The sequence below is a fragment of the Archocentrus centrarchus genome, chromosome 8, assembly GCF_007364275.1.
Source record: "Archocentrus centrarchus isolate MPI-CPG fArcCen1 chromosome 8, fArcCen1, whole genome shotgun sequence".
In the NCBI taxonomy this organism is placed as follows: domain Eukaryota; kingdom Metazoa; phylum Chordata; class Actinopteri; order Cichliformes; family Cichlidae; genus Archocentrus; species Archocentrus centrarchus.
The window spans coordinates 23924489-24046557 of NC_044353.1; the positions used below are offsets into that span (position 1 = coordinate 23924489).

At 40.1% G+C, this 122069-nt stretch overlaps 8 protein-coding genes across 11 annotated transcripts; all 8 read left to right on the plus strand.

Moving 5' to 3' along the window:
- Window positions 1–2460: 2460 nt before the first annotated feature.
- Window positions 2461–13181, plus strand: LOC115785245 (vascular cell adhesion protein 1-like). Of its 2 annotated transcripts, XM_030736775.1 has the most exons (11): window positions 2461–2663; window positions 5294–5557; window positions 5633–5962; window positions 6186–6410; window positions 6581–6808; window positions 6914–7177; window positions 7395–7652; window positions 7758–7895; window positions 8570–8779; window positions 9334–9582; window positions 10571–13181. In XM_030736775.1, the coding sequence occupies exons 1-11, from the start codon at window positions 2606–2608 to the stop codon at window positions 10789–10791; spliced, it is 2445 nt and encodes an 814-aa protein (XP_030592635.1). In that variant the 5' UTR covers window positions 2461–2605; the 3' UTR covers window positions 10792–13181. The 2 variants fall into 2 exon arrangements, with proteins under 2 accessions (XP_030592635.1, XP_030592636.1); XM_030736776.1 differs by lacking the exon at window positions 7395–7652.
- A 3635-nt stretch (window positions 13182–16816) lies between these two features.
- LOC115785230 (uncharacterized) lies at window positions 16817–31458 on the plus strand. Of its 2 annotated transcripts, none has more exons than XM_030736743.1 (4): window positions 16817–17109; window positions 24466–24663; window positions 24998–25249; window positions 27828–31458. In XM_030736743.1, exons 1-4 carry the CDS (start codon window positions 17028–17030, stop codon window positions 28046–28048), a joined length of 753 nt encoding a protein of 250 aa, XP_030592603.1. In that variant the 5' UTR covers window positions 16817–17027; the 3' UTR covers window positions 28049–31458. The 2 variants fall into 2 exon arrangements, with proteins under 2 accessions (XP_030592603.1, XP_030592604.1); XM_030736744.1 differs by having other exon boundaries at window positions 16818–17109; window positions 25001–25249.
- Window positions 31459–38065: 6607 nt separating this feature from the next.
- LOC115784784 (intercellular adhesion molecule 1-like) lies at window positions 38066–43818 on the plus strand. The gene is made up of 5 exons (XM_030736129.1): window positions 38066–38346; window positions 40144–40422; window positions 40520–40837; window positions 40928–41191; window positions 41420–43818. The coding sequence occupies exons 1-5, from the start codon at window positions 38307–38309 to the stop codon at window positions 41569–41571; spliced, it is 1053 nt and encodes a 350-aa protein (XP_030591989.1). The 5' UTR covers window positions 38066–38306; the 3' UTR covers window positions 41572–43818.
- Window positions 43819–44122: 304 nt separating this feature from the next.
- LOC115784841 (synaptogenesis protein syg-2-like) lies at window positions 44123–46475 on the plus strand. The gene is made up of 5 exons (XM_030736203.1): window positions 44123–44386; window positions 44930–45196; window positions 45300–45632; window positions 45719–45973; window positions 46054–46475. Exons 1-5 carry the CDS (start codon window positions 44335–44337, stop codon window positions 46059–46061), a joined length of 915 nt encoding a protein of 304 aa, XP_030592063.1. The 5' UTR covers window positions 44123–44334; the 3' UTR covers window positions 46062–46475.
- Window positions 46476–50863: 4388 nt separating this feature from the next.
- cmc4 (C-x(9)-C motif containing 4 homolog (S. cerevisiae)) lies at window positions 50864–54174 on the plus strand. Of its 2 annotated transcripts, none has more exons than XM_030735917.1 (3): window positions 50864–50977; window positions 51076–51135; window positions 51219–54174. In XM_030735917.1, the coding sequence occupies exons 2-3, from the start codon at window positions 51078–51080 to the stop codon at window positions 51353–51355; spliced, it is 195 nt and encodes a 64-aa protein (XP_030591777.1). In that variant the 5' UTR covers window positions 50864–50977; window positions 51076–51077; the 3' UTR covers window positions 51356–54174. The 2 variants fall into 2 exon arrangements, with proteins under 2 accessions (XP_030591777.1, XP_030591778.1); XM_030735918.1 differs by having other exon boundaries at window positions 50864–50917.
- A 3759-nt stretch (window positions 54175–57933) lies between these two features.
- On the plus strand, window positions 57934–66410 carry LOC115784801 (cell division cycle 37, HSP90 cochaperone). The gene is made up of 8 exons (XM_030736151.1): window positions 57934–58304; window positions 58531–58812; window positions 60165–60270; window positions 62943–63058; window positions 63199–63321; window positions 64751–64933; window positions 65024–65095; window positions 65238–66410. The coding sequence occupies exons 1-8, from the start codon at window positions 58197–58199 to the stop codon at window positions 65382–65384; spliced, it is 1137 nt and encodes a 378-aa protein (XP_030592011.1). The 5' UTR covers window positions 57934–58196; the 3' UTR covers window positions 65385–66410.
- A 564-nt stretch (window positions 66411–66974) lies between these two features.
- Window positions 66975–79617, plus strand: tyk2 (tyrosine kinase 2). The gene is made up of 24 exons (XM_030735652.1): window positions 66975–67055; window positions 69912–70108; window positions 70224–70347; window positions 70437–70569; window positions 70655–70818; window positions 71029–71407; window positions 71512–71697; window positions 72004–72161; window positions 72257–72374; window positions 72476–72659; window positions 72884–73011; window positions 73104–73265; window positions 73386–73473; window positions 73668–73792; window positions 74147–74282; window positions 74748–74899; window positions 74998–75148; window positions 75237–75340; window positions 75418–75607; window positions 75894–76012; window positions 78362–78534; window positions 78623–78740; window positions 78846–78956; window positions 79044–79617. The coding sequence occupies exons 1-24, from the start codon at window positions 67045–67047 to the stop codon at window positions 79161–79163; spliced, it is 3531 nt and encodes a 1176-aa protein (XP_030591512.1). The 5' UTR covers window positions 66975–67044; the 3' UTR covers window positions 79164–79617.
- A 4003-nt stretch (window positions 79618–83620) lies between these two features.
- raver1 (ribonucleoprotein, PTB-binding 1) lies at window positions 83621–96226 on the plus strand. The gene is given in 17 exon segments (XM_030735802.1): window positions 83621–84009; window positions 84919–84985; window positions 85948–86417; window positions 88333–88524; window positions 89439–89559; window positions 89646–89749; window positions 90331–90412; window positions 90744–90788; window positions 90791–90918; window positions 90920–90946; window positions 91074–91155; window positions 91287–91417; window positions 91560–91631; window positions 91743–91877; window positions 92110–92175; window positions 92257–92386; window positions 96060–96226. Coding segments are annotated over 17 exon segments (2196 nt in total). The 5' UTR covers window positions 83621–83691; the 3' UTR covers window positions 96086–96226.
- The last annotated feature ends 25843 nt before the right edge of the window (window positions 96227–122069 follow it).

Consider the following 122069-nt stretch of genomic DNA (forward strand, 5'->3'; position numbering starts at 1 on the left):
TGTAAGAGTCCTGTTAGATCATGCCTCCCATGTGTTCTGTTTATGTCAAGTTTCTGCATCTGTCAGATGCTTTAATTACTTTGTGTTATTTTCATCAGCTGCTTGTCTCATGTTCACTGAGTTCAGTTTTGCCTACTGTGATTAATTTCCACTTGTTTCCTCTTCCTTTGTCATCTCTGTGTGTATTTAGTGTCTCAGTTTTCCTCAGCTCCTTGTTGCATCCTCCTTCTTAGGTAGTGTGTTTTCCTGTTCTGTGTTTCCCTGAGAGTCCCAGTCTTTCGGATTAATTGCTCCTGTAGCGCTTTTCCATGTTTCTTTGTATTTTGGGACCGAACCCAGCATTAAAGCTGCATTTGAACTTTATGCCAGCCTCCCGAGTCCTGCATTTGGGTCCACACTCTGCCTACCACGCTAACGAACTATGACACTTACTTGCTTCTTGTTAATCTTTAATGGCATCACTTCAGTCTTTCTTATCATGCTGGCTGCAGGTTTCTGTTCTGTTCCTATGCCACTTTCCCCTTTAATCTTATAGCAGGAGACATGAGATGACACACCAGACGATGAGAACGGTCTTCTGTGGAAGTGTTGGATAGTATGATCTGTTTTTTTTTTTCTCTACATATTGTATTCTTTTTATGACAAGCTGCTGTAAACAGGATAACATTGTCACATCAGCCCCATGAACAATAGATGCCATTTCTCACACTGTTACTTACTCTGTGATTCACACCAGTCAACGTCTGAGTCCCATTATTGCAGTTGAAACCCTTCAAAGGCAGCTGATGAATGTGCTCCCAGCACATTTTTAGCCTTGAACGGGAAGTACCCAAATAAAATGAAACTGATAGCAATCACAGCGTCGGCTTGAGAAAATGGAAGTGAACCGCACAAATGTTTGAACATTTTTGTTATGTTTGGCTGCATTTAGTTTTGTTTTCTAATGGACTTTGTTGCTGGGAAACACAGACCATTTGTCAGGAGATTCGAGCTGGAATGAGACCAGTGACAGTTCATTGAAATTTTAATAGCGGCCTTACAAGTCTGATATGTGTATAAACTTCCAGGAAGGAGAGAAAGGAAGACAGGAGGTGTGATCCTTGTTTGCTTTTTCTGCAACGTGACTGGAATCTCAATGCTTGTTTTCTTCACTGGAGTCTCTTGTTTGTCTTTCAAAGCATTCCTTCTGGGATAACGTCCTCTATCATCTACTTCTGCATCAACCTAATGGACTAGTCAAATAACCTTTGACCCACACTGGATTAAAGACAACTTGCTGTGCACAGCTGTTTTTTTTTAAACTTAACCTTAGATGCAAAAATATTGTTCCGGTTTCTATTCAACATTTCTGTGGGTCCCAAGAGCTCAAGGAGGATGTGATTAAAGATCTTGCTTTTATAACCTCCCACAGAATCACTGTCTCTGCCTCCAGATTTGTTATTCCTTGCAGGGGATGCATCCCAAAAGAATTAATCACCTTAAAATGACTTGGGATTGATATTCCTGCAGCCATTCCATTAGTGTGGCCCAGCAGTTTTCTGTCCATTTCTAGGAAATCGCATTCTTATCCAGGAATTTCCCCACATTTCTGAAAAATGAGACACACACACACACACACACACACACACACACACACACACACACACACACACACACACACACACACACAAGCGGATATGATCAAAAGCGAAATCTTGGAAATTCCAGGGTTTTTATTTGCTTCTTCCTGGATCTTTTTAATAAGCCAACATGACCATTTTCTTACAAAGCCCCCCTTTCACTGATGTTGTAATGGTAATGGATCATAAAAACAAACAAACAAACAAAAAAACATATGAGCCATAGCCCATTTCTGAATCAATGCGGCATAAAAATTCAACCAGAAGGGATAAAAATGTTCCAGTTTTTTTTTTTTTTTTTTGGTCTTTAAACATTTGGTCTAAATTATGAAAACACAGAGCAGCAGAGCTGATGGTGTGTGGGTGTGAATCTATGTGCTGGCGACCTTAAGACGTGTGAGTGCGTGTGTGTGTGTGTGTGTGTGCGCGCGTGCAGAATGATGACACACAACAGAATCTTCACTGTTCATCTGATTGAGAGGAAATATTTTTTGCATTAAAGAGTTTTTTTGTGTTTGTTTTTTCAGTGACACTAAGTAAAAATTGAGAGTAACATGAACAAAAAATACTCATAAACATAGCAGTGACCGAAACCCGATTTCTGGTATTTGTTGTTTTTTTTTATTGTCTTAAGTTCAGAATGAAAATTAGCAAGCTATTAATGTGTGTAAATACCGCACTTAAGACCTAACACGGTGTAAGAGTGGAAACATCCGAGCATGTAACATATCCTGACTCATGAATAACAGAAATATCTCCCCCCACATGCAAATCACCGACTGTCCAGTGAAAGCGAGGGAGTAAAAGAGAGAGGGCGGCGGGGACGGGGAGGGGGGCCGCGGATGGCTCTCGCTGTATTTCTCTCTTTCTCCCGCTCTCCTGCTTGTACTGATTCTCGACGGGTCGAGGCTGCACAGTAGAAGCTGAGCAGAGAATAAAAAGCGACATTGGAGTCATTGTTGCAACCCGACAAGTAAACAAGTCAAATGAGTCAAAGGACATTATTTGTTCGGCTGTCTTTGGGGCTCGTTCTCATTGCGACAGGTAAGATGCTCTCACTTTCATCGCTAAAATAATGCTCTGCATGCTTCATAATACATATTTGATGTGTCTCTTTGTCAGTGGCCGTTTTTTTTTAATGACACATTACTCATGAGCTCTCTAAACGGAACAGACATAAATGTGAATCTATAGTCGCGTTAGTCAAAGAGAAGGACGCTGTCATCAGCGGTATTAGTAAAATAACGGCAGTTAAAACTGTGACGTGCTGGACTTCATTTTAACCAGAGGGGGGCGGTATATAGTTATGTGTAGAAGAGCAAGGAAAAAGAAAAGAAATGGAAAACAAATGCTGGATAGTTTCTCAGATTTGGGAAGAAAAAGCCCCTCATCTACCCAGAGAGGGGGGGGGGCTAAAATGTGAAATCTGATCCAAAATATTTTCCCTCAACTGAACATTTAATAACTGTAATCCAATCTTCTCTGATGAGAGTTAAGGCTCTTTCTGCAACTCTATAATTCCTTTTACTGGCACTAGCTACAACTTTAAATGTTCACTATTGGTTTATTGAAATGTGATAAATGTATAAGCACCTGTGTGTGTTTGTTGCCTTTCACTTTCCATTAAGTAAATTAAAAAAAAAAACATCTTTTACATTGGAAATGCTACATTAAAGCTTCAAATTAATGAATAATTTCCTTCTCTTAACTTGGTTGAATTTTTACTGACTTCATTTGCTATTTAAAGCTGATATCCTGTTAACAGCTCACTTTAAAGTTGTGGGGGGTGATGGACTGTTTGCTTTCATTTTTATCTTGTCAAATTTGGCTGTTTAACACACACATACACAAACATACGCACACACACACACACACACACACTCTTTGATAATCTTGATAATGACATGTTATGATAGTCTTGTTTCTACTCCTCCTCATAAATAACATTGTGGGGGGTATGGTGAAAGACAAAGTGCTTTAAAAGCTCTCATGTAGCAAGAAGGAAACTATTATGGGGTGTCTTATCTGGGTAGAATAATCACTACTATATTTTTGTTCAGTTAGTCCACTGGCTTAAAAAAAACAATCCCAAAGTCACGGTCCAAGTATGACTCACCACGGGCAAGCAAAGTACGGAGGCAAACGAAGGCAGTTTCCAAAGAAAATAAGTGCAGTTTGGGGAATTTTTTTTTGTCCATGGTAGACAAGCAAACTGTGCCAGTCTGGGACCAGGAAGAGACTCAAATACAGGGATTAGTGAGCAAAGCAAACAACCACACAGGGATCAGACAAAAAGCAATAACAGGAGACAGCCCAAAACCTCAAAATACATGAAGCGTGACAAACTAACTTAAGATTATGAAAAAAATAAAATTAAAATAAAATTAGCCAGTGTAGGAAAGTCATTCCTGTTCCCTCCCCATTCCATTAATCCTAATACAGAGCTTTATACAAAGTGCTATGTCTATTGTGCTTGTAGTTCTTTCAGGTCTGTTTTCTTATTCAATGAGAGAAGTCAAGGCTGTTTTCTGAGTTTGAACAAGTCACAGCAAATTAGCAAATCCAAGATCTCCCCAGTGAACATGCCCGTGCAAGCCCACAGTGGGTAGGTATGGGTGAACTGTGGGGCTGTGTCGGCAGGGTAAACCCACACTTATCCCACACAGACCCCAAGTGGCTTAGCTCATGCAGACCCCACAGTAGTTTTACCTCTCAGGGTCCTCATCACAGTTTTTTTTGATCAACCCACAGTGGGTATAGGCAACCTACATAGGGACCCCAACTTCGCTCCATGTGTTGTAATAGCAATTCAACCACAGCAATCTGCTGTCCATAAATGTAATGTAAGCTGAGATGTCTAGACCAAATGTGCATGCTGGGTAAAAGAAAGAAACACACTTTATGCTGTGAAATATGTTTTCAGTGTTTGTTCCAAGTCCATTTTTTTTAAACATATTCTGTGCTGTTGTTTTGATTGTGTTTAGTCAGAAGTGGGATTGGTAATTTCTTTACCAAACACAAACAAACTCATGTGCACACCTCCAAATTGGTTCAATTTACTGCATTCTTGAGCCCCTAGACTCAGCACACAAGCCACCAGTGTACAGTACGGTTTAAACCGCCCATCATTTCTTCATATTTTGTTGCCAAGAAGCCACGCTTTCTCCTAATGTTTTAAAGTAGCTCTCCAGGCTTTCTGAAGGTCTTTCATTGGTATCTTTTTCACTCATTTTGAGTGTTTGTACCTGACCATTTTAAGAGGAATGTTGTTTTGTTTGTTTGTTAAGCCTTTTAACCCTGACCTATAAATCACCCCAGCACCCAACTCAAGGGATGAACCAGTGTTGTGTCTATAGATTAATCTACCAAAATGCCAGTGATAGCACAGTTTGATCTGATTTGCATGAAAATGATCTCAAAGTAAAAGGACAGCAAAAGGATACCCAGATTAAAACTGTGTACTGTATATGTATGTTATAGCGTTGGTGTATAAAATGTGTTTAAAACACGAACTGGCTTTGCATTTCTTTTTTGACTAGTATATCTGTTTTTACTGAATAACAAACTAATAAATAGCTCATACATTTAGAATTTTAAACTGATGCAATGAAATGTCTCTCTTGTGCTGCTAATTATTCAAATGTGAAGCATTTAAATATACTCCTGTGCCACAGGTGTACGTGCCTCCTGTCCCATTGAGTTGAGCCCCTCGAGTGTTGCGGTGAGATATGGAGACCCAGTTTCAGTCAACTGCAGCACAACAGTGAGCCACCATGGAATAGGCTGGGAGGCTTCATATGGAGGGACTGGGGCTGAGGAGGTCAACCAGTTGTCCTGGACTCTGGAGAATTTAACAGAATGGGACATCTCTCCTTCTTGCTTCATTAACCCAGCAGATTCAGAACAGTGCATGGAGAACCTTAAAATTGTTGTTTACAGTAAGTCCTGTTTGCATGCACAGATTATTACAGTGATATTCTCACTGTATCTAATAACTCTTTCCTTTTTGCCAGCATTTCCTGAAAAAATCCAAATCAGCTCCAGCAATGGCCCCAATGGTCAGATGACAGAAGGGAAGGAATATGACATTATCTGTGAGATCCCCAACATAGCACCAGTTCAAAATCTCACTGTGAAGTGGTACAAAGGAGACAGAATCATCAAATCAGATACTTTTGAAAATACCACTTTTAAACGTTCAGTGAATGCGTCGTCCCGCCTTTCCTTTAAACCATCTCGACAAGACAGCGGTGCCAGGTTCAGATGTGAGGCACAGATGGACCTCAGACCAGTAGGGCCACATTTTAATGTATCATCGAAAGAGTATAATATTACAGTTTTTTGTAAGTATATACTTAATTATTGTACTTATCATTTACTTGGTTATTCTCACATATTAAAGTTCTGTCTCAGGTTGTGCCTGTGACTCTTATGTTGACCAGACAAGATGATATATGCCTAAAAGAAGAATAACACATTATAGCGACTTTTAATGTTTGATTTGCACTTCAACTGATCTTCATTTATTAAATAAGGATACAAACAGCTGTTGCTTTTACTTCTCAGTTGGACCAGATGTGCAGTGTCCTGACACTCTTGAGTTATTGGAAAATGAATCTTTGGAGGGGAAGTGGAATGTGACAGGAAATCCCACCCCCTCAGCCAGATGGCTGAAAGATGGACAACCCATCAACCTAACCGCTCCGATGAGAAGAGAAAATGCAGGGATGTACACAATTGAAGCTGAGGGCTTAGTGTCTGTTCAAAAGAACATCATAGTTCATGTGTTATGTGAGTATCACATTCAGTTTTTATGACTAACTAAGAAAAATAATATTACATTTCAATATTACACATTTACAAATAGCACAAATTGCTGGATTTGCTCAGGTCCTGAATGAAAGTATGTACACAGTTAGGAAACTGAGTGTTTTCCTTTTCTTTTGTGTTTTCCTTTTCAGATGGACCAGAGCTGAGGTGCCCAAGCACTTACACTGCAGACGAGTTCACTCCTTACACTCTCAACTGCATTGCTGAGGGCTTTCCAAAACCCGACACGGTCTGGTACAAGGATAACGAGGAGGTGGATCTTCCAGAGAAACTGACGAGAAGGGATGCAGGACAATACGTGATCACAGCTTCAAATAATCACTCAAATGTTAGCGTCACTGTCGAAATTTTTGTCCAATGTAAGTCCTTCATACATACGTTAAGTATGACTGATTGCATATGTTGCATGGCTGTCTTTGTTTTTTTTAAAAACATTTTTTCTTAAATAAAATTGTTGTCTTTAGATCCACCATCCCAGATATTTGAGCTTCAAGACCTTGAAATTCACAGCGGTTCCACTGCAGAGCTGAAGTGTGCTTCCAGGGGATACCCACGACTAAATTATACCTGGCATTATTACCAGACTGCCAATGTGATGGAGGAAAATGAAGATGGAGTGTCCCTTCTGAAGATCCACCATGCTAATGCAGACAACATGGGCTCCTACACATGTGATGCTTGGAACAGCAAAGGAAATGTCTCCAAAACAGTCAGAGTCACAGTTATAGGTAGGTGCACACTGAACGATGTACTCTTTTAACACAATCAAGCTACCGGTAACAGCCAGCTTTGGTGCAACAGTTGGTGCAGTCTCTCAGTATTTCAGAAACCGCTGATCTCCGCAGATTTTCCTGCACATCCATCTGTAGGATTTACAGAGAATGGTCCAAAAAGAGAAAATATCCAGTGAAATAACATTTCTCATTCCCACCCTTCTTTCTGCAGGTGCTAAGCAAACATGCCCACTTGAAATAACCCCAAACCCAATGGTGATTGAATACAAAAGCAGAGCGCAGGGGGCAACATGCAGCTCAGTATCCACCAACTCTGAAAATGTTTTGAGAATACACTGGGAGGGTGTCAAAACTGATAACATGACTTGGTGGGCTAACACCAGTGAAGACTGGACATTAAGGCCTGTTTGTACTGGGATATTTCAAGGAATAGGAAAATGCAATAACTCTTTGAACTACACTCTTTACAGTAAGTATTCTCAACAATTTTTGTACTCTTACTGCCTTCTAATTTGAATCCCAATTGTTTTTATTATGCTCTTTCCCCTCCTTTCCCAACAACTCTTTACTATAGAAAAACCAGACAGTGTTTCCATCTATCGTGTGAATACCTGGAGCTCCGTGGAAGAAGGCAAAGAGTTCCAGCTACGGTGTGATATTGTCAACGTTGCTCCGGCACAAAAGCTCTCTGTGTTGTGGTACAGAAATCAAGGTGAAGAAACTTTCTGTAAATAGTCTAGCTGTACTGTGAGACACATGCAGTGCAACACATTGCAGTGCTTTGAGAGGAGGAACTATTACCCAGTCTATGTCAGTATAGATATCTATATCTATACAGTATATTTGTACAGTATCTATAGATGAGAGCTGATGTGTTTTCAAAGTGTTCCTTTATTTTCTTTAGCAGCATATTAAAGCTGTACTGTGAGACACGTGCAGTGCAACACAACGTAGTGCTTTTAGAGGAGGACCTAATATGAAAGACCACAGCATTCTTTCTAAAGGCCAGCAGGGGGCGACTCCACTGGATGCAAAAGGATGCTTGATTATGAGCAAGTCTATGAGAAAACACACCCAACTTCTCACTTTATAATGTGCTGATGGCCTTAATATCTACTTTCAAGCTTTATTTAATAAATCAGGGTGTTCATCTCACTCTTCAAGTGTTAGATAAAAGAAAAAAAGGTAACGCCTACGTGCTGAAATGGATGCAAATCAAAAAAAAAAAAATTTAAACTGTTTTCCAGACTTTCCTGCTGCTTTCTGGTTTTTGTGCCTATAATGTAAACACTCATTTATCAGCACGAGAAGAAGAATTAATTTAAAACTATATGAAGCGCAGTGAATTTTTTTTCACAATTTCTTCTTTTATTTTTCCTCTGTCAGACATACTGCCACAAACTGACTGTCGGCTTGAAAACAACAAAACCTGCAAACTCAGTGATGTCAGATCCCCGGTAAATGTATCTTCCACCCTAAAGGTCACTCTGCAAAAGCACGACAACGGAGCAGAGTTCAGATGCGAGGCTCAGTTAAACCTGGGATTAAAGTCTCCTCCAAAGATAACGTCCAGCGGTCTTAACTTCACAATAAGCTGTAAGATTTCATTGTCATATTCACTTTTCTCAGTTGAGATGGATCTATTATGGATTCCTTGTGTTTTTAAAGTGTTTATTTTAAATGTGTTTAAATGTTCATATAATGAGACACAGATATCGAAAAATAAACCATTTGAACTAAAAGTTCATCTTTTGGACTCTTTGCTGTGAACACCAAATTTTTTTTTTTTTTTTTTTTTCTCTTGTGTCAAGGTGACATCAGATCATTACAGATTTCCTTATATGGTCATCTGCTCCAGACACAGAACAGCGATAGAGTCAAACAATAGTATTGGTAGTAAATATAGATTACAGCTTGCAATTAAGAATAAATCCATCATTACAACAATATGCAGGTTGTGAATGTAATATTTACAAAAGAGAAACACAAATGTTTGCGCTGTTTGGTCTTAAATTCTCAATTGAATTTGCCTCAGAAGTTTACAGATGGGTTGAAAATTTGCCATTTAAATAAAAAAAAAATGTTTTGGGTGGTTTTATTTGAATATTCTCTGTCTTCATATTACTCTGTTTACCTCTCTGTCCCAACAGATAAACCCACCATTAATATCACAAAGCTTCCAAGTAAAATCCCTCTGTTCAGAGGGTATCCTGAGAAGCTTGTGTGTGAAGCTGATGGCTTCCCATTTCCAAAGATCCAGTGGTACTACAACTCGGATAAAGAGCCTCTTGTGAATGTGTCTGAAGGAAAGCTCATTGTGTCTAAGCCTGGCATCTACACCTGCAATGCTACCAATGATGCTGGTCACGCAACACATGTGCTTGAAGTTGTTTTAACAGGTAACATATTTTTAATATGCATACATTTCTAGGATTATTTATGCAGCTCTTCCTGTAGAAACATGTACTACAGAACATAAATACTTAAACTCTTAAAGTCAGGTAGGTTACAAAAGCAGGATTCTGTTAGTCAAGAGCATCAATATTAGACTGCCCTAGATTCTATATAAAAGATTCACATGGCCACTGTGACATCTGCCATGTAAATGGTAAATGGACTGGTACTGATATGGCATTTTTCTACTCTAATAACAATGCTTTTACTCGGGGGCTCCTTGTGATTAGTAGTAAGGGAGTGAGTAATGATTTTTGTTTTGTACACTTTGACTGCCTTAATGCCATTCAATCATCATTTGAAAGCCACTGTCATTCTTGAGTTCATTTGATGACTATGGAGATCATCTTCATGTTAAAAAAAAAAGTGGCTTTGGGACATGGTAGAGCGGGAGATTCACAAATGTGAAGCTAAAATATCAGCAGAAATCATGTCAGCACATCCCAGGATCTTTCCAATATGCCCTCGATATCAAACCATGTAAATTTGAGGCTGTAGACAAAAAGCTGGATCTATGCATAATAAATATGGTGCTCCTAATAAAATGCTCAGTGACCGTCTAACAGTCTATGTTACAGTTTTCCTTCAGTTTCTGTTGCTGAAAACATTACATTGAATAGACATTTATGCATTTCCAAAGCATAATTTCCACTCCCACATTTTCTCTGTGAATGTAATCTATAACCTCTCACCTAGAATACATTAAAGCTCAGTCAATCAAAAGTCAATAAGCCTCACTGGGGATTCTGTATAATGAAACATTTGCCTGATTAATGTTGATGGATTGGTTGTGTCTCTGTTGACCCTCATTACTTTTCTAAATTATAGTTACATATATAGTAAAATAATTACGTTTGTATTGTTGCATTTTGGAAATGAATGCACTTCCATTTTTAAACTTAAGTGTTTCCTGTTTGACTGCCTTTATTGCAGAGGACTACCTGCCCCTCATCGCTGGCTTTGTAGCTGTCACGGTGATAGCCATCTCCATCATCTTCCTCTTCATCTACTCAATCTACTACAAGAACACCAAGATGCGCCAGTACAGCTTTGAAAACCCCAAATTCAACACGCATAATGGGAATGTAGCACACAGCAATGGTGACCTGCAGTTCCCCATGACCAAACTGTCAAAGCAGCACATCTGTGCATAGCACATGCATCTCTCTGCCACCAGAGTTAGCAACGTTTTTAAAGTCTGAATACTGCTCAGACAGTTCAAAATCTGTTCCTCCAAACATCCCACACATTTTTACTCTCACATTACACATCATAAGCAGAGGTGTATTGCTATTTGTTTAAGTAGAGGAGCATATCAGTCACAGGCACGCACACATTTTTGCTATTAGTTTCTAAGGCTATTTTACTACAGTGGCAAGTTTACATTATTCAGCTATAACTGAGCAAAAGTCATAAAGTATCAGGCCAAATTTAAAAATGTAGTCATCTGTCTGACTGCTTACAGCTTCCTCCTCCCTGGGTGTGTCTTCTCTCTTTTCCATCCTTTCCTGTTGGATAGAGAATTTTGAATTCTACCATTTTTCATGCAGTTAATGTCAGCGTTATAGCTACATCTGACAGCCTGGGTGGAGGCAGGATTAATTCAGAGGAGGGGTGCTTCATTACAAACTATTCCTCTGTGTACGCCTGAAATATGTGTTACACTTGACCTGTACGGAGTGCAGAAGATCACGATACATCATCGCACTAATTTGCTCTGCAGCTGTAAGCAACAGAACTGACACTGTGCCTCTCTGGTTAAGTCAAACAGTAGCTTTTTGATGCCAAAAGAAGGTTTTGCACTGGCGCAAACTGTTACTACATTTGGCCCTAAATACTTTGGTAACAGCTTTGACCACTTATTTTGTCTTCATGAACTTTCTTGCTTTTTCATTAACTCTTAAAGTGACATGTAAATTTCAACCAATGAAGCTGTGAATATTTTATTTCTTTTCTTGGAAATAAGGGGCGTCACTCAGGACTATGCCTCTGATTATATCAGTGATTTATCCTTAAGGGATGCAATGCCAGGTGCAATCACAAAGCTGCAGGGTCTCTTTAAGGTCATCTTCTTGATCACCTCTTGACCACTTCCATCATGGCTGCTGTTATTAGATCCCTCCCCGGAAGCCCTGTTCTCACAACACCACTCATGCAATTGTAATTTCACTGATTATCACTGGTATTTAGACCTATGTCTCACAAGTCTAAGCCCAAAGGCTGGCCTAAGGTAAGGGCTGTGTGGCATTAAGAATTGTGAATTTGTCACCACACAGCACATCAGATGCAATCTTTATTCACCAAACAACCCATAAGATTTATCTCTCTGGACCTTCTGAGGAAAGCAGACAGAATGGGACGTTCATGAAGTGATCTGACAATATCAGCCACAGTGGAAGCAGTTCAGTCCTGCAAGGAAACAGCCAGTGAGAGAGGATCAGAAATATTTTAACCAAGTTTGTGTTTTTTTGTGATGGTAACTTTGTGATTGCACCTGACGTTGTTAGACAAATATGCAATCTTTGCTTGAGATGTACAAGTCTGTATATACTACTGGATTCTTACCAGTTTTCACTGCATAGAAAGAAGTGAGGGATCACTCAGTTTAGCTTTGATTCAAAGGTGAAACATTTTTCTATTTTAATAAGCACAAAGGCATGTGATATGGTTTTTTTTAATATATATTTTGTTTTTGTTTGAGGTAATCTTGATTTCATTAATGATTTCGTTTTGTTTTTTTTTTACTTTCTTAAGACTTCAGATCAGAACCAAATTATTTATCACATCTTTAGGACGTTGTGAATCTTAGACTAAACTGCACTTTCTTCCCACCTGTCAGTTTTCACACGGAGATCGGAACATAATCAATACGTCTCTGCACATCTCAGCAGCGTGTGCACACACTGATTTTCATGTAGTTTCTTTTGTAACATTGTATTGTAGGCATACATATCATATTGAAATGGCAATCAAAATGCAGCTGTTAATGTGACTGTGTTACATCATTAAAATGTGCAAAGATGTTTTAGTTATGCACCATCTCTGTGTGGGATTGAACAGGTGAGGACCGCCAAGCTTTGGAGTATTTTAGACATTAAGCACATGCATCCCATGTATTGAGCCAACTGTTGTTTAAGTCACTTCATGTAAGCCGCTCTGCACTTCTTTCTACATATGTAGCCTTTTCTGTGCCTGGCTCTTTTTAATGCCATACTGTGTCAAGCTCTGGCCTTATAGGACAAAATTCTTGTTCCCCAGATGAGTGACTGCAGACTATAGCCCAATGTCTATATATGAACTCTATATTCAGGGTAATATTTGATGCAAATGCAAATACTTTATATTTATTTATGAGAAAAAGTAAAAGACTGAATAATTTAGTGTTGAAAATGGACTGCACACAGATAATGTTAGCACTGCAAATTATTGAAGATTTAATGGAGTTTAAGTCCTTCGTGTGAAGGGTGAGGAGGACTTTATAACACATTTGTATATAGAGCTGTAAATATTTGTGACTGGGCAAAATGTATTTTATTAATAAAAATATGGCTTTTTAAACATGTTGTTTTCCTATTTTTATGCATGGAAACAGCAAGTATTGACATGATTAAGAAAATGGTCAACTTCAAGAAAGGAAAATGTAGTGTATAGGGTTTTAAGAGCTTTTTTGGTAAAGGGGGATAAGAGTACAGTATTTATGTTTTACTTGAACCGCAGGTATAAGCAGGGGGGTAGAATTAGGTAGAGACGATAGGGACACACACGTCCCTACCAATATTTCTGATTGAAATATTACACTCCGTGCTCCATGGTAGTAATTATATGTTTAATTATATAAAATCCCAAGACCTTTGGCTCATTTTGGGAATGTTTGCTGCACACAGGAAAAAAGGCTCCTGAATCCTCAGCGTTTGGTTGGATTCTCTCCTCGGGAGAGAGCTGTAGGAGAATCCAGAGGGTTTTTAGGAGTGGACGTCTTCATGTGTGGTCGGGAATGTTCTTATAACAGAAATGTCTACCCACTTGGCAAAGAGGAGGTTCCACTACTTGTGGCTTGGTAGTATAAAAACTACATACTCATTTATTTTTAATAATTTGCCAGTGCCAGTGCCAGTGCCAGTGAAACTGAAAGCTAAGCCAAGGTTAAATGAAAGTGGCTGTTATACTGCAAACGTGAAGTCCACACTGGTTCCACCGTCAAGCTGAAGTATTTATTTTCCAGCTTATTGAGTTGTTGTTGTTATTCTCCCTTATGTTTACAAGTCTTGTTCTATATAGGTTCTTTATGTTTGATTTCCTATTTGAGTTTTTTTTAGTTTTATTACTCTCTGATTGTCCTTTATTTAGACCCCTTTGTGTTTCCATTCAGTTTCTCCTTCTGCCTTCTCTTTGTCTCTGTTTCCCTGTCTAGTCCTTCTGTCTTCCCCCATGTCAAATTAATCAAACAAATCTATAGCAACTGTGTGACCCTACCATGTCAATATGGACTGAAATCTCTGAGGAAGTTTCCAGCACCTTTGGACCTGTCTTACTCTTTCACTCAATAGCTGGTTCTGTGCTTTTCATAGGCTCTTTTCAGCTCTGTGTCCCTTAATTGTGGACCCAAGGGGCAAACTCTTGGGAACCAGCCTGGACTGCCTCCATTTCAAGTTGAAACAGAGGTGGTTCTTGTAGTCCACCAGCTTCCTTGAGAACCTACACAGACATATTTCCAACACCTTGTTGAATCCATGCCATGAAAAATTCAAGTAGGCAAAAAAGGGGTCCAACCCAGTACTAGCAAGATGTACCTAATATAATGACCAGTGAGTCTTCAAAACTAATTTTTTATTATCATTATTGTTATTATTAGTAGTATTTTATTTTTGCACAGTTTTAAAGTACTTATTTCAACTGCACACTAATTTACACTATATTGCCAAAAGTATTCACTCCTCTGCCTTCACACCCACATGAACTTGAGTGACATCCCATTCTTAATCCGTGGGGTTTAATATGATGTCAGCCCAGCCTTTGCAGCTATAACAGCTTCAACTCTTCGGGGAAGGCTTTTCTCTAGGAGTGTATTTATGGGAATTTTTGATCATTCTTCTTCTTGCAGAAACACAGAAAGGACCAGGCAGGGGATTCTCTCGTCTCGGTTGCTGAGCCTAGAATGAATCTGTGCATCTAATAAAATTAGATGCACACAATTGATAGAACACAAAGCACAATTCATTTATATTACCGGTTCCCAGTAATTCAGTTCCTTGGAATCGATAGTCTGCTTGCTTAATCGATTCCACTAACATGAGGACGCATTTGCGTGATTACATCACACAAGCGCCTTATTTGGTTCGGAATATATTCAACAGCGTCATGACAGAAGCGTCAAGATAAAAAGCATTAAAAAATTATGTTCACAGTTTTTCCAACAACAGCAGCAGCTGTTTTACGTGCAGTCTGTGCACACAGCAATGCAAAAAAGGCGGAGCCGTTACTGATGAGCTCGAATGGAGCGAAAGGACATGTTTTTCCGGCATCCAAAGCAGCAGCGCTTTTCCCTGTAACCACCGTTAAAACCTTTACTTTGAAACAGCTGGAGGTCCTTCATCAACCACCTGATCAGTAAGTGGAGAAAAGAGAACTTTGTAGCTGCTCCATCCACCGCTGTTTGTTTCACAGCAAAAAACTGCAGTATGGAAGTTAAAATATGCAGATGAATTGTTAATACGAGAAAAGTATTTCTAATCCGATCACTCAATCAATGAAGTTGATAGTTGCAACTCTATTTGGCTGTACTGCTTTCACTATACTGCATGAATAATCTCCATCTCATGTAACATTTAGTTGGTGAGGACTGCCAGAGTCTGGCTGGCACAGAGGCTGCTTCTCACACACCTTGCAGTTGTATTTTATGTTAAAATATTATTAGTATTAATTTTGAAAGAGGAATTCTTGTTTTTATACCAGTTTTAATTTTGTTCTACTTTACATTTAAAAGAGTTAATGCAAACCAACCCATTTGTGGTTTTATTCACTAACCCAATGAGAATCGATAAGAGAATCGATAAGGAATCAAATTGATAAGTGATATCGATAATGGAATGGGAATCGCTAAATTTTTATCAATTCCCATCCCTATTTATAATACTGTAAATATGGTCATTAATTAACAGTATTTGTGTGACCCTGAATCCTGATAAAACAATAACACAAATATGAATCTAGACGGTTCGGACAAATGTTGGTGGATGGCGCAGTGTTGCCCAATTGGGCCAGATTCTACATTATTTATTTTTTTAGTTGGTTGTTAGACTTTTAACTTACCCAGTATTACAGTTTGTTTTTAGTTATGTTTGTTTATAGTAATATTTCAGTTTCTTCCATGTTTTTTTTTTTTTTTAAATAAAATTTTAAAAGAAATTCTGATTGTGCCTGTGGTGGTGGTGGGGGGGAGACCTTCGGTTAAAACCTGCCTGTCATTCCATGGCAGAAATCTACATGCACCACACAGCAGCAGCCAGAGGGCCCTCATTACCTCCCAAGTGTAGTAGTGCGGTAGTTGCTGTTGCGGCAGTTGCTATGGGGGGGGTGCTCGCTCAGGGCGCCAAACAGGCTAGGACCGCCACTGTTCATAGCTCAGTAAAATGCTTAGCCCCCCCTTAGCACCTGCAAAAAAATATTTCTGGAGCCGCCGCTGTACTGTACCACGCTGGAATTCATTGAGCCCCAGAGAGCGACCCATTCTTTCACAAACGTTTGTAGAAGCAGTCTGCATGCCTAGGTGCTTGGTTTTATACACCCGTGGCCATGATTGGAACACCTGACTTCAATAATTTAGATGGGTGAGGGAATAATTTTGGCAATATAGAGTATCTACTTTAAGCTACTCCACTTCAGATATCGTTTTTCTTCTACTAAATTTGGCAGCTGTAATGATGTAGCTCATTATAATGTAGACTGACAGTGAAGCGGTTCTGCATCAAAGAGCTACTTGAGTTACACAATTCAACACTTTGAATGCACCTGTTCTTGTTTTTATGTTAAAATGTTACTACTTTTTGACTTTGCGCATGAGGGCTCACGTGACCACAGTCAAGTTTAAACTGTAACTTATTAGTAACACTGTTGCAGTTTTTTTTTCCTTTTTTTAAGTCAGAGGGAAGGCACTACGGGTCTGTCCGAGCTCAGTGTAGGGGGAGGGACGGTTTCCTCCCCGGTGTTGTCGAGCTGGGAGCGGTGTGCTGCTTACAGTCAGGTCTAGCTTAGCTTAGCTTTCACTCAGAAAGTCAACAAGTCGCTGCTAGTTTACACCGAGCAGCTGAGGTGAAATTGCAGCTCGCTGAAAGAGAGAAGAAAGGAAGGGAAAACAGCTGCTGGGATAAGAGACTCAGAGACTTTTACTCCAATGGATTATTTGAGTTTTCTTCGTCTTCTTTCAGCCCTTTTGACATTAGAGCTGTTATCGCTTTCTAACGGTGCAGAGACCAGTAAGTAAGAAACACTTGAGACCGCATGTTTTCTTTGGTGTCGAAATGGAAATAACTGGTTTAGAGGCTAACGGTCCTTTATATATTTATATATCTCTGTGTGGTTAGGAGCCTGCTAAAACCAACAAGGGAGTGTTTAAAAAGTTGTGAATAACCGGAAAGTGTGAATAAAATGAGCCATTTCCTATTAGATGGGGGAAAAAAATGCTAAGTGGGAAAATGAGTGACTTTTGATGTGTGATGTGTTACATTGTGACCTTCTGTGTATTAACATTTTGAGGTTACTCTCACAACTTGTTTATTGTTGCATGGTTAAACCATATAGTTAAGATCACATTGCACTTTATAATAAGAGGAATTTGGGCAGAGTTAAATGTGACGCATTTAACTGATATGTGTGACTGGTACAGTCCAGCTCAAAGAATGGTGGGTATTTGCTGCCCCCCATTCTTTAACATGTGGGTGGGGTGTATCCTTCCTGAGTCTTTTCCTGTTCCCTCCGGAGGCACAGCTTAAAGAACAATGTTTTCATTGCTATTTGACTACAGCACTGGATGTGGAAATGCCTTATCGTGATGGAACACTGTAGACTTGGACTGAAATAACATTTCTCACTCCCACCTGTCTTTCTGCAAGTGCCAAGAAAGAATTTCTACTTGAAATAACTCCAAACCCAACAGTGATTGAATACAAAAGCAGAGCATAGGGTGCAACATGCAGCTCAGTATCCACCAGCTGGCAAGAGAATATACTGGGAGGCTGTAAAAACTCAGAACATGTCTTGGTTGGCTACCAGTGAAGACTGGACATTAAGGACTGGTAACATTACTTGGTTTGGGGAGTTTTACAAAAAAAAATAGAGGCAGCATTGCCATCTATAGTGTGAATACCGCAAGCTCTGTGGAAGAGGACAAAGAGTTCCAGCTGTGGTGTGACATTGTCCACGTTGCTCCAGCACAAACGTTTGCTGTGTTGTGGTAGAACTTTCTGTATCTACACTGATGAAAAAAAATAATTAAAGGAACACTTTTCAATCAGAATATAGCATCAAGGCAGTTAAACTTCTGGGATATTGATCTGGCCAGTTAAGTAGCAGAGGGGGATGTTTATCACTTTCAGCTGCTTTGGTGTTAGTGAAATGAACTACAAATGCTCTACAGGGGCAACAATGAGACAACCCCCTAAAACAGGAATGGTTTTCCAGTTGGAAGCCACTGACATTTTTTTCCTCATTTTTTCAGTTTTTTCACTAGTTTCACATTTGGTTAGGGTCAGTGTCACTATTGATGGGATGAGGCAATACCTGGACCCTACAGAGGTTGTACAGGCAAACCAATTACTCCGGGATGGCACATCAATATGTGCCATTACCTGGTTTGCTATGTCCCCCAGCACAGTCTCAAGAGCATGGAGGAGATTCCAGGAGACAGGCAGTCACTGTAGAAGACATGTGACAGATGTGAAAGGGTCTGCTGCTTTTAACATCGTTCACTATGTCTGGTTTGGTAGTGGGTCAGTGGTGGTCTGGGGAAGCATCTCCATGGAGGGATGCACAGACCTCTACAGCCTAGGCAACAGCAACCTGACTGCCATTAGGTATCAGTTTGCAGGCAGTTTCTGGAGGATGAAGGACTTGATACTACTGACTGGCCCCCACGTTCACCTGAGCTAAATCCCATAGAACACCTCTGGGACATAAAGTCACACCTCTGACTGTCCAGGAGCTCAGTGATGCCCTGATTCAGATCTGAGAGGAGATCTCCCAGGACACCATCTGCCATCTCATTAGGAGCATGCCGCGACATTGTCAGGCATGCATACAAGCACGTGGGGCCCATACAAACAACTGAATACCATTTTGAGTTATGTAATATATGTATGTAAATTGTAATGAAATTTTCAGCAAAATTGACCAACCTGCCGCATCATTTTTTTCACTTTGGTTTTTTGGATGGCATAGAATTCAACCACCTGTAGCGTGATCATTTTCTTTTCCATAAAATGATGTGGCAACCTTTTGTTGCTAACAAATTACCCAGTCCATATCAGTGTAGATATCAAGCATGATTTTTTTTTCTCGTGTTAGCAGCATATTACAGCTGTACTGTGAGACACTTGCAGTACGACACAGTGGAGTGCTTGTAAGTAGTTATCAGCATGAGGAGAAGAAATACATTGTAAAATTACATGAAGTGCAATCATAGGCGTAGGAACCGGGGGGGGGGGGGGGGGGGGGGGGGGACGTGTCCCCCCCCAATATTGGAGACAGGCGCATTTGTCCCAACCAAAAATTACACAGCGGAGGAGAAAAATACTTGATTTGGAAATCTTTAACTCGCGTGCTTTTATTTTAAAGGCACAACATGCGCTCCCCTCCTTCCTCTGAACTGCTCTGAGTGTTTGGGAGGTGGGAGACAGCGGCAGGAGTCAGAAACTCTTGAATGAGGCTAAACAGTCTGTCGGGATCGTTGCCATGAACAGAGCCGGACTGAGGCATAGGTGACATACCGTCACCAGGGGGGCCCCCAAGCTCACATACATTTGTAATGAAACTTTATGCTAGTGCACTGGTAACAATTATCTGTGCACTGGAAACATTTATCTGTGCACTGGTAACATTTATCTGTGCACTGGTAACTATGCATTGGTAACATTTATGTGTGCACTGGTAACAATTATCTATACATTTGTAACAATTATCTATTCATTGGTAACATTTGTCTATGCACTGGTAACATTTGTCTATGCACTGGTAACATTTGGCTATGCACTGGTAACATTTGGCTATGCACTGGTAACATTTATCTGTGCGCTGGTAACATTTATCTGTGCGCTGGTAACATTTATCTGTGAATTGGTAACATTTATCTGTGCGCTGGTAACATTTCGTCCCCTTAGAATTACAAGGCTCTATCTACGTTCTGACCAGTTTTGAGACATTGAGCTTTAAAGTTTTTGCACTCTGTATTACACATGGAATAAGTCTTGTTCACACATGATTATAAAACAAACCCTATATGTATTCTAAATCAGTAATATCAAAATGCTATTAAATGTGCAAATGTTTTTTTTTTTTGTTCTTTTGTTTTTGAACAAGTATAATGCAGATAGAATTAGAAGGTTCTATCTGCATTATAGTTGTTCAAAAACAAAACAACAAGTATAATGCAGATAGAATTAGAAGGTTCTATCTGCATTATACTTGTTCTTTTGTTTTTGAACAAGTATAATGCAGATAGAACCTTCTATTTCTAAAAACTCGTTTTTTGTTTGGAATTATAAGGTTCTATCTGCAAAATGTGATAACTACTACTGATTTTCAAGGAATGAAGAATAGTTCACTTATAGTAAGTTTTAAACCATATAATTATAGATATAATAGAGTGTCCACAAGTATGGTTAAATCAAATTTAATGAATTCTATGACATTTTTTAAGTTTCTTCTTTCATGGCAAACTGTTTTTGCGGACACATTTCCCTTCCCTTTACTAGAAGATGATGCTTGACAAAGTTTTATCTTTGAATGTTTCAATGCTACAACATCTCCATCCATCCATTCTCTTCCGCTTATTCTGTTCAGGGTCGTGAGGGGGGGGTCTGGAGCCTATCACAGCTGACATAGGGTGAGAAGCACAGTACACCCTGTATAGGTCGCCAGCCTGTCGCAGGGACAGACAATTCACACCTATGGGCAATTTAGAGTGACCAATTAACCTAACCCCAGTAACTGCATGTCTTTGGACTGTGGGAGGAAACCCACACAGACACGGGAAAAACATGCAGACTCCACACAGAGAGACCCGGGCCAAGGTGGAATCGAACCCAGACCTAGATGTCAATCTAGCTGTGAGGCAGTAGTGTTAACCACCATGCCGCCTTGCTGCACAACATCTATTACACAATTTTAAAATTGTACAATTTAAAAAAAAAAAAAAAAAAATCAAACTTTTCATTAAACTCATGTTGGCAGACTGAGCCCTCTTTTTTCCCATCCTTTATTTTTCTGAAGTTAGATAGTTCAACATATAATTATGTGAAAACCAACAAGTAAAAATAAAATTTATAATAAATAAATAGAACAAAATAAACATTTGATATAAATTTAGGAGGCGTATACTTTTACATATAAATAAACTCAAATTTCAATAAAATTTGTACAGAGAGTCAAACAAATTATGGATAATTTATCACAATATTTGTTTTTTTTTCCATTTAGCCTAGATCTTTTTTAATTTTACAAGCTGCAATCTACCTGAAAAAGCATTCTTTAAAATTCTGAATAAACATTTAGATTCTGAGTCCATGTCCACTGAGTACAAAAATCCAAATAAAAACTCATCCTACTTAAAAAGATATTTTTTAAACTTGGATCTTTAATTAAAATCATTCTGCTATAAAAATGTCACTGACAATGAACTGTTTTCTTTCGGTTGTATTTATTCAGGAAAAATGCAACAATTTCTTTGCCGTCCCTTTTCTGGTGTTTTTTCTTTTTACTTGCTCTTCTGGAGTTTGATGACAGAAATAAAAATAGACAGAGCTCATTAGCATGGTATCACTGCTAGGTCATAGAATATATTAAAATCTGAAATCATTCTTCAATCAATAATATTTTAAGTATTTAAGTGAGGTAACTTATATTATGACCTTTGACTATTCTCAATATTACCAACTACATTGTTTTTTTTTATGTTAGCACTGACCACAGACAAACAATACAAAACTAGTGTTAGCTTGCTAGCTTCATAGCTAACAGTGCAAAGAAACAGCTCAGTGTAATCTAAAAAAAAAAAATCAAAAGTTAAGAATTTTCCTGCCATTAGTACTTCTGTCTGTTGTCAACTCATTTTTGAAATCCTCAATCCTACCATGAAACATTTTCTCTAGCATCTCCTCTGCTCCTTTGCTTGACATTGGGCACCAACATTACAAAAAAGAAGCAGCCTGATTGGCTCTCTTGTGAACATTTCAAGTGTCTATTGGTTCACAGATAGAACCTTATAGTACCAAGTTAAAGCTTGATTTTGCAGATAGAACCTTATTATTTTGTGAATAAAATGGCCAAAAAAAAAAAAAAAAAAAAATATATATATATATATATATATATATATATATATATATATATATATATATATATATATATATATATATATATGAAAAAAAAATCTCTTACATATTGTTGATAAGCAGTCAGCAAATAAGCATATGACAATAACTCAGTTTCATCAAAAATGGCAGAACCTTATAATTCTAAGGGGACAATTTATCTGTGTATTGGTAATATTTCTCTGTGCACTGGTAACATTTATCTGTGTATTGGTAACATTTATCTCTGCATTGGTATCATTTATCTGTGCACTGTGCATTAGTAACATTTATCTGTGCACTGGTAACATTTATCTGTGCGCTGGTAACATTTATCTGTGCATTGGTAACATTTATCTGTGCACTGGTAACATTTATCTGTGCACTGGTAACATTTATCTGTGCACTGGTAACATTTATCTGTGCACTGTGCATTAGTAACATTTATCTGTGCACTGGTAACATTTATCTGTGCACTGGTAACATTTATCTGTGCATTGGTAACATTTATCTGTGCACTGGTAACATTTATCTGTGCACTGGTAACATTTATCTGTGCACTGGTAACAATTATCTGTGCACTGGTAACATTTATCTGTGCATTTGTAACATTTATCTGTGCACTGGTAACAATTATCTGTGCACTGTGCACTGGTAACATTTATCTGTGCACTGGTAACAATTATCTGTGCACTGGTAACATTTATCTGTTCATTGGTAACATTTATCTGTGCACTGGTAACAATTATCTGTGCACTGTGCACTGGTAACATTTATCTGTGCACTGGTAACAATTATCTGTGCACTGGTAACAATTATCTGTGCACTGGTAACAATTATCTGTGCACTGGTAACATTTATCTGTGCACTGGTAACAATTATCTGTGCACTGGTAACATTTATCTGTTCATTGGTAACATTTATCTGTTCATTGGTAACATTTATCTGTGCACTGGTAACAATTATCTGTGCACTGGTAACATTTATCTGTTCATTGGTAACATTTATCTGTTCATTGGTAACATTTATCTGTTCATTGGTAACATTTATCTGTGCACTGGTAACAATTATCTGTGCATTGGTAACTGTGCACTGGTAACATTTATCTGTGCTCAAGCCAGTTTGCCCACGTCCTATGATTATAAAACATATACATATGTAAATTATACATGGAATCATATAAGTGTACACAACACTATTTTTCCAAGAAACATTTCAAAAATAAGAAAGTAAAGGATCAAATAGCATTTTTTTAATGCTTTTCTCAGAGTATTTATGGATCTGTCAGATTTCCGATATGTGTCCCCCCCCAATAGGAAACTCATTCCTACGCCCCTGAGTGCAATGAATTGTAAAAAGAAGTGTAGCTAACATTTTCCCTTCAGTAAGCTGTGTTCATGTATAGTGCAGTAGTGTGTAAATGTCAAATATTGTGACAATAGCTTATGCAGCCTAAACATTAAATGTTCGCAGTCCAGATGTAGTACTGTGCAAAAGTCTTGAGCCAGTCATTTAAATATATAAATAATCTTCTGCTAGCAAAATGGAAAATGGGTGCAACAATTTATTGAAACATATGCAAATACAGATTAAAAAAAAAAAACAGTATTTAAAGGGCTAGATGCATCTCTCGGGTCCTGTGTCAGGTCTTTGCTGGATGTTTTTCTTATTAAGTACATGACTTCCAGTTACTGTTCATCTGATGTATATAGTTTTTTTTGTTTGTTTTTGTTTTTTTTTAAGACCTTGTTTTGTCTTACACTAGCTAATAGCTCTTTGGGAATCACCGTATTTGTGCAATACTATTTTATGCCTGTCAAACTGTAATCTTTGGCCCTTTTCATAGATTTGACTAAAGAAATGGGAACAAACAATGTTTTCTGTTACATGCAGACACAACACTGTTTCATCCCTTGAGTTAGGGTTTTTTTTTAATGCTTGAGTGATTTATAGGTCAGTGTTAAGAGATTCAACAAAAAAAAGAATAATTTGAAAATGATCAGGTACAGGGAGTGGACTGAAAATGAGTGAAAAAGCAGCCATTATCCAAAGAAAAACATTGAAAGACCTTCAGAACACCTGGAGAACAGCTGTTCAAGACAACAGTAAAACATTATTAGAAAGTCTGGCTTCTTGGAAGCAAAAAAAAAAAAGAAAGAAATGAAGTGTGGCTCAAGATTTTTTCACAGAACTATTATGTCTTCTACTCACATGTAAACAAGTGGAAGTGTCAGCTTTTGTCTTTTTCTTATCTTCTGTTTTCTCTGTCAGACATATTTTCACAAACTGACTGTCAGCCTGAAAACAACAAAACCTGCAAAGTCGGTAACGTCAGATCCCCGGTAAATGTATCTTCCACTCTTAACGTCACTCTGCAAAACAACAACGGGACAGAGTTCAGCTGTGAGGCTCAGGGATTAAACTGTCCTCCAAAGATAACGTCCAGCTGTGTAAACGGCACTATAAGATGTAAGATTTCATTTTCATATTCGCTTTTCTCATTTGAGACGGCTCTATTACGGATTCCTTGTGTTTTAAGCATATAATGTCACAGTCTTAATTGTTTATTTTAAATGTGGTGAAATGTTCATATAATGAGGTGCAGATATAGAATAGTAAACCATTTGAACCAAAAGTTCAGATGTTTTGTTCTGTTTGGCAAATTAAATTGTGAATATAAGAGCACAGAGGTTTACAGATGGGGTTGAAAATTTGCCATTTAAATTTTAAAAAATTATGTTTCGAGTGGTATTAGTTGAATATTTTGTGTCATCACATTACTCTGTTTACCTCTCTGTCCCAGCAGATAAACCCACCATTAATATCACAAAGCTTCCAAGTAAAATCCCTCTGTTCAGAGGGTATCCTGAGGAGCTTGTATGTGAAGCTGATGGCTGCCCATTTCCAAAGATCCAGTGGTACTACGACTCAGATAAAGAGCCTCTTGTGAATGTGTCTGAAGGAAAGCTCACTGTGTCTAAGCCTGGCATCTACACCTGCAATGCTTCCAATGATGCTGGTCACACACCACATGTGGTTAAAGTTATTTTAACAGGTAACATATTTTTAACATACATTTTTCTAGGATTATTTATGCAGCTCTTCCTGTAGAAACATATACTACAGAACTTAAATACTTGAAATCTTGAGGCTGATAGGTTACAAAAGCAGGATGCTCCATTCCTGTTAGCCAAGAGCATAAATATAAGGCTGCCCTAGACTCTGTATCCCCACGGATTCACATGGCCAGTGTGACATCTCCCATGTAGATGGATTGGTACTTGTGTAGTGTTTTCCTAATTGTTATTTTTAATTGAGCACTCAAAACACTTTTTGCAACAAGTCATTCACCCAATCACAGACATTCATACACCTGCCATATTTTGGAGTGTAGCAGGTTATGACCCAAATGCAAGACACAGTGAGACAGGGTTCAAAAACAAAAAGGGAGCCGTTTATTTGGCTGCTAAAAGTCCCAAACATCAATCCAAAAAAGAGGCAAAAATAAAGTCCAAAAATATAAATTACAAAAGTCCAGGATGCACAGGGGAAAAAACAGACATGTAAATAATTAGCACACTCAAGCAGAACACAGTACAAACAAAGGACAACTCAAAAGACCCGGCTGTTTGTATGAGGACCACTGAGGTTCATGAGGGCAGTGGAAACAACCGAGTGACAAGAAAAAGGTGAAGCTAATCAGGGCCAACTAGACAGGGCAAGTAAAGCATCAAACAAGGCACCAAAGACAAACAGCTACCAAAGTTTTTTAAGAAAGGAAGTCACTGACTAACAGGCAGACAAGACCCTGACTCACTCAGATTTAAATGGAAGGACACAAGGGACAAGGCTATGAAAATACCACAAGAGAACAGACAAAACTAAACCCTAAACAGAATACTACTGGAAATAATCAGGGATGGAAACAAAAAACTAAGGGTCAAAATAACGAGTAACATGAAAATCAAACATAAACAATTAACAAACTTGGAAAAATACAGAACACCAAATAATACAGGCAAAAAAAACTCTGGGTCCAAGACCCAGGATTATGACAGCGATACTTTAATCTGTACCTAAAGGATTTTTCTAACACTCACACACTCACATGCCAGTGAATACATCAGGGGTAACTTGGGATTCAGTATCTTGCCTACGGCTCCTTCAACATGCAGGAGTCGGGGAGTGCTTTCAATTAGTGGTACTTCCTGATCCACAGCCATCCTCTCAAAGACCATGTATTTGTGAGGTCACCTCTTGAAGCAGTGCATTGAGCATTTTGGCCATTTCCATAATGGTGACAGATCTGACTGAACACGGGACACTGCACAGTCATGTGGCAGTGACTTGTCAGTCACAAGGTAGCTATGCCCTTCAGTATTTCCTACTTTCCTACTACTGCATAATTTAGAAAATAAACCCCATCCTGTATTAAATGAGACTTGAAACTAGCAACTTGGATTAGAAATTCTAAAGGTTGATGGCATTTCTGCACTGGCTTCAGCTTTGAATGTTTGGGTTTATGTCCATCTCATGGTAAAAAGAAAATGCACCTTATTTAAATTCTAAGGTTTTTACATGAGAAAGAATAGTGGGCCAGAATTCCTCTAAATTGATGTGGCTGCCTTAATACCAATCATTGTTAGAAAGCCACTGCCATTCTGAGTACATTTGGTGACTATGGGGGTCACTTCATACCCAAATATTAGCAGCTTCGTGATGTGGTACGGTGGGAGATTCACAGATTATATGTGCAACAAAAATATCTGCAGAAATGAATGCAGTGCAGCCCAGAATCTTTCCAACATATTATGGAGATGAATATGAATATTTGAGGTTGTGAACAAATAGAGCAGGGGTGTCCAAACTTGTGGCCTGCCGGCTGCTTCAGGCCATGCCCACTTCCAGTCTGCGAATTGATGTCAAAAATAACATACAATTTGGCCCTTTAAGTTACTTTTTTGACATTTCGCTTAACCCTCGTAATTGGAGGGGAAGGTGAAATGAAAAAAAGAAGCGGGCTGCGGGCCGCAAGTTTGGTCACCCCTGAAATAGAGCCTCTATCCACATTAAGCATGGTGTTCCTAATGATGTGCTCAATGACCATCTAACAGTTTAGTTTTCCTTTAGTTTCTGTTGCTGAGAACATTACTTTGAATAAACATTTAAGTATTTCCACATCACATTATATTGAGTAATTTCCACTCGTGTTTTCTCTGTGAATATAATAAAAGGTAAGAGGTTATATATTTAAAAACTTGAGAGGTACCACTACTGCATAGCAATGCCATTAAAGCTCAGGCAGTCAAAAGTCAATAAGCCTCACTGAGGATTCTCCATGATGAAACGTTTGTTTAGTAACTCGGTCGATGGGTTGGTCTGAGGTCAATGAAAACTTTTCAGGGCTGTCGTCATACAATCGATCTTCCTGCCTCAACACTGGGTAATTTTGAAATGTAGATTAGAGGCTATCTTTATTTGTATTTGTGTCTGTGATTTTGTATGTGTAATTGTTGACCTTCTTTAAATTATAGCATTAAATATAAAGTAAAATGCTTATATTTCTATTATTGCACAAGAGAAATAGTTAGAAATGAATGCACTTATGTTTTTAAACTTCTTCCTGATTGCAGAGGACTACCTACCCCTCATTGCTGGCTTTGTAGCTGTCACAGTGGTAGCCATCTCCATCATCTTCATCTTCATCTACTCAATCTACTACAAGAACACCAAGATGCGGAACTACAGCCTTAAAAACCCCAAGTTCAGCATGTACAATGGGAATGTAGCTCACAGCAATGGCGACCTGCAGTTCCCCATGGCCAGACTGTCGAAGCAATACATCTGTGAATAGCACAGAATAGACAGGTTAGCACTCTGAATGGGCTGCATCTCTCTGCCACCAGCGTTAACAGTGTTAAGTCTGAATACTGCTCAGACAGGTCAAAATCTGTTCCTCCAAACATCACACACCTTGTTACTCTTACATCATTTTTTTCCCATGCATTATAATCAGAGGTGTATTGCTGTTTGCTTAAGTAGTCTCCTCCTTGGGTGTGTCTTCTCTCTTTTTCATACTGTCCTGTGGGATAGTTGCCTGCTCTCTGAACCTTGAATTCTGCCACTTTTCACACAGATAATGTCAGAATTATAGATATATCTGACAGCTTAAGGATTGCAGGATTCATCCAGAGGATGGCTGCATTATGTCAAACATTTCCTCCATATTAACCTTAAATCTGTGTTACAGCTGACCCGTGTGGAGTGCAAAAGAACAAAAAATATTATCTACCATCAGATCCTGACTCATGAAGTTACACAGTATCTGCGTCACATGCCACAGGCCATGTAGTGCTAGGTATTTATTACCGAGTATTATTTACTGTAAGAGTCAGACATTAAGATGATTCAGATCTTTCAGAGTACCATTCATTTTTGCATTTTGGCAAATTTTTAATGTTATGTATTACAGATCTGAGAGAAGAAGAAAAACAAACTATCAAAGCAATTTGTGTTGCAGAGCTGTACGACTGCACTCGTGTTTATTATGGAACAGTTTCTCTAATTTCACTGAAAATCTTAAATGCTTCAAATCCAACGTCTCCCTTATTTAAAAAAATCTTGATTGCTTGCCTTCATCTTATATTGTGGCTACTCATCAGGCTCTGAAAGGGAAACTCATTTAATACATATTTAATGACGTTAGCTGCAAAAATCAACACGTCTACAAGCTAGACGTAGCAATGCTCAACACTACTGCAAAATCTTTTTTTTGTTGTTTAAAAAGTTGTTGGGATTTAAGAAGAAGCACGGTGTCTGTTTTGCAGCCGAAAGGCCCGGACACAGCAGGTATTTTGGTGGCTGACCTAATTGCATACGTATTTGTAGGAATTTCCTTTTTACGGCATGAAATTTTGGGAGCAGAATACTTAAGCTGTATGCCACAACCTTTAGTAAATCCTGTTTCTGTGATTTGCTTAATGCAATTTGTGATAATAGGAGTGCTTTATGTTGAAATGCCCATTCAGCTGTTAAATTGATTATTAGCGTGTCTGATTGTGCAAGCTGTTACCAAATCTGGCCCTAGATATCGTGATCACAGCTTTGGCCACTCATTTTGTCATCATTAACTTCCATAAAATACTCCTAATGTGACAACTGATTAAACTAAAAGCATATTTTATTTCCTCTATTGGGAAAAATAGAAGTGTCAGGGTGTTGCTCAGGACTACACCTCTGATTATAATAGCATTTTATTTTTAATGAATACTGGGTGCAATCACAAAGTTCATGATTCTACCTATTTTTTTTTTAAAAATACGTGAAACCTCTGTTCTCACCACTCCACTCATGCAGCTGTAATTTCACTGTGAATCCTGAACATGAGCAAACATCAGCTTCACTGACAAACTGACCTGACTTCATGTCCACAGTTATCACTGGTGATAAGACCTATGGCTCAAGCATAAGCCCAAAGGCTGGCCTAAGGCAAGGACTGCATGGAGTTGTCATGGCAAATTTGTCACCACACAACACTTTGAATGCAATCTGCATTTACCAAACAACCCACATCATTTGTCTCTCTGGACCTCCTGTCATCCCGTGATGGCTAAAAATATCAGCCTCACTGGAAGCAGTTCAGTGCTGCAAGGAAACAACCAGTGAGAGGATCAGAGAAATTTAATTTAAGTTTTTTTTTTGTGTGTGTCTTTATTTTTTAACCCCTCAGCCTAAAAAAGGTTGATGGGGTGGTGTCGTCCACCCGCTGGACAGGCAACTTTCAACTTTTGGACAGGAGACCTCAAGACCGATGTTGCCTGGGATGTTTAAATTCATACCGTAGATGCATCTACTAAAAATCTAGTTCATACAATAATACCAATCACAGAAAGTGACAGTATTCTCACTGTTTCTATTTATTATGATTTTAGCATTTCTTATATTTGATTCTTATTTAGCCATTTGCTTTTGAATTGATGTGGTGAATAAAGTCACCAAGGCTCTTATGCACCACATTAAAATGTACTGAGACCTGTAATTATGGTGTTCTAGAACTTGTGCTTCCAGGGGATTTATGCCAACTAAAGAGTCTGTTGGCACTGGTGGCCACCAGTATTTTGTTTTGTTTGTTTTGTGTAACTTTGTGATTGCACCTGATGTCGTTACACAAATGAGCAATCTTGGCTTGAGATGTATAAGTACGTCTGTACTACTGGATTCGTGCCAGTTTTCACTGGATAGGAAGAAGTGAAGGAGCTCTCAATTTGGCTCTGACTCGAAGGATGTTTCTATTTTAATGAGCACAAAGGCGTTTGATTTGTTTTGTTTTGTGTGTGCGTTTGTGAGTGTGTGTGGTTTTCTTTTTTGTTTTTTTGTCATCTTTGCTTTACAAAAATCTTTTTGTTTTGTTTTTGTCTTCTTTACCTTTTATGAAGGCTTCAGATCAGAACCACGTTATTTATCGCGTCTTTTGGACATTGTGAATCTCAGACTGCTTTGCTTTAAGCTGTTAAACTCACAGAAAATGTAAAACATTTATAAATTGCACTTTCTTGTCACCTGTTAAGTTTGACACGGAGATTGCCACCTATGTAAAACATCTCTGCATGTCTCGGCAGTGTGCACGCTGATCTTCATGTAGTTTCATTTTAACTTCTCTGTCAGAGCCATACATTTTGAAATTTAAATCAAAATGCTGTTGTGACTGTGACTGTGTTACATCATTAAAACGTGCAAATATGTTTTAGTTATGTACCATCTCTGTGTGAAATTTGACAGGTGAGGACCGCCAAGCTTTGCAGTATTTTAGACATTAAGTACGTGCATCCCATGTATTGAGCCAACTGTTGTTTCAGTCACTTCCTGTAAGCCGCTGTGCACTCCTTTCTACATATGTAGCCTTTTCTGTGCCTGGCTCTTTTTAATGCCATACTGTGTCAAGCTCTGGCCTTATGGGACAAATTTCTTGTTCCCCAGATGAGTGACTGAAGGCACCATAGCCCAGTGTCTAAATGAACTGTATATTCAGGGTAATATTTGATGCAAAACTTTATATTTATTTATGAGAAAAGTTAAATGTTGAATAAATTAGTGTTGAAAATGGACTGCACACAGATATTTTGGCACTGCAAATTTTTTTGAAGGGTTAATGGATTTCAAGTCCTTCGTGTGAAGGGTGAGGAGGACTTTATAGCACATTTGTATATACAGCTGTAAATATTTGTGACTGGGGCAAATGTGTATTTTATTAATAAAAATGTGGCTTTTTAAACATGTTTGTCATTTATATGTATGGAAACGGCGAGTGTTGGCATGATTAAGACTGACCTCACAAAAGGAAAATGTAGTATAGGGTTTTAAATCTCTACATGTAATTAAGAACAGTGTTTTTTTTTTAGTTTCTCCTCAGGAGGGTGCTGTAGGAGACTTGTAAAGGGGAAGTTCAAATCCTTGATGACTTTTAAATGAATGATCTTAAGCTGAAGTGCACTTCCACTGAAAACCCACAGCCAGCGTATCCATGAAATGATCAAAATGCCAGTGTGATGGATGAAAATGAAAATGGATTTTTTGAGAAATGCAGAAATGTTCTGGTGTTTTCAGAGTAACAGAAAGGAGTGAGAGGAGCTTAAAAAACACGACTCATTGGAGAAAGCCCCGAACACTTATGGGGAAAAAAAAATCCACCTGAGACATCTTCTTTTAGTCTGTCTGCCCAAACTCATGAAAGCTCCAAAGATGCGCTCTATTATATGCTTTCATCAACTTTCTTTTAGTGCACACAGGACAAAGTCAGTGCTGCACTAGACCACACACTCAGAGAGCCAGAGGTGCTCTTTAAAATCATCAGACACCTTTAATGCACGCTCACTTTTTCCATCATTCACTTTGAGCTGCAATTTCAACTCTGTTGCAAATTGGAATTTCTATGAAATCCAACTTTATATTACCAAGACGCAGACAGTCAGTGGCAGGTCACATTGAGTGTAACCATTAATTAATTCAAATTTTTACAAGTCATAAATGCTGCTATAGTGTGGTAGTTTATGAGCATCAATCATAATAAAACAAGTGGCGTCGAGCACAGCAAAACCCCGGATATTTTAGCTGATTTAAACATCCGTCTCACAAAAAGTGTCACTCTCCAGATATTCAACAATCATTCAATCACAGCAGTAACGTATACTGTAGGTTCTATTCTCCATGCCCATAATTTTCCTTTGACCTTTACCTTAAAGTCAAGGTTGCCAAGATTTAAACTCATTCAATGTTTTTAGTAGATGCGTCTATGGAGTGAATTTGAACATCCGAGGTGACATAATTCTCGAGTTATTGCATTCATAAAAGTTTCAGTAAACTTTACCTCTGACCTTGACCCAATTATGGCAAATATTTCATCAGGTGATCCAGGGGTCACTGGCCATCTTTCATAGAAATTTGATATGAATCGGACTCATAGTTTTGCTGTAATAACAAACAAACACACAGACAAACATACCAAGAACAATGTGTGTTATTTGGCACTCAGCCTTTTCTTCTCATTTCCCTTCCTTAAGAAAGGCTTCTTGACAGCCACCCTTCTAGGGTTGCAACGATTCCTCGAGCAACTCGAATAACTCCATTATAAAAAATCCTCTATGCAAATTTTTTTTTGCTTTGATGCTTCATTTAAACTCTGTAGCGCTCAGTTGTCGCCATGTAAGCTCGAGCATTTCACCCAAATCTGCAACTAAAACTAGACCTGCAATTGGCAACTATGAGCCACTGACCTGGGGCTGTTAGGTTGGACACTGAACTCCAATCTCATTGTACATCCTGTATAATGACAATAAATGTTTTCTGCAGCAAAAAATGTTGCACACGGGGCAAACCTCAGTTCTGAGAATGCTGTTATACTCGCTTTTCTTCTTTGCAGTCAGCACATGCTCCTGTCCAGGCTCACACACAAACATACACCAAGTCTACCTCATCCAGGTGACACATACAGTACTGTCAGAGCTCTTAATGTAAGAAAGGACAAGAGGACAGAGTAAAGGCTATTTTATTTTATGCCTTTCTAAAATGGAAACCAAGGAGCAGTTAATTTTTAAAGGTCAGTCTTTTTTTCTCTTTTGAATATTTGTTATTGCTCATTTATAAGACAAAACTATCTGATTATTCGATTAATCAGTGGAATAATTGAGAGATTACTCGATTACTTAAATGATCAACAGCTGCAGCCATAACTGTATATATAACATGCAGTTATGTATTTTTTGACCTTGACTGCACTGAATGCACCCCGGGGAAAAGTTCTCGATCAGCTCTACAATGAGGATCTGTCTGAATTCCCTTGTTGTGTCTCTCATCAAAGAGGTTATTGATACAGAGGCTCAGTACAACAGATACAGCTCAGTTTTTTGTTTTTGTTTTTTTTTTTTTTTGCTGCCAGTTGCCACTGAACCACCAGTGTGAACACAAATGTTAGATCTTTGCAGGTCACCTGTGAGTGATGATGACACAGATGTGACTTATTGTGATTTGTTTTTTTGTTTTTTTTGAGGGGACAGATGTGTTCACAGTGCCCAACTGCAGTGACCTTTTTTTTTTTTTTTTTTTTTACAGGAAAAGATGTAAATTTTAAAGCTTTGCTTCTGTTGCTGTCCTACAATACTGTAAATTAAAACACAGTAGAAATACTATAAATTAAAATATCCTACAAGTACTGTATATATAACTATTGTAAAAGAATTACAGCAAATTACTGGCAGCTGGATGCCAGTTAGTTACTGTAAAAAAATGTTATTTCATCCATCCTGCCCTGTATCAGTGGTTTAGGCTGTTGTTGGAGGTGTAATAGGGTGAGGGATGGCACACTCTGAGCCCCTTAGTATCACTCCAGCATTGTTCAGCATTCCACAGCCTGCCTGAGAATGTCCCTCCCTTTATAACCACAGTGCACATCTTCTACAGCAGGATAATGTGTCATGTCACAGAGCTCAAATCACCTCAAACAGGTTTCTTGAACATGACAGTGAGCTCACTGTACTCAAACTGCCTCCATAGTCGCCAGATCTCAATGCTAAAGAGCACCTTTGGGATGTGGACTCGCATTAAGGATCTGCAGCTGACAAATCTGCAGAAGCTTTGTGATGCTATCATCAGTATGCACTGAAATCTCTGGACTGCTTTTTCTCCACCAAGACCGGACATAGTTTTCAAAATCCCCACTGACCCACACCTCTCAGTGGAGGCTAAACACTAACAGGTGATGTTTGGTTTATTTCAGAGTTTTATTTGCTCCGGGGAATATCGGTTTGAAGTTAAGCTTCATAACTGGGTAGCTTTAGTGAATCTGAATGTCTCACTGAAGTGCTGTCAGTACATTTTGAACTGAATTGTGCTGTGCAGCTTATTATTTTAACAAAAGTAACATTCGAAATATTTTAGTGCACAGAGGAAAGCGAGAGCAGAAACACTGGACCAGCATGTTGATGGTACATATATTTTTAAAGGGCATGGATAATTAGGTCTATTATGCATTGTTTCCATTGTCAGTATTAACCATAAGGGTGAAAAGGCTGTGAAGTACACAAAGCAGCGACGCTGATGTCACCAAGTATGCTCCTGGCTCGCTGTGTCCTTCCGTCCCTGGATTTCTGGAGTCTGAGCGGACTTAACAAGTAGGAGCGAGCAAGTGTGCAAGCACAGACTCTGTGTACTTGCTACTGAGAAACACCCACAGAAAGAATCAACTCCAGACCGAAGCAATGGTTTTTACTAGATTACTTTTAGCCCCACTCCCTGTAATTAGAAGGCTAAATCCATCATTCCTTCCAACAATATGCAGATAATGACTGTAATATTTACAAAACCTGATTCAATGTTGCTGGTATTTTGTATGGGAAGGTTACCATTTCATTTAAAAATATATTTGTTTTGGATGGAATTGTTTGAATATTCAGTGTCATCATGTTGCTCTATTTTCCTCTTGTGTGCCCACCATTAAAATCATAACACTTCCAGATAGAATTTCAGTGTTCACAGGGTGTCCTGAGGCGCTTATTCACGAAGCTGATGGTGACCCATTTCCACATATCCAGTGGCACTACAGCCCAGAGCCTCATGTGAATGTGTCTGAAAGAAAGCTCACTGTGTCTGAGGCAGGGTTCTCAGGTGCACTGCTGCCAATCTTGTGGTTTCTGGATCATGTGGTTGAAGTGATTTTAAATGTTTACATTTTTTCAAGGAAGGACGACACACCTCTTTGTTAATAAAAGGGCCCAGGTCAAAGAAACCAGATCTGTGGCAGAGATTCTGAGCCAGTTACATCAACTCACTGTGTATCTAAATTCTTTAGAGTTGACTGAATGGTATTCTACTGAAGAATCTGCCTTGCTGATAAGTCAGAAGATAATAGCTACACTTGTTAAAATTGAAAGAAAGGCTACAGTAACTTGGATAAGGAACAATGCTGAGCAGGAAAGCAGTTTAGAGGCACCACACTTAAAATCTTGAGGTGAGTGGGCTACAAAAGCAGGGGGTCCTACTCCTACTACTCCTATTAGCCAAAAAAATAAATGTAAAGCTGCCTCACCCACCCTCTCAAAGGCCATGTGTTCGTGAAGTCACATCTTGAAGCCATGCACTGAGCATGTTGACCACTTCCATAATAGTGGCAGATCTGACTGAGAAACAGAGGAGAGTTGCATAATGTGGCCAAATGAATCTACAGTGTTACCAAAGTGGAGCAGATGGCCAAAATATAGCTTAATAATAAACTCCATGCTGTATTAAATAAGACTTGAAACTAGCAACTGAGGTTATCGATTCTACAAGGCTGAAGGCACTTCTGCACCGGCTTCACTTTTGAACCTCTGGGTTTATGTCCATCTTACAGTCATGGTAAACAGAAAGTCCCTCTTTAAATTCTAGGGTTTTTACATGAGCAAGAGGAGTGGTTTCCACAGAGAAAACGTGGTACTGGAAATGGCTCAGGATAATTTTATGGTTAAATGTCTGTTCAAACTCTATATGAAAACTGTAATGTTGGCTGTTTGACAGTCACTGAGCACTTTATTAGGAACAGTAATACTTATTGTGGGTGGAGCCTCTCTTTGTTTCTGCATTCTGCTTCTGCATTTTGGCTTAGTTTATGTTAAATAACTAATGGCACAGTGTGATGTATCATGTGTTGTGGTTCATCTCATTTTAAGATCTGGTAAGGACCAGGTGATTTTTTTTTTTCATTATGTTGTGATATGTAAAACCTTAAAATAAGATATACCATCTGTGGACTCTGCAGTGTTCATACTTCACTGCTGCTGGTGGTCTAAGGGTGTTACACACACATACACCACCACCACCTTCCACAGCACTGGCCTTATGGGACAAATGATCTTGTTCCACAGATGAGTGACTGCAGGCACCGTAGCCCAGTGTCTATATGAACAGTATATAAGTGCAACAATTTATATTAATTCATGAGAGAAACACAGACTGAATAATGGACCGCACACAGATATGTTGGCATTGCAGGGTGAAGTGTTACGGCCCTAGCCGGGCCTGCTGTGGCTTCCTGGCCCACTGGGTGTGGCTTGTGCTCTCCAGCCTTGAGTGCCACCCCCTTTGGAACAGCTGACCCAACTCAACAATCAAGCTGGGGTACTTAAGGCCAGAGAGAGGAGAGATCTAGGCCAGTGATGGCCAGAGACTGCCTTTGTGGCACAACTTGTGAACTGTGTGTTGCTGCAGCTGCTTACTCCTGCTCAGTGGTGTTTTTGTTTTGGTGCGTGACGCCTCTTGCCTTATGTTGTTGTTTATGTTTGTTGAATAACTCCTGTGTTTTCTTTTCCTTTGTTTAAAGGTGATAGCAGCGTGTCTGTCTCTTTTTTGTTATAATCTTAATAAAAATCTTTTATTTTACCAATTTTGCTGATGTCTCCTTTTGTCAACCCGGTCACTTTTTGTTACTTCCCCCGAACCCCCTAGACTTTTTTTTAGGGGGAACATAACATGAAGGGTGAGGAAGACTTTATTACACATTTGTACATACTGCTGTAAATATTTGTGACTGGGAAAAAGTTTTATTTATTACATTACTATTTATTAGTAGTATTTTATTAAGGGCTTTTTAAGCAGAAACAGAAACAGCAAGTACCTGGCATGATTAAGAAAACTGTTGACTTCGAATAAAGGAAAATGCAATGAAAAATTAAAATTAAGCATGTCTGTCTTCTTTGCCACCTTTGAGCAAAACCAGAATCAGCGATGACATACTTTGGTTCCATAATAATCTCTTTCCAGAGCTTTTGTTTGTTTTTTGGTAAAGGGGGATAAAAGTACATTTTTTTATGTTTTACCTAAGACTGCAGCACAGGCACAAGCCATATGCTCTTTCCTGCAGACAGGTTTGAGATGTTTCTGTAAATCCCCAAACTTTTTTGCTTATTTTGGGAACGTTTGCTGCACACAAAACCAAAGTGGCCTAAATCCTCAGTGTTTAGTTGGACTCTCTCCTCGGGAGGGTGCTGTAAGAGAAGCCGGCAGGTTTTCAGGTGTGGACGCCTTCGTGTGCGCTCGGGAATATTGCTTTTACAGAAATTTCTCCCTACTTGGCAAACAAGATGTCCCGGTCCTTGTGACTTGGTGCTATAAAAACTAAACGCACATCGCTTTAAAATAACTTACCTGCCTTAAAATTGATGTTTAAAAGTTTTAAAGAGTTGGCTGACCTGGATGAACCTACGGTTTTGCCGAAACTGTAGTTGGAAGCCACGGTTAACTGAAACTGGCTGCTATACCGCAAACCTTTGAAGGTTTTCTCAAGTAAACGTTTCCCCAAAAACGTCGAACTGTTCCTTTATCCGCCTCAAAAAATTGCGCGGGCAGAGGAGCTAAAGATTGGCCGTCAGCTGCCGTTGTGTGACTACCGGAGCAGCGCTACGTAACAGCACCGGGACACTTTTGGTTTCTTTTTTTTTTTTTCTTCTTCTTCTTCTCAGGTTTAGGGTTTGGTCGCAGCTCGTTGGAACAGTAAGAGTAGGCGACACAGGGTTGGGACCAAGTTTATTCAGTCGGATCTAATTTATTTTTCATTTCTTTGTGAGCGTGTTGCGCTCTTTGTTGAAACCATGATGTGGTTGCTCTTCAGCTGCTTGCTGGCGTGCACAGGTGAGTCTGCTTTCTGTCCTGCTCGTTGTTTTGTTACAGAAAGTTATCATATTGTGTCTCTTATGGACTCATCGCTGCAGCTTCGAGCTCCTCTTCGGGAGAAAGCCTACGCCCAGTGTTTGATTTATATCGGCTCCGTTCATAGAGCGTGTAAAGACACTGGCCATGACTCTGTTTGATGTCTGCTTTGTTTCTTACCTTCGTGGATTTAGTTCTAACTTCTGCGCGGTTTCGTGGGTCCTCTTAGCTTAACTTAGTAAATCATTTACCACACTTTGTTTAACGCTTGCTTTATAAAGTCAGTGTCTGAGCTGTTATTCCTGAGGAGAAAAAGATGCCAGAGGTAGCAAATGACAAACATTTTGACCATAAAATCTTCAAATTTTCTTTAAACAATATAGCCTGTTTGTTTAGTTTGTATCAACCACAGGAGCGTCTACAGGAGGAAACAAGATCCCACAAATCCAGCCGGACTCCCACCATTAGATACGAAAAGAAAAGAAAAGTGGCTACAGAAACAAAAAAATGAAGGCAGGGGCGGGGTTAGATTTAGTAAAGTAAACACAAAGATGAATATATTTTGCTTATGTTCATAAACGTGCAAATGCATATGTCAACATTTTGTGTGAACCCACAAAAAAAAAAAATTATAATAATAACAACAACTTTGAAACATGACTTACGGAGCTACTAGTCAGACCAGAGATCAGTTTCTTTAAAGTCTGGACAGATTTAATTTGGTGATGTCAGCAGGAGATTTCTTTAAGCTTAGCAGGAATAAGGGGGAGATCCACAGTTTCCATAACAATGCATTATCATCATCAGTCATCACCTTCTTTACAAGAGGAATATGAGTCATGTCACTGAGTGAGGCTGGTTATGGTGAGCAGAAGTCCAATACTGATCCCATTATAATGCTTTAATTCATTTAAATAAAGTTGACAGTCTGTACGTTGCATCAAAGGTAAATATCTGAAACTGATTCATTTATCAAGTGGATGCAGTCTGGTGTAAAATAGCCTCTGCAACAAGCTTGTAGCAGCTGTTATACTGTAGATACTGTCTCGTTTACCTTCCTGAGGAAACTTTTATGTTCTTATATGAGGAGAGTTTGAAACAAGTGAGGAAAGCGTTCACTCTCCCAGTCAGAGAAACTGGCAGCTGCATCCGTTCATCCAGGTCATTCAGCACCTCCTTAAAGTTTAGGTCATAACTTGCTTGCGTCTTTTAGGAGGCTTTAAATCTAGATATGTTATAAATTAAATGTTTATGAAAAGATATTTTTTTTTAAATAGTCCTTGAAAACTGATCATCTGGGGATTTGAGGAGTATGAAATTGTTTTTGTTTGTTTGTTGCCTTGCTGCAATGGCTAGAGGTTCAAATACTTACAAAGTTGAGTGAGAGAAAGACAGTCCTGTTGGGCTGCGTGTGGTTGGGGAGGATGCATTGAACTAAGATATTGAATGGCTCATCTTTTGGAGCATCAGTAAATGCCACAAGCTGAGAGCATACCATTGTCCACTTTTACTGAGTGGTGTACCGATTAGCAGACTGTTTCAGCATCGCCGTTGACCACTTTCAGCGAGCAGCTGGCCATTGCAGCAGCAGCAACTATGCCACAGCTCTGGGAGTGGCATACCGTTGGCAACTTTAGATCTTGGCACTGCTGCCTTTGAGTGGTGACTCTTTTGTCCCCAAACAGAGTCACAGTACCTGCAGGGCTTTGATACTGTGTAGAATATTATTTTGGATGTTTGTGCCATAAGCCTAACTTACATCTTGCTGTATTGTTTTAGGAAAGCTTGTGAGCGGCTCCTGTCCACTGTTAGAAATGAGCCCTCCTAGAGTTGTGGTGAGATTTGGAGACTCTTTATCAGCCAACTGCACTTCATCATCTCACCAGACAGAGGGAATGGGCTGGGAGTCTCCATATGGAGGAGTGGACCTTACCCCGGGTGTCTCTTCTCTTCCCTTTAAAATGAACTCTGTGCCAGACTGGGTGATAGAACCAATGTGTTATGTGAATCTCCTTGATGGTGAGCAGTGTGTAAAAACGTTACCAGTGACTGTTTACAGTAAGTAAACTTAACTTTATCTGACATTTCCAAGCAGATCATTTTTAGTATTTGATCACTCAATAATATAAATTCATTTTATCTCTTTTTGTTACAGAAATGCCAGACAGTGTGTCTTTGAAGCATTTCAATAGCATGGTGGAAGGCCAACAGTATTCCATACAGTGTGACATTGTTAATGTGGCACCAGCAAGAAATCTCTATGTGCTTTGGCACAAAGGAAATAAGGTCTTGCTTTCTCAGAATTTTGATGAGTCTCGTCCATCTCCGGTCAATAAGTCATCTGTCTTCAATGTGACTGCTCATAGAGACAATGATGGAACTGAGATCTGGTGTGAAGCAAAGCTAAACTTGTGGCCAGAAAAACAAGGTCCTCCCATGATGAGTTCAGAGCCACATAAAGTGACTGTACTCTGTGAGTTTTTAACATGATCTGCATTTAAGCACCAAAGTATTTCTTATTGTAATTTCATTTATTCAGGCTTTTATCGGTATATTTCCTCAGACCCACCGACCTTCTTCGAGCCTGCAAATAAGACTCTGGAATTTTCACGTGGTAAAAATATGACTTTAAACTGCACAGCAAGAGGAAATCCTCTGCCATCGTACCGCTGGCAATTCCCAAACTTCACAAAAGTGTGGCTCAAGAGTCAAGATGAGAATCGACCCATTTTGTCCCGACCATTTGAGCTTCCAGGGGTCTATACCTGCACAGCCTCAAACAGTCAGGCCACAGTGACCAAATATTTCACTGTCAGCGAAGCTCCAAGTAAGTTCTCTTCACTTCATTCATGACATTTCTTATCTTGTTATGCTTTCTTATTGTCTATAATCTTTTGTGCTGCTGGTTGTCCCTCTGAGACCACTGCTGAAATTTTAATCAATTTTTTTCTTTGTTTTAATTTTTATTTTGGGATGTATTGTTTATTACAAATAGAGCAGGTTTGAGCATATGAGCTTAGAGAGAGAATATAACAGAAATTCCCATCTCCCACAGGGGATCGAACAACATTTGGAGTCATAGTGGGAGTGTGTGTGACCCTTGGAGTCCTGCTCTTCATTGCTGGTGTATATTTTGTGACACCTAATGGTACATTCTCTTGCAACAAAGGCGGCTATCAGCGAGGAACTCCCTCAGGGCCAGTATAAGGCAGACTTTTTTAAAATTCAAATTTGAATGGCTATTATTTTTTTAATTATCTTGTTTGGTGCTTGGAGAAAAATTCAGTCACATATCTCTTGATGGTTGAGGGACATGTCTGCTCTGCATGCTCAGTGGGTATTCTGCTCATGTGTCAAAGCTGTTGCTTTAAAAAAAAAAATGCATTATCTCATCATCTTTCTCTAAAACTCAACTAACCAAGATTGCTCTCCTAACCATCATTTACAGTACAGTGTGTTTAAAGTGTGTTTAAATGCACTGCAGTAGCCTTAGGAGTGTAAGAGTGTGGAGAAATGCAACAGATAAAAAAATTAGATTTCATCTTTGTTTTAATACGGAAACATGACTCACTCCTTCCTGGGATTTTTTTGGACACCTTTTTTCTCACACGTACTTTCTGTTTCAGTTTTAATCAAGCTGGATCAGATCTTTGTGCATGTGTGTCATCCTCCAGTCAAAGAAATGCTTTCCTTTTTTGACATCTGTGTCGTGCACATTTGCACATGTCAAGATGGTTACTGGAGTGCATATAAACACATTTAATGAATTAAGCAGGTGTTGGACTGGGGGGGGGGGGTTAACACCTCTTCTTCTAGCTCATTGTTTTGCTTCTATGGCTTGCTCATTTACTGTAGTGTTTGGTCTGAGTTGAACATCAGCAGCAGCAAAGCTTTGTTGAACCCACCATATCATGTCCATGTGACACAAAATGAAGACAAAATTAGCAGCCCGGAGAAGAGCTACACATTTATTAGGTCCGCAATCGTATGGTGGAGGCTGAAACAGAGCTGGAAGGAGAACGTATTTTGGACATATTTGGAGTAATACATTGATATGACTTCATATGGACAGTAAAGTGGATTTTTCAGCTTTTTGTGGGGCTCTTTCTGCTTTGGGTGTTTGTCTTGTAATTATGGAAGAAATACTTTGTTTTATTATTCGTGTTATTTTGTCACTGGTACTATTTAACAACAGTAGTTGCCTCATTTGAATTGTGGACCTCCTGCATTTTTTTTTAATTCATCAGGAAATACATCAGAGGTTTGCACATAATGCCACATTTTAAAGGCACAAATAGCCATTCTGTGTTATATTTTTAACTGTTCATTTTGTTTCTACTCATTTTTACATGCTTAGCAGGTACTTCACACCTCCGGTAATTACTTGAGAGCACTCTGGATTCTGAAATGGTGTATAATGTTGGTAATTATTTTTTTTAGTATTCGTTTTTGGGATATGCATAAATTATTCATATATTGTCTTTTTCATTTTTTTTTTTTTGTAAAGTTTGATTTCTGTAAGCACTGGTAATCCTTTTGGATTGTCTCATAATTTTTGCACTGAATAGTCTGACAGTTTGTTACAGTATGTGATGTGCCAGCTTTTCATGCTCTACAACAATTGGTTGTTTTATTTAGCCTACAGTTTGTCACAGTTTGTCTAATGTGCTCATGAAATGTGTTTAAAAAGTAAATGTGTGTGTTTATGAATGATGAATTAAACAAGTGAGAGAGTTGACTCTAAAGAGGCTTCATTATGAAGCCCCCCTTTCTGTGACATCCTTATGCAGAATACTGAATGCCGGGCAAAGTCAAACCAGTGTCTCCCTGCTTCTTTTTGGCAATCCCTTGGATCTTTCTGGCTCTCTCTACATTTTACAGTGTTCAGTCTGCCATACTAATTAGTTCGCAACAAAGTGAACGTAAAGAAGAGAATTTGTGATCCAGCCTAGTGTTGCCGGTAAAACCTTATTTCTTATGAAACCATGTACTTTCTCTGTCATCCCCACTAAAGCTTGTACCAGAAAATGCTGTGTTTGTGTATACTCTGTGTTACCCTAACAACCGGGCAGAGCTGCTACTGCTCAATTAGTCATGGTTTTTCAAAACAAAACGAAACAAAAAAGTTTTTTTTTTTTATGAGCAAATAAGTGTGCAAGGTTGAGAGGAAGAGCATATTCAAAGTTGCAAGTAAACTGAGCTCATGCTGTAATGTATAAGTTGAGATTCTCAGCTGTGCTCTCCATAAATACACCATTGAGCATCTGATTACTTGCTCTCCTGCGCTGCATTTGTGGTCAGAGCTGATAGGCTGTGTAGCATTCTGGTCACAGTTGGGAGTCTTACAAGCTACGTCCTGCACAAGACCAGAGTTGCTGCCTGCTGGGATTTCACAAAGCATGGAGGTCAAAAGCAATAGGAGGCAAGCATGCAGGACAAGGGAAAACAAAAGTTTCTTCACAGCAAGTGACGCTAAAAGGAAAGAAAAAAAAATGTAGGTCAGATGCATATGTTTTTATCGCTATGTTCTAGGAGATTCACATGACTCAAAAATTCAGGAAGAAATGAAAGTTTGGTGTTTACATTTTATTCCACTCAGACTTCAAGCTGGGTGTTGGAAAATGGAAAAAAAAAAAAACATATTGCTACTATGTTGGTGGCATTTTACTGTAATTCTACATTACTAATGCATATATGATGAGGGATCTGTAGGCTTATAGTTTCCAAAATGCACTGCAGTGCAAAGTGTTATGCTGTGTTTTTCAGAGGCCTGCCGCCTATTAAATTTCCCTCTTTCCCTTTCACTCCCTACACTCCCCCCACCACCACCACCACCACCCCCTCCCCCTCTGCCCCAAAGTCAGCTGGGAGGGAACTTTTGTTCCAACATAATTCCCTGCAGGGTTGCCAAGGTTGTTCAAGCTGGAATTTCTCTCGCCCGTTAATCCACAGCTCGGTGCAGAAAATAACATGGGAAACAACTTTCTCACATGGATTCTTTTGCTTTGCACGTTTTGTTCAGGTGAGATGTTGTAGACTAGATGTTTCTTCTTTGGATTGTAGATGATGTCTGGGTTTACGGAAATGGTAGTAGGGTGCTAAATGACTCTAGTTTGGAATGATAACTATCGTCAGTGCAACAACTGAAAGGCGGAGCTCAAAGAACTAGAGCGGACAAATTAGGTGTTGACAAAATTATGCACTTTTGTGTTTATGCCAAGGCTATTACTTAGTAGATTGTTCAAGTGAAACAAGATGTTTGGCTGCATGCTGGAAGTTTCTTAGATTGCAGCCAAGAAAAATGTTAGTGACACAATATATGTGGGTGAGTTTAATTCTGCTGTCATAGTAAATGTGATTTCTTAGGAGTATAGCTCTTAATCTCCTAGTAGCAATGCATGCTTGTAAACTTTGGAAGTATTAAGCAATTCCTTGTGACTTGACCAGAGTGTGTTGTAACAGAGTTACATAATATGTAAGTAGTTGCAGCTTTTTGCATGTAAATATAAGTACATTGTGATGATAATGGGAAAATGATGAGGATAATTACTACTGTGTGCCTTAGTGTCCGGTGATGGTTGCTCCCTAATCCTCAAGCCTTCCAGGGTCGTTTTGGGCTTTGGGGAGTCCGTGTCTGTGAGCTGTGAGGCTGCACGGCCAGTCCGCGTACTGGGCTGGGAGTCAGCCATCAGTGCTTCACACACACAAGAGGAGCGGTCTGTCCAGTGGAAGGTGGACAGTCTCATTGATTGGATAGAGGAGCCCATCTGCTATGGGGTGTTTTTCACAGCTCCGAAACAGTGCGAGGAGAAGCTCAACCTCGTCCTCTACAGTGAGTCAGTTCTTGTTTAAAAGCTGACTGATTCCTCAACTGAACCCTTTTTTTTATTTTTTTTTTATTAAACTGACCTTAATCTGATGTGTTGTGCATTTAGAAACTCCAGACAGCGTCTCCATCAGACAGGCGAACCACACCGGCCCCATGGTGGCGGGGAAAGAGTACCAGCTGCTCTGCGAGGTTCAGAATATTGCTCCTGTTCAGTATCTCACTCTGAGGTGGTACAGAGGGCAATCTGAGGTTTATAACCACTCCTTCTCTGATCTCACATCTTCCTCACCTGTCCAAGTATCCTCTATCCTTGTCATCACGCCAACCAAAACTGAAAATGGAGTGCAGTATAGGTGTGTAGCAGAGCTGGAGCTTGGACCGGAGGGACCACAGCCACCTCCCACTGTTTCCTCAGAACCTCTCAATGCATCTGTGTATTGTGAGTCATGAAGCTATTCTCAATCCTAAGGCAGGTTCCCACATGTTTAATACAGTGAGAAATTATGACTGTGATCTTTTCTCTAGTTCCTCCAACATTCCTGAATCCTGAACCAGAGATTTTGGACTTTATACCGGGTGGTGAGATCACATTAAACTGCACTGCAACAGGAAACCCCACCCCAGTATACAGCTGGCAATCTTCCGTTCCCATGCAGGAGAGGGTGGAGAATGAAGCAACTGTCACCTCCTCCTCACTCCTCCCAGGGGCCTACACCTGCACTGCCTCCAATACGCTTGAGAAGAAAAGCAAGAAGTTCATTGTCAAGGCAATGACCAAAGGTAGAAGAGAGCTATGAAGTGCACGTGAAAGCTGTCTCGACACACTGCGTTCTAACTTGTCTTCTTTTGCTTTTACTTAGGCGTTTGAAACCACTATTCTTGGAATGGGATCAAATGACCACATCAGAAACACAAGAAGAATTCCTCTCTTTTTTTTTTACTTTTACTGTTGCTGCTTTGGAGCTGGAGGTGGATATTTATGACGATCTTGTTATCACCCAGAATTAGATCACACAGAGAAACAGACCTGAAATTACTGTGTTTGGTAGCTACCATTTAATTTGTCAGTGTTAGGATGTAGTTCACTTTTTATGCGACATTCTGTATCTAATTTATATTTGAATAGGCTTATTTTCCCATTAATGAAATTATCTTGTAACATTACAGAAGTGTAGCTACTCTTCATAGCAATATCGCTAGCAGCAGGACATGACTGTAAATATGAAGTTTCTTAATGTTCTTGTCTTTATCAATGAGAGTTTAATAAATGAACTGTATTGAAGTGAAATTAATTTCTGACAAGGAAAAATAAGATACCTTTTATTAAACATCTTTCCAAAGAAAACAAATGCGAGGAATACTAACATACATGAATACGTCCTGATCAGTAATTTACTGTAGTCTGACTGGTTCGTGTAGATATAGATTATCTCATATATGTACTAGTGCATCTCTAAAAATTATTCAAAAAGGTAAGCTTTTTTTGGTTTAATGTTGAAGATTGTGACTTATAGCTCATGAAAATCAGAAATCCAGTATCTCAAATTATTAGAATTTTTGAACAGCACCTATTTCAGCTTATTGGTGCAGTCCTCCACAACAGTCCCAGTTTGTCATGGGAAAATTAATTGCCTACCCCTGCTCTATGGGGTTCAGGTCCAACAAGCTGCTGTTTGTCAGCAGATGGAAGCATGAAGTGTTCTAAAATCTCCTGGTAGACAGATGCATCGACTCTAGACTTGATAAAACACAGTGGGCAACCCACCATCACCAGCAGATGACATGACACTCCAAATCATCAGACTACAGAAATTTCACACTGGACTTGAAACATCTTGGTTTCTGTGCCTCTCCACTCTTCCTCCAGACTCTAGGGCAGGGATCCTCACATCCAGGCCTCGAGAACAGGTGTCCTGCAGGTTTTAGATGTGTCTCTGCTTCAACACACATGAGTCAAATATGGAAGTCATTAGCAAGACTCTGGAAAACTTGACTGCATACTGAGGAGGTAATCAGGGACACATCTAAAACCTGCAGGACACCGGCTCCCGAGGCCTGGATGTGAGGATCCCTGCTCTAGGGCTTTGATTTCCAAATGAAATACAAACATTTACAGTCGTGGCCAAAGGTTTTGAGAGTCACAAGTATTGGTTTTCACAAAGTTTGCTTCTTCAGTGTTTTTAGAGCTTTTTGTCAAATGCTTCTATGATATACTGAAGTAGAATGACAAACATTTCTTAACTTTCAAAGATTTTTATTGACAATTACATTAAGTTTATGCAAAGAGTCGGTATTTGCAGTGTTGGCCCTTCCTTTTCAAGACCTCTGCAATTCACCTTGGCATGCTATATATCAACTTCTGAGCCAAATCCTGACTGATAGCAACCCATTCTTGCATAATCAATGCTTGGAGTTTGTCAGAATTTATGTGGTTTTGTTTGTTAATTTGCCTCTTGAGGATTGACCACAAGGTCTAGTTTCCTAGCCATGGACCCAAATTTTCAATATTTTCTTCTCCGAGTCACTTTTACCTCATGGCACGATGCTCCATCATACTGGAACAGGCATTGTTCTTCACCAAACGTTTTGGACAGTTGGGAGAAGTTGCTCTCAGAGGATGTTTTGGTACCATTCTTTATTTATGGCTGTGTTCTTAGGCAAAATTGTGAGTGAGCCCACTCCCTATGAGAAGCAAACCCGCACATGAATGGTCTCAGGGTGCTTTACTGTTGGCATGACACAGGACTGATGGCAGCACTCATCTTTTTCTTCTCCAGACAATCAGTTTTCCAGATGTCCCAAATAATCAGAGAGGGGCTTTATTAGAGAAAATGACTTTACCCCAGCCTTCAGCAGTCCAGTCCCTGTACTTTTTATATCAGTCTGTCCTTGATGTTTTTCCCGGAGAGAAGTAGCTTCTTTGCTGCCCTTCTTGACACCAGACCATCCTCTGAAAGTCTCCACCTTACTCTGCATGCAGATGCATTCACACCAGCCTGCTGCCATTCCTGAGCAAGCTGCACTGGGGGCGCCCCAATCCCACAACTGAATCACCTTTAGGAGATGGTCCTGGTGCTTACTGGACTTTCTTGGGCACCCAGAAGCTTTCTTCACAGCAACTGAACCTCTAGACTTGAAGTTCTTGATGATCTGATATATGGTTGATATACAGTGGCTTGCAAAAATATTCACACCCCTTGAACTTTTCCATATTTTGTCACATTACAACCACAAACATGAATGTATTTCATTGGAATTTAATGTGAAACACCAACACAAAGTGGTATACAATTGTGAAGGAGAAAGAAAATTATACATGATCCAAAACATTTTTTACAAATAAAAAACTGAAAAGTGCGGCGTGCAAAAGTATTCAGCCCCCCTGAGTCAATACTTTGTGGAACCACCTTTTGCTGCAGTTACAGCTGCAAGTCTTTTAGGGTTTGTCTCCACCAGCTTTGCACATCTAGTGACTGAAATTTTTGACCATTCTTCTTTGCAAAACAGCTCAAGCTCAGTCAGATTAGATGGAGAGCATTTGTGAACAGCAGTTTTCAGATCTTGCCACACATTCTCGATTGGGTTTAGTTCTGGACTTTGACTGGGCCATTCTAACACATGAATGTGTTTTGTTTTAAACCATTCCATTGTAGCCCTGGCTTTATGTTTAGGGTCAACCTCCTGCTGGAAGGTGAAGCTCCGCCCCAGTCTCCAACAGGTTTTCTTCCAAGATTGCCCTGTATTTGGCTCCATCCATCTTCCCATCAACTCTGACTAACTTCCCTGTCCCTGCTGGAGAGAAGCAGCCCCAGAGCATGATGCTGCCACCACCATATTTGACAGTGGGGGTGGTGTGTTCAGAGTGATGTGCAGTGTTAATTCTCCGCCACACATAGCGTTTTGCATTTTGGCCAGAAAGTTCAATTTTGGTCTCATCTGACCAAAGCACCTTGTTCCACATGTTTGCTGTGTCTCCAACATGGCTTCTGGCAAACTGCAAACGGGACTTTTTATGGTTTTCTTTTAACAATGGCTTTCTTCTTGCCACTCTTCCATAAAGACCACATTTGTGCAGCGCATGACTAATAGTTGTCCTGTGGACAGATTCCCCCACCTGAGCTGTGGATCTCTGCATTTGGTCCAGAGTCACCATGGGCCTCTTGGCTGCATCTCTGATCAGTGCTGTCCTTGATCGGCCTGTAAGTTTAGGTGGACGGCCTTGTCTTGGTAGGTTTACAGTTGTGCCATACTCTTTCCATTTCTGGATAATGGATTGAACAGTGCTCCGTGAGATGTTCAAAGCTTGGAAAATCTTTTTATAGCCTAAGCCTGCTTTAAACTTCTCCACAATCTTATTCCTGACCTGTCTGCTGTGTTCTTTGGACGTCATGATGCTGTTTACTGCCCAATATTCTCTTAACCAACCTCTGAGACCGTCACGGAGCAGCTGTATTTGTACTGAGATTAGATTACACACAGGTGGACTCTTTTTAGTCATTAGCAGTCATCAGGCAACTTCTGAATGCAATTGGTTGCACTCAGAGAACAGGGGGCTCAATACTTTTGCACACTGCACTTTTCAATTTTTTATTTGTAAAAAATGTTTTGAATTATGTATAATTTTCTTTCCACTTCACAACTGTATACCACTTTGTGTTGGTCTTTCAGGTTAAATTCCAGTGAAATATATTTATGTTTGTGGTTGTAATGTGACAAAATATGGAAAAGTTCAAGGGGTATGAATACTTTTGCAAGCCACTGTAGGTTACTAGCAGCCATGCCTATGACACCCTCTTTATGCTTTGCATAAAAAGGATGTCATAGGCATCTCCAGCCTTGTCCCTTGATCTTCAGCCTTGTCCCTGCCAACAATCTCACCTGAAATGAAGTCAGCAGGTACTTTTGTGGCAGGACTGAAATGAAATGGAAATGAGGTTTTAGTTCATTTCCATGGCAAAGAGGGACTTATTTGCAGTTCATCTGATCACTTGACATTCTGGAGTACATGCAAATTGCCATCATAAAAACTGAAGCAGGTAGCTTTACTCATAGCTCATTACTTGTGTCATTATCAAAACTTTTGTCCAATACTTTACTTTCATCTGAAGAGAGGACTTTGGACCGCTGAGCAACAGGCCACGAGTTTTTCTCTTTAGCTCAGGTAAAGTGCTTCTGGCATTGCTTCTGGTTCAGGAAACGACTTTATGTGGTGGCTCCTGATGCCCTTGGACTATCCTCAGTCCAGTCCTTTTCAGCAATGAGCTTTTCTGCCTTACCTTGCTTGTGAAGAGTGTTGATGATTGTCATCTGGACAAGTGTACTAATCATCAGCCTTCCCCGTGATTCTGGTTGTGTGTGCTGAACTACCCCAGGAGATACACTATATGCATACTGTTTGAATAGGAATTTACTCAAACTTGGAATAATAATGATTGTAATTGAGATATTGGATTTCTGATATTCCTGAGCTATAACCATAATCATTAAAAGTCGCATAAAAAAAGGCTCGATATATTTCACTTTAGTTGAAATGAATCTAGTTTAATTAAATTACGGGAAAACACTCGTGCCATGAAGTCATGCGACCCTCTGTCACGCCGTCATTCCGACATCTGAACACGAGATGGCGTAATTGTACTTCTTAGGAGGTGATTGGCTGTTGAAGAGTCACATGATCGAAACACTCGCCAGTTAATGCTGGAGGACGTAGCATTAGCAGCTAAGGTTAGTTAGCTTTTTAAGACTAATTATTAGGTCCTTGCCAACTACTTTCTAGCCATAAAGGTGGGAGTTATTTATTGGGTCCTTTCTGATATTGACCATGATTTGTATCCGCTCACTACAAGCGGGTAACTTCTAAAACATGTCGTGTTCTCTTACAGAAATGCCACAGAAAGACCCATGCCAAAAGCAAGCATGTGCAATTCAGAAGTGTTTACAAGGTGCTTAAAACGGTCACTTTGACGCACTTACATGTTGGTAAAGTGAAAACGAACCCTGGCCTAACTCCGTCTTCCTCCTGCAGCTCACAAGTACGTGGAGAGCCTGTGCGAGAAGGAGATCAGGGAAATGCGGCGGTGCTGTGAGACGCACGCTGGACATTCCATCTGCTGCTCCGGGTTCAAAGACTCAAAGCCCGCAGAGAGCAAATGTAGCACCTAGCTCCCAGTGGGATCTATTCCTGGAAGTGATGATACACAGGATCATTGTATCAGTCTAATATAACAGTGCAGTGTAACTGAGTTGTTGCATAATTATTTATTTATGTGATATTTATGTGATACCATCTATTGGTTATATTTCAGTGCGTCCTTTTCACAGCAGAGGCGGCTAAATGGCACAAAGCTGAACAAAACAAGCTGGCAAGTGCATTTAAATATATCATGCCGTTCTGTCCACGCCCAGTGTATGTCTCATACAAAGTATGAGACTACGTACGCCACCGTTGATCCTAATTAGTAATGACTAAGAACATTCCTTGAACTATGATGTTCTCTTAGAATAACACTACCAGAAAATGAAGACTAACTTGTTATTCACAAAACATCTCAGCTCCCTAAAGTGGAAAAGAGTACTAATGGTTGAAGTCATTAAAATTTAAAGCGAGTCATTCTTAATAGAGGCAGGTAAAGGTGGAGCTGTGAACAGGCAGATTGGTTGTTTTCAGTTTAGTTATTCATCACAGAGTAGTCATGATCACACCATGTCCTGATTATATTTTATTATTAGATTTGTCTATTCTCCCCAAACCTATGATCACATTTTTTCCTGTTTTGTTTTTATACTTCTACACCCAACTGGGTCAGCCACACCTCCTCAGTGAGGTAAAACTTTTAGTCCCTTCCTTGTTTTGAGCTGTTCCAACAGTTGTCTTCAGTGTTGGTGTTATGGACGGGCCCTGGGGATCCAGGCCCATCCAAAAAAGGTCTCCGTGCCCCCTGAGCTGAATTCTGTTGACATACTTTTGGAGGCAGATGGTCCACTGTGGCAACTTCTAAAGGGAGCAGCAGAAAGAAGAATTTTAGAATTATATGTAAAAATTAAGTCCTAATTGCTGTTTAGTTATTACAGTAACAACAAAGGTTATGTTAATTATTCGTGCATCTGTAGGGATCTTACCTATGTGACTGAGGAGTATGACTCTTTGGAAGTAAAAGGAGCTCATTCTTTGGTTTGTGCAGCTTGTTTTAGGTGGTGTGAATATTCTGCGCTCACTGTCACTTGTCCTAGTGTGTTGTGCTGAGTTCAGTAATACACTTCTGCACCTACAGGAAATGTCTCTCCTGTTTTTGACACTGTGCTATCAAAATGGATATTTTTGCACTTTTATAACTGTGAAAATTCATTATATTGCCAAAAGTATTTGCTCGCCTGCCCATTCTTAATCCATAGGATTTAATATGATTTTGGCCCACCGTTTTCAGCTGCAACAGCGTCAACTCTTCTGGGAAAGCTTTCCACAAGGTTTAAGAGTGTGTTTATGGAAAATTTTGACCATTCTTCTAGAAGTACATTTATGAGGTCAGACATGATCTTGGATGAGAAGGCCTGGCTCGCAGTCTCCACTGTAATTCATCCCAAATTCAAGTCCAGTCGTGAAATTTCCTCACTACTAAATATCCCAATCAACAGTCAGCGATATAACAAGATGAATGGGATTGTGTCCCCCCACACCAACAATCCTGGGAGGAAGATAGGCGGGCAACTTGGCGACAGGCTGGGACTCCAGCTTCACCACTAAGCCACCAGGTCCGCCTATAGGTTTCATTTTAAATGAAATACCAAAGTGAGTCAAGCCTTGTCAAAGTTGGTTGTCTGTCCAGTTTATATTCTCTGATGTGACTAATTTTCCTGTAAGCAGTTGCTCAAGATCGGTTTACAGTTTTTTCTCAATAGCAAGACGCGTTTCTTGAAACCTTGCGCCCTTTTCTCAAAGCCCTAAACACCAAATAAGTTCATACAATTTCTGGCAAACCTTACTGATGCATCAAAACTGTTTACTAATTTCTCAAAATCACACATTGTTGTCAGATCACACAGACAACCAGTCAGAATAATAACACCACACAGTGTTCATCACGCAATCCATCAAAGAAATCTTTTTTAACAGATTTCAGTGTAGCTCAAATCTTTCCAGCCTCGTGTGGCTGTCTTGCATTTGAAAGACAGCCACTTCTCTTTACTAAATCATACGCTGAAACATCAGTATTTAAGGTCGTGGTGGCAACAGAGGATCTGCTGAGACTGAGGTGTTCGTTTTCCTCCAGTCAGATGTTTTATATGTACTGTACTGTGTACCTCAAAAGACCAGTTTCACTTTGTTCTCATCTAATGTAATGATAAAAACAAAAAAAAACAAAACAAGTAAAGATGTTGTGTGAGAAAATGTGAAAGACTTTAATGACTACATCAGTGCAAGAAAAGTAAGTCACATATTACACATTTCTGCTGTTTTTCTCATGGATTGTCAATTCATGTACAAAAGCGTGATTAACAAGGTAAAACAGATGCTTGAATCTCTTCTGAAATGACTGTTCCTCATCTTGTTCCTCCTCCTCTGCCTGTCACATTGTTTCCATCAAATGTTGGCATCAACCTTCAAGTCATCTTAGCAGGCTGCACTGGCTGTATATCATCAGAAGTGTGATCGACAGCTTTGGGTTGTTTAGGAACCGGCATCTGTGCTGTAATTGTGTTTAACGTCTGCTTCCTCTTAGTCATTTATGCATCGCAAGCAAATCACTGTACAGAGATGAGTTTCAGTGAGTAAGAATGTGTTTATATTTTTGCAAAAACAAAAAAGGTTAAATGAGATCTGCAAGTTGTGTATAAACCATTTAGGTTTTGCCAAAAGATGGAGTGTTTTGGCAGTTGAGGAAAAACTTAGATGAGATACGGCGGGGAAAGTCAATTTGAGCTAAAATTGACTTTCCCTGCCATATCTCATCTAAGCTGTAAGATCAGCAAATCCTGACTAAATGTGGTGATGTGGGCAGATTCCAGCTGTTCAAACACACCATAAGAGACTATATATTTAGTTCAAATGTTTGAATTACTGTAAAGATATGCAAAAGTGTATGTGGAAACACATTTATTCTTACTTTTGACATAAACATTTACATATTCATCCGTATGTCATGAAAAATATATGAAACAATTTGCTCACTACATCCTGGAGTAGAATAAACCTCCAACAGAGAAACACTGTTTTTCTCCAAGATAATCATGTAATTCAGAGTTTTATCTGTTTTATTCATATTATTTGTCTCTACCTAAGACGTGAACACTAAATTGTGAAATAAGGGAACATACTAAAATATGGCTTCCAGTGTAGTCTGCTGACTCCACTTACAGAGTCTATAGAGAGTTTAGAGCTCATCTTGGAAAACTAAACACATTTGGCACAACATTCAGCTCATGATTCTGATTGCAGAGGCTGCCAGATAGGACAGGTTATATAAAAGGGGGGAGAAAAAAAGAAAGAACAGATGTTAGTGGGTCGAGAAGAGGGAGGAACTCCGTAAGAGTGGAGCAAGGTGTGCACAGGTGGGCTACATCTTATGCAGAGGGTGTAGGTGGTGTCAGGGGAGAATGTAGCTAGGCAGCATTGGATGTTAGTTTATAGGATGACTTTGGATGTCAAGAAAAGGAAGTGAGTAAAGGCAGAGGTAAGGATTTAATATTGGAAGCTGAGGAAGGAAGAATGTTGCGCAGAGTTGAGGCAGGCTCTGGGGGGTAGTGAAAAGTTATCAGATGACTGGGAAGGCAGAGCTGAAGTGGTGAGGGAAACTGCCAAGAAGGTGTTTGATACTCGGTGGTGGGATGAGGAAACACAGGAAAGTATTCAAAGGAAGTGGTTAGCAAAGAAAAAGTAGGATAATAAGGGAGGTGAAGAAAGTTGGCAGGAGGACTGGAGGTATGGCATAGAGAGAGGTGGCAAATGAAAAGGCTTGCACTGAGTTATGTTTGAGGCTAGACACTAAGAAGGGAGGAAGGGGCTTGTATCAGTTGGCTAGGCAGAGAGATTGAGCTGGAAAGTATGTGCAGCAGGTTAGACTGGTTAAAGATAGAGATGCAAATGTGCCAACAAGTGTGCTGACGAGAAGGAAAAAGTACTTTGAGGAGCTGATTCATGTAAAAAAAAAGAGGGAGAGGAGGACAGTTAGTGAATCAGGAAGTGCAGAGGATTAAGAAGAAGGAAATGAAAACAGCTATGAAGGGAATGAAGAGGGGGAAAGCAGTTGGTCCAGTTGGCATACCTGTGGAGATATGAAGATGTCTAGAAGGGAGGGCAGCTGACTTTTTAACCACATTGTTTGACACATTCATGGAGATGCCTGATGGAGAAGAGGTATACTAGTATCGATTTTCAAGAACAAGGGTGAGATGCAGATCTGTAACTACAGAGGGAAAAGTTGAACTACACTACGAAGATATGGAAATGAGTTGTTGAAGTTCGATTCAGTGAGTAGCAGTATGGCTTCATGCACAGAAAGAGCACTACAGATGCGATGTTTGCTTTGGGAGTGTTGATGGAGACGTATAGAGAAGGTCAAAAGGAGTTCCACTGTGTCTTTGTGGATCTAGAGAAAGCAGATAGGGTGCAAAGAGAGGAGTTGTGGTACTGCATGAGGAAGTCAGGAATGGCAAAGAAGAATGTGAGGCTGGTGCAGGACATCTATGAGGACAGCAAGATAGCAGTGAAGTATGAGGTAGGAGTGACAGATGGGTTCAAGGTGGGGGTGGGATTACATCAGGGATGGGCTCTGAGTCCCTTGTTTGCAGTGGTAATGGATGGGTTGACAGATACGGTCAGGCAGCCTTCTCTGTGGACTATGATGTTTGCAGATGACATTGTGATCTGTAGTGAGAGCAGGGAACATTTGGAAGAGAGCCTGGAGAGGTGGAGGTATGCTCTAGAGAGAAGAGGAATGGAAGTCAGTAGCAGCATGGCAGAATACATGTATGAATGAGACCTGTTAAAATGAGGCTGCAAAAAGTAGAGGCAGTGAAAGTGGATGAGTTAAAATATCTGGAGTCAACTATCCAAGACAACAGACAGTGCTCAAAAGAGGTGAAGAAGAGAGTGCAGGCAGGGCGGAGTGGATGGAAATGAGTGTCATGAGCAGGGTTATAATAGTTTTGGATTTTACATTATAGTTTAGTTTTAGTTAGTTTTTACTTTTTTTTCTCTAATTCAGTTAGTTTTAATTAGTTTTCAGAGTGGTTTTGCCCGTTTTTATTAGTTTTTATTTTTGGTTTCATGCTTAGTTTTAGTTAGTTTCAGTATTAGTTTTAGTATTTTCATACCTGATCAGGTGCAAGATTCAAGGCGCAAAAGTGACTATTGTGTAATGAAAACTTGACAAAAGATACAGTTTAAAGAAATATAGTCAACAACCAACTGTTCACAAGACATGCTAAATTTGTGTAATATTAAGGACACACATGAGCATAACCAGGGAGAAACAAAGAAAAACATGAACTCCCAAACTCAATAAATTCTACAATAAACTCCACAATAAACTTCAGCATCAGTGCAGCAGATTAACAACAGCTACATGTGGTGTTTGACAAAAACAAACTCTTTGAAGGAGTCGAAGCTCAAATCCAGCTGCATCCTGATGTTCTCACCACCTGAAGCTGCTTCTGTTTTGGAGCTAGCTTGGTTAGATGCTGCTAATTAAACCTGCAGGGTCTTTGCGGCCTCTGTACACAACCTACAGAAGTTGCCGACCTCATGTCCGCATTTATGCTTGTGTAGCTGGATTGTGTGTGTTAATTACCTTGTGGTCGTGTGCAGGTGTTTGTACTCAAAGAACCTCCATACGGGACTCTGCAGACCTCAGCCATTACTTTGCGGACCAGCGCGGTGAGCGCACGCACATGCGCACTCACACAGTTGTCCTGTGGCGTTCCCAGCTTAAACTCGGAGAGCGGAAACAATGATTTCATATCAATCCACAAGGCTTAAAAAAACCCCCCCAAAAAACAAGTAAATGAAAGTCAGTTTATCGATAATTTCCGTTAGTTTTAGTTAGTTTTGTAAACTCACAATTCAGTTTAATTAGTTATCGTTTTTTTCCTTTTAATTATAGTTTTTATTTATTTCAGTTAACGACAATGTTTTTTCAATTTCAGTTTTCGTTATTTCGTTCGTTTTCGTTAACTATAATAACCCTGGTCATGAGTGATTTGTGATAAAGATAGATGAATTGGACACGTTCAGAAGAGGAATGATAGATATACAGGACAAAGTATGTTGAAGATGGAGCTGCCAGGGATGAGGAAAAGAGAGCGGTTCATGGATGTAGTGAAGAAGGACATGCAGACAGAAGGGGATGCAAGGAATAGGGTGAGATGGAAGCAGATGATCTGCAGTGGCAATGAGAAGAAACAGGCTTCCAATCTTTCCGTGAACTGAAATAATTTGGAATTTAATTATTTAATTTTTAAGTACTTTAAGGTATTGTAGCATATTAAGGCTAAATAAATACAGTATTATAATTTACCTTTGTACTTCACTTAAAATGTGTTGTGAGAAATTAAAAAGATGTTCAGGCTCTTACAGCAGGTGATTTTTTTAAATTATTATTTTTATTTTATTATTTCCTTAAAAGAACCGAGAGAACTGGGAAAGGAACTACAGTGAAGATAAAATACTAAAACAAAAACACGGCTCTTATTTTCCGTCTTCCTGCGCCGTGTGTCCTGTTGACGCAGTGACGTGATGACGTCAAACGGAAATCTGCAGCAGCAATTCTTTCTAGAATCCTGTGGCAGTCTCCAGCCCGCTCACTTTAGGGAGGTTCAGCTGAGTTGGTCTTCATCAAATATAGCGAGCAACTCCTCTTAAAACACAAGTACGCATTTCTGCGCAGTCCGGCGATATTGCGGTATATCCTCTTTTGAATCAAAGTTCTTGTTAGCTTCTCTTAGCTCACGAACTTAGCTGAAGCTTATTGTAAGCTAACGCTGTTAGCTCTGGGGTCTTGGTGTCAGGATGTCCAGGATAGATTACAGCGTGTGGGACCACATTGAGGTGTCGGACGATGAAGATGACACCCATCCAAACATCGACACACCCAGCCTCTTCAGATGGAGACACCAGGTACAGCAAAAAGACCCACATTATTAGAATAAAGATGCTAGCTATAGGATAAAAGTGCTGTATAGTTTACTTGAATTGTTAGCCGGCCTTATGTGTTTACTTTGGTGCTGCATTCACTTTTAACAGAAATTTTTAGCTTTTTGTAACTAAATCCAAACCTCAGAAAACAAACAGTAAAGATGGATGGAAGTGCATTACATGTGCAGCGTTTATATTTGTGTCTCAGGCACGTGTGGAGCGAATGGAAGAATATCAGAAGAAAGGTGAAGACCTAAGCAAGGCATTGTCAGAGTGTCGACGCAAGCTGGCAGACACACAGAAGAAAATACAAGAGTTGACCATTTCAGCATCCGGTGATGCCAAAACAGATCTGAACAAAGTCCAGGCCGAGGAGAAGAAACTGAAAAAAGAGGAACGGGAATGGGTGAAGAAGTTGGAGGACCACAACCGGGAGGAGAAGAAGATGCCATGGAACGTGGACACGCTCAGCAAGGATGGGTTCAGCAAGGTGAGGCAGATAAGTGGAGTTTTAAAAGCACTACAGGTTTTACATCCTACAGCATCATTTACACTGTTTTCATTATTAAGCAATATTAGGAAAACAAAAGCATTTTTTTTCCTTTCCTCCATATTTCTTCATTTAAGTTGAGCAGTTGTTTGTTGAGCTTTCGATCTAAGGGGAAAAGGGTCCCAAATCATGTCAGCAAGATGCCCCCCTTCCCATAACAGAGCCATCTGATCCCCTCAAGGGTTCAGCAATCACATGCCCTGCCTTACAAATTTGATTTCACTGTGATCCGGCTGGCATTGCTTTCAGTCTGTTTATCATCCATCTAACTCTTTTAACACCTCTTTGCCCACCTGTCCTGCCAGTGAACAGAATTTGTAAAAGGGCATGGTGGTTTTGGATGTGGCTTTAGCTGCATTGCATCATCTGGACTGATTTTCGGATTAAAGCTGGAAGTATTACTCATATCTTACAGTATCACAGCATCTTCTATGTGGAATTTATTATTGAAAACCCGTTACTTAAATGTAGATGTAAGAATGAAAGAAATAGAAAGGGACACACACAGACGCATTTTACTTGTGTTAAAAAATGGGTTGACTTTTTTCTGTTTTAACATTTGCACTTGATTTAGACTTCTGCACTGAATCTTTGTGGAGCCTACAGTGTAGCCTACATAAGGTGGTGACATTCTTGCCAGCATTCATACTTGTGCGTGCTGTTAATTACCTTGTGGTCATGTCCTGGGTTTTTTTATGCAGTGCCAGCCACAATAGAAACAAATAAAATCCTGGGACTTTTTTCCCTCCTGGGTCCTCACTCTTTGTTATGGGTATTTTTTTTTTCAGAGGCAAACATATTTGTCCTTCATGGTTTTCTATTTGGTGCATTCCCTCATGTCCATTCCAATTGGTTTCAGAAATCTCCCTCGAGGCATTTGCTGACATCTGTGAGTCCTGATATTGAGGTTATGATTATTATTCCTCATATTGAGGCAATGATTGTTATTCTCTCATTGATAATTCAAAAACTTCAGTGAAAAAAGTAGGCAAATATGCATGGAAGGAATCAACACTGCTGAACAGACTGTTTACAGTGGTTGCGGGCTATGTTGACACAATGTGTAGTTACATTTCCAGGTAGTTGTAAATCAGTTTGTGGCATAGGTTACTTCAGCGGGGTTTCCGGTTATGATGTGCCTACAACGTAGATTCAATGCAGAAGTCTAAATCAACCATCAGTGCCTTTGCGACATATTGTTGACACTCCTAATTTGCATGGCATGACATCCTCTGTGTAGAACTCAAAGACATGGTCTTTAATGATTATTTTCTGTCACTTTCCTTTAACAGAGTATTGTTAATGTCAAACCTGAAACTACTGAAGAGACTGAAGAAGAGAAGGAGCAAAAGCACAAAACATTTGTGGAGAAATATGAGAAGCAGATCAAACATTTCGGTAAGGATTACTGACTTCTGTGATTCAACATTTACTCCTTATGTGGCTGCAAATTGAGGTTCTGCTTCCTAGGCTGGGTCCTTCAGAGACCGCGAAGGCCGGAAGGGAGTGGCTGTGAAATTGGACGGTCTAGCCATATCTTTATCACCCACCCTTACCTCAGCAGAGCTCCTGACACGTAGTAACCATGGCAGCGCAAAGCATAGCTGTTGAAAAGAAGCTGTTTCACATTGAGAAAGTTTATTTTGTGTCAAAGAAACAGTAATATTTCAAATTTTCTGGCCGCTCTGCTCCTCCACTGCTGCTTTTGTTGGAAAATGTCCCACAATGGCTTCAGCTCACAATGAATTGTAGGACATGGCAGACCATGAAGGATATACTGGGCCTCTCTTTCAAATCTGGGGAAAAGGAGGATGCATTTGCTGGAGCCTTCAAATTTGGACAGCCTCCTTCACCTCAGTGTGATATGTGTTATACAGCTACAGCCTTTGAAGGATGCAGCCTTGAATTTGGACACAGCTCTTGTTACAGGGTATTGGTAAGAGTAGATATGTTTCTTCTGGGGCTCCAACAATTCACGAATAACTCAATTAAAAAATGCTTTTTTTTTAAATCCACAAATCTGTAGTGCTCCAGTGTCATCACGTAAGCACGAGCATTTCACCCACATTTGTGACTAAAAATACACCTACAATAGAAACCTATTCAGGAGCATGCGTATGAATAAAAAGTATTACAACATTAAGCCTGTATAGGCCCCAGTTTTTCAACAAAAGGACTGATAACACAACAGCAATGATAATGTTCTAACAGTTTAACATGGAGTCTGCACACACAGTGAAGAGGCGGAGCCATTAACGAGACGGTGAGCTCAGGTGGAGTTACACGTTTTTCTAGCATCCAAAACAGCAGCGCTCATTCCTTTAATTACCATTAAACACACACACACACACATATATATATATATATATATATATATATATATATATATATATATATATATATATATATATACATACACACACACAACTGACATACTTTACTGGGAAAAATCTGGGTCAACAAGCTCCAACGTGAACAAGAGAACTTTATAGCTGCTCCATCCACCGCTGTTTGTTCTACACAGCAGAAATCAACGAGTCTACAAGACCATATTTATTTCAAGGCTTTAGAAAAATTATTTTGTGCCTTTAGAGTCACATAAAATATAAATAAAATGTTTAAAAATATAGAAATACAAGTTAGTTTTTTCCTTAGGCCAGTAGAAACATGCATGGGCCAGTAAAACTCTGAGCCGCTGACCTAGGACTGTTGGGTTGGACACTGAATTATTATTAACATTAATTTTTATGTTTTTTTTCTTACATCTGCACCATCAGAATGTTTTTTCTGCAGAAGGAAATGTCGCATTGTAGCAAAGGACAAACCCCAATTCTGAGAGTGTTGATGTGCTTGCTTTTCTTCATGCTCCTTTAAAAGCTTACAGACACACTCATTCACTAGCACACTTAAACACTTAAACACACATGCACAAAACACGTACCTGAACACCTGCTTCCTCTATATATTGTATAAGAAAACATTCTAAGAGGACAAAGTAAAAGCTGTTTTATTTTATGCCTTTGTTTAGTTTGTATGTGTACCTTATTGTAATTGACGTTACTGTACTTTGCATTTGCAGCCATTCTGCCTTTATTTGATTATGGTGACACTCTATACAGACACGCAACAAAAACAACCCTCAGCAAACTAGATATCATTTACCACTTTGCAATACGCTTCGTTACAAACGCTCCTTTTGCAACTCACCATTGTCACCTTTACTCGTTAATTAACTGGTCTTCCCTGTGCACTTGTCGTAATACTCATTGGTTAACTCTTGTTTACAAAACCATTCTAGGGCTTCATACCTGTGCCAGTTATTGCACCCAAATGCAATCACAAAATATAATACTCGTTCATCACAGTACCTGTTGTTACAGACCAAAAGAACCAAATCTCGCTATGGCCGGATGTCTTTTGCATTTACAGCTCCAAATGATTGGAATCTGTTACAGAAAACACTGAAAATGACCACACTAGTCTCTGTCCCCATCTTTAAGAGATACTTAAAGAATGCTCTCAGAGATTCCTGTAGTTGTTTCACTTAACGCATCAAATTATTTTTGTGATCATATTTGTCTTATATTTCTTTGTAATCTTGTGTATGTTTCTATTTAACACTGAAATAAGTATTTTTTTTTTTGTGTGTGTGCATGTTTACTTATATGTAATGATACTCTCCTTTTCTCCTCCGAAAGGCTTTGCCCTTCCCAGGCCACAGTTGTAAATAAGAACATGTTCTTAATCTGTCTGCCTGGTTAAATAAAGGTTTAAGTTAATTTAAGAAAATGTTTTCTTTAAAAACTGATTTTAAATATGTAAATTCATTGAAAAAGGGTTTAGTGTTTCTGACAGATGTTGCATTCAGTCAAACTAAAAAAACACTAATTTCTAAAATAGAAACCAATGAGCAGCTCATTTTAACAGAACTTATTTTTCTCTTTTGAATATTTATTATTGCTCATGAAAAAGACAGAAGCATTTCTCATCCAATTAATCAATAGAATACTTGGTTACTAAAATAATCGATAGCTGCAGCCCTGGTGTCTTCATTACTGTTTTTCCTGCAGGCATGTTGCGACGTTGGGATGACAGTCAGAAGTACCTCTCGGACCATCCTCATCTAGTATGTGAAGAGACCGCCAACTACCTGGTCATCATGTGCATCGACCTTGAAGTTGAGGAGGTAAATAATAAAACCAGAGCTTGTTTGTCACGATGTCCTTTTGCATTCATGCTTCTGCACCCAAACTCCATATGTTGCAAGTATCTAAATATTCAGCTTTACTGAACTTATCCTAAAAATGCTTCCTCCTTCTCTTGCAGAAACATGCACTGATGGAGCAGGTGGCTCATCAGACCATCGTCATGCAGTTCATTCTGGAGCTGGCCAAAAGCCTCAAAGTTGACCCCCGTGGATGCTTTCGTCAGTTTTTTGCAAAGATTAAGGTAACTGTGTTTTTTTTTTTTTTTTAAGTCCCGTCTTCACAGGCTGAGCTTGCACCAGGTTACAACAATTGAGGCGCACCACCTGCCGAAACAGCAGCTAGTGCGTCAGCAGATGTGATGTCAGTTTGATGTATAAAATGGCTCTTATGCATCGTCGTTTTGTCTCTACTATTCACAAGAATCACTGCTTCTCCTAGAGTATTGATTAGATTTTAGTGAAGCAAGATTAATTTGTTCTGAATGTGACTGTTTGTGAGCCTGCTTTGCTTCTCATTGGATTTTAATTCTCATTCATTTGTGCAGTACAGCCAGCCAGTGACAACAAAGCTTTCTTTCTGTACTTCACACATTACAATAACCTGTGAATTGTTATGGATAATGAGCCTGATGAGCTACTATTTAATTGACATTCTGGTTTAAAAGGGATCAGACTATAGCTTTCAAATTCTGGGTTTGATCTGCACATTGGATAACGCATTCAGTGACCTAAAAATGGGGTGGGGTTCAGAAACACTGTTAAATGGGGCCCAAGGCTAAATTGGTATGCCCCAGCATTGTCAGTTCTTCTCTCTGTTCTGGAGAAATTAAGAAAATGGTTTCTTATTTAATATTACTACGTAAATGGTGCTGTGCACATTTTATGTCACCACTTTTTTTTTTTTTTAGTTGCCTTTCTGAGCTTGTTGGCAAGTGGTGCTGAGAGCTCGCTCTTCCACGCGCTGCAGAGACGGCGTTCTTATGGCAGGAGGTTAGAGAACTAAAGGGTCTAAAGTTTAACTACACTTTACTGGAGTTGATTTTGACTGTGGTCACTGCCGCAAATCCAAAAAGACTTTGGGAAGAGAAACGCAAAGTCCTCAAGTGCCTAGCTTTTAGGTTGGTCTTGTATTGCCCTAGGTTAGTTAGGTGTTCTAACAGCCTAGAGACAACACACAGACCTAAATATGTGCACTAATCTAATATAAATGGTCATCAGAGCATCATCGTTTTAACTGTCATTCAGAAATTCACTCTTCACTAAAGCCACCCTTGTTTCATAACGGCGCAGATTTAGTGGAAGCAAAGTTGATTCTGCCCATCTGGAGGCAGAAACGCTTCATCAGTCATCTGAGTGACTACTTGGACGAGTGATGAAACGTTCCTCCCACCGAAAAAGATATGTCAGTTTGTCATGCTGTTTGCTAAGAAAAGCAAACAGTATATCGTCCCTCTCATCAGGTTGCTAAAGCTTGACAGATGTGCCGACAGATGTTTGCAGATGTATGTTTCGTGAGTGGTTGTCCTTTTGACAAGGAGTCACATAAACTCAGGAACTAAACTTTTATTTATTTATATTTTTTTTTTAGCTATCTGGATTTTGGTTTCGCTCCACCTGTAGAACTCTGTGGGAAAACTCTAATACTAATTTTGTGTGCGTGTTCCTGTAAAGACAGCAGATCAGCAATACCAGGAAGCTTTCAACGACGAGCTGGAGTCATTCAAGGAACGGGTTCGGGGCAGGGCGAAGATCCGGATAGAAAAGGCTATGAAGGAATACGAGGAAGAGGAGCGACAGAAGCGCCTTGGACCTGGAGGACTCGATCCCGTTGAAGTGTATGAGTCACTTCCCCCTGTAAGTTCATTTTTCAGCATGCCTCCCCCCATTTTTTTTTTTTTTTTTTTGTCTTGAATGATGTCTCACAGAGTGTGTTGGTAATTCCAGGAGATGCAGAAATGCTTTGATGAGAAGGACATCCAAATGTTGCAAGATGTTATTAGTAAAATGGATCCAACGGTAGGTTGTTTTTGTTTGCTTGTTTTATTGTTTTTTGTTACAGCACAGATTTTGTAGTTTTTCTTATCTTTAAATATAAAATGTAGTTTTTTGAGACGTCCTGGCTCGAGTCGGTTAATGTGATTTATTCCTCGTTATTTAGGAGGCAAAGACTCACATGAAGAGGTGCATAGAGTCTGGGCTCTGGGTCCCAAACGCCAAGGAAGGGGAAGAAAAAGGAGATGACAAAGAGGAAGAGCCCACCTATGAAGAGATCAAACAGGAGCAGGAAGAAGCCAAGAAGAAATGACCACATTTGAATTGTCATTCATTGTTTTGGTTTTTTTTGTTTTCAAGATGTACTTACCCCACTGTATTGCAACTTCACTATGTGTATGATTAGTTTGCCAACCAATGAAATAACTTCTAAAAATGTTTTTAGCTGCAATTTAAGGGAGTAGTGTTCACCTAACTCCACAACTGCGTTACATCAGTAACTCCTGCTTGGAAAAGAAACTGCCGCTTGTGTGTGTGTCTCATTTGTTTGGATGCCGCCGAAGAATTGTTCTTTGACTTATGTGTATAAACCTTTAAAGTCGTGCGGGTACGTATGTGCACACGTACCTGCCTGCTTCATTTGTTTGGGTGCATAGTCATGAGTATTTTGTAATTTCCAAATTTCAATTTTTGTTTGGCATTTAGGACTTAAGCAGCCGATGTGTTAAGATCGTTATTTTCCCAAATTACATTTTCTGCAAACTTGCTTAACTAAATGTTCTCTCCTGGAGACACAGTGTTTGTGGTAATTTTTGAATGTATGGGTGAGGACAGACACGTGAGTCATAAGCAAATGAGAGCTATAGTGGTGTTAACCCTAATCCTGTTTGCAGTAGTTGACATTTACACCACATAGTGGTATAGCAGGCAAGTTGGTGACCATGTTGTCACCTTTGGTACATCACGGTTTACTTTACAAGATGATGACAGCCATGACTTTAAAATGCAAAGCCTTTCATTTCAGGCCTGACGTTAACACTTGCTACACTTAACACAGTGACAAAATTACAGCATAATGATACACAATTAAATGAGCAGTTCCTAAGGTTGAGGATTGTAGGTTTTGGGGGGAATTTTGCAACTTATATGGGTTCTAACAAGTTCCTGAAACCTGACATTGTCCTGCATAAGGGAATGTGATACTGTGCTTAACCGCCAGATGGGTGTGGCCAGAACATTTACGTTCACGTTTTGTGCTTTTATTTTGAAGGGGGATAGTTCTTGGGCTTGTGCATGATGTCAGAGCTTATGTTTTACAAATAAAAATTGAAACAGCTTATACAAAGCATTTTTGACTATCTTGGAGATTAATAAATAAAACCACTCAATATGTACTGCTGGGAACTGTTGTGGACAAGACTGTCTTTTTTTGTCTTGCTTTTGTCAAATTATTGCTTGTTGTGGACTAAGAACCTGTCACACTGTGACCACCCTTCCTTGTAATCAGAGGGATAAAGGACAGCTGCAGTGCTGTGAAAAAAATTAGTGCCCCCTTCCTGATTTGTTTGTTTTTTGTTTTTTTGCATATTTGTCACATCTACATGTTTGAGATCCTCAAACAAATTTTAAAATTAGACCTGAGTAAATACAAAATGCAGTTTTTAAAATTTGTTCGATGATCTGAAATGTATGCGATAAATATGTCAGGAAGCTGGCAAATACTTTCTTTTTTTTTTTACAGCACTGTAACTCTTCAGTAACAAAAAAAAAAAAAAAAAATAGTATGCAAGTTGAATTTATGGAGAAATAAAGGTGCAACAGCAAACTCCTATTTATATCCCTTTAAAAAAAAAAAATCATGTGTTTTGGCTGACTGCACCGGAGGAGACCCGCCTCACCTCAGTGTATGACAGCTGTTTATTTAACCCGATTAGGGAAAACACAATTCCATCAAAATATGAGCCAACGCTACGATGGTGACTAGGTATGTTCCAATATTTGGGTGGAATGAGGCTCCTGAAAAACACCTGCGAAGTGGAAAATCAGATTAGAGATGATGCACGGTTGGTGTATACCCACGCAGCGAAACTGAAGGAAACGGATGACCGCAAATATTTTTATGGAGAATTTCTTATTTTCCTTTGCTTTGATGGGATTTTGATTATTTTAAAAATCTTTTACTTTATGATAAAAACATTAATTACTGTGGCTGAGTTTTACTTGGAAAACTTACCACGTGTGCCCCACGGCTGGCTGGGTAGTTGATGGTGTTTTTAAGCTGCAAGACCGCTCTGTTAATAAACTTTTATTTCAACTATGTCTTGAGGACTCATGAAGAGTTGTACATCAAACTTTTAAAGTAAGATTTAATGACATCAAAATGCTGATTTTTGTAAATTAATGATTTTTTTTTTCTGAGTTTCAGTTTTTGTTTTAGTTATTATGAGTATTGCATTGCTAGTAGACTAGAAACACTTTACAGTCTCAATAAAATAAAAATTTGGTTTATATCTTCATTCAAGTCAACAAAAAGTGGGGGTTTTTTTGTACTTAATCTGCTTTTAGTTTAACAACCATTGTGTCGTGATCCTGGGTCTATAGCCCAGTGTTTTGTGTTCTGGTCCTTCAGTTTCTGTTCTCTGCTGATTCTTAGGGTATTGTGGCTTTTGCAGTTTTAAGTTTCATATTTTTCATTAGGGGGGCAGTTCTGAGTATTTAGTTTTTGGTCTTTATTGTATTAAGTTTGCTCCGCCTTTCCTATGTTCCCCGTGTCTAGTCAAGTCCGTGCTTCTGTGGGCTGTGTTGTTAGTCTCTTGTCTCTTGTCCATTGTGTTCTATTTTGATTCCCCCGGTCTCAATGTCATTCTGTCCACCTGTCCTTTGCAGCTGTTCCCTTTTGTCTCATTATCCCTTGTGTATATATTGTCTCTGTTTTCTCTGCTCCGTGTTGTTGTCAGGGATGTCCCTTCATTGTGTGCGTCTCTGTCAGTGTTGTTTTCTTGTTTAAGTGTGGTTCCTAGTTTGTTCTGCTGTCTAGTTCTATTATTCGTTGTTAAGTCCAGTGTTTCCAGCAATAAAGCTGTGAGTTTTTGAGTTAACACCTTGTCTCTTGAGTCCTGCATTGGGGTCTTCAAGCGGCCTGCCTCAGTGAAGTGCATGACACTTTGGGATTACCTTATAAACAGGGCTATATCCAAAAGTAGGGCATGGGGTGCCACTGTCAATTAGGCACTTTACATTAATGCTAAATCTGGCTTTTACTTAAAGAGTCTAAATACTTGTTTAACACTTTGAAAATAGTTATTCAGGGATCTGCCCCTGGCTTCCTCACAGTCAAACATGCCTGGAACATTTCACCTTGGAGGTGCCTTAGGGGCATCCTAAGGCCAGCCAGCTGCTCTGACCACTTTATCTGAGTCCTTAAGATGTGGAGAAGTAGCATCTGTACTCTGAATCACTGAGCTTATCTGAATCACTGAGTCTGGACACCCTGCAGAGTAAGCTCATTTCGGCCGCTTATATCAGTGATCTCATTCTTGCACCCACAGCTCGTGACTGTAGGTGTGGGTATAATAACAACTCCTACTACTAATAATAACTATTCTCTAGTTTTTGTACAGTGCCACTTTCAAAATAACAAATACTGAGGCACAGGACTCAGTGTTTCCCATACCGGTTTTCTACACCTTAAGTAAGGTGGAAAAAACTGTGAATTTTCTGTGGGAAATTCCCTACTTTGAGTGTGTCACCTGAATAAAAAAAAAAAAAAAAATCCAGTAAATGCTCCTACTTAAAAAAATACCATAACAGATGCAGTTAGGTAAAAACTAAAATATTGATTTAATTACATCACATTTCTGACTGTAACAAAAAAGAGGTAGAAAGTATCATAGGATAGATATAATTAGAAATAGCTACACCTGATCTGCTTTATTAGTCAGTGTCTTTTTTTTTTTTTTTTTTTTTTTGTCTTGGATTCACATCTTCTTTTCTAAACCGCGAAATAGATTAAAGATCCAGATGTTTTATTTTGAAGGGTCAGCTGCGTACGTGCGTGCTCCCGACGGCGGCGGGAGGGGCCCTCCGTCTTGGTTTCGGGAAGCAGCGGTCTGCAGTCGTTGCTCACAGTTCGTGAGAATCCGAGCGTGTAGGCGGTGGTGGGGAAATACGCTCATAAAATAATGAAGCTTTAACTGTCAGTCATTTTGACGTGCTGTGGTTTTATTTTATTTATATTTTTAATGTGACGGTTTTAAAAGATCCTCGTTAAACGGTAAGACACTTGACTGTCGTATACGCTGCGAAGTTCACAGATGGGACTTGCTGTTGATATATTTCCTTGTTATTATGTCGCGTACGCTGTTAAGTGTACACGGGGCTTGATTTGGGCCTCGCGATAACGCGGTCAGTTTGTTTTTATATACGTTATGTAGACGGGGGAAACTACTTTTTTATACTGTACCTTTCCGTGTAGCTTAATCGAAGCCCTCGAATAGTTAGTAGCTTTATAATGTGATGTAAACAGCACGTTATAAGGCGTAATCCCCGATAGGCCTATAGACACACTGATCCGGTTGTCTGACGTCATTTTTGCTAAATCAGTTTTTTTTCTTTTGGTTGTTTGGTAAGCGATGAATTTATTTTATTGTATTTATTTACTTATTTTAAAGAAAAAAATGTATAAAATGAAAATACTGTGCATGTTATTTCAAAGAAGCGCAAACCATGGCTTTAAAATTACTTAGTTTCGTGTTTACATAAGCCTCAATACGCTTTCCAGCCAGTATAACAGCTGATTTACTCGGCGCTGTGGTCTAAGTGCTGTGTGTCTGTGTGTCAGTGAATTGGGTGTCCTCAGCATGTCTACAAGACGGAGGTTCAGACCTTCAGAATCGTTTACAGGCCTGAGTGAGCCTCCGAAGGATCAGGGCATCCATGTTTACCTTTTCTGGACAAAAGATGGGGAAAGATATTTGTCTCACACTGCAGGAGAGGTCACAGCAGAGGAGCTGTGCATCTCTGCCGCAGAGGCTGTAGGTGAGAGTAAAAGCCTGACAAAATGCACAGTCCAGAAGTGAAAGCATTTTCTTTTTCATGTGGTGTTTGAGCCTGCTGGTGGCAAGTGTGTGTAACTTCAGTCTTTCCTCCTCAGGGATAACACCTCTGTGCCATGTACTGTTTGCACTGTACAATCCACAAACATGCCTTTGGTACAGCCCAAATCACATATTCAAGCCAGAGGAAAACACCAGCCCTGTACTTCACTACTGTATGAGGTTAGTCTGTGTTTGTGCAGCACTCTATCTGTGATGAGTATCATTCATTCATTCATTCATTCACATTGATACTGTGTTTTTGTATCCAGGTATTATTTTCGGAATTGGCATGGACTGAATGAAAAGGAGCCAGCTGTTTCCCGCTATCTTCCCAAATCTGGTTCAGATCAGGGCGGATCCCCTTTGCTTGATATGACATCACTGGAATATTTATTTTCTCAGGTTTGTGTTTATCTGGATGCTTTTACACTCGTATTTTTGTTGTGTTAACAGTAATAGAGTATCTACTACTTTATCTCCAACTCAGGCGAAGTATGAATTTGTGAACGAAGTGGTACAAATGGAAGACGTCCAGACAGAGGAGGAGCTAAGTCGCTTCAAAAATGAGAGTTTGGGAATGGCTGTGCTTCACCTCTCACACCAGGCAATTCAAACACAGTCTACTTTGCAAGATGTAGCTGCAAAAATCAGGTAATTACTTTAGCTTGATGACACCACAATCCCTCCTTCCAAATACTGTTTTAGGTCTTCATTCACTTAGATCTGTCATTTTGCCATGAAATGGCTTATATGTTTATGTCTTTATTGTTATTTTCTGCTGCTGTAATAAATCTTAATAATTTAATCCGATCTGAGAATTCAGGTAATATCACTGTACCTCTTTTTTTTTTTTTTTTTCAGCTTCCTACAGTGTATCCCAAGATCTTTCGCCAAACACATTTCCAGAGACAACTTCCTGACTAAAATCAGGATCCAGCGAGTGTTTAAAGACTTTGTGCGGACCTTTCAGCAGCACACAGTGGATCGGGGCAAGCTGGGCGCTCAGGAGATCATGTATAAGTACATCTCTACTCTTGAGCACTTGGCACCACGTTTTGGCACAGAGACTTTCCCCGTAACCCACCTGGATCTGAGGGATGATGACGGCAGAAGCAGCTCTTGCTCCAGCACCACCCACGCCCAGGGTGGCTCGAAAGATGACCTCTGCGGTTCCGTCACGCATGAAATATTGGTTTCCAGCACTGAGGGGATCCAGTGGAGGAAGGTGTCTGTTCAGAAGGTCTGTATAAATCATCTTTAAACTTCAAACTTCTGGCATGTTGTATATGTTCCTTGCTTAGCCTTTTTTTTTTTTTTTTAAATTCATTTGGTCTCTTTATCCAGGCAAAGGCAAACAATTACCTCAGGAATGGCTACATAAGCTACATAAGGAAACCAAAACAGCACTCCAGCCAACCAGATGCAGACACACCCAACAAATGGACCTTCTTCTGCGAGTTCCCTGAAATAACTCACATTGCCATTACTGAGTCTAATGTGTGCATTAGCACTCAAGACAATCTCTGTATGGTGAGAGCATTCGTTTATTCTTTAATGTGAAAGCTGCAGTGCATTCACTTAATTGGTTAATGTCCTTGTAATGCATTAGTCCAATGGATAAAGTGTTTATTAGTCATTCAACTAATTGTTCGGTCTTTTGAGCATGTTTGGATACACTATACAGTATACATTTCCACCCAGATTCTATACGTGTGTGACTTTAAAGCCTTTTGATTTTGACTTTGCTTTGGGCAATTTATCATGTTTTGAATTTGTATGTGTTAGTGGGTGGGAGCTCTGATTGTAAGCTAGTGGCGTTTCTGTATATGTATGTAGGAGGTTCAGATGAACTCCAGCCAGGAGGCCCATTCCTTCGTCTCCCTCCTAGATGGATACTACCGACTGACTGCAGACGCCCACCACTATCTTTCTCATGAAGTGGCTCCCCCAAGGGTAGTGTGGAGTGAAGCAAATCTACTGCATGGGCCTATGCAGTGAGTTTTCTTCCCTTACATACATGCACATTCAGACACAGAAAAGGCTGCGAAGAAACATAGCGCGTTATGTCATAACTCCTGTGTGTTTCCAGTGATGACTTTGTGCTGTTGAAGCTGAAAAGGGAGGCAGCAGAGGAGAGAGCGTTCCTCGTTCGTTGGAGTGCTCTTGACTATCACCGCATCATCCTAGCTGTGCTAAACAAAAATGAGGTGAGTAAACACCCACACTCTTATATGGGAGTTGTTGCAGTGCAGTGAGGGTGGAAAAAATAAACCAGATAGTTTCTGTGCACCTGTGTTTGTACATACAGGACAGCGCAACGCCGAGCCACAAGCAGTTTCGTATTCACGTAAAGGGTTCGATGTTCTGTCTGGAGGGCTGGGACCGAGAATTCTCCAGTATGAAGGACCTCAAAGATAGCCTCAAGTCGTTTATTCTCAAGTCTGGTTTGGACAGCTTTATTGTCAAAAAGTGCTGTTCGCCAAAATCTGGAGGTTTGTGTCACATGTTTTTCTTATGTATGCCATATTATTCATCCACAGTCCTGTCAAAGCACCTTTCCTCTTCAATCTTATTCACCTCCCTTCAGTTTTTTTAATTGATGGTAATAGCTGAGCTGATATTGGGGTGCTCTTATCCTGGGTTGGGAATTACTGCTTTGAGATATTTAGGTGTTCACTCAGAATTGCCTATGTCTGGTCTGCTGTGTGTGACGCAGAGGTATCTAACCTTCTGGTGAAGAGAAGTGTCAAAGGTGTCGATCGCCATGCTCACGCTGACCTCTTATCCCAAACCTACAAGACGCATCTAATGTTCCCCCAAATCAAGGACAAAGATATCAAACAGGTGACAGTGTCGGTTTGCCTCCGTCATATTCACAGAGGCCTTGCTGTTCTCTGCTCTGTAGCTGACTGGATGAGTATTTTGTTTTGGAGCAGGAGCAGCATTTGGGTCGTGGCACCAGAACTAACATCTACTCGGGACGTCTGCTACTGCGGGAAAGAGGGGAGAACGACGATGACGAGTTCAACAACAACTCTCACCAAGGCATCCAAGTGGTTCTCAAGATTCTGGACCAAAGCCATGAAGACATTGCTCTGGTAAGCTGTTTGAAACTCACTCAAAAGAATGACAGTTTACTATGCTGCATCTAAACAATTATTAACATCTTGTGTGTTTGATGTTTACCTTTTCACTCCTCCTTGCTCTGTTATTCTTAGGCATTTTTCGAAACCGCAAGTCTCATGTGCCAGGTATCCCACCGTCACCTGGTGTCAGTGCATGGTGTATCTGTCAAAGGATCTGAAAGTAAGAGCTCTAACGCTGCTCACTTCCTCATTGATACTTCCCCGTCACACACATAATCTGTGTATATAGTCAAATATTTTATTCTAGTACTAAGCAAACCACGTTGCATAACCAGCCTCAGCCTGTTCTCTGTTTACCTTTTGCTGTGCATATACCGTGAGCTAGCCCTCTCAGCGTTGTTCCTGTCTTTGCAGACATCATGGTAGAAGAATTTGTGGAGTTTGGGCCTTTGGATGTTTTTCTTCGCAAAGAAAAGAGTGTGACTCCTCGGTGGAAATTCATTGTTGCAAAACAACTCGCCAGTGCCCTCAACTATCTTGTGCGTCCAAATTCTTCTTTTTGACACTGATTATGTTTCAGTACATCTGATTGATTTCAGTGAAGTAGTTTATCCAGTGTATCTCCAGAAAATGCTGAACTAATAAGCTGCTGCAGGCCAGTGCCTGTAAAATGCTTTGAACAGACTCAAGTAGTAGTCCTTTCTTACTGGACACCAGTTTTTGAGTTTGAGATGCTGCTATCAGGCAGGAAGTGAAGTAAATTTCATATCAGAGAGAACTTTAAGATAAGTGCTCCAAGTTAATTTTTTTTTGCCTACTGATTAATAGCAGAAACAATTTGAGTTTGTTTTAAGAACACTACTTGACCAATGGTGCTTTTTTCCTTATTCTAGGAGATCAAAGGGTTGGTTCATGGAAATGTCTGCGCCAAGAACATCCTGGTGGCAAGAAGTGGTTTAGAACTCAACACTACTCCTTTTGTCAAGCTGAGTGACCCAGGAATTGCCCTGAGTGTCCTTTCACGGGAAGGTCCGTACCAGCAGCTCACTTCACGTTTACCTTTGAATTTACAATAAAGTCTATACACAGTCAGCTTCAAGGCTGTTACAATTTATGGACTGGTTAGGCTTTTTTTTTTTTTTTTTTTATTTTTTTTTTTTTGCAGTCATATTTGGAAACAGGAAATCTCTAATCTGTTTTTGTGACCTATTTCCTGTTCTCATGCAGTTTTTTTTTTTTTTTTCTTTTTTTAATATGTTGTTCAAGGGTGTTGAAAATAAAAAGCATCAAGATCAGAGGTGCACTCCTGTGAAGAAAAATATAATAAAACCCTGTCATCATTATTTCCTTCACAGTTGCTGATGTTAAATACCAACTTTTTAGATAGCTACTCTGCATTTGTCACCATCTGTTTAGTTCAGGTTGGAGCAGTTAGAGCAGCCAGAGTTAACATCTTACAGTAACTCCTGTCATTATTGCTTTTGTGCAACGCAGAGCGTCTGGAGCGTATCCCATGGATTGCCCCTGAGTGCATTGACAGTCATGCACCCATTGGGAATCATGCTGACCAGTGGAGCTTTGGTGTAACGCTGCTTGAAATCTACAACAACGGCGATCTTCCCTTCAGCTTCAACACGTTGTCTGAGGTAGGCCTATGCTACAGCTTGGGCCTTGAGTTGTTTTTCAACAGCATTACATGCCCATATTAACTTTTTGAACACTTGACTCTCCTTCCCCCAACCAGAAAGAGCGCTTTTATCAGCAAAAGGGCCGCTTAGCTGAGCCATCTTCCCAGGAACTGGCCAGGTTCATCAATATGTGCTTGACCTATGAGCCGGAGGAGAGGCCGTCATTCCGCAAGGTTCTCAGAGAACTCATTGAGCTCATGAGGAAAGGTTAGTCTTTGCTAGATTACCTTATCTCTGTTTTTCTTTGAGTCTGTTTAATTGCATTTAATAGACAAATGTTTCTTTCTTCATTCAGATTTGTTCATTCACTCTGTTACGCCTCCCAGCGAAATTTCCCCTAACACAGACCCCACCGTGTTCCATAAACGCTACCTGAAAATGTTGCGGGTCTTAGGAGAGGTGAGTAGCACAGAGCAGTAGTTTACTTTTCCTTTGTATTAGTTGGGGTAATCTTTTGCTCATTCTTCCATTTACAGGGTCACTTTGGGAAGGTGACTCTCTACTTGTATGACCCTAACAATGACGGGAAGGGAGAGAAGGTGGCGGTGAAGTCTTTGAAGCAAGAAAATGACAAAGTGTCTGACGGCTGGATGAAGGAGATTGAGATCCTGAAATCCCTTTATCACAGCAACATTGTGAAATACAAAGGCTGCTGCACAGAACTGGGTGAGTCCTCGCTTTCCTTCTGTCTGCTTTAAATATCTTTTTGAACCGTATGTCAGCAGAGTCTGCATGTATAAACGCGTGTGCAGTACAGCTTTTATAACCTGCCGTGCTCAGTGGATCATTCAGCAAATAGATTTTTGGTCCCTGCCGTTCTTCGGTAAATATTGGAAATCCATTTGAAGTGTACCGCGCTTGCCACTGTATGTCAATATTTTGCATTGGACCAGAATAAGAACAGGTTTTCTTGTCAGGAAGCTAAAGTCACCTTTGCATTGTCCATTAACAGCAGGTCAAGTTGTGCAGCTAATAATGGAGTACCTTCCTCTGGGGAGTCTGAAAGACTACCTCCCCAAACGTAACCTTGGGATGGCCCATTGCCTTATGTTTGCTCAGCAGATCTGTCAGGTGAGTTGTGATAATTTTAGTATTTTGTGCTAAGGCTGTATGTAGTACTTTTTAGATGCCTTTTGTGAGCTCAGACTCTGTGTGTGTTCCCGTGTCTGTCCACTCACTCCCGACAATGTACAGCCCAACATTTATTCAAATGAGCCTTTATGTAAATAAGTTTCTTCATAATTTACATCACTTCTTCTTTTTTTTAAATACATCACTTCTTTTGTATTTAATTTTTTTATAGCTGGACTCCTCTTGTCCTTGATTCTGAGCTGCTCTGAGTTTACTTTAGTGTAGGTATGTGGCACTCCCCACTAATACCTATTATCACAATGTGCTAGCGTGTGTGAGCTCAGCGTTTCCCAAGGCTGCTATGCGCTCCTGCAATTATGGGCTATGAAGTGGTTAATTCTTGGCATTTTCCCATCAGTCCTTGGTATGACGTAGAGGAATTCCTCTACCTTCGTCTCATTTTCAGTTCGTGAAAACACTTGTCTTCTTTCTGTGTTTACGCCCGAGGTAGCCCCTTAACTGGCAAGGGCCCGGTGACGGGCCGTTTGTAGTCCCTTTTATATGGCAGGCTAGACCCTCCCATTTTTATTGACACGTCATTAGGCCAATCATGTAACTGGCTGCACCAAATCACCTGACAAAGCTACGTGACGCCCTCTGAGTATTATTGGCTCTGGGAAACCCATTTCTTAACATGATTGGCCGAATGAGGTGTCAGTCAAAATGGGCGGGTCTAGCCTGCCATATAAATGCACTTCATTCGGCCCGCGGACCAGACGCAGCCGATTAATAGGCTATGAAATGGGTTGTTCAGAGCCAATAATAACCAGAGGGTGTTATGTAGTTGTTTCAGGTGATTTTATTTGCTGCCAGTTAAGGGGTTAAAAAGTTGTCTCACATTCAACGCTTTCACAATCAAGGATCGGACGTATATGAGATCTTTATAGATAAATAGGGCATTACTTTAATATGTTTTCTAACCAACTGCCTAACCTCATCAAAATCTGATAATTCGAGTTCGTTTTCTTTAATGCGAAATTAATCGTGGGGCAGCTGGCAGTTAGGCAATATGTGGTCACATGACCAAAATGGTGTTCTCTGATTGGTCACGCCGTTTATTTTTCCCGCCATGTGTTTTCATGTAACTTAAAATGTGATAACTTCCTTATTTGTTGTGCTATGAAGTTGATCTTGGTTTTATTGAAAAGGTCTTTTAAAGAGCTTTCCAATGGTTCCACTTTCATAACAATCCATTGGGTCATCACATACCTATTAAGGGGTCTTGACTTCCACCCCTAGCTTCTGCTGAACATTCACATTTTCTGGTGTGAAACATTCGCCTCTATTCTGAAGAGAATCTTTTTTTTTTTTTTTTTTTTTTTTTTTTTCTTTTCGCTTTTGTTCAGCATGCGATATAACTGCCTGAAGGAAATAATCCATCACATTAAGATTTAATTCTATTTTACAGCACTCTGTTTTTTTTGTGTGTGTTTCGTCATCAATTCATTCTGTCTGAAATAAGTAGTTTGACTGCATTAGCATCATGTTACACTGTGTTTTCTCTCAGAAACCTGGAAAATGTGCTCCAGGAAATAATCACTCAGCATCCAGAACAAAAAGTTTCATGGCATCCTTGGGGGGGGGGGGGGGGGGGGAGTCAATTTCTGATTGAATTTGCAGTTTACTGTGGATAATACAATAATATGAGCTTTGATGAAGGGCACTTGATAAAGGGAAGATTATTAATATTATCCTGTAACATATGTTTACAGAAGATTAAGAGCAGATCTCTGTGAGGCTGTACTGTGGCAGTGCTTTGATCTAACATGTTTCAACCCTCAGTTCTAGGGCGCAGATGGGTGTGACTGTATAATGTTTATCGTGTTTACTGTCTAAGTTAAGGCATGCAAAGTTACTAGTGAACAATGATACAGTTGAGGCTGCAGGGAATACAACTTGCTTTGCAGGTTTTTGATCGTAGAGCAAAGTATTTGACAAAATGAAATTTAGACTTGGTGACAGGTTAAATGAGAAGTATTATAATGGATCTTCATGGAAACAATAATGCATGTGCTTTATTTTAATGGCAGTGTATTTAATAGTTATTGAGATTACTTGCTCAAAGCCACAAATGTAATCCTTAATAGGGCTGGAGGAAGAGTTCAGTGATCACCACACAGAGATTTGTAAAAATAGCTTTTCTGGCCTGTTTTTATCTGATCTGCTGTTGGGAACTGACTGAAAGACGTTACGGACGTGTGCTTTTTTAGCACGGTTTAAAAAAAAAAGGCAGCTGTTTTTGAAATAAAAATTGTATCCATCTTTTTATTTCTGTTCTTTTCTTTTCAGGGAATGAATTACTTGCACTCAAAGCGGTACGTCCATCGAGATTTGGCTGCCCGCAATGTCTTGGTGGAAAACGACAGTTTGGTGAAGATCGGAGACTTCGGCCTGACAAAGTACATCCCTGAGGGAGAGATCTACTACCGTGTCCGTGAGGATGGAGATAGTCCGGTGTTCTGGTCAGTTTATGTGCTTAAAAAGATCATATAGTGCTTTGCTATGTGACTTTGACCTGTAAATTAGATTTTTTTTCTTTTAAATTTCTAGGTACGCCATCGAGTGCTTGAAGGAGAGTAAATTTTCCTTCTCCTCTGATATTTGGTCCTTTGGAGTTACATTGTATGAGATCCTGACCCGCTGTGACCGTCGCCAAAGCCCTCCAGACGTATGTCATCACGGGCCTCTTACTCGAGCGTTTCTTTACCTTTTGAGAGTTGACAGTCAGTCTCTGTGTTAATCGCACAGTCTGCTCTTATGTATTTTTTTGCAGAAGTTCTTCGAAATGATGAAGGAAGCTCAAGGACAGATGACCGTGGTGATACTGATTAAACTGCTGGATCAAGGATTGCGGTTACCTTGTCCCAAGGACTGCCCACACGAGGTAATTTTAGATGCCTATAAATCAAATTTGGTACTTTTTGGCATTATGAATTGTATGGTATTTTCATGATTACTTATTTATGAACAGGTGAAGATTTTGATGGAGCAGTGTTGGAGTGCAGACCCTTCAAAACGACCAGATTTTGAGTTCCTCATCAAAAAGTTTCAGGCTCTACGCCAAACATACAACTGGCAGTCCTTTTCCTAGGCTCAGATTCGCTGATGAGGACCGTGTGGAGATCCATTTGACGACAAGTCATCGCTTTGCAACTATATATTAAGGGGAAGCCAGTAATGTGATTCTTGCCTCTATTAAGAGAGATATATTTACAGCCTTTCCAGAATAAAAGCACACTGCTATCCTCTTATATGTAATGCTAACATAGTAATAAACTCAGTCGGTGTGTCTTTTTCTTCCTTACCCATGAGTTGAATTTCATGGGGGGGGGGCTTCATGTTTGTCAAATGTTAAAGGTTTGCCTACATCACGGTGAGTATTAAGAGTTTGTGTAAGGTTGAGGGATTACTGTATCTCATTTTGTTTAGTTATTGTACATTTCTTGAGTGTGTTTAATTTTGTAAACTTTAAATGATGAATGAATTCAGAATCTAATAAACCATTTTTCACAAGCTTTTATTAAAGCCTAAAATAGACTGATGAATCCGTCAGAGGGTCCGTGTGTTGCCTGATATGTATTTTATTTCTGTACCCCCAGGGCTCACACTCATTTCTCTGGTGCGTGACTTTCCATTGTTGCTCTAAAACTGTCAAAAATGGTACATAAATGATCATACCAGTGCTTTATTTATTAAAAAAGAACTTAAATAGCACTATTAAATAATTTCCTGTAAACAGAAAGCACATGGAGAAATGGTACAACAGATCAGAAGACACAATGAGGGAAGGCAGAATGAAGAGGGAACTAAACCTCAGACTGGCTACAACATCTACAAAGAGAAACTCTTTCTCTAAAGTTCAGCACTTCACTCTGTCTAATATCAATAATGGAAATATACTTGTTGATATGTTAAAAAACAAAAATCCCCCACCTGCAGCCAACTCAAGTTTCTGACAGCCAAAACTGTTAAGAGTCTGCATATATTTACATCAAAAATGTCACTGAAATCCACTCAGCCCAGCAGTGATAGGTTGATATTCTGCCTACGAGATTTTAAAATGATGTTTTAGCTCTTTGGCAGTGGATTTGTTGCATACTGTAAACATGGCTTACTTCTCTCGCGCCTTCTCTTTCTTTCCTGCATCATTGAAAACTGCAGTTGTCAGGCCCCAAATGAAAACAGAAACACAAATGAGTCAGTTCCAAGTAGCCTTTCTAAAAACTCTAAAAGTAAGATTATTGAGAAAATGCTTTTAAAGCAAACCATTTGTTTCCTGCAATTGACATCCCTGGCAGCTTTCAATCAGCTTTCAATTCACATTATAGCACTGACTCAGCGCTCATAAAGATTTTAATGACATACCACCTGATTATTCAGGAAGTCTAATAGTCTGGTGTTATTGCTTATTAGTGCAGCACTGGAGACTTTTACATACAGTGGGAAATTGGATCAGTCCAGCAGAAACAGTCCTCACATGGCTTAGATCATAGATGACTGGGGATGTGTAGAAAATATATGCAATTATGAATATGAAAGAACCTCCATGACGCACTGAGTCCCACAAGCATTGGCACTTGGGGCCCCTCCTCTTCAACTTGCATGGCTTGCTGTTTTGGAATTGTCAAAACATATAGGATTGCTTATCATCATAATTCAGATGACACCCGTATCTGGCTAGTGGTCTCACCAACTATAGTCCTATAGATCTAAGTAATTATTTTTACCAATAAAGAAGAATTTCTGGTGCTTCCTTTGAGAAACACAAACAACTAATAATAACCACATCAGGAATCATGATGGGTGTAAATTTTATCAAACCCATAGCAAAACTATCATTTTGGCATCTTAAAACAGCTAAAATTGGAAACTCATGCTTTTTCTCTTGCACAGTGGACTACTGCAATGCACTAACTGACCTCCACATTAACACTATTAGACATTTGACATGCATTAAAATGCTGCTGCTACTGACAAACCCCAAGATGAGAAAAAATTATTACCCCAGTCCTTGGATCCTTGCACTGGCTTTCAGTTAAATACGCAATTTAAGTCCCAACTGATTGTCTCTCAGTGTTCAGGGTCAGGAGATATCTGATCAGAGTCTTTCATATCTGCAGGGACTGTTCAGCTAGTGGTGCGCAGAGTTCAGACTAAACACGGTGAAACGTCTTTTAGCCTTTATGCCTCCACCACTGAAGTTGTGTAAGCTCTACTCGGAGCTTTGCTCCAGCTGAGGCCATTTTTACAACAAAGGCTTCCACTGCTTTAATATGACACTTTTACGCATGCTATAATTTCTGATTTAAACTTGCTTTTATTGAACTGGTCTGCAGTTATCTGCAGTTATTTTATTTCACTTTTTGTGTTTTGCATTTAAATCGGGTTATATTCTTTTAATTTGCATTTTATTATTTTTATAGGGTTTGTTGTTTCAATGCATTATGCAGATCACTTTTAACTGCCTTTGTGTATGATATATACAATACAAGTAATAATAATCTCATTGCCTAAAGGGTAGAACTGCAAAAGAACAATATGCCAAATGCAGCACTTATTTATATTCAGCAGGTGTTCCTGTCTCTGTTCTGCATACACTTTGAGAAAGACTCATACAGCAAGTAGAAGCTGAAGCGTGAGCTCCAAGACGTCTGTCCTGCCACAGTTATGTGTATTACAAACTGTCAGCATCAGACGTGTCTGTTTAAACAGGAGCCTTCACTGCTGAGAGCTCTCAACATGTATTTGATGGAAAGTACTGCAAGGACTGCAGGCTAATACAGGATGAGGAATCTACCAACAGGCACGTCTGGTACTGAGCATTAAGTCCAGAGTGATACCGCCATCAGCTGAGTCCCCAAATGCATAAATATTACTGCTGTTCCTCACGGGAACATAAAAAATGCGGAATAGAGAAGCATATTGTTCTGACTCATAATCTTGGAGAGAAACTCCAGTGCTGACTTCTGGACACGACATGATTGGTCCTTCTGGTGCTTGTCTGGACTGTGAAGTCCCCTGGAGGGACAGTCATGTTTCGTGGCCAAATAATGCTAATTCCCTTTATCCATCATTTGCAGTGCTGACTATACTGTAGTATTTAGCTGATGTAGCCTACATCCTACACGCCAGATTCTATGTACCATAACAAAACCTGCATCTGTTTCTCTGTATCTACAGCTAAAGAAAAGTGAAAAGGCGTCTTCCTATACAGTTTCTGTATAGCTGAGAATGGATTTGAATGCCTTTGTTCATAGTAGAACAGTCTGAATAAATTACTGTCTGTCACTCAGAAATGAAAATGAACTACAGCACTGCTGAGTGGTATTCATAAAATAATACATAACCAATTAACTCACTAACAATGAGCCATTAAAAAAATGATGAAAGTAAACAAACCAACCACAGTGATGTCCAGGAACAAAACACTTGTTATAATTCTGGACTTTTTATTTGTGTGTATTTTGCTTGTCTTTGTTTTCAGTTTTGTTTCATTTGAGTTTCCAGTGTGGGGTCTGTTTGTCTCAGTTCAGCTTTTGTTGTTTAAAATGTTGAGTTTTACTTTTTATTTGTTTCATTCTTTGTTTTAGTTTCCCTTTTGTTATTTGTGACAATTTGTAAAAGTACCCCACAGTCATGTGGACATATTCCCCTCTCCTTGCTTGATGAAACGAGAAATCTGACCAAACTGACAGATTAAAAATTTGAATGTATTTTCATTTGATTTTAGGTAGCTTTTGCCATTTCAGTTATTATTTATTTAGGTTCATTTAATGTAATTATCTAAAATATTTTGACAACCTTTTAACTTTTAGTTTCATTTTAATTAACTATAATAACTTTGACACAAAAGTAATGTACTTGGGTGTTTATTTATGACTGCGTTTTGTTTTGTTTTTTCATTGTAAAAATTTAGTTTATAAGGATCCCCTTAAGCTACAGCCATGCAGCAGCTATTCTTCCTTGGGTCCACAAGAAATTTTACATGGTGACAATGCACCATAACATCTTACACAGAGACATAGTTCAACAAAATAAATCAAACACACAACACAAGCTCCTTTATTCAACATTTCAATATAAACGTATATGTTTATATTATAGGAATATGTCTATACCTATCAGATTATATATATATATATATATATATATATATATATATATATATATATATATATATATATATATATATATACACGCGCACACACGTGATCGAAATTGGATAAGTGAACGAAAATGGATGGATGGATTTTTCAGCCATATTTTTGTTGGAGCTTACTTAATTGAGAAAATCTACATGCATAAATTGGACTAAAGGGTTTTTATTGTGCTATTTATACTTATCTGACGTTTTCTGTCTTGAAAATTTTGTAATTTCATACTTAAAACTACAAATTAATGAATTTAAATGAATTAAAAACCAACAAAAAATCCGTTACGCAGTTCATGCTGTTGAGTAGCAGGGACTCCACCCCCACCCCCCCATTTACGTCGTAGTCATGGAGAATGCGTCCCCCTCTCGTCCAATCAGAAGCTGCGCTGGGGCCATGTGTGTATTGTTTAAACTGCTCAAATCAGCCAGAGTTTCCAGACCGAAAAAACTTCCAGCACACCGAGTCATGGCGGCCGCAGTTAATACAGCTGCCAATGATGAACGCACAGACACGGAGCACCGTTTGGCTTCTCGTCCGCTTAATGAGAAGTACGACTCCGTTGTGGACCAAGAAAACAGGAATCCCGGGGATCGCCGGTACCCCGAACTCGTACCGAGCGAAGAGGACACGACACCGGGACGCGAGAGTCAGCGAAGGGTCGACGAGGACTTGACATCACTGAGCCCCGAAGAGATCGAGAGCCGCTTAGAGAGAACTCGACGGGAGTTTTACAACAGGAGGAAAATTATTATAAAAAACTTACCCTCCGACATTAGCAATCAGGTATGTATAGAACTTTTAAGCGGGCTGGAGGTTTAATTGTTGCTTGATTGACGCTGCTCTGTGGCTAATGCTAGCCTAGCTCCGTTATACCTGTCATGCTACCAATGTTAGCCTCATAGCCATTTAACTTGTTAGCTACCTTTTAGTTGATATTTTTCTTAATATTGCATCTGTTACTGTTTTAAAAGCGAACACATGCAGTTTATTGGTAGCTATTGAACTATTTGCGTTTTTTCTAATTGGTTTGGGTTTATCTGGTGGTTAACTAATGTAACTCGCCGTAACTGACAAATGGTCAAATTACTGTCAATTATGGTCATTTGTGGCCTTGTGTGACCTACCAGGCCGCTTGACATTCGTGGTTTAAATTTCACCATTTGTGCAGCCAAGTTAAACAGTTGGTGGTGATAACCTGTGTATGTGGGTTACAGGTGCAGTTAAGGTTTTTTCCATCAGCCCATTTGTTATTAACGCTACCTGTGATTAACTCCTGATGCTACTTTTTTTTTTTTTTTTTTTTTTTTGGAACGTGCCTGACTCGGGGGGAGCGGTGGGCCTGCAGGCGCTACCATTGTTCACAGAGGGGGGCTGGGAGAGTAGTGGGAGTTCGAGATGTGAGTTGCGGCATAACAAAAGGTGGAAGGCGTGGAGACAAAACGTTTCAGAAAATGCTAGACAGCATCGCCGTTTGTATGTAAATGGGCAAAAGCAGGGCAGAACAATTTCTCATACAACAATGAGGGAGTTATTCACCTCTTATTCACCCCCCGCCCCCCAGCAGGTGTACTAATTTCCCCAGTGGATATTAACCAAGGGGACTGAAGCAATCAATTAAGCAACCATCTCTTAAAGTGACATACTGTTTTTGTGTTTAAATGTTTGGAGTTAATTGTCTCTTTCTGTTTACAGGAGGTTCATGAGCTCTTGGGCAGCTATGACTTGAAGTACTGCTTTGTTGATAAGTACAAGGGCACAGGTAGGTCTAACTGTTTGACCATGTTAGCCTCAAAACTTAGACTCTACAAATATGCTAAGCATAAAAAAGGTTTTCAGGAGCAAACAACCAGACCTTCACTAGAGACTTTTAGTCTCCCTTCTCTTGTACTCATTATCACACAGTTGCCAATCTTTCGCTGACAGATGTTGACACTTGGTTGTCAACGGTGTCACATTAAATTGTTGTCAATTCTAGTGTAGCAAGTTCAACTGTGTGTGTGTGTGTGTGTGTGTGTGTGTGTGTGTGTGTGTGTGTGTGTGTGTGTGTGTGTGTGGCCTTGTGTGCCACCACAACATGAGCTGCCTCTTCTTTTCTAGCAAGAGTTGTTTTCAATTTTATAAAACATCAGATTAAAATACACATTTAAAATGGCTCTATGCATTCTCGCAGTAATATTTCACTAGAAAATGGGTGATGATGATGATAATAGGCCAGAAAATTGTGTGAGCCAGATGGTATTTTCAGGGTATGCCTGGTATCCAGCAAGCTGTTATGGAAGAAAACCAGTAGCATTTAGATGGCTTTTTTACAATATCTAGTTGGCTGGCAAACAAATTTATTACCTTTTTTTTATTTATTTATTTATTTTTTTTAATGGCTTTCAGACAAAACTGCAAATAAACTTTTTCACACATTCTGTTTCTCTTTCATAACATGGGTAACAAGATGTTGATTTGATTCTTCCTGAGCTGACAGGCATTGTAGCTTCAATAAGGGTTAAAGTTGCACCAGCACAAAAGATCTTGTGTGCTGACATTGTGCCACCAGCATTGTCTTTTAACAGACCTGCTAAAGGCGAAATGTTGTCACAGGCAGGGTATGCTCCCTGAGACCTGCTGAGTACAAATAAATCTTTGCCTTTATGCCATCTGAACAGATGTCATTCCCTCACCTTACACTGAATTGTTTCTTTCCCTCCCCCTGTCCCCTGTTGCTCAAAGCATTTGTCACACTACTCAATGGAGAACAGGCACAAAGTGCCATCAAAGAGTTTCACCAGTATGTGCTACGGGACCGGGAGATCTCCGTGCAGCTGCAGCCAACAGACGCTCTGCTGTGCATCGCCAACCTGCCCCGCGCGTTCACGCAGCAGCAGTTTGAGGAGCTGGTGCGGCCCTTTGGCAACCTGGAGCGCTGCTTCCTGGTGTACAGCGCCACCACAGGGCATTCCAAGGGCTACGGTTTTGTGGAGTACATGAAGAAGGACTCGGCGGCCAGGGCCAAGTCGGAGCTCCTGGGGAAGCAGCTGGGCTCCCGCATGCTTTACGTCCACTGGACTGAGGTGGGCTCCCTGACGTACCTGCTGCTGCACTCCAAATGCCTGTGCGTGGACCGCCTGCCTCAGAGCCTGCTGACAGCCCAAGACCTCCGCAATGCCCTTGCTGACACCCACACACCAGTCTTCTGCCAGGTGAGATTTTACCACACACAAAGCCATTACTGCAAGTGAATGATTTCACAAGTATGTTGTAGTGATTGCACACAACAGGGATTATTAACTTAAAATCAGGTGACTTTTTTTGTTTGGTTTCTTTGTGTGACTACTATTTAATGCAGCTTATGCACGCATTAACAAAATTTTTGAGCTTTTAAAGCTGCCAAAATCCATCAGAAGGATGTCTCCAAAGGTGTGCAATTTATTTATTTATTTTTTTTTAAATAAAAGGACTGTACTACTGAGTCATTCTGTGAAACTGCAATCCATATTTGATCTTTCACCTTTACCCCAGTTTTCCCGTGGCCACTCAAAGTTACTATAGCAATAGCAAAAGCTGGTTTCTATGGTGATGACCACCTGACATCCCCAGGTGGTGTCATTCAGCAGGTTTTTCTGGAATGGGAGAGAGGGGCGTCCTTTTGAGCAGGGCACACACAGTCATACTTCTCTGCTGGTTCCAGGCTTAGCAGTCGTGATGATTAAGAGCCATGTGATGATTTAAGGGAAGCGGGGTAGTTTTTGCGGTGAATGTGCTGCAGCTGTCTTTTTTGGGAATTTGTGAAATCACAAAGCCACATCTAGTGACTGACTGGTGCATAAAGGGTCTTAAATGTTAAATTAAAGGCTGTGTGATAGAAGAATGGGATTTGTTAGTAACTGAACACTTAAAGTAAGAAATTGTTTACAGATTTGATCTGGGACTTTAGTGACATGAGTAAATATCAGTGGGTTGTTTGACGTTTGCCGAGGCATAAATGACAGTAATGCAGTCAAATAGTGAATTTTGTTTAGGAACGTTCCTGAGTGAGTGAAATGACCCAGAAGTATCAGAGTGGCTGTCATAATAAGAGCTGTTCAAATAGTCTAAATACTCAGGAAAGGTGCTTCAATGCTTCCTTTCTTCCCTCCTTTTAGAATAGGATACACTGAAACATCTTTTATGAAGGGAAAGGCGACAATGCTGTCCCATTGTTGATCGTTTTTGTGAATATTTTGGTGAATTGCACCAAAATATTTTTTTTCTGAATACAAAAATACCGTTTTTTCACATCATTATAGCTTCGTCAGTGCCAACACAACCAGCGTCTCTTGCTCATCCCGTGGAGGCACTGAAAATGCTGTGCTAATTCACTTTATGGAAATAACTGAGCACTGAATCTTCACTTTTTTTTTTTTTTTTTTTTTTTTTTTTTTGGTACTACAATAACAGACTGGGACAGTATTGAATAGATATAGCTGCTGCCACACAGTTGCCATCTCTAGCAATTTGCACTTGCCCCATAGATATCAGTTCAGGATTCACCGAGTGCCATGAGTCATTTTGTGAAGCAAGTCTCAACAGCTATTTCTAACAGCACCAGGCAGCAAATTAACTTGAATTTCAGTGGTCACCGGGCCACACAAACAGCATGTGTAGGATTGCTGCTCTAACCTCAAACATTTAAATTCTGCTTATTTTACATGGGGAAAATAAGGTTTTAAAAAAAAAAAGTTTATTTTTGCTGCCATCTTTGGTGTTGCAGAATTTTGATTTCAGTTTGGGATTTGTTGAGTGCCATGTTTCTGTCTGTGGTAATCCTGAGTTTTTATTAACAACCTGTCAGTGAAAAATCCACAAATCTTTTCTCTCCAGAGATTTTTCATTTTTAATATATTTTGAGCAGTGATTCTGCCCCCCCCCCCTTCCCAAAAAAAAAAAAATCTTTCAATTTGTGCTAAATATGTGAACACTGAGGGTGTGAGTGAAAACCACATAGCTTCCAGTCTCTACCGTGTGTGCATCTTATTTATTGGCGGCAGCCTTTTGGCATTACATGCTTGTGAAATGGCTTTTTTTTTTTTTTTTTTTTTTTTTTTCCCCCTCCGTTCTTCTCTCTTTTCTCCACAGTTGGCTCAGGGACAAGATGGAAGTTTCCGGCGTTTTGCAGTGCTGGAGTTTGCCACTGCAGAGATGGCCGAGGAGGCACAGCGACTCACAGATGGCAGGCTGCTGGGCGGGACACATATCAGGGTGTCCTTCTGTGCCCCGGGTCCTCCTGGAAGAAGCATGTTGGCTGCTCTGATTGCTGCACAAACCATGGTACTGCATTTAAATGGGTGTTGTGAGACTGTAATCTCCAGTCTCAGATTGAGCCGTTGTAATGTAACATTGCTGAGTTTGGGTTTGACATTGACATACCCACAGCAGTGATGGAACAAGTTTCAGAATGCATGCAGTTTCATCTTTTGGTGACTTTGTGCTGTAATGTGCGACATAGCTGTCCCTACCCCTTATACGCAGCCTGCAAGAGAAATTTCTCTTCTGGACATTGTAGGGGAAAAAAATGTCTTTAATAATACTGCAGATTAGAAACGGTGGATGAAATGCAACATGATGTACATGTTACTGCTGTTCAATGCTGTTGCAAAAGCAGGCTTGTTTGTTGCTGAGCAGTTCACAAAGATGCACAGGGTTGTGCAGTCGTAATATTGTGGGTGCCTTTCCATTAGAGCTGTGCTGTTAATCGAATTATGGAAATGAAACTCTTATTTTGCTCTTTAGCAGTAATGCTTTTTGTTTCGCCTTTCAGAACATCGCTCTGCTTTATTGTAAAAGCCATAATCCACTCCCTGGCAGGTTTAGTACAGTTCACAGGTTTTCTATTTAAGTTTAATCATTTTTTTTTTTTTCTACATTTCTGAATGTAGTCATGAAATATTGTAATCCTGGTATTAACATATATAATTTTTATTTTTTTCCGCCAACCCCATAATTGAGCAGCCCTACTGTCCATTGCTGTAGTTGCATTCATACTAGTGCTGTGGTAGAAGTGGTGTTGCTGGGCCTGACTTGGTAGCATTGCAGGTATGGCTCTCATAGAAGAGCCGAAACATTCAGATACCTTTTTTTTTTTTTTTTTTTTTTTTTTTCTCTTCCCTCTTCTCTCTGAAAGACATTTTGGTTAGCTGTTGCTGTTGTGCTCAATCCTTGCATTGTGGTTCCTTCCCCTCAAGGCTGTAAACAGAGGTAAAGGACTCCTCCCTGATCCCACAGCCATGCAGATACTCACAGGCCTCAGCAACCCCGCCGCCCTCAAGATGCTGCTCAACCCACTGACACAGGGACATAAACAAGGTAAGGAGCCATCAGCTGCTCTTAATCAGTGGTTTAATGCTATCATTTGCTCTGCTGCTGTGGATCTTAATGTTATTTATATGCAGGCCTCCTCGGTGCGGCCCCTGCAATGCCGCCGCTGCTTGCCAATCCTGCTCTCACGGCCGCCCTGCTCCAGCTTCTCCTTCAGAACCAGGCCAAGGCTCAGCAGGTACTGCTGCCTTTCCACCTTTGCTCTGATATGATCCTTCCTGCTTTTTCTTCCTGCCTGTTTTTGATTCATGCTCTCCTATTTACAGACTTTCTTCCCCGCTCTTTTCTGTCCCTCTTTATGATTAGCAAGCCCTTCTGGGAAATCCTCTTCTGTGGGCTCAGGTCCTGCACAGTAAAGAAAACCCTCTAGTTCCTTGTGTGAGTGATAATAGTTTTTAATGGTTGACCGTGTGTTTGGAGCTGAAGCTCGATGGTTTCTCGAGCTTTATTTTGTGCTTGCTGATAGGAAACCCATCGCCTGGGTTGGGTAAGCTCTCGTAAGGATAGTGAGGTTTTTGTGTGTGTATGGAGTGTTCCTTTGAGTGGGGGCTGAGTGATGTGGTAGGTGTACTATAATGCTGTGTGCCAAAATTGTAAATACCAATTCTGTAAGGACATAATTGCATATGCGGTAAGTTAACTTCCTGATTTTTAAATGTGTGTTTTTAAGTTTAGTTTAGCAGTTCTTCACTGTGTTAATATTGCTGTCAGGCTGCATGACCTCTTGTGACACTGAGCTCTGCTCTTTCTCTTGGTCAGCAGCCGGGACTTATTGGGGAGAATCCTCTGGCCGCTCTGCCTGTCCAGCAGGGAGTCCATCTGCTCGGAGACCTGCCCCAAGGTTTGGCATCAGTCCGCTCCAGCCGTGGTGCCTTCAGCCACAGACTGCATACTTTTTTTTTTTTTTTTTTTTTTTTTTTCCTCCCCCTCCCCTCTTTGACCCCCCCCCCCCCCCCCCCCCATGATAAACATCTGTATAGCCTGTTAATCCGCCTTCCTACCACTTACATTGCTCATGATGTTTTGATCATCTCTTTTGTTATCCAGATTTAAACATATAAAAATTACATTTTCTCTGAAAAGCTTAAATGAGAAGTAGCCAAACCAATTAAAAATAAATGGTGTAATTGACGTAGGATTGTGATTTACTGTGAAGCCTCTGATCGCCCTAGGTGGTGTCATTCCTGGAATGGGTCTTCAGACAGATCCTCTGCCCCCTTGAAGCCAGTGCCACGTGGCAGAAGCCTGTCAAGGGAGCAGGAGTCCCCTACATCAGCTTGTCCCTTCCCTCAGACCTCCTCTCCCACCCTGCCGGGCATCTCGATGCCCCTGCTGGGTGGCATGATTGGGGGCAGATGGCCACACAGCACAAAGGGTGAGTTCCCAAGTAATTCCCTTTTTATCAAAAGCCTTCAGCTTTTCAGCTGCTGGTGCTTTTTCTTCCAAATGTGCAAGAAATCTAAAAGAATCACTTTTTTTTTTTTTTTCCTTCTTCCTGTCAGGTTTCCATACTTGGAGATCCTGCAAAAGATGCAAACCTTCCCCAGAGTCTCTTCCTCAATGTCAGCAATGTCTTTTCCTCAGGTGAGATGCTGCTTGTTTGTGTGTGGTTCAGATCTATCCACTTTACAGTCTGTTCTTGTTTGCTGCTCCAGCTGAGGTATACCGGTAGATGTATCACAAGTATGTATTTGTATGCCCTGCCTTTCCTCCAGGAGGAAGCTGCAGGCCTCACCCCTACAGGAAGAGGCCTACACTGAGTAACGTGTCCAACCAGAGCATACAACCACATTACAACCTGCGTTACCAGGATTCCTACAGCCCTGAATACCTTTCTCTCCATCGGGTAACTATGAAATATTTCACATTGATAGGTGGTGTTTTCTACTAACGGTGACCTGTTGAATTTATGGTGTAGTGCCTGGCTGCTCATTTAGAAGGCTTTATGACGCATTCTGGTCTGATGCCATCTGGTGTCTCTCCTCAGGGATTCCCTGGCGCACTTGTATGAACAGCAGGAGAATCTTGATGCCGGGGCCATGGCAGGATTCGGTCAGCAGGTAGTGCTTTGTCAACTGTTTCAAAGCTGGCCTGAGGACATTTGTAGTGTAAGTAAATTAAATGCACACTTCCCTGTAGTAACATAGCCATGAACTTGTTTGTCTCTGCAGCCCCCTCATTGCACTGAATACAGTGAGCGGTTCCCCCCCTACAGTTACCCTCCAAGCCCACCTCTGTCCTCATATTTCAGCTCAGGGTCTGAGAGCTCCTGTAATGGGAGCCTTCCTACCCCCCAGCTCAACAGGGTAAGCAAAGCTTTGGATTGATTTTGACTTTTTATTTTTTTTTTTTCTCCCCCTTTAAAAAAAACTGAACAAACTATTGATTATTTGTCAGTGCAAGAACAGAGTAGCACTAGAAGGGATTAAAAAGAAAATAGCAGAGGGTTAGGTGCCAAGAATAAGTCCACATTCAATAATTAATGTTGCACTGTGAGTGGCGGAGTTGAAGTCAGCTGATGGGTGGTTTTGTCTTCAGGCTGTGGGAATGCCTCCTGTGAGCCACACCACCAACTACTCCACAGGTGTGGAGACTGTTATGAAGGTAATTTGTTTCCTTGTTCTTGTTGCTGGTTTTTAATTTCTCTTCCTTGATTTTTAACTCACCCCCACCTTGTAATTATAGACTCCCATTGGCAGCCAAAAGCGCGTGTTCTCCCGGCTGATCCCATCTCCTGAGCCGAGCCCTGAAGGTGGCTATGTAGGCCAGCATTCCCAAGGCCTCGGCGGTCACTACGCAGACTCCTACCTGAAGCGTAAGCGTATATTCTGAATGCTTCTTGCTGTAATGAGTACCCATTCAGCAGCCAGGACACAGTAGCATCTCCTAACCCATCTCCTCCAATGGACTCTGACTCGGTGGTCCTCGGATTTGTCTCACGTGTGGTCCCGTGAGTGACCCCTGGAGGGATGCGAAGTATTGCAGCCTGCTTGTCTCATGGAAAAACCTCTGTTCCCCCCTGTGCTTATTTGTATATATGATTTTTATTGTTTGTACATTTAAGTTTTTACTTTTTATTTGATTTAATTTCCTGTTAACTTGTAAATTGAGGAAAAAATGGTTAATTAGAAAATGAAGGGGTGTTTTTTTTTTTTTTTTTTAAATATTCCTGTGTGTGGTATATCAGCAGATCTACAGTTTTAATGGCAGCTATCAGCTGCTTTTTTATGACTTGCCATCTTACTAAAGTGATGCTGTCCACAGTTTCAGGCAAAGGGACTTTCATAATATAAGAACAAGCTTTAAAGGCTCTACATTTAAAAAGAAAAAAAACCTACCAAATTTCATGTAAAAAGTTTGAGTTTGTATAATGAGATGGTGTTTTGGTGTCATCCTCCCCCCGTTCCTGCTTTCCTACCACAGGGTTGTACTTTTACTTATTTTTTTTTTTTATTTTTTTTTTTTTTGCATCAACCATTTCTGGATTCAGACATTTCCTTATTGGTTAACATGCAGCTTTCCATCCACCAATGATAGTTGTATGCGCCCGTCTGTGTTATGAGGCAAAGCTTTTACCAATCTGGGATGTGTTTCCTGAGCCTTAACTTTTCCACGTTGTTTTGTCTTTTAACCACACACCCTCCAGCCTGTTTACAGAGTCTGTTCTCTACACTGTTGTTGAGTGATGCACTTGGAGGGCACAGGTCACAATCTGTTCTCACCCGCATAAAGACGCCATCTCAAGTCTCCTCTCACTCATATGTCCAGGAGTTGATGTATTTTCTGTATTTATGTGAGTTCTGTGTTGCCAAGTTTACATTTTTGAATGTCTTAGAAAAAACGTGAATGCCGCCCCCCCCCCGACGGTGGTGGCAAGTGGACGCGACGCTGCGTGCCATCTCTCGAGCTGCCAGCAGATGGTTAATGTGTTTCCGGTGTCCTTGGTGAGAGACTCAACTCTGAGTTGAACCGGCTTCTCTTGACAAGCACACGGCAGCCTGTATCTAGTTTTTTCCCGTAACAGTGGGAGTCCAGTCTGTCTCTGGAGATACTGCGGGAAGCTTTTGTGGCAGGTGATTGGTCAGTGACATGATTGTCCTTTTTTTTTTTTTTTTTTTTTTTTTTTTTTTTTTTAATTTTTCTTTTTAAATAATTATCTGGTTGACAGTTTGATTGTGAAAACCCATTACCTCTGACTTCTGCTAGGAAATGCAGCTACACTTGAGCCTTAACAGTGTTTTCTGTGATCTCATCCTGCCCTGTGTTGGCTTCCATCTACATTTACAATTTATTTGCTGTGTAAATAGTTAAAGTTGTGTTTTATTTTTATTTTTTTTTTTTTTTTTTTTCTCCTCCCCCCTTGAGTCCAGAATAGTTGTTTCTCTTAATCAACAACCTGCCTCTGGTTCCGGTGTTTTTGAATATTTGCTGCTCATAGTGTTTTTTCCTTGTATGTGTTTTCAAAGCTGAAGTGAACCGAGAGTGGCAACACAGCAGACCCCTCATGTTGTGTATGGACCAAGAGATGCAGCTGTACTGTATGATCAGCACTCACTTTGATTGGATTTTTAAACTGCTGTCCTCTCATCTGTACCACCATGATTGTCTCTGTATGCGTGTGTGTGTGTGTGAGATGTGCGCAAGTAAATGTTATTTAAACCTACCACTTTCTCTGAGCTCTTTTTGAAGTGTCTACATATTTACTTGGATGATGCAAAATGCAGAGGAGTTCAAACATTTAATTTTGTGGGCTGGACCTCCTTTAGTTCAAGGCAGCTGCAGAAAGGGCTGGACCTCCTTTAGTTCAAGGCAGCTGCAGAAAGGGCAAGTTAAGTGTTTTAATTTAGCTGCCATTCAAAGCTTAATTTTAGAGCTAAACTTTCAGACTCTTAGCAGATTTATTTATTTAATGGGACTTCTACCCTATAATCTTGATTACTGGATACAGAAGAATGCACCTGATAATTTTTTTTATGCAGAGAGGCAGTTTAACACTTAATGTAAAATTTCTGTCTGTAATAAAAGCCTAAATGTTAGCAGAAGCATCATCTATGACAGGGATCCTCAAATCCAGGCCTTGAGTTCTGGTGTCCTGCAGGTTTTAGATGTGTCCCAGATCCAAACACACCTGATTCGAATGGCTGAATTACCCTCCTCAGTATGCAGTCAAGTTCTCCAGAGTCCTCCTAATGACTTCTATATTGACTCAGGTGTGTTGAAGCAGAGACGCATCTAAAACCTGCTGGGCACCGGACCTCGAGGCCTGGATTTGAGGATCCCTGATCTGACATCTTGGGTCTACTGTTGAATATAGTGTATCAGTTTTTAAAAGGGTAGCGTGAGACCGTGCTAACAGTTTTTTTTTTTTATTTATTTTTTAATTAATTTATTTTTTTAAAGTGTCTTGGTGACAAAAGAACAGCCAAGATGGGTTTTTTACAGTTCTGTATCCATGAGGTGTTCAGATTTCCTTACTGCCTGCATTACTTCCACTAAAATGTCAAAAGGCTCTATGGACAGTTCATGTATCCATCTGTCACCTATATGTGTGTGTGTGTGTGTGTATATTCTGTCCTTGTAGAAGAATGTATTGCCACATGCAGCTGTGTGCAGCTATTTAAATTAAAACCATAAAACTTGCATGTGTAAAAATCAGTCAAATCTCAAACAACTTTGCCCTAAAAAGAGGCTTTTTTTTTTTTTTAAAAGTGTTTCTTCCCTGGAAGTTATTTAACACTGTTGCAGAATTCTTCCATAGATTCAGTTCTGGGGTGTGGTTAAACAGTCCAAAAAAAATGATAACCTACCTCCTTTTCCTAATCGCTTTTCCTTGACCTCAGTGGAAACTCATGTAGTCGAGGACGGTATGAAGACTGTAAGGACTCAGGAAAAGAGAGGCATTGCGCGCAGAGGTCATGTAAATGAGAGCCACTGGTTCACACACAAAAAAGCTTATAAAATCAAATTTTAATTTTTCCTGCACAGATTATCCAGTGTGACTCGTTTCCCTCCTCCTAAACCTTGTTTAGGGTTTCTATGAAAAGTCTCTCCATCCATCACTTATTCTTCTTATATAAATCCACATTCAAGAAGCAGATTTATTCTAGCAGTGTGATGATCAGAGTTCACCTGTGTGTTTATCAGGCTGTTGTTGACGGTTGAAAACACATCAGCAGGTTATTCACAAGAAATGAAAAACCACAAAATTTACACAATCTGCACCCGTGCGATGGCTGCACCTGCAGCCGCACAGCTACAAAGTCAGAAAACCGCCGTGCAACAACACCTTTACACATTTTGCTTTATCTCACTTTCATACACATTGCCACACACAAAAATAATGGCTCGATCCTTGAGTTCGCATAGCGTACCCATGTTTATGTGGCATTGTTGAAATACTTGCGCATGCATACTTAACTTTTGTGTGTTGTGCTCTGTTAAATTCTCTTATTTTGTTTGTTATTAATTTCTTCCTCTTGTTTTGCCAGCGCTGGGGTGTCTGTCTGGCTGCTGAGGTCTGCTGACATCCTGGGGAGCAGAAGATGGTTGGTGTGTTTACTTGGTTATCCTGTGTTGACTTTATGACTTAGTTCTGTCATTTGACCTCTTTTAAAGGCCCAGTATTATCTGCTGATTTTTGTACAACTTTTGCATTTTGGGGGTAAATAAAACCTGTTTTTGTTGTTGTATTTTTTTGTTTCTATTTTTTTTTTAATTACTGCTGTGTCCTCATGCCTAACTGACTCGGTTTGGTGATCATTGAACATTCATGAACATTGATAATCATGAACATTGAATTGGTATAAATTGGGGTCAGAATTACTACTTCCTTTCCTTTCATAAAGGATGGTCCACTGTATCCTCTGAAAAAAAAAAGGAAGTGAAGCGCCTTTCTTTGTATTTAGAGAATTCAATCAGCCATCACGGCTGCCATGCAGATACTTCCCAGTTACTTCACTCAGGTAGAAACATTCTTATGACCAGAACGTAGAAGTGCCTCTTTCAATCAGCAGTGATTACACACACAGCCAGCTGATGTTTTGCTTATTGGTTCAGTAATCAACCGTAAAGACTACACTCCTGCATGCAGATTTTGAGAAATGGGTGTGGTAGATAACATGAAGTGAACAAAAGGAGAAATGTTTCAAATCATCTACAAGCCTGCAAAATCTCTTCTGTTGTTGCCTTCTTTCATAAGGAAAAATTGAGGCTTTTAACCTTAATTGGTGTGTCATGATATATAACCCTTAATAACTGATAACCAAGCCGGCCTCAGCTGTTATCACTAAGGTGCCTTTGCACTTTTTGCCAGGCATCTCATTTACATCGTGTTATCGGGGCGACACATGGCTGCTTCTAATGTACTCTATCAGTGCTGTAATGCTGTGAATGTGACCCGTATGAATGTTAAGCAGGTTGCAGCTACGAGGATAATTTGTGCTCCCTGGATGGATAATTACTGAACAACAAACAGGTTGTCAAAAACTAAACACAACTGAGGAAATGTGTCAAACTGAGATCTGATTAGACAGCTTCATACTAAAAGGAGACCTATTATGCTCACTGCCAACACCATAGTCTTGTACTTAGACACCATTAGAATAGCCTTGCATGATTCATAGGCCAAGATAATCCTTATTTATCTCATACTAGACCTTGGTGCAGCCCCTCTAATTTTAATCTGCTGTCTGAAACAAGCTGGTTTAGCTCCCTTCAGCTAACTTTCTTATGATTGGCTGCTCTTCAAATGAATAGCGTAGAGTTTGAATAGCAAATATATGGTACTGCTGTGCTGTGTCTCATATGGCCATATGAGAAGAAATTTGAGACTCATTGGACCAGACGACGTTGTTCCAATCTTTTGCTGTCCAATTTTGGTGACTGTGTGGAAATGTGTTCTTAGTTGACATCAGAGGCACCTGGTGTGGTCTTCCTCCTGCTGTAGCTCATATGCTTAAAGGATCAGCTCGAAGCAGTCTGGCCGTTCTCCTCTGACCTCTGAGGAGATCAGATCAAAGAAGCATTGTCACCCAGAGAACTGCCGTTCCCTGGATATTTTCTCTTCTTCCGACCGTTCTCTGTAAACCCTAGAGATGGTTTGTGCAGGAAAATCCCAGCAGATCAACAGTTTCTGATATATGCAGACCAGCCCGAGCTGGCGCCCAAAACCATGCCGCATTCAAGTCACTTAAATCATCATTCTTCCTCTTTCTCTGTTGCAGAGTTTGAAGTGTGACTGGCTGATTATATATTTGCATTAACAAGCAGCTGAACAGATGTACCTATCAAAGTGGATGGTGAGTGTTTATATAACAGAAATGAGGAAAATCACGCTAGGCCCCGTTTAATCCAAAAACAAACTGAAGGAACAACTTGAAATGCCAGACGTGTTTTTGTTGGGCCCAGTTTTCTCAGAATACCCAGGAAGTGATGGCAGGTCAACATAATCTTATCAGGCAGAAATGAAAAGCTGGAAGTCGTCCACCCAGTTGATTGGCTGTGTGGCACTGCTAAAGCCCTTTGCATTGAAGTCCCTCACCCTTCAAACTGAGATGCTAAGAGGCAAGAGGTAGTTCTTTTTCTCTCAGCAGCCATCAGATGAAAGGTTTTGATTAGCTGTTTTTCTTGTGGTCCCACTGAGCCTGGAGGAGCGGAGCTGTTGATGGAGCTCTCCTCTGACGGGTAAAAAACACAGCTAGCCATAAAACTCCCCCTTTTTTTTCTTTTACCAAAGATATAGTTCACAACATTCCCAGATATTTTTTCCCCCCAAGACTTTGGATCTGTCATGGCATGTCACTTAAATGAGTCTGGGGAAGATATACTGCTGTTTTTATCATCAATCTGTAAAGGACAATGGAAATTAGAATATTGTGAAAGAACGATGGGTAGTTTTCAGCACTACTGCCATTATATTAATGTGTGACTTCACACACACGCACACACACACACACACACACACACACACACACACACACACACACACACACACACACACACCCTTCCCCCCCAGCCTCCGGGTTTAGTTCTGTGATATTTATCTGTAATGCTTCTGGCACCCCCGAATTGCATTTCTCATACCTGCAGCCAGTCTACCCAGAGTTCTCAGAGGGATCCCGCCGAGGCTCGGTGGACGCTGTGTCAGACACATTTAGATTTCTGCCTTTCATATTTCCACCCACACAGCTACCCTGCACAGTTGCTGGTGAATGCTGCTGAAACCTGCGATTTTCCCAAATACATAGAAGAACACATAGAGCGCTCTGAAGACAGACCAAAAGCAGAATCATTTCTCACAAATTACAAACATAAAAAAAATAAATAAAGAAAAGTTACAGCTGTTGCACCTGTACGCCTGCTGTAGAACCAAAAAAAAAATCTACCATTACCAGTGTCCACTGAATGAGAGGTTTTGAATGACTTTTTAAAATATATATATATATATATTGTAATCTACATGTAAAAAATGTACTTACATTTACAGTGTTTTTTTTTACTGCGTTATTCAGGATACCAGCAGCAAAGTGTAATAAAATAGGGTCTGTCACAGGAGCTGTTTATAGCAGGATTAGTCATAGAAAGCAGCCCACTCCCCCCCCCCCGATGACAGTCAGTCTATAAAACACAAGAACACATCAGTAGACCAGGAGAAAGCTGCTAGAACAGGGGGAAACCCGTTCAGTTTGAATGGTGCTCCTGTTTACACAGACAAACTAGATTACCATGTAGAAGGTGTTTTAAATTCAAAGCGCAAACATGTACCCTTACCCCCCCCCCCCCCCCCCCCCCCCCCCCCCGAAATAAGCTCGGGTATTGTTGCGCTCTTCATTTTCATCTTTCCCATTCTAGCCTCTATGTAACTCTATATCACAGAGGCACGACAGAATTAGATAACCACTTCTGGTTATGGGAAATAAAAGCAGTGTTCCCAGTGCTGCGTTATTGTCTAGAAACAACACACTCGATTTAAAAAGAAAAAAATGAACAGATACTAGAAAACAAAACACTTTATTTTTATTGGACTTATAAGTAGTCAGGCTCATTTTTGGTCTTGAGATCCTTCAGATTGTTTTTATTAAACTTCTCCAGCACATAAAAGTGATTCAGACATTGGCTAAAAACTCATTTATTCAAGAAGTATTGCCTGTCGTCTCTCCTCTCGAATCATATACCTTGTCCCGTAATGTGTGCTTGAACGTTAATGGCTTATACTTTGATCTCAAGCACAGCTTTGCTTTATCTTATTTTTCTGCCGCCATTAGTCTCGTACATTTTTGCACCTGAATTATGAGATGCTGTTAGAACACTGTATCTCTGACCACTGCTCGCTCCATTTCTCTATAGCTAAAGTGTACTTTTTTCCATTCAACCCATTAACACCATTGAAATTATTCATAATTTCCTAATTCAAAAGCAGCATGTCTTTAAAGGCTTAATCTAAAATTTAAAACACAGGACTGTTTGACATTTCTTCCAACACCCTCGACTGACTGACACAGGATAATGACTAGATGCATGCTGTTGATGTTTACTGGTGCTTTTAAATGTTTATTTTTGGCTACTTGAAAACTATTTTTCTTACCTGTTCTTATCTTTGTGTGCATGCATAATTTATGTGCTTATGAAAACAGAATTTGCACTTTTTTCCCAAGAAACCATAAATAATATATTGCACAGCCGTGACTGTGAAAGAGCATTCAAGGAACATGTATGTGCGGAGAATAGTTTTTTCTCCAGTAGGGCCACGAGGGGTCACTTTGAGAGAGGGGTCTCTCAGAGGTGATGACTTACTGTTAGGGCAACGATGTAATGATTCAACTCTTGTCTGGAGACATCAAGGGGCACACAGAGCTCCAGGTTATTTAATTTTAGGAGAAATGTCTTGCGTGGTTAACATGCCTTCTCTACCCAGTGAGATCTGCTACCAACAGCTAGGCCCATAATTTGGTGGAAAAATCACACAAGTTTTCTAGTTTTGCCTCTGTAACAAAAAAATCAGACTGAAGTGAAGAATTCACCCTGCTGCTTCTATCAGCAGTCACATCCTCAATAAACACTAGTGACCCAGTTCCACTTGTATCCATACATGCCAAAGTCATAACATTGCCTCCGCCATGTTTCATCATGAAATGTTTGTCTCCCCATTTATGCACTTCCTGTTTTAGTTTGCCAGTCCCTTGTTCCGTTGTATTGTGTTCTTTTTTGCTTCTTCTTGACTTGTTAGGTCAATTTTGTCCACCCGTCCTTCCCAGCTGTTTCCTCTTGTCTTGTCATGCCTTGTGTACATATTGTGTGCGTTCTCCCTTGCCCCTTGCCACCTTGTTGTCTATAGCTCCCCGCTTGGCTGCGTGTCCTAGTGTTCCATGTATTCCATGTTATTTCCAAGTAATCCCTATGTTTATGTTTTCCTGGCTCCAGCCCAGTGTATTTGTAGTGTGTTTTCCAGAGTTAACCAGTGAATAAAAGCTGTATTTTGAGTTAAGTTCTGTCTCCTGCATCCTGGAGTTGTTGCTGAGCTGACCAGTGCATTCCTTCTTTGTAAGAATGCACCAGATTGTTGATTTTGCCACTCCTAAAGTTGATGGACTCCCTCACTTTCACTGCTCTTCTTTGGGCCTCATATTTAAAATGACAGTGAAAACCTATAAAATAAAAATGCCTGCTTCATTTGTTATGAAATAACAATGGTACAGGTCTCAATGCGCTTGAGACCTTTACCTGCTGCTTGTCAGTCAACTGTCCAATTAATTTGAAGCGCATGAAAATGGGGGAGTGTGTATAAAAAATGGCTGTAGTTCTTAAAAAGTTAATGCAAAACCCCTTGAATTAAAGCTGGAAGTCTGCACTTCAATCACATATTGATTGTTGGAGGTTAACATACAAAAATTGTGCCTTTGTCCAACAAATTATGGACCTACTCTACATCATGTCCTGTAACTGGAGCTGGTGTGTGTGTGTGCGTGCGTGCGTGTGTGTGTGTGTGTGTGTGTTTACAGCTGGAATGGGGTGGTTACTCGCAGAATCCCCTTTTATTGCTTTGTATTTCTGGTGATCAAGAATGTAATGCTTTCTTATTTGCCATTTTTCCAAGTCACATTTAAGGTGTGATTGTATTCCTCCTTTATGGTCAGACCACAATACTTCCTCACACATGTGGTACATGCATGAGCTGTTTTATGAACTTTGGAAGAATCGCGTCAGGATGTTTTCCACAGTGTCCTTTCTCACATGAGGCACAGAGCAGGAAATAATCTGCTTCAGTCATCTCTGCACTCAGGGTAGAGTGTGCATGTGGCAGCACACATGATACCTTCTTGCTAGCAGCAGTAAATGCAAAGTACACTTAGAAGCAAGCCTTGCCACTTGGCAGCCATCTTGTTATGCTTTCCAAGATTCAAGATTCAAGGTTGGAGAGGAGAAAACTTGCACGGACAAGATGGGTGCACTTACAGTGTGCCCCTGCTGCGTCCCCTCATCCATCCTCTTTTCTGTCCAGGGCCTTCATGTGGTGAGCCATGTTATTTTAACTACAAACTTGGCTTGGTTGCATTATTATATATTATGCACTGATGTTTGAATTTCTTGTTTTGCTTTTTGTTTTGGCTAATACAATTTAATGACTCTTGTATTTTATTGTGTTTTAAGTCCTGTACAGTTTTACCAGTTTTGTTTTTGATTGTTAAGTTTGGTGTTAAATCTTTGTCTGTCATTGCTAAACTGACGCCTGCATGGTAAAAAATTTCCTTTTGTTTCATTTATTGTGAAAACAGACAATGCATTAATATGACCACTGCACATGCATAGAATCTCCATATAAAGCTGATAAAAATCACTTAAAAACTTTGCCGACTTTGCCCCAAAAGTAGGTTTTCAAAAGCTCCCCCCAGAAGTTACACTTCTACCACTACTTTTGCTCTTGTAGAACTTTTGTTATTATTAATAAACTAATAAGCTCTCTTCCACAGCTTTTTTTTTTTTTTCCTGTCTCTCTCCCCTCAGCCCCAACTGGTCGACGGCCCCTGCCTGAGCCTGGCTCTGCTGGAAGTTTCTTCCTGTTAAAGGGGAATTTTTCCTTCCCACTGTTGCCAAGTGCTTGCTCATAGAGGGTCATTTTGATTGTTGGGTTTTCTCCGTAACTATTGTATTGTATTTACCTTACAATATAAAGTTCCTTGAGGCAGCTGTTTGTTTTGAATTGGCGCTATACAGATAAAATTGAATTGAACCCCATAGTCTTCAGGATTTTTTTTTTGAGTGCCATATCTCTGTCATAATATTTCTGGTAAACGCAACAGAATAATACCTCCACTATTCACTCGTATGACAGGTTAAAAGCTGAATCGATTGCACTGGACATTTAACTTCTAACATGCACCTCTGTAATGCCCAGAAAATTTCAAAATTGCAGTCCATGTGTCAAAACGGCTGTGGTTACATGACCAGCCCAAACTGCTCCGCACAGTCCGATTAAAACCTTTTAATCCTTAAAAATAAGGATGCTGTAATTGTGTCCCATCATCCCCTCCACCCACCTCAGCCTGTATAAGAAGAATATTTTCATTGTTGCCCACCCTTATTAGTCAACATACTCATACAAAGATGGCATCCTAGTAACACGCATGCAGAGGAACGTGCGATACACATGAAAGACTTTCAGCATGAGCTGTGGCTTTATTGCTGCATGCTACTCTCCACAGGTGAGTTTGCTGCAGTAAATGTTTCTGTGTAGATACATCTGTTCATGAGTAAACCTGCTCTCGCACGATTTCCACTCTAGTATGAAGCATGAGCTTCCTGACACTTGATCTCCAGTTGCCACTACAGAGCCCCAATATCATTAGCAGGAGTTCTTAGCAGCTCTGAAATTTAGTTATTACATCATTTAAGGTCTCACTAGTCCCCAGCTTGTCCCTAAAGTGAAACACTGCCTCTCCTCCCTTACGCAACATTAAATCTTTTCCTCTTCTGCATTCAGCTGGATGGACATTTCAGACAGATCTCATTAGTTTAGTGGAAAAAAAACACTTGCTAAGTGAAAATGAAGTGAGAAGTGTTGTCTCGTCCTGCTGCTGCTGCTCTTGTGCACATCTCACAGTCACTTATGAATGATTGTGCTTTTTTAAAAAAATGTTCTTTAAAGTGTGGAGGATTGTTGCAGCTACTCCAACGTTAACTTTGCATCAGCACGAGTGTGTGAGCCTTTACACACACGAACGCAGTAACAGACAGGAGGACAGTCTGCCTCCGCCACTGCACCTCCACAGAAAAGGAAAACGACAACCTCGAGATATTTCAGGAATCACTTCAACGCTTAACATAAATGGCCCGATAGCGTGCTGAAACACCTTTACGTATCACTGCGGCTCGACCAGTCCTAAACTACATTTCATCCTGTCTTGCAAGTTCTTTCTCACATTCTAGCATGTTCCATTTGCTTTACATCAGCCTACATATGTGTAAACACAACTCAACACAGACATGCAGGCGCACACACATATTTGCAGCCAGAGTATTGCTCACTGTCAGGAAGAAGGTGTGAATTAATATTTCATGGCCCTCCACTGGCAGAAAGTCAATCCATTTTCCAGCATTCCCATATGCTCGATGTGTAGACTCAATGCGGACCAGAGGCCAGATAGGTTGATGATGGTCTTTCTGCTGGACACACAGAGGTCATTGCCTCCTCCAATCGGCCCGAAACTGAGAAACTGCCCTCAAGTTCATTTTAAGCACATGCCTACATCCTGTGCACATGCACCAACAGTAAAATCAAAACAGATGAAACGCATTATGCGCAGTACATTCCCACAGTCTGTACAACCAGCTGATGTACTGACTAAGTAAGAGTGCATGGCATTTTCAATTATTCCTCACAATCTGAATATATATATATATAACATGGAGAGCCATTTGGCGAGGTTGGTCATAATAAATCAGATGCTTGCTAAATGAAGTGTGCAGCTGATGCAAGCAAGAGGAGAATTCTTTTCGCCACAGCACAATGGACAGCTCCAGTGTTCACTGTGGTCCATGACTATTTCGTGATCCAATTTATTCCCCTCTCATTACTTTTTTAAATTCTGAGAACTTAAAAAAAAAGAAAAAAAAGAATAATGATCTGACACAGTAGTTCCATTTCTATGCCATCACAGGGCACTTCATTTTCTTTTCATTTGATTTTATAGTCAAATATTAGTGGCATCTGAAATTTTTTTCGCAAGGAATCGGATAAAAATATGCGCGCATCCCAATGAAAAATATTAACCTGGTCATATTCCCATGGAGCGCTTGCCTTCTTCAGATTTATTTATTTATTTTCTTTCTCTGTGCTCTGGACAGATGAAGGTCATGCAGCTGAAGTCCTATGAATTTATTAAAAGTCAAACAGAACTGCATTTTTCCTTCCTATTTGGCCAAGGCTTTCAAGATGAAATTAGAGGGAGTTGCTTTTGTCAGCATGCAGGAATTTAAATCAGGGCTCCTAGAGTTTCTGTGTGCTCATTTGCATTCTGATGAAGCAAATGAATCACACGTTAAATTGTGCCGAAACCTGTTTTTCAGGGAGAAATTCCGAAATGGGTATTTCAGCTCGACTGCAAAATTCATACCTTATTTTGAAAGGTGTTTCCCAGATAAACAATGCTCTAATTTGTGATTCTGATAAACAGCGTGGAGTTGCTCTTTTCTGAACTCTTCCTGACAAACAGCATTTTAATTACCATTTTCAGACACATGTAATTTCACATATTCTCTCTGGATCCAGTTCCAACCAGATCTTTCATTTCTTTTTTTTCCCTCCTATCTATTCATTTTTAAGGACATGCACTGCAACTGACCGTTTTTTTTTTTTTTTCTCAAGGAAACAGCACAGAGTGTACTGCGGTACAGCTGTCCTTATAAAAGGTATGAGTTGAAGTTTTGAAATGTATTACTTGTGCTTCTTAGTAGGGAAGACAGAAAGAATAAGATTAGACCTCCAATAAAGAGAAGGTCTCATGTAAAGTATAAAGACAGTATATGCACGATATATGTAAGGCCAAAAGGTTTCTAATTTGGAACTCGGTAGGTTGTGAATGATGTGCAAATGTGAGACCTGATTTGTGAAATCTGTAGCGCTATTGGCTGCATGACTCATTGCTACGTTCCTACCATTTCTTTTGTACATAAACCCACAGTAAAGGTTTATGATTGTATTCAGCAGGCGTGCTGCTGAATCTCACGGGTCACATGTATTTGACCTGCACGTACAGACATACAGTACATATCAAGATTTGCATAAAGCAGCCACAGACAATCGACAGCATGACATTTTCAGACATCCATTTTTTTGACCGTTTTAAAAATACAACAGGCAAATAAAGAGGAATTGTACTCTTTTATTTATTAATTTATTTATATTCAGCTGAGAAAACACTTCTAAATTTAGGCCTGCCCTGGCTTTTAAAGTCACAGACGAAATGATTAATGCTTTTTTTTTTTTTTTTTTTCAGCCTGAAATACTGCAGTGCTTCTGAATGTTCCTTCGTGAGCTTCTGCGGCTCCAGATTTAATGCAACAACCACACTTTTGTCCAAATTTGGAAAAATTACTTTGGAAAGGATTTTATCATCATGCACCAGAGTCAGCGTGTGAAAACTCTATACATTTGTTCTTCCCACGATCAAGCTGAAGCAAACGGCCTAAGTGGTTCTTAATTTGTGATCCAGAGTCAGTCAGGAAATATCCAGGGATAATGATATTTGAGGATTAGTTCTTGAACAAAGGCTACATATTACCATGGGTGTTAGCTATTTAATGCACAGCCTAAATCTGATCATATTACTCTGTAATCTATATGATTTACATTTTACTTTCTTTTTCTACTTTTTTTTGGCCCTTAGTGCTGTTTTTATCCACTTAGGCTATTTGTTGTGTGTTGCCCAGTTCTGGAGATATAGGCAGTACGGGTGTCACCCTTCTCTTGAATATAACTGATCTGGTGCTCATCTTGTGGTGCTCAGAGTGCCAAACATTATACAGTATTGTACAAAAGCTGCATCTCATTTCTTTATATTTTGCTTCCAAGGACACAGGCTTTCTTGTAATTCTTTGCTAAGTTGTGGTTGATGAACCACTGTTGTGTCTAAATATAACAGACAACTTAGCCAAGGACCCATTTTAAACTGTAACTTTAGGCACTTTGTTACTAGTAGCCTGTCATAAAATCACATAATTCGTTCCCATTTCTTTTGTTGAATCTATGAAAAATGCCAAGGATTTCTCCTTTTCAAGAAAGGAAAACAGCTTGAAAGGCATAAAATAGTAGTTTTGCACCAACAAGTTGATTCCTAAAGAGCTATTAGCTGAAAACTGGACACGAACTGAAATCAGTGGCAACAGGTCTTATGGAGTGATGAATTCAAATTTGAAATTTTTTTTCAAATTGTCGCCAGTTGCAGGGGTACAAAGGTGAGTGTTTACAGCCGTCTGTAAAACACAGTGGAGGATCTTTCAAGGTTCGGTGCTGCATCTCCACCTGTAGTGTTGGGGATCTTGTCAAAACTAACGGAATTATGAATGCAGCAAAGTACCATCGGATTTTAATTCACCATGCAATACCAACTGGAAAACATCTCATTGGCAACCGCTTTATTTGTCAGCATGGCAATGATTCCAAACACACTGCCAATGCAGTAAAAGCATATCTGGATAGAAGAACACACAGTGGAACACTATCAGTCATGGACTGGCCTCCCCAGAGCCCAAACCTCAACATTACTGAAGCAGTGTGGGATCAGTGTGTCATCTTGACAGAGAATGAAACAAAAGGCTGCCAACATCCAAAGAAGAGCTCTGAATATCCTCAGAGAAGCCAGGAGAATTATTCCTGTAGACTACTTAGAGAAGTTACAAAAAGCTTGCGAGTTCAGGCTGTACTGAAGAACAAAGGTGGTCATACCAAATATTGACTTTCAAGCTTGTTATAATTGTACAAACTCATTTTTTCTCTTACATACTGTATTTCCATGTATGTTTGGACATAAATCATGGCACCTATTTCCCATTTTCCTAGCAAAATATAAATAAATGAAGGGTGGCTTAAGATTTTTAATACTATATATTTGAAAAACTCTCCAGCAATGTCTTATCTCAGAAATCATGACCCAGTTATTCAAAAAGAAATCAACAAACCTTCTGTGTCATGTAGGAAAAATTTTCTCTCTACTGAACTACACCCGCCAAAGATTTCACCCTACATTAGAAACTGTCCATCTATCCGAGACAAGAGACTGCTTGTGACCACATGTCAATATTAATGGTGTGTCCCTCAGATTCTTTTGGTTGATGCATACAGACAGTAGAAAAAAATTGTTCCAATAAGAAATGCTCACAAGGTTTGTGGAACTTTGAGTAACTGGGTCATGATTTCTGGAAAGAGATGTCAGCGCTGTGCTCACTTTGAGCATCACAAGGTGAGTGTTGTTTCATAGTTTTATTTTCAAGAAAAAAACCCCCACACAAATAAACAAATAACACTACAGGCCAGAGCTGATACACACACATTTGGGGTGAATTATCCCTTTAAATAAAAGATAAGTTGCGCATACAGATGAGTGGACAGATTTAGGTTTACTCAGTTTGTGAGAGTGCTTAAATAGCTAGCTAACCATTTGAACATGTAACAGATTAGATATCATAATCCATGGATACCTCCTGACTTTTCTGCACCCTTTTCAGTCACTTCAGTCAGAGCTTCTGAAGCAGCTTTATCTGTTCAATTCAATTCAATTCAATTCAATTCAATTCAATTCAATTCAATTCAATTCAATTCAATTCAATTCAATTCAATTCAATTCAATTCAATTCAATTCAGTTCAGTTCAGTTCAGTTCAGTTCAATTCAATTCAATTCAATTCAATTCACAACAAACAGTCACCACAAGGCTAATCTTAAAAATAGAGAGGGTGTCTGCCTCCAAACTGGGAGCTGGTTCTACTGAAGAGGGGCCTGAAAGCTGAATGCTCTTCTAAATATCCTAGGAACCACAAGTAAACCTGCAGTCTGAAAGCAAAGCGCTCTATTGGGGTGATACGGTACTATGAGGTCTTTAAGATAAGATGGGGCCTGATTATTCAAGACCTTGTATGTGAGGAGAAGAATTTTAAATTCATTTCTGGATTCATTTCTGGATTTAACGGGGAGCCAATGAAGAGAAGAGAAGCCAATATTGGAGAAATCTGCTCTTTCTTTCTAGACCCTGTCAGTACTCTAGCTGCAGCATTTTGGATCAACAGAAGAAAAGCCTGAAAAGCCTTCAGCTGATCAAAAATGCTGCAGCTAGAGTACTGACAGGGACTAGAAAGAGAGAGCAGATTTCTTCCATATTAGCTTCTCTTCATTGGCTCCCTGTTAAATCTAGAATAGAATATAAAATCCTTCTCCTCACCTACAAGGTCTTGAATAATCAGGCCCCGTCTTATCTCAAAGAGCTTATAGTCCCATATCACCCAAATGGAGCACTTCACTCTCAGACTGCTGGCTTACTTGTGGTTCCTCGGATACTTAAGAGTAGAATGGGAGGCAGAGCCTTCAGCTTTCAGGCCCCTCTTCTGTGGAACCAGCTCCCAGCTTGGATTCGGGAGACAGACACCCTCTCTATTTTTAAGATTAGGCTTAAAACTTTCCTTTATGATCAAGCTTATAGTTAGGGCTGGATCAGGTGACCCTGGACCAGCCCTTAATTATGCTGCTATAGGCCTAGGCTGCTGGGGGGTTCCCATGATGCAGTGTTTCTTTTCATTCACCTTATTTACTTTGTTTATACTCCACTCTGCATTTAATCATTAATTGATATTAATCTCTGGTTCTCTTCCACAGCATGTCTTTCTCTCCCCTCAGCCCAACCAGTCGCAGCAGATGACTGCCCCTCCCTGAGCCTGGTTCTGCTGGAGGTTTCTTCCTGTTAAAAGGGAGTTTTTCCTTTCCACTGTCGCCAAGTGCTGCTCATAGGGGGTCGTTTTGACTGCTGGGTTTTCTCTGTATTATTGTAGGGTCTTTACCCACAGTACAAAGTGCCTTGAGGCGACTGTTTGTTGTGATTTGGCGCTATATAAATAAAATTGAATTGAATTGAATTGAATTGAAGGCTTTTCAGGGAACTTTTAGGACATAATAATGAATTACAATTGTCCAACCTACATGTGTTAAAAATGAATGAACTAGCTTTTCAGCGTCACTCTGAGACAGGATGTTTCCAATTTTAGAAATATTACACAAATGCAAAAAAGCAGTCCTGCATATTTGCTTAATATTAGCATTGAAGGACATGACTCGAAGATTCTTCACAGTGTTAGTGGAGGCTAAAGTAATGCCATCCAGAGTAACTATCTGGTTAGACACCATATTTCTAAGATTTGTAGGGCTGAGTACAAGAACTTCCATTTTATCTGAATTTAAAAGCAGGAAATTAGAGGTCATCCAGGCCTTTAAGTCTTTAAGACATTCCTGCAGTTTAACTAATTGTGCCATCTGGCTTCATGGATACATGAAGCTGGGTATCATCTGCATAGCAATGAAAATAAAATGTATGCTATACCTTCTAATAATACTGTCTCAGGGAAGCATGTATACTGGAAATAAAATTGGTCCTAGCACTGAACCCTGTGGAACTCCATAATTAACCTTAGTGTGTTATGAAGACTCCCCATTTACAATGAACAAATTGAAGTCTATTTGATAAATATGATTTAAACCACTGCAGTGCTGTACCTTCAATACTTACGGCATGCTCTAATCTCTGTAATAAAATGTTATGGTCAACAGTATCAAAAGCTGCACTGAGGTCCAACAGGACAAGCACAGGGATGAGTCCACTGTCAGAGGCTGTAAGAAGATCATTTGTAACCTTCACTAATGCTGTTTCTGTACTGTGATGAATTCTGAAACCTGACTGAAACTCTTCAAATAAACTGTTCCTCTGCAAATGATCAGTTAGCTGTTTTACAACTACTCTCTCAAGAATCTTTGAGAGAAAAGGAAGGCTGTAATTAGCTAAGACAGTTGAGTCAAGTGATGGATTTTTAAGTAATAGTTTAATTACTGCCACCTTAAAAGGCCTGTGGTTTGTAGCTCATTAATAGATATAGATTGATCATATTTAAGATCAAAGCATTAATTAATGGTAGAACGTCTTTGAGCAGTCTTGCATGAATGGGGTCTAATAAGCACGTTAATGGTTTGGAGGAAGTAACTATTGAAGTTAACGCAACAAGATCAATCGGAGAGAGAGAGTCTAAATAAATACTGTAGTACTGGAACTAGCTGTATATAATGATACATCTGTGAGAATCTTATGATAGTTTTTAATTGTGAAGAAATTAATGAAGTCATTACTAGTGAAGATTACAGGAATATTCAGCTCAACAGAGCCCTGACTCTTTGTCAGCCTGGCTACAGTGCTGAAAAGAAACCTGGGGTTGTTCCTGTGTTTTTCAATCAGTGATGAATAGCAAGATGTCCCAGCTTTAGGGACTTTTTTTTAGCACAACAAATTTTTTTCCAGGCTAAATGAAGATCTTCTAAACTAGCGAGATGCCATTCCCTATCCAGCTTAGGGGTTATCTGCTTTAAGCTGCACGTTTGTGAGTTAAACCAGAGAGTCAAGCACTTCTGATTTGAAGCTTTCTTTTTCAGAGGAGCCACAGTATCCAGAGTCAGCGAGATTCAGCGAAGATGTAAAACTATTAATGAGATAATCAACCTCTGTGGGAGTAGAGTTTAATGCCATCAAAATGTTATCTATGTTTAATTTCTCATACTATAGACTATATCCCTATTCTCTCTGCAATATATTAAAGTTTAACATCATAGCTAAAAGTGATATTACTCAACAAGAAAATGCTGCATGTTTTTTTTTTATCCTTCCTGCATGCACTGAAAGACAAGTAAGAAATAATCATTATATTTAGGTCAAGGCAGAAAGGGAGAGTGAAAAGGCACGTGTATAGGAAGGAAACAACTCCTTAGAGTGTCAGTCTATTTCTAAAGCCAGTAATTACAGTATAGATAGAAACCAGACTAGAAGTCTATTCCTCTGCTGGCTGCCCTGTGAGGCTGAGATGCTCGTTACAGAGAGCAAAATTGTTGGTTTGGTGGTTCTTTTTATGGTCGTGCACTTGTTCTATGAAAACCACAAAATTTATGAGGGGTGACTTTACAACAGTTTAAATTTGTTTAAAAAGTGTGAGAAGGGGAGGGAGGAGGAGACAGAAAAAAAATGTTTTTGCTATTTTTAAAAAAACAAAAAACAACTATTTATTGGAAATCTGCTATGCCTGTCATTTCTTTCTGGTCACGTCTCCTGTCAGCATAGTAGAGACGCTGGATCACCTTTGGCGAGAATGATTCAGAGGGGAATTTGAATATTTAGGTAGTTCTTAGTGGCTTTTATACACAGGGAGGACAACATGTGTAGGTGGAATAGCAGAAGACCACCAGCAAGACTCTCCATAGCCCTTCAAAGACATCCAGACTCCAATGGCAGACAAAAAAGAGCAGCTGCACCATTTTAGGAGTTTACAGTGCTTCCAAACATGCATGTATTTTTTTTTTTAATAGCTTCTTATCTGTGTCAGGGTCGTGGCAACAAGCAGAACAGCCCAGATCCCAGCAGCATCCCGCGGCTCTATTTGCGGAATCTGGAGGCACTTCAGGGTCAACTAAAGCTCAAATTCCAGCCAGCACGAATGCTTCTTGGTGGTCTGCATCACTGATAGGAAATATCTGAGGGGAACAGAACTGTCTGATTTTTTAAAGGGCGCTCCATGTTAAAGGGCAGGATCACAAAGTGGGAGCTTTACTTTAATTTTTAATCACAAAATTGTAAAAAAAAAGCACCAAAAAGACACCAAAAATGCACCTTACTGCCACTGAGCTAAACACTGTGCAGACCGCTGCTGGGACTTGATTACAGCTCAGTTCAGATGTTTGATACCTATAATCAAGGGGTGCTTGATTACAGTTCAATAGTGCTTGTCAAAGTAACATTCAACAATACCAGAGACTGCATTTCTGAAAAGTGTAAAATTTATTCAAAATCATTTCAGTTGGTGTAGAAGTCAACTAACCAGTCTTGACTGGCCTAATCAACTACGTGATGGATCACATGATTTACAATAATCATCACAGTCATCCTTATTTGGTAGATACATTCTTGTGTATATTGCATATAAAAACTTCTTTCAACTTAAAATATGAGTGAAATTGTTACCTTAAAGTGCTTTTCCTGATTTTCTGTCATACTGTTGCACTAGTGAAAGCCCATACCATGGCCAAAGTTTCAAATAATGAGGTCGGTATATGCACAAATAATCCTCTGTGAGCCGAAAGCTCGGACGTCAAACTGCTCTAAATGCTCAGTTTCACACAGATTTGGCTTCCACTATTGGCTCTGTATATCAAAGAGTGGGCATCCCTAATAGGGCCACTTCAGGCACACAGATCTGGTTGTGAGCAAAGAAACTCCACCCACCTGCTGCCCAAACCTTCTGTCTGCAGAGACAGCCAATGAGAAAAAAGTTGGCTTAAAAGGGAAGGGAAGGTTAAGGAAGCTAAAACAGCTTGTTTCAGTCAGTGGAAGAAATGAGAGGCTGCACCAAGGCCCATTAAAAGACAAAATGGGACAATTTTGAACTATGAATCATGCAGAGCTTCTCTGGCAGAACGCAGGAACAAAAATATGGAGCTGGAAATGATCAGAATATGTCACCTCTGAGTCAAACAGTGTATATTGTGCCTTACTTTGGCTGGTTTAGAGTTGTTAGGGTGGCAAGCCTGAGAAGATTTTGACATGTACAGAAAAGGGCTGGTGGATACACTGGGCAAAATGTGCTGAAGATGGAAATGCCAGGCAGGAAGAAAAGAGGAGATGCAGACAAGGAGGGCATGCAGAGGGTTGGTGTGACAGAAAAGGATGCTAGGGAAAGAGTGAGATGAAGGCGGATAACCTGCTGTGGTGAACTCTGAAGGAAGCAGCTGAGAGAAGAAGAAAAGATTTGCTAATTTATTGACCTGCTTAGCTGTTTGTGCTTGCAAACCTATTTCAGTTTTTAAAAATATGCAAAAACAACACTTGTATGTTAAACTTTGTGTCATGGTTAGCACTGACTTTACAATTAATCACTTAATAATCATATAACACATACTAGAACATCTATCTAAAATGACTTGTTGCACAAGCAAAATAAAAATTAATAGCAAAGCAAATACAATATAGTTAGGATAAAGTCAGGATTGAGTATGAAAAAAGAAAGATTAATAATTCATTTCAAATCAGGGAAGCCTGTCTGATAACTGTACATCATTAGAAGAGATCTAAAAGAGGTCACTGACTCTGCTGACCTGATTTCCTCAGGCAGCTCGATCCATAGCTTCGGGGCTATAATTGCAAACGTCACCTCTAGTTAGCAGCTGCACCTCAGGAACAGATAAAAGGCCTCTGTCAGGCTCATATGGGACTTCAGAGGTCAGATACTGTATACAGAAAGGTGAAAAGGCCACAAGGAGCTTCGCTAAATACATGACAGCAAAGTTTGCTTCTCGTCTATTTTCTTCAAACTACAAATAGAGCTTTCAGTGCAACATATTATCCATTTTAGAACTGCTAAAACTGAGATTTACAATGACTACATGGTATTTTACAGTGTAAAAGAGTTTTTATAGTATGTTACATAAACACTAAACAGTGGCTGCCCTGAAATTGAATTTGCATGAATTACTGCAGGGAAGAAGATGAGCCGTGTAATCCTTTAGAGCATGTTCATTTTATTTCTACCCAAATCAATAGCACCTGCAGCTTGATAATAACCAACTCATCAAATGTGGAATCGGATTTTGCATTTAAATGCACTGTTTACATACACTGGATAAGTATTGATCCCTGGTTGATGGAGGTCAGCAGATTGCCACAAACAGGGCTTGTTGAATGCTTTTACGGATGGTGTCTTACTACCATTATCTGTGGTGGCTCTGATGGGAGTAAGACCTCTTACCCTTTAACATGAGATTCCCCAAAGCAACAATATAGTTTTTACTTCTGTTTCTTCTCTAAAAATAACCTACCACTTTGTACACAGGAGCTCTAAGGGACGACTCGAAGTTCTCAGTGATGTCTGGATGTGAACAGGTACTCCTCAAGCTTGGAGACGGTAACTCAAAGTGACGACTATCAGCCTCAGATAGGTAAAAATGATAAATAGTGGTATTTTAGATGTCATGTCTGATGATATAAGCCTCTTCCTCAGCTGGAATTGTTTGGCCAATTTGTTGCTTTTGTTTTCTGTCAAGGAAATGCCAAGTGAGCAGACATGGGGCAAAACATAATGGATGTGCACATAAATGGTTTAAATCCCCCCAGTGCTGACAGTGCTCACTGAGGAGAGCAACCACCCATCCACCATATAGAGAGAGAGACTGGATGGACCAGCATAGAGGGAGGGAGCCAGAGAGAGAGAGAGAGAGAGAGAGAGAGAGAGAGAGAGAGAGAGAGAGAGAGAGAGAGAGAGAGCGCTGTGATGAAGCCAATGTTTGTCGTCCAACTCCAGCAAATATGAAGATGGGAAGATAATGACCCACAGAGAACATGACTGAACCTCCGCAACCATCAATTTCTGTCCTTTTCTGATGCATTCTGACTGAAGGAAACAAGCAACAAAAACCTGAAGATGAGAAAATCTGGACAGCAAAGGATCGCTTATGTTTTTTGGACATGTCCAACCATTCTTCACAGCATCTCGATCTATTAAAGATAGGTTTCTGAGTCCAGTTTAGCGATTTAGTAATTTTTTCTTTTTTTTTTTTTTTTTTTTTTGGATCAAAAATCTCCACGGAGGAATTGCTGGAGACTTCTGCGCCGTGTGTGCGCACAGAGATGCCGTAGCTCTACACGAACCGTGATAGATTGAATACTTTTATGGAAATTGCTCGGAAATTTGAGCTCAGCTGAAAAGACATACGGACAGCAATAATACCACACCACACACAGAGAGAGAGAGAGGGGGAGAGAAAGGGGAGAGCCAGCGCCGGCGATCTGTGTGTCTCCGCAATAAGTGGCTAATAAAAAGCAATAAATTCTCTAAAATAAATACAGTCATCTGGTTGTGCGCCATGGGCGATGAGGCGTCAAACTTCAGGAGAAGCAGGAGGACCGGTGTCTCATCACCAAAACCCGGGACTGGTGGGGATCACGGCAAATTGGAGATTCTGGGATAAACTAAAACTGATCACCACCGAGAACAATGAGATTATTGATTTTTGGATGACTTGACAGGTTACCACTGTGGCAGTTTTTGATGTTATTCAGAAAACAGCATACAGACCCGGGCTGCGCTGGACTTGGTCACTTTGATTTGTTCGCTCAGAGATCAAGTGGCAGAGAGGGGCATGACACGTTCTGTTTTGTGCTTGAAATAAGCGAATATAGCCATATTATTTAATCAATAAGTTAAAAAGGGATCTTTCTTTCTTTTTTTTTCACTATGATGGAAGCACCACCATGCTCGAAGAAAAGCCTATCCCTGTCGCTCCCCGTTCCCCGGGAAGGACAGGCGACTCTGAAACCTCCGCAGCATCTTTGGAGGCAACCCCGGACCCCGATCAAAATCAAACACCGGGGGTACTCCGACACGGACCGGCATCACCACCGGCACATGGAACGGTCTGACGCCGTGGATACCAGCGACAGACCAGGACTGAAAAAGTCTAGGATGTCCTGGCCATCCTCCTTCCACGGGACCACAAACACGTCCATCGGAAATTGTGTCGGGAATAAACGGTAGGCGAGAAATAGACGCATTCCAAACATCCCAATAATAGTCCATATCAGCCCACAAGGCATATGCGTAAACGGGGGAGGGGTGGGGGCATTTTAATGAGTGCGTAATAACGCAGTGTGCCTGAAGGGTTAACTGATATGAAGCGCTTTCTATCGAGAGGCGGGACGCGTGGGTTTTCGGTACAGATGCGTTATGCGTCTTTGGATAGACTGTCAGATGGGGATGAAGCGCAAACCAGGCCGCCCACTCGAAACGCAAGAGCACCTTAACATTTTTTAGAGCGGCCACATACTAGTTGATAAGTAACGCGAAGCTCGGAGGTTTTAATGGCACCAAAGGTCTGGTGGGTGCATTCGTGCGTGCAAGACTGAGATATCGCCAGCGTGCGCACTCCGGGCCTTTATCAGCTTGTTCTCAGAGGGTGGTTTGGGGCTCAGTGGGCGTTGGACCAAAAACAAAAAGTGCCCTGCTGATGAACTCCTTAGCACGACAGTCTCTAAATTCAAGTGTTGATACCCCTGACCTTTGACCCTCATACTGTGGTGAATTGGATTGGTGGGCTAAAAATAAGATGCAGTTACCTGGACTTGCGTGACAGAAATGTCACACAGATGGTTTCAGACAGCACCCACACACGACTATGATCAAACATGACAGTAAAAAAATCACTGCCTCACAAAGGGAGGACAAACACAGCACACCTAAACTGCGCCAGCACTTAAATAAAATTAAGCAATGGATGTTAATCAAACAGATTTGATTAAAGGCATTTCATTAAGTCAGTCATGGAACGCGTGATTATGATAAGATTACTTTGTCCTCACTCAACAAATGTTCCATTTATCCTCTTAAGGAGACACTGACAATGCAGCACAAGGATCTTTCATCCATTATCAGCTTACTTCACATATAGCATTAAAGAATTTACAGCCTAGTCAACACAGAGTTTGGCTTGGCTGTGTCTCTATTTTTTTTTTTTTTATTCCTGTCTGTGAAAGAGCGAATGTCACAGAGAGAAAGACGAGGCCCTTTCTGCTTATTCTGGTTTTTAGTTTGTTCCCTCTTCCACTCTTTTCTCAGTCTGCCCTGAACTCCCCTGATGTTCCTCCAAGTCAAAGTGTTAGTTTACATGTTGGACCACTTCGAGCTGCCTTATTATCCTCCTAAACTTTTCCCACACACTTATGAAGTCCAAATGTGCCTCTAACACATTAAGCAGGATGACAGTCACAATAAAAACACATTTATGGGTTTGTGGTGGGTCTTGATTCAAGTTTGAGGGTCCAGGTTTTTTTTTTCTTTTACTCATGTATCCCCCCCCACAGTTTTTTTTTTTCAATGCCACAGACGGCCTTCCCGGCAGGCCCCTGGGAGAAAGGCCAACTCCAGCTGACTGGAGGAAGGACTGATTTGTATTTTGGTCCCCAGGACATGCTCTGAGGCAGTCCAATCTTTAGTGCATTGGGACTGACTCTGCCTGCCCTTCTCCTTCTGTGGGCGGCAAACCATGAGAGGGCAGAGAAAGAGAGATAATTCGATTCCAACAGGCTCAGTTCTGAGGGCACACCAAGCTGGCTCCAACTGTGTGTGTGTGTGTGTGTGTGTGGTCATGTGTGTGTGTGTGTGTGTGTGTGTGTGTGTGTTTCTTAGCACATCCATGAAGTGCTGTGTGCGATCAGTGGGTGTTTGTGCTACACACTGCTCAGGAAGGAGGGCGCATGGAGGAATGGAAGCTGGTGGATGGATGTTGTGTGTCACGGGTTGTGGTGAAATGTGTGTGGAGGTATTTATGTGTGGGCTGTGCACAGGTTAGTGTCTGACCTGTAGCCCATATGGTTTGCAACAGGCCTTGTTTTACCTCTTTTCACATCAATGGGAGGTCAGAGGTATTTCCACTGTGTTGAAGCTATTTTTATTATTTTCACATATTGCAGTGACTGTAAATTCTGCCTCTTTGCTTATGTCCGCATAATGGATGCTTCGTGCAGCTCCCTCATCTCTTCACAGTATTTGTCAGACTTTATGATCCAGCAGCACTGTGCTGTTTTGCTCAAGGCTAACTTGCATTGAGTCTGGCCTATGGAAGGCGGCTTCACGCACATCTGCTTTTGTCACTCTGAATGCTCTCATTTACATGCAGATGTCTGGGAATATTCCTCAAAGCCAGGGGTGCCAAACTAATTTTAGTTCACAGACAGCGTACAACCCGATTTTATCTCAATTGGGCCAGACCAGTAAAACTATTGCTTATTTCAATCTAAAAAAAAAGTACAGTCTAAACAAGTTCTCATTTAATGAACCATCCATTCACAGATCAGAAGATCAAAAGTCTTACATGTCTTAAGAAAAATAAATATATTTCCACAATTTGTCTCAGTAGAAGGCTATGAGAAATGCCAGAAAAAGGCTGTAAATCTGACCACTTGCTGCATTTCAGACAGTTACTCTCATAACATGAGCCTTTCTTGGAACTTGGAACACAAGGCATCTTGCAGTAAAACACAGTGACAAATTAGACCCCCCTCCTCTGTAATTTTCACACTTACAGCAGCCATACAGTGGACTGGATTGGACCAGTTCTTGCTTGCTGTATGCTTTACGCCCCTGCTCCAAGCCCCATCATATGGCAAGGAAAATGACCAGGAGTTACAGCCTGCTTAAAGTTAAATGTTCTTAAGGTATAGGAAATATGTTTAACAAACATGGATAAGTAACAGGTTGAGATGCTGAGATGTTTTAATGTATGTGAATTAAATGTTTGTTTGTTTTTTTTTAGCTTTGTACAAACATTTTAAGATTAAATGTATTAAATAAGGGCTCTTTTTCCATAAGAGTGAAAGAATAATTGGTCTTTAATTCGTTGCATACTGGCTGACCCAGTGGAAGACCTTAAAGAGTTGGTCAGCACCTCATCTGGAGGTTTCAAAAGATCAATGAGCCTGAGAGCTGCTGGTGAAATTGTTTTGGACAAGGTTCAAGGAACTGTAATAGAAACCCTCGCTATTGATAATGAAGCACTCCCAACAGTCGCCAGTCTACGGGACGGATGATATACAAGAGGGATTCTGGGTGTTGTTTTGCACAACTGTTTGAAGAATCCCAGTCTGTAGTTGTCTATTTTTGTGTCTATTTGTATCCTACAAAATGGCAGTCTTAGTGGCACTCAGCCCCCCCCCCCAAGAGTGTCAGTCTGCCTCCTCTGCATTTCCCCGATGTCTTTTGTTCAAACGTCTTGTCGTGCCTTTTGTCAGAGGATGTTAATGTGAACGTATCAGTCATCAGGTCCCATGCCCAGTGCGCTCTGGGAAGTTCCGACATGAAATGAATGACTGACACTGAACGAGTAACAGCTCTTCCCGCAATTCAGTTGCTATGGTTACTTGTTTTGTGCATTTGTAGAATAGATTTCATTTACCCAAAAAAGGCAAAGCCTACAGGCACTTGATGGGCTTGACTGTATAATTTGTCAGTATGTAGCAGATCCCACTGGATATGCATCATGACTTGTATGCTCATAAGGTGGAAAAGGGAATATTAATGCATCTCCTCTGAAGAACTGAAGGCTTCAGATTTAAGTTTAATCACAGCATGCTCTGCGACAATTTCAAACCAAAGCCCTGCTCACTTCCTCACCTACCATGTATTCATTCTTTACCCCCCACCCCCACCCCCCCCACCCCCAGTCCATCCAAGTGAGGGATCAAATGCTGATTTGTAAGCTGTAGCTGCTCTTTTCCCTGCCTGACTGGCCAGCTGCCATAATAATTTAGCTCATAATGAGGTACAGCTCCAGTTAATTACCACAACAGCAGTATTTTGTTGTTGATCATACATTTGCATTTCTAACAGAGGAGATACAAAAAGTCTCATACAGAGAGCATTCAGGAATTTTCCCACCAAAAGTGTTTTAATAGCATTGAGTAATAGACCTCTTATCTCATTTAGGTAAAGTAAGCATCTGTTTAGGCTACAGATTGCACTCTTCTGTGAATACATCACGCTTTCTCGCTGCTCTCAGCACTAATTAGTACCTGGAGGCAGTACACGGACTGGAACTGTGCTCACTGCGCTTTGGTAGTTGCAGGAAGATACCCCAGGTAAAACCTTCTTCAGCAATGACACCGAACAGATGTCTGCTCGAAGGGAACGCATACAGCCCCGCATTCAAGGTCCCTCTTTGTGTTTGTTCTCTGCTTGTCGCTTTGTTTGCCTGCAGCTTCTCCTACAGATACTCAGGCCTCTGGTAACCACATTTAGTGGTGTCAGCTAGCTTCAAGAATCGACTGGAAACCTTGGCGTCTTTGCATTTTAATTGATTTCACACTGAATCTTCTCAGAGTTGTGATACACCAGTCATTTGTTGTTGTTCTCTTTTTTTTTTTTTTCTGTGTGTGTTTTTTTAACAAGTGCGGATGGGCAGAGATCCCAGCAAGAGGAAACAAAGTGAGCCTCGGCATCAAAAATCCAAGTTGCACAACAAGTCCACCTGTTACCCACGATTATCTCCCTGTTTGGTGCAGCTGCTTACATTTTGTCAGTAACAGGCCCTTACTCCATATTCCTTTTAACACTCGTGTTCATTAAGGCGCCGTTATGGAACTTTCTGACACAGCTGATTACGCAACAGTTTCCTTTTTGCCTCTTTCAACGTGCCCACTGTGATGGTGAAAAGCCTCATAATGGCTATTTTTTCTTTTCTTACCTAATTATATTGTTTGAATCAGTCTTTTGTCCATTAAAATAACAGTCTTTGATTGCTGCATTTCTCTCTTTTTGATCCCCTATCCTCTCAGCGCTTCCTTTCACCTCAGAGTAAATGGAGAGTATTGATTCCATCTCTATTTCTGCTCACCGCTTTGTCTCTCTATTGTGTGGCCCGTCTCGCTGGTTTCCAGTACCGTCAAGATGGTTTCTGATAGCCTTGTTCTTGCTTACAGCGGCATTAAGCACGCTATCATAAATCTATAATTTCATCCCACTCTCCCCCTCTGTCATTGTCTCCTCCCCCCCTCAAAGCCACATCTGAATCTCAAACCTTCACATCTCAGCAGTGAAATGAACTGCCCACCACAGAAAGTGTGCGGCGCCTCATCTCTTCCCATATTCTTCCCCTTAAAGGGATTTTTATACTGATGTGATTTTTAGTTCTTCACGCTCTAGTCGTTTCTTGAAAAATCACAGACTTCAAGGGCATGGCAGACCCAAACACCTTCATCACATGGCTGGAAATCAGCTGCCGCTAAAAAAGGAGTTCAAACAGCCTTTGCATCAAAGCGAAGTTGGAAAAACAGTACCTTAATCATGCTGTGAGATGAAAATACACACAGCACTCTGTAAAGCTTCCCGTATGGATTTACAGTCACCCTTTTCCTTGGATTTTGTTTTTATCTGACACAAAAAAAAGCTTTTTTTTTTTTAGTAGTAATAGTAATTTATTCTTCAAGCCCATAGGCGCTAAGGGGAACTAAAAGGGAAAAAACTTTTAGTGTAATCAAATCACCCACTTTACACCAAGAAAAGAGATCTTCATTGCTGAGACTTGTGAGAATTTAAATGTCAAAACGTGCAGTGTATTTCATTTCAAAATAAGTGCTAGTCTTTCACCTCTCAGCAAACAGCTCAGCTTGATAGAAAACGGCAACATGATGCCTGTGCGTGAGATTTCCCATACAGTAGACCTGTGAATAA

Bases quoted from the DNA above. Each gene is read 5' to 3' on its own strand.
- cmc4 (XM_030735917.1), top strand. From the start codon at position 51,078: ATGCCACAGAAAGACCCATGCCAAAAGCAAGCATGTGCAATTCAGAAG. The intron at 51,136-51,218 runs GTGCTTAAAACG...TTCCTCCTGCAG, and splicing joins AATTCAGAAGTGTTTACAAG to CTCACAAGTACGTGGAGAGC.
- LOC115784784 (XM_030736129.1), top strand. From the start codon at position 38,307: ATGATGTGGTTGCTCTTCAGCTGCTTGCTGGCGTGCACAG. The intron at 38,347-40,143 runs GTGAGTCTGCTT...GTATTGTTTTAG, and splicing joins CTGCTTGCTGGCGTGCACAG to GAAAGCTTGTGAGCGGCTCC. The intron at 40,838-40,927 runs GTGAGTTTTTAA...ATATTTCCTCAG, and splicing joins ACATAAAGTGACTGTACTCT to ACCCACCGACCTTCTTCGAG.
- tyk2 (XM_030735652.1), top strand. The intron at 75,149-75,236 runs GTTAGTCTTTGC...TTCTTCATTCAG, and splicing joins CATTGAGCTCATGAGGAAAG to ATTTGTTCATTCACTCTGTT. The intron at 75,608-75,893 runs GTGAGTCCTCGC...GTCCATTAACAG, and splicing joins AGGCTGCTGCACAGAACTGG to CAGGTCAAGTTGTGCAGCTA.
- LOC115784841 (XM_030736203.1), top strand. From the start codon at position 44,335: ATGGGAAACAACTTTCTCACATGGATTCTTTTGCTTTGCACGTTTTGT. The intron at 45,197-45,299 runs GTGAGTCAGTTC...TTGTGCATTTAG, and splicing joins GCTCAACCTCGTCCTCTACA to AAACTCCAGACAGCGTCTCC. The intron at 45,633-45,718 runs GTGAGTCATGAA...TCTTTTCTCTAG, and splicing joins TCTCAATGCATCTGTGTATT to TTCCTCCAACATTCCTGAAT.
- LOC115785245 (XM_030736775.1), top strand. From the start codon at position 2,606: ATGAGTCAAAGGACATTATTTGTTCGGCTGTCTTTGGGGCTCGTTCTC. The intron at 7,653-7,757 runs GTAAGTATTCTC...TCTTTACTATAG, and splicing joins TTTGAACTACACTCTTTACA to AAAAACCAGACAGTGTTTCC. The intron at 9,583-10,570 runs GTAACATATTTT...CCTTTATTGCAG, and splicing joins GCTTGAAGTTGTTTTAACAG to AGGACTACCTGCCCCTCATC.
- LOC115784801 (XM_030736151.1), top strand. From the start codon at position 58,197: ATGTCCAGGATAGATTACAGCGTGTGGGACCACATTGAGGTGTCGGAC. The intron at 60,271-62,942 runs GTAAGGATTACT...TTTTTCCTGCAG, and splicing joins GAAGCAGATCAAACATTTCG to GCATGTTGCGACGTTGGGAT. The intron at 64,934-65,023 runs GTAAGTTCATTT...TGGTAATTCCAG, and splicing joins TGTATGAGTCACTTCCCCCT to GAGATGCAGAAATGCTTTGA.
- LOC115785230 (XM_030736743.1), top strand. From the start codon at position 17,028: ATGGATTATTTGAGTTTTCTTCGTCTTCTTTCAGCCCTTTTGACATTA. The intron at 17,110-24,465 runs GTAAGTAAGAAA...TTTCTCTGTCAG, and splicing joins TTCTAACGGTGCAGAGACCA to ACATATTTTCACAAACTGAC. The intron at 25,250-27,827 runs GTAACATATTTT...TCCTGATTGCAG, and splicing joins GGTTAAAGTTATTTTAACAG to AGGACTACCTACCCCTCATT.